A 144,179-nucleotide genomic window follows, 5' to 3' on the forward strand; every position below is an offset into this window, starting at 1 on the left:
AAATGCTGATTCTTGCTGAACATAATATAAAAGCTTTCCGTTTGCCTTTCGGTGATGAGTATGTTGTCAGTAAAGATGTTTAGCAGAAACTTTGTAATGGAGACTATTTGATTGCCATGTGTCATCCGAAATCATTAATTAACAATACCTGGGGAAAAGCTCTTCTTAGAAATGAGGACTTCACCATCAAAGTTCATGTTGTCCTTATCGATGAGTGTCACATTGTGGAAGATTGGTAGATTGTTTTTCTCAATTTAAAGTTTGTATAATTATATTTCATAGTGATACAAGAGCAGTATCTGTGAACTGAAGTACCTATGTTTGTTTCTGTATACAGAGTTCTGAGTAAGAACAAGGTGTTTAGTCACAATTCAATACGTTAATTTAAAACAATAGTTTAACATGCATGACATCCTTACCTGTATAAGCTCTTCTTAAAAGTGTGTGATTATTCTTTTATTATAAAGTAACCATCGCAACCGTTCATAAAAAACTTTGGTCAAAATGAAAATGAGATATCAAACACACATGAATTAAATGCTTCATGTCATAATGAAGTTGATCTCGATCCCTGGCAATAATATGGTATATGCATTTTTTCAAAACTAGTTTTTTTTTTACTTTTTAATTGCTTTTAGCCATATTAATGATTGATTTGCCAAAATATTAGAAATGTATTTTAAATTGAAATGGGGAAAAAATGAAAAAATACAAAAGTAATTTAACTGATTTTGAATAATTTTCTCAGCGTAATACTATGACAAGTGCACATAATTTTACCAACAATGACTGCAGGAACATTTGGAACATTCAGTTATTTTCATTTATTATCTAATACTATTAATTTATAAAAAAAACATAAACTTTGAAGAAATTCATGTTTTGTCTCATTTTATAAAATACTCATAAATAAAAATGAAAGAAATATAGTAAAGTGTTTTTATAGTCTGACATTTGCCCGGGCAGATGCAGACGTTTGGGAGAATATACTTGTTAACAATTTGTTTTCAGGTTGAGCAAATGAAACTTAAGTGTCAAACCTCCAAAAAATCTTGCTTTGTGTGCCACAACTCAATAACAAATGGGTGCAGATCTTCAATCGCTTTTGGGCGTAGTAGCCAATGCGCGGAGATTTTTGGCTTCTTCAAGTCGAACTCTTGTTAATTGGTCTCCCCGACGGTGACGCCAAACTTGTGAAGAACATCTTCGGAGCCTTAAACAGTAAAATTGTGAGGTCACAGAACTGACCTATACCCAATACAAGAACTGTCTTAAGGGGATGACACAAGATGGTGTTTTGACATTTAAGATAAGGACCGTTTATGAGCCGTATGCACGACACTTTGCCTTAGATATATTTCACATTTGTGCCAAGTTATTTCCATTGATGTATGACAAATATATGGATCAGATTATTATCTATTCATGTATAATCCTTAAAAGGCTAAGTGTGTCCTTGACCGTTTATTATTAGACATGAAATATTAAAAAGGAAGACAATTCAAGTAATAAAGGGGCTGTAGTTGTGTTTCTTGTACACTGCACTTCTCCTCAATGAGATATATCCATATATGAAGTTTCATGTGAAAAGCTCTTATAGTTTAAGAGTTATACTCCGGACAAAGAACTGGACGCCAACACACATGGGTGATCACAAAATATGTCCGTTTTTCAAAAAAGGCATAAAAAAACAACTTTACTACCAAAATCCCTGTGATAGAAATCACTGGGACCTGCCTCATAATTGTCCAGAATGTCAACACAATCTTTATGTTTGGCTTCGGTTTTCAGCATAATTGGCAGCTGGAAAATATCTGACTTCAGACTCATTTCATGCTGATATGGGTAGTGGATGTTATCTGGCAATGCTTTTGCCATCCAAGAGAATGTTTTCAGCTCACCAAGAATCTTTCCTTTAACAAAAGAAAAAACAACAGTTTTTATCACTATCAACGTCTTTAAAACAAAATAATGTTTGGCAAGTTATATTAAAATCATACCATAAATAACAAAGATATAAAGCGGACCCACAATTGTGACAGACATACTGATTGACAGACCGATAGACAGTTTAAAAAAATAAATGCCTTCCTGCAGGTGCATAAAAAGCATGGATTTGTGATCTCATGACAAATTGTTTTACTAAAAATACACAGGTTTTATCAGTTATAAGATACTATTATTTAAAACATATTTGACCGGTATTCTGGATACTTCTAGAAGAAATCTGAAAATAAACCTGTCTGTGTTCCAAAAATGGAAAATAAATAAACTGCTTAAAATATTATTTACAGCTGCATACAATTATACCAAAAACCCAAATAACAAGATGTGTTTGTGAAACACTATGTCCCCTCCCCATATATTTGACCTCTGACCTTGAATAATGACCTTGACCTTTCACCACTCAAAATGTGCAGCTCCATGAGATACACATGCATGCCAAATATCAAGTTGCTATCTTCAATATTGCAAAAGTTATGGCCAATGTTAAAATTTGACGCAAACCAACAAACCAACAAACAAACAGATAGGGCAAAAACATAATAAAAAGATTATACAGATTACCCAGTATTACAAAGTAGCTGTTCACAAGCGTACTCCTATAATTGCCCCTCAGCAGAAACATTTCTACCTTAAGATCTGAAAATTGCGTTCGTGGGGGCACCACACACTATTTACCTCGACTGGTAATCTGTAACAGATGCATTTGGTAAGTTTTTGGCTAAAAACACAATCTTGTATGATCGACAGTGTTTTACTTCAATACGTTGGGAATGGGTACCAGTACTAGCCAAAATTAGGATAACAAGTAAATTCGTTGAATTGATATCTTCCGTCAAATGAAAAATACCTTAAGTTTCAATCAATTAAAGGACACTAGAATGAACTGTCCAAATCATCCTTACGAATGTTATGCAAGAATCACCAAAGCATGATAATATACATTTAATTTTAATTTCATTAAATTCCATACTATATCATAGACAGACACAATTCTCAATTTCAATCAATTAAGATGACATATTTCTTGAGCTGAACCCAAAAAGACTTCCAAGTGTACCACCACAATAGGACACTTAACATTAATTTTAAATTTCAATACATTTCATACAGTAGTTATTGGGAAATATTTAATGGCAAAACATAATCAATTTTAATCGAACACCAAGCCATTTCCAAAAAAATGTATGCATGTACCACCGCTGTATGATGATTCACATTTATTTTTAGTTTCATTAAAACCCATGTAATTGTTACTGAGAAACAGCATTATACTAAAAAATTACTTAAATTTCAATTTATTAAGAGGGCATAACTCGGGAATTTCGAAGGATGTCCAAACAGAACTTATACGTACAGCACAATTCTATGATGTTGCATATTTATGTAAGATACATAAAATTCCTTGCAATAGTAACTGAGAAACTACTCCGGACAGAAAAAAATCCTCAATGTCTATCAATAAGGTGGCATCACTTTAAAGCTACCATGGCTATCCATACAGAATTCATGCGTGCACCACAGTACTATGATGATGCATAATTATTTAAAGTTTAGTGAATTTCTATGCAATAGTTACAGAGGAACTGCTCCATATGGAAAAAAAAATTAATTTCAATCAATTGATGGAACATAACTCAAGGCTATCCAAAAAGATTTTACGCGTGCACCTTCACAGTATTACAATACAAAATTATTTTATGTTTCATGAAATTCCATGCAATATTTACTGAGAACAGCTCCGGACAGAAAAGGGTGACAGACGTACGGAAGGACGAACAACGACAAAAACAATATCCCTTCACCTTCGGTGGGGCATAATTAGCGTTGTTTTGTACAAAACTTGATGTTTTCTAATATGAAGCAAACATATCCAAAAATAAAAATCCTGGAATATCAATACAGAAAACTTCAAACATTGTTCTGGGCTGTCTGGCTAGCGCAGTGGTTGGCATATTCGCTTCTCACATAGGCGACCGGTATCGATTCCCGCTCCCGGCGTGTGTAACTTTGCAAGCACCTGTTATCATTTTGCTGGTAATGCTCATGGCATTAATTCACATATTAATACAACTCTTTTGATGCATCTTTTTGTTTTTGTTTCTAAATATGAGGGTTACATAAGATTAATAGAAGCCAAATTGCTGGATTTTATCTGAATGAACAGGATCTATACACGATGTAACTATGGTAGAAAAGAATACAGCTACTGTACCCTGTTGAACAGTACATTAGAGGCAAACATATGAAGGTCTCTATTTGACTTCTCTAGATACTTCTGGCCTGTTCTAATGTACATATCCAAGTTGTCACCAGTTTTATTGACTAATGGATGACTTCTGCAATATTGGCTTACGATGCCTTTGTCCATGATACCGCTGGCTTCGTCCAACAACCGCAGCTTAGTTGTGGTGGACATGGTAACACCACGGCGGTTGAGTCTTGTAAACGCCATGTCATTTAATGCAATATCATAACATGCAATATCCAATTCCTATCAACAAAACAGAGATACCAAGTGCTCTATTCTTGCGCATAAATTGAACAAACTTGTTAGAAGTCCACTACACAATTGTTCATGCCAAATATCAATGCTCTAAAACGTGTGGTTTCAGAGAAGATATTTTTAATATTCAATATAAACATGAACGGAAAACACATTGGTCCCAAGGGCAGGGCTATTTTTAACTTTAGGGGAATAAATAAAACAATATTTGTAGAGGTCCATAAGAGAATTGTGCATGCAAAATATATAGATTTTTGAGGTTATTACTATATAAATATAAGGAAAATATGTTTGCCAGGCTACTTTTGAAATTATGGAACAATCTTGGTAGAGATCCACCAGATGGTGTTTAATGCCATATTTTTAAGCTCTAGGCCTTTCTGAGAAGATCTTAAAAGTTTTCACTATGAACATATAAGGAAAACACATTTGCCACCGAGGTGGGGCCAATTTTGACTCCAGAGGCATAGTTTGAACTTCGAAGTGGTCTGCTAGACGATATTTCAATTCAAATACCCATGCTCTAGGCCTTGTGGTTGCAGAGATTTTTTCTTTCAGTTGTCATGGCAACTAGAAAATTTTTTGAAGAGCTTTCATCAAGATTGTCAAGATTAGTAGGAGATATCGTGTTAGTAAAAATGTTGAGGCATGCACGACACGTCCATGGGCAAAGACCGGTAACAATAGCTCACTCTGTGCACTTTGTGCTCAGGTGAGCTAAAAAATAATGCATTTATAATTTCTTATCAAAACACTCACTGAATCTTCCAGCTGACCCTTGGTGGCCACAATGGTGGTCATCCTATGCCATGCTGACAACTTGTCAGAACGTGTGTTCATTAGCACAGCATATGCTATAGTTGGCCATTTTGGTCCTTTGCAGCCCCTTGCCCTTAGTGGCAACGGTTGCCATGATACGGAACAAAAATGGAAGTCTGTAACATAAAAGCAATAACATGTGAAAAAGGTTGGCAGAAACACCCACTGCTGTTCTCCTTATTGTTCTTCAGCTTCAACTGATAATTTATATTAACAGAAGTTTTGGTTACATTTCTTTTAATTCAATATCGCCATTGTTCAGAAACATACAATATATGGATACAAACGGCACACTAGGGCCTCTTATATCAACTGCAGGGTCAATACCTGAGAACAATTATTTAAACACTCTTTGTAGAGATTCACCAGAATGATGTTCCATACCCAATATCTTAGCTCTAAGCCTTGAATTTTCACTATATGCTTTTTACTATATAGGTATATGGTTAACACAACAGCCCTCAGGGTAGGGGTAATTTTTACACGAGGACAATAATTTAAGCAAAGTTTGTAGAGACCCATCCGTTGATTGTTCATGCCAAATATCTAAGCGTTAGGCCTTGCGGGTTCAGAGAAAATGTTTGAAGTTCTTACTATATGCATATAGGGAAAACTTATTAGCGCTCTGGGTAGGGTTATTTTTAATCCCTGGTTCATAATTTGAACAATCTTTGTAGAGGCCCAACGGAGTTTAAACCAAATATCTGAGCTCTAAGCCTTGTGGTTTAAGAGAAGATTTCTGAAGTTTTCACTACATACATACAGGGAAAAAACATTGGGTCCCACGGCGGGGCTAATTTGGCCCCAGGCTCGTAATTTGAACAATCTTTGTATATGGCCACTAGACAATGCTTCATGCCAAATATATAAGCTCTACGCCTTGTGGTTTCAGAGATTTTTGAAACTGTCATTTTAAAAATCTATTTTCAGCTCTGGTGAACAACTTATGCAATGAACCAAAGCTATTTGAACAACTTTGAGAGATTCACCCGAGAATCATTCCTGGGAAATTTCATTTAATTCTGCTCAGCGGTTCCGGAGGAGAAAACGTTTGAAGTAAAAAGTTAACTTGCGCACATTACACACGCACAGACAGACGACAGACAACACTGTATCCTAAAAGCTACCCATGAGCGCTATGTGCTCAGCTGAGCTAAAAATTAAATAGATACAGAAGTTTGCAATTTTATAAAAGTAACAATTGCATGAGGCAGCAGATGACTTCCTATTGCCATTCTGATTCAAATGTAATGCATAAAACTGTGCATTTATTATTAACATTGTACAAACCGATGGTTAAGCTGTATGACACTGACAGATTTTTTAATAATTTGCCCCGATACTAATAGCTCAAAAAGCTATTCCCACTATAAGGTAAGGTCAAAGGGCAATCAATGTAGTTTACCATGACCATATAGTAGTATGTTGAGCTTGACAATAAAATCATGAAATGTCTTAATCTTATTACATGTACTTTGATTGCATAAACTTGAGCTCTTTATTTTAACATTTTAAGAGCATGATTTTCCAATCACTATTTAACAAAAAATAATGTTCCAATATCATGTCATAGCAAATGATAAAGTTTGAGGGCCAAAAAAAACGAAGTATTAAGAATGGGAAGTTTAAAACAAACGTTATAGCTTACATATGTAAAAGATCTTTCATCATTTTTTGTGAAATAAATGACCAAAAATAAAAGGATGAATACAATTTATCTAATACAATTCATGCTTAACATACAATGTACATTTTAATAATGATTTTCCTTTCTGACATTTCACTAATGACCTCTTTGATCCATTTGGATCGAAAGTATTCTCTCTTGAAACACAATGGCAGAAATGAAGAATTCAGCAATTTTTGGCTTTTCATATATAACACACTTTGCAAATATTTACTAGCCAAATAGACTTATTTTATAAAATATGCCAATACACTCAACATCTTTCAAAGTTTGGAACTTTTAGGTTAATTATTTGTATATTTTATGCCTAGGATAAATCATATTAAACTTATTAAGGAGGATAAATAGAGAATATTATGTGAGTGTCGGATAGAGATCACGTGTATCATGCGAGGCTGAGAAACATGAAGTGCGAGGCTTGCCGAGCGCTACAATGTTTCGAGTCGAGCATGATAAACTTGATTTCTATCCAACACTCACATAACATTCTATTTATCCCATTATTTTGTGGTCGTTTATCGTTCAAAAAGAGTAAAACTACTTAAAAATTCAAAGAAACCGCGCTGGTTTCTCAAGTTTACTCCGAAGTGTTTGTTTACTTCAAACGTCATCATTTGCTATGCCGTCACATTGAAACATATAGTGTTCTAAAATTTGAGATCGGAAAACTATGGTAAAAAAATATCGATAGTATAGCGCTCATATTTATACGATCGTTGTAATACTATTGATTTTCATCTGGTAATAGGATAAAATAATGTGTTTAGTTTTGAGAAGAGGCTTGTCATTGAGGCAACAGCAGAGGTGTATGGTGAAGGAGGAACGAGAACTCTGCTTGTTAGCATTGTTTTCTGAAAATATCTGAAAACAATGAACAAACCATGGATAATAACAGATGAATACTCATTCATTATAATACTAAACAGTAAACTTACAAAATAATCATGCATTTCAACCTATATTTAAGATGCAATAATTTAAACTTTTAATGCAACACATTGGTTTAGTAATACTGGTAGTTTCTGATACCCTTCCATATGTGATATTATCGCTGTAATATGGTTGATTTAATATACATAATAAAGTCATAATAATAACAATTTTTATAATACTGGCACTTGTGTGATCAAAAATTTCTTGTGTTTCATATTCATGTTAAACTATTCCCATAGTGTAATAACACTGATAAGGTTAACGCCTATTATGAGTTGCATAATCAGGTCTTTTTTATAACACCATTTTTAATAGGGCGCTTACAGAATTTGACTGAATATCAGCAATATTGGACGAGGTGATGGCCACGGTCTCATCTTCTGCCGGGTGATAATATTGAAATAGTTCAGATCTTTTATTCACACGAACATTCAAAGGTTTTCTTCATTAAATAATGATCCTCATTTTTTGTTTGTTCATCATCAACTACAGATTCTGATTCTGAATCGGATTCACTTTCAGATCCCAAATTAGTTTTCTGAGCCTTTACAGTTTTTTTGTAGCTGGGTAGTGATTGGACTGCTAGCCTCACGCTTCTATGAGTTTTGAAAACCTTTATTCCTGCTATTTTTTTCTTTTATGAATTGTACAAATTCAAAAGAAGAGTTTATTTTCAGATGTCAGGATTTGCCGAGTTTCAATATAACTTTGAAAATCGTTTTGTACCAAAAATGTACTTTAAATAACAAATGAATAAGAATGAACTCCACTATAAAAATTAAAATGCTGTTTTTAGTTGTTCGCTTGCGAACTAATGTCTACCAAATAGTTCAAGCCAGTTCGCTGTTAACAACGCTTAGCCGGATACCCGCCACATCTGCCGCGTCCGCGCAAGAACGAGTTGTATAATATATGCAAGAGGTTTGACTTCTTCAACTATATTCATTCACAAATGGAAACATTATGTGAATATCGTGTTAAATGGAATATTTTTGAACGGAGCGTATATAGAAAAGAATCAATAAACAATGTTTGTATTATACGTGTCGCGGAGAAGATTGTTTATGAATGATTAAAATAGCCCACTATATGCTGCGTCTTTATGACGTAGTATTTTTGCTCAGCACAGGCCATTCATGATCTGAGTCTTTTAATAGATGCGGCTGCCGATAAACAAGGCAGAGTCCAATTGCACAGGTGATAACAACGCAATAGTATAAGGTTACGCTTTTTTACATTACCAGTTCTCAATTTATAAAACGTTGAACATGAGTTCAACAATAACTACAGGGATACGATAGACAACAACAAAAGTGATTCATAATTGCCAAAACCGATTATAAAAAACAATTAAATATAACAAGAATTATCTCATAAAAAGGTAGTCGGCGTAAATGCTGACTTTGAAATAAAGTTTGAAATTTACGTTTTTAAATAATTAAATTGAAAATAAAATGTTAAATATTATGTTTTTTCATTTGTTAGTCGTATATTCACCGCATGAAATGTGTGTTATAATAGGCAAACCATACATTAATAATAGTACATAAAAATTATACTGTGGGAGTGAACACAGTCCGCACATGGCTTATTATGGGTTTATTTCTTCATCATCGAATTATATCGTATGTTAATATTTGATTAACATGCAGTTTTTTTTTCAAAACATTTAAATCACACTTTCATAACCGGGTCATGCGAAAATGGGTCTTATTGTCTTTTGGCTAGCGTAGCTCAAGTTTGAATGTGGTTTGCTTGATAATTTAAAACAATGCTGTTTTAAACCAATACATTTATTATTATAATAATTTTGTGGTTCATTCTTTGTTTGACTCAAACTAAGCGACGGGTACGCTTACGTTGTGAGTTACAATAGTAAACAGCACACTTTACATTCAACCTGCGTTCGCACATAGAAAGAAAGAGTCAACTAGGCGCTACGTTTCCTTTGCTTACTTCAGTTAGAGGTCAATTATTTGCATAATTGCAATCATACGGCCCCGTATGGAACGCCATAGCTGTCTTACGTTGTTACATTTCTTTCTGTCTTCTTTAGAAGGTGACTTATTATGTCAAACCGTCGTGATGTGTTGTCAATATATGGTGTTGACTTCTCAAAATACAGTCTTATTATTTCAAACAGTCGTGTTATCATGTTTAAATTTGGTGTAGACTTGTCAAAATACAGTCTTATTATGTCAAACCGTCGTATTATCTTGTCTTAATTTGATGTTGACTTGTTAAAATACAGTCCTATTATGTCAAACCGTCGTGTTATCTTGTATAAATCTGGTGTTGACTTGTCAAACCGTCATGTTATCTTTTCCAAATGTGGTGTTGACGGTTTGACATAATAATACTGTATTTTGACAAGTCAGCACCAGATTTGGACAAGATAACATGACTGTTTGACATATTTATAAGACTGTATTTTGACAAGTCAACATCACATTTGGACAAGATAACACGACGGTTCGACATAATAGGACTGTGTTTTGATAACTCAACATCACATTTGAACAAGACAACACGACGGTTTGCCATAATAAGATTGTATTTTGACAAGTCGGCGCCAAATTTGGACAAGATAACACGACGGTTTGACATTGTAGAACTGTGTTTTGACAACTCAACATCACATTTGGACAAGATAACAGGACGGTTCGACATTATAGGACTTTATTTGACAAGTCAGCACCAGATTTGGACAAGTTAACACGACTGTTTGACATAATAGGACTGTGCTTGGACAAGGCAACACCACATTTGGACAAGATAACACGACGGTTTGACATAATAAGACTGTATTTTGACAAGTCCGCAACCGATTTTGACAAGTTAACACGACGGTTTGACACATAGTAGAACTGTTTTTTGACAATTCAACATCACATTTGGACAAGATTACTGTTTGACATAATAAGACTGTGTTTTGACAAGTCAACATCACATTCGGCAAAGATAACACGACAGTTTGACATAAAAAGACTGTGTTTTGACAAGTCAACATCACAATTGGACAAGATAACACGACTGTTTGACATAATAAGACTGTATTTAGACAAGTCAGCACCACATTCAGACAAGATAACAAGACGGTTTGACATAATACGACTGTGTTTTGACAAGACAACAACAAATATGGACAATACATCTAGACGGTTTGACATTATAAGACACCTTCTAAAGAAGACAGAGAGAAATGTAACGTAAGCAGCTATAGCGTTCCATAGCCTCGGCTTCTGGATATCTAAAGTTTCTTTGGATGGTTATTAATAGAAGTTTGCAAAGGCTTACGAATAAATCGTCTCGCGAAAGTTTATATTCTTGCATAATAAAAGTCATAGTTGCATCGTATTTGTGTCATTCATAATCTGAGGCTAGTAATAGATGCTGATAAACAAGTATAGTGGGATGTTGTGTAACCTCGTTCAAAGTGTATGCTACTACAGCGGGGTTAAATTTGATATGTCTGGGAAACATGCTTTTGTTCTCAACTGATAGTGGCGATCTTTTGTATTCACGGGTGCTTACAACGCAATAGTAGAAGGTTATTTTTGTTTACATTCACAGTTCTCAATTAATAAAACGTTGAACATGAGTTCATCAATTATTACATGTATAGTATAGACAACAACAAAAATGCTATATAATCGCTAAAACCTAATATAAAAAACAACTAAATATAACAATATCTTTTAAAAAGGTAGTTGGCGTAAATGCTGACTTTGAAATAAGGTTTGCAATTGTTTCTAAATAATTAAATTGAAAACAAAAGTTTAATTACTGTGTTTGTTAACTTGTTAATCGCATAATCTTCGCATGAAATGTGTGTTTTCATTGTCAAACAACACATTAGTGTAAGTAGATAAAAATTATACTACGGGAGTACCACACATGAGCGTAAGTAGATAAAAATTAGACTACGAGAGTGCACATCTTATGTGTCCCCACATGCCTTATTATGAGTGTATTTCTTCACCATCGAAATATATCGCATTTTAATATTTGAATTACACGCATTTTTTTCGACACATTTTAATCACACGTTCATAGACGCGTCATGCGAAAATGGGTCTTAAACGTTTCGGCCAGCGTATGACGTGAGTCATTAAAAATCTCATTGCGAATAGTAAAAGGCAAATTTTAGAACAATGCTTTTCGATTCAAAATTGAATTCAAAATAGCAAACTTGTAAATAAGGGAAGCCTATCCAGGCGTTTAGAAACGATTTCCAGACTAGCTGACCGAGTACGGAAAACATTTGTGGTTGGATAATTAAACGATTTTCCTCTTATCGTGACCCTATACTATTTGTTTGTTTTCTCCTCTTGAAAGCAAAACTGTGTTTATCGATAGTTAATAATATATTCCCCGGCCGATTTAGTGAACGAGGACTGACCCTGAAATTCTGCGAGACGCGTAATTGTAACTGGGCCACAATTTGTGTCGTTTTAACATACAGAGAGTAGTCCGGAATTCCTTACACTGAATAGTGATACATCATTTGCGCTGAGCACAGAATCAGTGATGTAGCCAAAGTTCAGAGGTTTAATCTCGAATCAGCCTATGAAATATTCGAATATATTCATGCGTGTCTGTTGGCGTTATGTTTTAATTTTGTCAATTTACCAAAACGTGAAAATGGTGAGATGGCCTTTAATGGTAGACGATTTTTTCTTTGCAATTAAATGCTTTGAGAATATATCTCGTCCAAGTGTGAGGTTTTGCGCTAAAACGGTTTACAACATCCGATGCTTTGCTTCGAATGCATTGTTCTTTAATTGCAATAAATGTATCAAACATTTTTGAAGCAAAAAATATCTAAAGCTTTGAATGAAAGTTAGTGGTAAAGTTCACAAAACACATGCTTTTTAATTAAAACAATAAACTTTGAAAAAGTAAAGAAAAATCCATATCATAAGCGACTTGAGAAAGTGTTTCTTAAAACCGACTTCAGACTTTTCGAGAAATAGGGGGAAGAGGATGCAATTGGAGTTTCAATTTGTTTGTCTTATAACCAGAACGAAAGCATCCTGTTTGGTCAAAGTATTTTTAGCTAAAGATAGGGATCATTTATGATTAGTCTTTATTGCAAGTAAACATTTTAAGTGGTATGTCCAAAAAACATCTCACAATAATTGAAATCTTCAGGATTAAAACAAATTTAGATCCGTTTATAAATCATGATATGATAGTGTATCCCCTTCGTGTTTTGTTGATAGCGTTAGTGTTTTGTTGTCTAAAGTGAATCAAATGTAAATCGGCAATAGTATTTTCGAATTAATCTGACATCTTTTTGTTTAAGTGGCCAAAAACAATGTCGGGCAAATATACATATTAAACTTAGTGAGTGACTACAAGGCAGTACCTTCTTATGTTAGCTTATATCAGATAGACCATTGTTATACTTAGATGGTTAAAATATGAAGTGTTTTTTCCTTATCGAAACTACTATAAATCTTCCAGATATCCGTAATTTAGATATAAAAAGACAACAACGACCGTGTTTTTGCATCGACTGCAGAAGACACTCTCTTTGAGGGTGAGAGGATACAATTTGAATTTGTTAATGCTTTTTATTGGTGTTTTCATGTAGATATTTGTTCAGTAAACAATTATTCTGTTTGAAAAGGTTTGAGCGCGTTTTCGACACTTTGTTAATTAACCATTCGGTAATTGTTATTGTTTGCCGTTACTTAAGAGACTTCGGTTTTAAACCGTTTCCAAAGCATCCTTAGTATCATTAAGTGCGTAGAGACTCATATCGTCCGTTATGGGATTCGCAGTTCTAACAGTTTGCAGTGTGGTTACGGTGCTTTTGAAAAATAAAATATAAATACTATTGAAAATCTAAACGCTTTAAGATGTTACAGCATTGTTATTATTATACAGTATTTTTGTGTCACTGAGACAAAAGGCTGCAACAATATTATGGATTATAATATATTACACATTTATTATTTTATGAAAACATAGCATTACATTGCACTTGATTTATTATTTTACAGTCGTGCGAATTGTGGTGGCAGCGGTTAATGACCGGGCGCATGCCCAAGGGAAGTAACTGCTGTGAGGAGTTTGGCCAAGAGGGCGACTTTTACACACGAGATGTTTATGGCGGAGGATTCCGAAGATAGTCGATGTATCACGATTGAAATTGATTTGTGCAATAAATCGTGGTTTGATCCAGAGTGACTAAAATGGGTGTTTCCTACTCAAATTGGCGTTGAATAAAATTACGCATTGCAATTGGTTTTCATTTGTTTGAGACTTTCTTTTGAAGAAATAGTCGTGACAATAATATCTACAATTGAAAGATAATATTATCAGGTAAGAATTTTATTGAACTTGACAATTGTTGGTTTACAATTTCTTGGGAAAATATTGTATGATTAAATGCCAATTTCAACGATGTCCATATATTTGTGATAGATTTTTTTGAATATTTTTAATACAACTTGAAAACGAAGAGAACTCGCAAGCTGGAAGGGTAAAACTGAAAAACATTCAAAAACATTGTACAATTTTATAAAATAAAAGAAAAATATGTTGAACATTTCTACTAAATATGTTTTTACTTGTATATGTTTGTGTCCATAAGTGTTTCGTTTTCATTCATGATTCATTTCCATTGGCATCATTATGAAAGGGCAGGATGATTTAAATTGTACAATTTGTCACAACAAAGTTCAGCAAGGACCATCTCATTTTCACAAGATCCTAATGATATATTGATAGAAGATCTTAAAGGGACTTGTTCACAGTTTTACAAAATTGATAACAAAATTTTTCTGATTTGAAAATATTCATTGTAGTTATGTTATTTTCGATAAAACAGTTAAACTGAACATTAACCATGCTCTAAAATATCCGTTATATGCATCTTTGGAAGATTTAAAAATCTGACAATTATAAAACGTTACAAGCGCAAAGCAATTGAATAATTTGAAGAGTTCTGTCAATATCGTTTTATTGTATAACAATACGGGAATTATTTATATAAAGAATTCACTACATTGTGCAATATAGTTACTCGGATTGCCGAGTTGTTTGAGCGCTAGACTTTTACTTAAAGGGTCAGTGGTTCGAGCCCAGGTTTTGTTTACTTTGTTCTCTTTCTCGTATTCTTGTTTCAGACAGACAGTCGAAGACACCGAAATAACATTAATAGAAAATCAACAAGATTCATCCACTGAAATGGAATCAGCAATTGAGGCACAGTCTTTTATGGGTTTCGAAATCAAGTCGTCTGAAGCCAGTCTTGCTAGGCAAATTGAGAAATCCGAAATAGTTACACGACCTACAATCGAAGACACAGAAATGACATTGCAAGAAAATCAACAATATTGTACTTCGGAAATTGTGTCACAAATAGGGAAACAGTCATCATCTCTGAGTAGCGAATTGAAATCGTCTGAAAACAATCTGTCTGCGCACATTAAGACATCCGCAATAGATGCACGACGTACAATCGATGACAGATTAATGGAAGTAAAAGAAAATCAACAAGATTGTACTACGAAAATTGTGTCACAAATAGGGAAACAGACATCATCTCTGAGTAGCGAATTGAAATCGTCTGAAAACAATCTGCCTGCGCTCATTGAGAACTCTGCAATAGATAACCGACGTACAATCGAGGACACAGAAATGGCATTACAAGAAAATCAACAAGATTGTACTACGGAAATTATGTCACAAATTAGACAACAGACATCATCTCTGAGTAGCGAATTGAAATCGTCTGAAACCAATATTGCTGCGTACATTGAAAAATCCGAAATATGTACCCGAAGTACAATTGAAGACACAGAAATGGCATTAAAAGAAAATCAACAAGATTGTACTACGGAAATTGTGTTCCAAATTAGGCAACATACATCATCTCTGAGTAGCGAAATGAAATCTACACGACGTGCAATCGAATCTCTTTGTAGAAAAACAGATCATCACATTGCCGTGGCAAAACATGTCAATGTAGATTTTTCAAATAACAAAGACAGCGAGAATAGAACATCGACGAGCAAAGACGAACCCCTAACAAAATGCCAGGGTAAGTGCACACGTGGCTTTAAATACAGTTTTAACTATTTAATCATACACTGGTAAAAGTGGGGCAAGATATTGATCTTTATGTAAGTCAAACCTACGATCATAGTCTAACCTTAAATGGACTTAAAAGTATATTTTTCGTATTTCTGAAAAATGGCATTATATATGTTTACTAACAAATCTATAATTTGTAAAAAAGTAGTATTTTTAGTATTAGTCGTAGTTAGGAATGTTATTTTGCTTTCATATACATAATGAGTGCACTCATTTTTGAATTTATCACAGTTATGTTGAAAAATGTAATTTTACAAACCTGTAAACATGTCTCTTTTACAAATCAGTCCAGACGATTGTTTCTGAATATATTTCATGCGTGTTTTGTGGTTGCGTTAACTAATGTTGTGTGTGCATTGTTGCGATCAATATGGTAGTTTAATAGGAAAGTGATGCATTTTTGTGGGCAATCAATATTGTGAAGATGACAATAAGTGTTCTGCTACTTTACTAGTAAATAATAATGTCTTGAGCTTAAGGCAACGGTGCATTATGGTATTCTGTTGATTGAAAGTCATTGTCTGTTTAAGCTTACTGTACATTTTTATATCAAAACAAACTCTTTAAATATAATGGAGTAGGCAAAATGCACACCACGTATTTAATGTAAATGTGTTATTTATAAACGCAGAATTACTGAAATATATAATGTTAGTGACATTTTGCATGTTGTGTGAAAATTATAATTGTTTTTGTTATTTTCGATTTTAATTTAAAACAACATTTCTAAATTTAAAAAAAGTCCTTATTTTTGTAATTTAGCGTTTATATTTGTGAAATCTTACACTATGCAAAAATCGATTTGTTTAACTTATGTGTCCTATTGTTGTTAGTCTTAGCCGAAATTGAAACGTGTATTGTGTTTAAATCGGATTACATTTTAAGCGCAAAATGTGGTCCCACTTCATCTTATGAAACGTGTTAGAACGAAAACCATGCGTGTCACTGTATGAACGCGATTTTATGATTGGATTCGTGGTTTAGTGGAAACACAAAGGCGCCGGAATTCGTGCTCCGCATTGCTCTACCATACAAACCAGTCGTTTGTAAAAAGCGGTTAACCGAGGTGCAGTGTACTTTAGGCACATCAAGGCTTCGGGTAGTTCGTGGAACGGGGCGTCGCCGATTACTAGTCCGCACTCCTAACAAATCATTAGCTTTCTAGGGGCGAAGGCTAAGCCGGAAATTCCCGTGCAGGCTAATGTTTGCACTGTGTTCGAGAGACTTCTTGAGATACTACGAATGTGTTTTCAGTTTAAATTTAAGGACTGTAGTGCAGCAGTTGATTCGAACATAGATTATATTAACACACGTTTAAAAATTTGTTCGAAAGAAAACACTCGTTTGTGTAGATCTATGTCATACAACTGTTGTGAGAAAATACCGTAAATTTAAATTTCATAGTGTGTCTATCATATTGGAACATATTTACGCACATATTTCCCTTAATGCAGTTTTATTGTATAGCCTTCAGTCGCTTTATGCTAGCAACGTTTTAAATGGCAAATATTGGCTACAGAATGTAAATGGAATAGTAATTTTTGTTACGCGATTATTCGATTGCGATAACAGGATGGTTCGATATTAATGGCATGATGGTTCGATGATATGAGTGTTCAATGGTATATATTAGCCTATTTTTATTCTATTACCTTTCAATTCCCTTTTTCTTCCCCCCCCCCTTAACTTATATATTTAATAAATATGTTTCAGGACCTTTATTTAAACGAGATAGACGTGTTAAAAAAACACTTAAAATAATCAGTAAAATGTAATCTTCTTTTTAATAATATGCCCTACATACGCGCTGGTGCCGCGGACGATACTCCAATATTTTGAACGTCTATATTATAGAAGTTCCCGTTCCGCGAAATGACGTTTTCTATGGCAGTTTCAATAAATACGAACGAATCTAAACCACAAATGTACAGAGCTTTGGCCTCGAGTAAAATCATAGGGGGGTAATCACGTGATAGTCAAGATGGCGACGTCCATACCGAGACGGTTATTTTTCGCCGTTTTATACCCTTAATTACTTCTGTTTATTTTTTAAATGACGATCACTTTCCAGCCTTATCAGTAAAAAGGTGATAAGCGTTTATTTCGTATTTAAATTCGCTTTATATCTCGACTTACTCCCCGCAAATTTTCTTAGTGGAGCCCTAATTAGGTCATCCCGCTTAGAAATTTCGCACCGAGTAAAGTCGAGATATAGAGCGAATATTACTATGAAATAAAAGCCAGTAACTTTCTTCCTAATATGGCTGGAAAGTGAGCGGAAATAAAAAAAAATAATACAAGTAATACAGGGTATAAAACGACGAAAAATACCTGCCTCGAAATGGACGTCGCCATCTTGTTTGTCACGTGATTACCCCCTCTGAAAATATATATTCAAATAACCTGAACTCATGAAGTCATAAGATGCGCTAACAGGGATGTGATGGTAAAGACAGTTAAAATGCGGGGGAATCACGTGGTCACATTTGAGAAACAATTAAATGGAAAAATCGAGTCTTAAAACAGGTACATCTACCTTACTACTTACTTGTTTCGGATAACGCCTATCATGGGGGCAGCCGAGAGCGGTTTCAGCGAGTATAAACCGTTTTCCTATTTAGTATATTGTTTACTCATGCATTGATTTTCTTTTATTTAAAGCGACTAATCGTTTAGTAATCGTTGTTATCGAATGTTTTTTCAAGCACACATGTAGGAAAAAGTGAAATAAACTGATTGTGTTTATACAGCAAAAAACACATTTAGAACAACTCTTGAGACGGACACTAAAAAGCTTACATTGGTGAGACGTAATTGTAGCTTAAAGGGGCCTTTTCACGTTTTGGTAAATTGACAAAATGTAAACAAAATTGTTTCAGATTCGCAAATTATCGTTGTAGTTATGATATTTGTGAGGAAACAGTAATACTGAATATATGCCATGCTCTAAAATATCAATTATATGCATCTTTTGACGATTTAAAACCCTGAAAATTATAAAGCGTTGAAACGCGAAACGATTGACTACTTTGGAGAGTTCTGTTGTTGTCGTTATATTTTGTGATACTGCTTTGTGAGGATTGCTTATATAAAGTATAAAAACATCACTAATTGTATGAACATGGTTGGTCGAGTGGTCTATGCGATAGACTTTTACTTCATGGGTCAGTGGTTCGAGCCCAGTTGAGGGTTATTTTTTTTCTTTAATGTTATTCCTTTTAGATTCAATGTTTACATTTATCACTATAAAGCATTTAATGGCAAACTTCAATACATGCAAAAATCTGTGAAAAGGTCCCTTTTATATGTACAAGTTATAATAATCATACTTTAAAAAGAACATCATTAAAATCGAGACATCAGTATGGTTCGTTGATAATCGCGGTTTGAGCGTCAATATAATGATATTCAAGATAAATGGCGAGTGATTTAAAGCGACAAGTAGAGAGAGCTACCGAAGTGCATAGATTTGACGGCGGAATTTATATACTGCGGTTACTTGCTTATGTAGTGGCGGTTTTTACTGAAATGAAAATGAAACAAATTTGCCGACATATCGTGTTGTTTTTATTACAGAAATGAATCTTGGACAAGAGATGCAGATACCATATGTTTCCTAGCACTTATGTTTATTTGCTTATTTTTCTTCTTTTACGTTTTTTCATTGTCTTCTTTTTTTCTTCATCATTACCATTTATAAAACTATCTTTATTATTATAATTATTATTATTATTATTATTATTATTATTATTATTAGTAGTAGTAGTAGTAGTAGTAGTAGTAGTAGTAGTAGTAGTATTAATATTATAATTGTTTTTATTATTATCATTATTATTATTATTATCATTATCATCATTATCATTATTATTATTATTATTATTATTATTATTATTATTATTATTATTATTATTATTATTATTAGTATTATTATTTTATTATTATTATTATTATTATTATTATTATGATGAAGATGATGTGGTGATGATGATGATGATGATTATGATGATGATGATGATGATGATGATGATGATGATGATGATTATGATGATGATGATGATGATGATGATGATGATGATGATGATGATAATGATGATGATGATGATGATGATGATGATGATGATGATGATGATGATGATGATGATGATGATGATGATGATGATGATGATGATGATGACGAAGACGACGACGACGACGACGACTATTATTATTATTATTATTATTATTATTATTATTATTATTATTATTATTATTATTATTATAAAAAAGATCCATTACTATTTACGATTAATTTCTTGATGGTGTCATAAGTTGATCCAAGTTTTTTTTATAATTGTAGATGTTCGTGAAAGGTTAATACAGTTCTATACGACGACGAAGAAAACTGTGTCTGTTTCACCACTAAGGGAGAGTCGTGACAAACCTATCTGGGATGTCTTTGTGCAACCGAAATTGAGCAACGTAACAATTGAGAAAGATGGAACTCGGAAGAAAACGGAAAACCCGGTACACCAATACAAAGCCTTATTTTACAAAGACGAAAAGCTAAATAGCCGTGTATATGTTCAAGGAGAACCGGGGATGGGGAAAACTACATTCCTCACTAAACTGGCTCTTGACTGGTGTGACGCAGTGTCTGAGCACAATCCTGCTTACAAGGCTACATTTAGTGATGCCGATACATTGAAGGAGTTCCAGTTTCTCTTTCAAATATCACTAAGAGATGCAACGGACCAGCGTGATGTTATAGAGATGATCAAAACACAACTAATCGACATGATTTACACTGGTGATAAACGTGAAGAGACCGTTAAGCTTTTACCACATATTCTGGAACGAGAGAAGTACATCGTGACCATGGATGGGCTTAATGAATGGGTTGATCGTTTAAATAAATGCGTTTTACCTTTACTTCCAAAATTTCATACACAGTGCGTATCTGTTATTGCATCACGGCCATGGAAAATGGCTGATGAGCGAATAAAAGATTCCGAAATTAATAGTTTAATAGAAATTGAAGGAATAATTGATCCGCAAGACCTAGCAAAGAAAGTAATAAACAGTCTCCAAACAGGTAATGTAAATACACACTCTGAATTCATTAAGTACGTTAAAGAACGTGAATTGATGCATTTGTTGACGTCACCCTGGCTGCATACTCTGTTAGTCAATTTGTGGATGAACAAGATGGCATTGAGTAGTTCGTTGTGTGAAATAAATTGTATTTTACTTGACATACTTTTCAAGAATGCACATGGGAAAAAGGGATATTTTCAAAAAGGGAATTCGTTTCGGTGTTTATCCAATACACGTTTTATTCAGCGGCAGATCGATATTTTTGATGCGCTTGCGAATGCTGCGTTTAACTTTACGTTTTCATCGAGCAAATCCTTGGTCTTCACCGAGCGGGAATTATTAAATTTCCTGTCAGAAGATCAGTTGGAATTTTGCCTCCATGCTGGTGTTTTAACGAAAAGATACAGCTTTATTGTAACAGATCAGGATGCACAGTTTTCATTCATACACGAGACAGTACAGGAATTTATGGCTGCCTTTCATATCGCAAATTCCAAGCAAGACTTCATAACACAGTTCCGAATTGGATTTAAACATAATGTATTAGAAATGAGCCAGATAATAATTTATCTATGTGGACTTGACTGTAAAACAGCTAATAAGCTGATTCATTGTCTGGTTGACGGCGAGTTCCTCAAAGACATAAGCCATGGAATGAGAATATACATTAAGGGATTTTATAATCAGCAACATTTCAGGAAGACAGCCGAACGCATAGAAAACGTTTTGAAATCAAAACATAATCAAATGGATTCCAACGCACGTTGCTTCTTACTATCAGTTTTGTTTCAGCGCATGATCATCGCTGGATGCATTGAAGCCAAGGCGAGCGGTGAAAAGGAACTTTGCCTGAATTGTAGGGACTTCACATTTAATACAAATCTTACTGAGTCCGATTCAAATGCGTTAAAACTGCTTTTATTGTACAACAGGTCAGATGTGCGGTCACTTATTTTAGAAAGTAACTGTCTTCAAATAAGCGAAATATTGGCAGTCATACACAAATCCAAACATTCTCTTGTAAATGTTAAGATAACAATGACACCGGAAATAAGTAAAGCAATACATCATTCGAGCATACAGGAGCTGAACTGTATCGGACAATTTGACGTATCATCATGTTCCTGTGTTCTTCCGTCCCTGTCTCAATTAACGTATTTAAGAATGGAAGACACAAGCTTTTTGGAAGACATAGTTCTACCTGACACAATACAACAAATAGACTTGTCAAAATGCGAATGTTCATTTGAATGGCTGTGCAGCTTGTTGATCACGCTCTCTTCATTAGACCATCCTGTCGAGTGTAAGCTGTGGAATGTTGTATTGCAGTCAAGTGAAGGAGACGAGTCACATACACATGCATCGGAATTGCGATCTGAAATACTGTCACAAAACATGTCCAATATTGAGATATTCGTGGAAAATGGCAGTAAGGAACTGTTTGAACTATTACGTGATACAAGTATAGGGATCCTTAACCTGTCGACGGCTGATTGTGCCTCATTAGCATCAGAGATTCTTCACACGCTCAACAGGCTAACGAAGCTTTTTTTGTGGGGGATCTATACGGGTCGATGTGATCTCAAGCTGCCTGCTTCATTGCAGTGTATAAGTCTTCAGGAAGGCGTATGTTCATCTGAGTGGTTGTGCAGCTTGTTGATTACGCTCTCTTCACTAGATCGTCCTGTCGAGTGTGATCTGTGGCATGTTGTATTGCAGTCAAGTGAAGAAACCCGTGGAGACGAATCAGATGCAAATGTATCGGTCGTGCGATCTGAAAAACTGTCACATGACCTGTCCAATATTGCGATATCTGTGGACAATGGCAGTAAAGAACTGTTTGAACTATTACGTGATACAAGTATAGGGACCCTTAACCTGATCACGGCTGATTGTGCCTCATTAGCGTCCGAGATTCTTCACACGCTCAACAGGCTAACTAGGCTCTATTTGTGGGGGATCTATACGGGTCGATGTGATCTCAAGCTGCCTGCTTCATTGCAGTGTATAAGTCTCCTGGAAGGCGGATGTTCATCTGAGTGGTTGTGCAGCTTGTTGATCACGCTCTCTTCACTAGATCGTCCTGTCGAGTGTGATCTGTGGAATGTTGTATTGCAGTCAAGTGAAGAAACCCATGGAGACGAATCAGATGCAAATGTATCGGTCGTGCGATCTGAAATAGTGTCACATGACCTGTCCAATATTGCAATATCTGTGGACAATGGCAGTAAAGAACTGTTTGAACTATTACGTGATACAAGTATAGGTACCCTTAACCTGATCACGGCTGATTGTGCCTCATTAGCGTCCGAGATTCTTCACACGCTCAACAGGCTAACTAGGCTCTATTTGTGGGGGATCTATACGGGTCGATGTGATCTCAAGCTGCCTGCATTACTGCAGTGTATAAGTCTCCTGGAAGGCGGATGTTCATCTGAGTGGTTGTGCAGCTTGTTGATCACGCTCTCTTCCTTAGGTCGTCCTGTCGAGTGTGATCTGCGGAATGTTGTATTGCAGTCAAGTGAAGAAACCCGTGGAGACGAATCAGATGCAAATGTATCGGACTTGCGATCTGAAATACTGACGCACGACCTGTGCAATATTCAGATATCAGTGGACAATGGCAGAAAAGAACTGTTTGAACTATTACGTGATACAAGTATAGGGATCCTAGACCTAAGAACGGCTGATTGTGCCTCATTAACGTCCGAGATTCTTTACACGCTCAACAGGCTAACTAAGCTCTTTTTGGCGGGGACCTATACGGGTCGATGTGACCTCAAACTGCCTGCTTCATTACAGTGTATCATCCTGCCGAAAGTCAAATGTGCACCTGAGTGGTTGTGCAGCTTGTTGATCATGCTCTCTTCATTAGATCGTCCTGTCGAGTGTGAGCTGTGGGATGTTGTATTGCAGTCAAGTGAAGAAACCGGTGGAGACGAATCAGATGCAAATGTATCGGTCGTGCGATCTGAAATACTGTCACATGACCTGTCCAATATTGTGATATCAGTGGACAATGGCAGTATAGAACTGTTTGAACTATTACGTGATACAAGTATAGGGACCCTTAACCTGATCACGGCTGATTGTGCCTCATTAGCGTCCGAGATTTTTCACACGCTCAACAGGCTAACTAAGCTCTATTTGTTGGGGACCTATACGGGTCGATGTGATCTCAAGCTGCCTGCTTCATTACAGTGTATCATCCTGGCGGTAGTCAAATGTACACCTGAGTGGCTGTGTAGCTTGTTGATCACGCTTTCTTCATTAGATCATCGTGTCAAGTGTGAGCTGTGGGATGTTGTATTGCAGTCAAGTGAAGAAATCCGTGGCGACGAATCACATACGTATGTATTTGACTTGCGATCTGAAATACTGTCACATGACATGTCCAACATTGAGATATTAGTCAACAAAGGCAGTAAGGAACTGTTTGAGCTATTACGTGATACAAGTATAGGGATCCTTAACCTGCCGACGGCTGATTGTGCCTCATTAGCATCAGAGATTCTTCACACGCTCAACAGGCTAACGGAGCTTTTTTTGTGGGGGATCTATACGGGTCGATGTGATCTAAAGTTGCCAGCTACATTGCAGTGTATACGTCTGCAGAACGGCCGATGTTCATCTGAGTGGCTGTCCAGTTTGTTGGTCACGCTGTCTTCATTAAACCATCCTGTCCAGTGTGTGCTGTTTGATATTGTATTGCAGTCAAGTGAAGAAACCCGTAGATACGAATCAGATTCACATGCATCGGACTTGCGATCAGAAATTCTGTCACATGACCTGTCCAATATTGAGATAGTAGTGAAAAATCTCAGTGCGGAACTGTTTGAACTATTACGTGGTACAAGTATCGGGAGTCTAATGTTGCTAATTGTTCATTGAAAACAGTTATTCAAACAAAGTTGAGCATGTTGAAAAAGATTTATTAACTTTGAACTTATTTGACACGCTTTGAATATGACTTACCACAATCCCCACAGTTCATTAATTTCAAAGAAGGCAAGTGCTCATTGGAATGGTTCTATAGTGTCTTAATCAAACTGTCTACAATAAAACACCGTGTGCAAATAGACGTAGAGAACTGCTTCGTGATATCGAGTAATAAAACATGTTCATTCAAAAGATGACGTAATGCAACGGAAATATTTAACCAAAGATAAAACCGATGTTATTGATAGGTTGATTACAAATGTGTCTGATCTATCTGTACAGTCAAATATGTTGTCATGTGACATGTCGAACATTGAACTTCGCATCTTCAAATTTCATAAGGAGCGGTTTGAAATGTTGCGAGAATCGAGTAAAAGAAGTGTGCAGTTCAAGGCTTTTGACGATGTTTCATTGACATTTGTGACACAAAACACGTTGACCGCGTTTAAAAAATTCAAATAAAAGTGACTTACTTGACTGATTTTAATCACGCATTACCACCGGCCCTTCAATTGATGATTTTACAAGAAGGATTCTGTTCATCAGATTGGATGTACAGTTTGTTGATACAACCTTCAACGCTTAATCATTCAGTGCGCGTCTACTTAAATGAATACGTCGTTTAACAGAGGCGAGAGTCGAGTGAAAAATACCCCGATCCGCTCATGCGAGGTGCAAATTTGTCAAGTGTTAAGTTGGAAGTATTTAAGGATTGTCATGGTTTGTATGAAACTGTACCCATAATGCAAACAACCAGTCTGAACATGACGAAAATAGAACACGCCGACCTGCTGTCACAGACACTGCCTCTTCTCACCCACTTGCAGCATCTAAGGGTATGTTTGAAGAAATATGATATGGAGATGAAACTGCCGGAATGTATCAAGTATGTGTTTATAATTTATACAACATTGTCCCCATCATCACTGCACCATTTCGTACAGAATATGTCTTCTACCAAACATAGTGTACAGTGTAAACTGTTGTTCCGTGTAGAGGAGAACAATGATGAATATACGAGACTCAAGCAAAACTGTTGTAAATTAAAATCAGTTGATGTTCAACAGTTTGAAGTTGTAAACAAACAGGGTACTGTTCTTAGCGCTGCTGCTCTTACACTTTCTGCTACTGCTGGTGATGGCGATGACAACGATGATAAACGATTACTCTGACTGGAGAGTTACGTTGATTCGAAACCGTGGATTCACTATTGTAAAATTCGTCTGAACATTTCGTGCACAGATGACTTCGAAACCATTCAGTCGCTATTTTAAAATAAGTCTCAACATTTTGTACACAGTTACCTGTGCGATTTCAAATTCGTTTGTTATTTGATCGCTTTTTGTAGCAATTTAAAATGGACACACAGGTGTGAAACATATTGTGTAAAATATTATTTTCTAGTTATAAAGTCTGTATTTAAGAACTACACAAACATTGTTAATGTTCTTGCTATTGCAATAAGTTTTTGATCAAAATGTTCCTTATGGATGACGTTTTTTTGCTTTACTACAACAATGTTTGCTTATCGTAAAATGATCTAAATATCATTGTGCACATGTTTTATTTTTTAAATTAATTCGTTTGAGCGAAGTAACATTTAATCATGTGTAAGTCGAAGATATACCCGTACTTGTATACAAATAATATAAAAACCTAAAATATGTACATTTAACCAATTGGCAAACTTTAACATGACACAAAACAAAATTCATTTACCAACAGTAAAAAATCCTTGCTAAAGACTTGCATCATGCCTCAAACCATGGGCATCAACCCGGGTAACAAATTAAGGAGCCACAGAGTCAAACCATGCTTGTCATCGTTTATACATTCATCAGCCCAAATAATGGTCGTCAACGTTGGTCACCAAGATATGGTCCTCTCGGGGGTTACCATTAGTGTAGGGTTACTAATGCAGCAGCGCAAACCCTGGTTATGTTCGAGGGATAATAAATAAGCAGCACAACAATGGTCATCATCGCGGGTTATCCAATCAGTAGCGCAAACAATGGTCGTCATCGCTGGTTATCAAGTCAGCATCGCACACCATGGTCATACTCGCGGTCAACCAAATTAGCAGCGCAACCAAAGATCGTCAGTTATACCGTCAACATCGCACACCATGGTCATCATCATGGGTTATGCCGTCAGCGGCGCAAACCATGGTCATAATCGCGGGTTATACTGTCAGCAGCGCACACATTGGTCGACATCGCGAGATATACGTCAGCACCGCAGACCATGGTCGTCATCGCGAGTTATACCGTCAGCGGCGCACGCCATGGTCGTCATCGCTTGTTATACCGTCAGCACCGCAATCCATGGTCGTCATCGAGGATTATACCGTCAGCAGCGCACACCTTGGTCTTTGGTCGTAATAATTGGTTATACATTCAGCAGCGCATACCTTGGTCGTCATCGCGTGTTAAACAGTCATTTTACCACACACCATGGTCGTCATCGAAGGTTATACCGTCAGCAGCGCACACCTTGGTCGTCACCATTAGTTATGCCGACAGCAACGCGCACAATTGTCGTCATCGCGGGTTATGCCGTCAGCAGCGCACAACATGGTCGTCATAATGGTTTGAACGTCAGGAGCGCAAACAATGATCTTCATCGCGGGTTATACCGTCAGCAGCGCAAACAATGGTCATCATTACGGGTTAAACTATCAGCAGCGCAAACAATGGTCATTATTGCGGGTTATACCGTCAGCATCGCACACAATGGTCGTCATCGCGGGTTATACCGTCAGCAGCGCATACATTGGTCGCCATTGCGTGTTATACAGTCATTTCACCGCGCACCATGGTCGTCAGAGCGGGTTATACCGTTAGCAGCGCAAACAATGGTCATTATCATGGGTAATGCCGTCAGTGGCGCAAACCATGGTCATCATAGCGGGTTATACTGTCAGCACCGCACACATTGGTCGTTATCGCGGGTTATACCGACAGCACCGCATACCATGGTCATCATCGCGAGTTATACCGTCAGCAGCGCCCACCATGGTCGTCATCGCCTGTTAGACAGTATGATCCGCACACCATGGTCGTCATCAAGAATTACACCGTCAGCAGCGCACATCTTGGTCGTAATAATTGGTTATACCGTCAGCCGCGCGCACCAAAGTCGTAATGGCGTGTTATACCGTCAGCAGCGCATACCTTGGTCGTCATCGCGTGTTATACAGTCATCTCACCGCACACCATGGTCGTCATCGAGAGTTATACTGTCATAAGCGCACACCTTATTCGTCATCATTAGTTATACCGTCAGCAGCGCGCACCATGGTCGTCATCGCGGGTTATGCCGTCAGCAGCGCACAACTTGGTCGTCATCATGGTTTATACCGTCAGGAGCTCAAACAATGGTCATCATCGCGGGTTATACCATCAGCATCGCAAACAATGGTCATCATCATGGGTTATACCGTCTGCAGCGCAAACCACGGTGGTCATTGCATATTGGTCGTCATCGCGGGTTATACCGTCAGCAGCGCAAAACATGGTCGTCATCATTGTTTATACCGTCAGCATCTTAAACAATAGTCGTCACCGCGGGTCATACGGTCAGCAGCGTACACATTGGTCGTCATCGCGGGTTATACCGTCAGCAGCCCACAACATTGTCGTCATCATTGTTTATACCGTCAGCATCTCAAACAATGATCATCATCGCTGGTTATACCGTCAGCACCGAAAACAGTTATACCGTCACTAGCGCAAGAAATGGTCATAATCGCGGGTTAAACTATAAGCAGCGTAAACGATGGTCATCGTCGCGGGTTATACCGTCAGCACCGAAAACAATGGTCGTAATCGCCGGCGCAGTTATGACCCACGTCCCGGGTTGCGTAGTCAGTAGCACAAACTTGGTCATCATAGCGAGGTTACCAAGTCAGCGCCGCTCGATTGCTCAAAGGTATTTTGGACATTAAAATTTGCGCAAAGGTCGTCGTTGCGAGTTATACCGTCAGCAGCTCAAACCATGATCGTCAGCGCGGGCAATACCGTCAGCAGCGCACGCCTTGGTCGTCATCGCGGTTTATACCGTCAGCGCCGCTAACCATAGTCTGTATGGTAACGAGGTATACCAGCGATGAAGAAGAAAACCAGCTCTGCTTTACATACTATTGTGCGTTTAAGCAACAGATAATCCATGTCTAGATGGTTGAACACTGTCCTTGATGTTTAGATTCAGTGACAATACATTCTCTTGATTTAGCGTTCATTGAACTTGATTGTTCTTTTAGTTTTGCTGGGAATTATTGACGCTTGATTTTGTGCCGTCATTATTTATGTACAGTACGATATTTTACAACGTTCTTCGTAATGTTAATAGACACATATATCACCCAATAGCATTCGATAATCGTGTGTTTATTCAAATTTATATATTTAAATAAATGTTAATAAAAGGTTTTATTTGTACTTCACTATTGAATCGTTGTTTATTATGGACTACGTAGCATCGTTTCGCGATGGTAAAAGGTTTTAACACATGCACGTTTTTCCCAAAATAATTGCTATCTGTAAATGTAAAAGGTGTAAATAGCACTAGTCATTATGGATAACCAAAGGGTCAATACCTTATTCAAATGACTTTTTCACGTTTATATAAGTGGTATTATCTTTATGCAACTCAATGAAATAAAATTTTACTTACGTTTCATATTGAAGAGATTCCGCAATGCAATATATATAATTATGCACGTACACTGTGGTATAGCTGCATTTGTAAAAAGTTTTTTTGCACGAGTGTGTCTTTTTGAAATGATTTTCACCTGTTAAAGCAAACGTGTGCTTATTTTCCAAGTTGCCGTCATGATAAATGTATTGATGTTGCATAGTTCAAATGTCACCATGTACTTCGTGCATTGATGTAAATTACACGATAGCCGTCATTTCGAATGTTCGTGTAAATATCTTGTACAAATAATGAATAACATGCTCATACAATGTAAAGGCCATCACTTATTAATATTGTTGTACATACATAATTTTATTTACCTGTATATACTTGTATTCATTTCACATTTAAATACAACGTTGCTCTTGTAAGTCGATTAATGTAAACATACGAATCAATTCATACGCATGGAAACGGTTCTGAATACTGTAAAGTACCATTAGCTCCGATTAATTCTATTATAAAAATCAATTCAATTATGCAGAAATGGTTATTATTATATTATTTACAGGCAAAACATGATAATACTTTAAATGCCTTAACAAACATATAACTGTGACCCAAATGTACTTTTTGTATAATAAGTATTAGTAACGCGTTATAATGAAAATCATGCATTGTGTTAAATACATTTAGTTTAAGGTTAATGTCCATTTTAAGCGAACATTGTATTGGTCACGCATTTTCGATTTATATAATGTTTTGTAAAAGCTACATTTTGTATTGTAAATGTATTTTGTTGTTCAGTTCGTTGATATTACATCGATGAAGGCTAAAAGCTGCTTAAAAATATATATTGGCTCCAAATTTAACGTACGTAGATGTATTATTTTATTATCTTTTTAATGTGTTTTGTTTGTGTTAACAATACCAATAGTATTGTTGTGTTGCTTGATTGTACATAATTTGCAATGTGAGAGTTGATAAGTTACAATATTGTGTTCTAATATGACACATGCACAGCTTCTATTGACCGAAAATACAAAATAGTACTATAGCTTTATTGTAAGTTAGTTAAAGAATCTCTGTAAGGAATTATGCAGTTTGCGTTTTATATCTGTATCATATATTTTCCTTTTGTTTTATATTCGATTTTTTTTCTACAACCCTTAAGAATGTCAAATATCGTTTCAGCGAATGTTGTAATACATTTTCCAGTGCGACATTTTGATGCATTTACCGAAAGTTTAAGTGACATTTTAATTGCATATGCATGTTTGTGAAACTTATTTTTTCCGAAATTTCGTTAGTTTTAAACTATGATGTATCGATATTATTTTAATGTCAATGAATATTGATTGTTAAATTTATTTATTGTTGAAAACATGTTTTCAATGTATTAAATGTGGAATTGAAAATTGAAAATTAGGCGATTAATCGGGCGAGTTTTTTTTTTACTTACAAGTGTTTTATGCTGCAAATATAAATAGAAAACAAGTGAATAATTTAGTATGTAAGAAAATATTCATATATGTTTGCGGAATTAATATCTCATAATTGTGTAAAACCTTAACAAACTCAATTCGACTATACGAATGTATAAGTACATATAGATTTCCGAATTTCACAATGTGATATAAAAATCAGTAGTCAGCGGCTAGCAAATCTGACAATAGTACGTCAGTGGGCTTCGTATATTCTAACACGATTATTTTACAACAAGTATGGGCGGTATACAATGTGTACTGAATACTTTCTTGAAATTGAACAGTGAAATGCAAGTGCTAAAACGCGCCCGATCACATCGTTACAAACTTACCGTTCTGTGTAAAGTTATTTAACAAAAGCAATGTATACTGTGAAAAAAATCGTAATTAATATTTATAACAATTGTTAAAAATAGTGACTTTAATGTCAACTGTGCTTGTTTTCATGTTGCATCATGTATAGTACCATGTTGTCATGTCGTTTAGGGGATGGTGACCGCCTAGCGGGCGGGAGGTAACGGGTTTGATCCCTACTTTGAAACCGTTCTTAAGACCCACCCCCTCCCCCCCCCCAAAAAAAAAAAGATACCAAGCACTGGTTCTACACAGAACGTTTTAATATGCCTTATGCTTTCGATGCGATCGAGCTAAATAAAATTATATTTAAACTTACTATAGTATCAATTAATATGAACGAATATATAGATTATTTGGTTGTCACTCGCGCAACTGTTACATTAAAAGTCAAACTCCAGTTGAATCAGAAGGAGATAATTCTTAATCATTACTTAAGGGTCAAGTGACCAATTGCCATATATTCAGACAAAGCACATGACGCAAACTTAATAATAATACATAATTTAATGAAAGAATTAAAATGACGACATAGTGTTTTGTAAGGCTAAGATGACGTCATTAAATTGCGCGATGACTGAGAATCGTAGAATGATTGGCGGTATATAGAAACAATTTTACTTATCGTGAATGATCTTTAAGATTTAACCTATTTATTACAGCTCGATTTCGTCGAAAGCCTTAAAAAAAATTAAACGCTCGCGAGTCCATTTCCTGGGTAGAACCAGTACTTGGTGCTTTTGGGAAGAACGCTCCCAACGTGTGGATGGAACCCGTGATCTCCCGGTCGCTAAGCGGACACACATCCAGTACTTCACGGCGACCTCTAAGTATGGACGGTTTGACATAATACGACTGTGTTTTGGCAAGACAACAACAAATATGGACAAGATATCACCACGGTTTGACATAATAAGACACATTTTTAGAAGACAGAAAAAAATGTTACAACGTAAGACAGCTATGGCATTCCATATGTAAGCATTTTAGCTTATGAGCTTTTCAATACAGACTTTATGACCGCGGCTTATTTGTATACTAACAATGCTAGAAAAATATCATTATTCCTTTATCTGAACTTTTTGTCTATGTAATTAAACATGTGCATGCATGTGATCATTCTTAAATATTGAAAGCCTACGATAGAATTCCACGTACTCTTGCGCAGATGAAAGTGTGATATATTACCGGTATTAAATTCACCAACTTCCATTTGCTGAATTGATAACATTTCTTGAGACTATGTTTTTATAAGATTATTTAATTGTTTAAACCATACCACGGCTTATATTGTATGAATGTGAGTGCGTCGCTAACATTTTCTTATTACTGTTCTTGACTTGAACAAGAAGCTCAATAAAAGTGTTGTTCTTCAAAGTGAGAATGCATTTAACAGTTCATTATTTATCCGTCTTAGATACGTTATTTGGATATATGTTATTTTTATACGCTTAATGAACTGAAAAGATGTACACATTTTTTTCTTTTTAGATGTTTAAACCTTTTGTTCAGTATACAGACATGTATGTTAATTTGCTTTGTTAATCCATTATGGAAGTTTATATTGAACCCTCGTACATTTCAACCATACGTTCAATATATTTGAAAAATACGTTATAAAACAATAATGGTGTTGCTTTTAATGAATACTACTTGTTGTATTTTTTTTGCTATGCTTATATTGTTAGGTTTGCTCTCTTAAGTTTGTATCGGGAGACTTGATTAAACTCACCACATTTTCCGTTAACATACATGAAATCTTCCGTGTGTAAATGTCAATGACTATGGCATACTTGTTCATGAATACAATAATTTAATAAAGCGAGTATCAATGCGTTATATGTAAGCGATCCCTTTTCTTGTCATGTTACCATCAGACCATGGCGTTCATGAAGCAAGATATTCGCAAAATTCTACAAATCTAAAATAAATCATGACATGCTTCATAACTTCAGAGCCTGCTAATCATGTCCGAACGACATGTCCGCCTAACTACTCAACATTTATACCAGAGATGAAAAGATAAGTTAAACTTTAATCAGAACTTATATATTTATAGTTTAAACAGAAACAGTTTCAGCCCTTTTTGCATTCGCCTTATTCTAAACAGGAAACTTCGTATGTTTTTTTTTTTAAAGTCATCAATTTATTTCTGTATTTAGTCGGAACTAACACATATCGCCTCTGTTCTGACCTGACAAATATAATATCCGGAGGTGGCATCGATTTACATGCCAGATGTGGCAATCTTTTCACGGGTGGTGGGATATATTTATCATAAATAAACACACAAAGTTACCTTAAAATAAAACAAAATGGCGGAAAAAGTACTTGATGACCAATTTCACAAATAAATACTTGTTTTTATAAATATTGCATACTTAATAGCTATCGATTCAGACATACACAAAATCTTTATTTGAGGACTTTGTTTATAGAAGCACAATAACCACTTGTACATGGACAGTGTAAACTCTCTTTTTCACCTTATGAAATCCTTGTAACCGTTATTAAGAGACAGTGTACATATCAGAGTTACCAATACGGCACATAATTCAATTAAATGGTAAAATGGGCGGTATTCTACGCAATATAGACATTAACTCAACAACGCAGTGTCCCTCCTTTCAAGAAGATATTTCTATAGTAACGTTCGATAATTCATTTTCGGCTCAGGTAATTCTTAAAAGTACATTTTATAAAATGTTTTTATATTCTGGATTAGATTGTACTTTGAGAATTATACAATATAATTATTACTGTGTGATAGTTTTCTTAGCCTCCTGCTTTGGTCCATATACAAGTAGGTGCTGCCTGGCTGGTCACTTCATGCCAACTGCCCGATGTTGGGTTTTGTATTTCTTAAAGACATTGATTATGTACATGTAAATTTAAATGTAAATTTATCGGCTAAAATACACTAAATTTGAAAAATACTTGCTAATACAATTACCTATAACTCACTATTATAATTACAAGTAATATATTTTAAACACAAAAACAATAAAGTATCGAACTACTCGTAAGGTACAATACGAGCGCATAGCCCATTAGGGTTAGTGGAATCGCAGAAACAGATATGAAAGGAACATATATTTATATCATCCATATATAGATTAAAAGAATGTTAGCCCGAATATTGGTAAAGTACTTTTACACATATTACTCGATCAATTGAAGTGCGCGATTTGTTTTAAAACATCGTTTTATACATAGACCGTGACGATGGTACCTTATTTTCACCTCTATACATAGCCACATAATGCATCGCCACTATTTCAATATAACTGCAGCAGTAAATAATCTCGGAGCATTTAGATATTGCCTACTTATTGTCGGTATGTGACTTGAGTCCTCGACGCTCGAGGCAACCCGTCTCTCTACATAACGTCTAGCGCGATTTCTGCCTAAAACATAGTACCACAGGTGGTTAGCGTGTGGCTATGATATTAATTAGTGAAATTATCTTTTCGATTGATAAATAATCAAATTATAACGAAAAATAAACTTTTCTGAAAAAAAAATTCACCATCAAGTATATATATTTATAACAAGGTATCAAACTCAACATCGACCGAAAACGGGGTGCATCGCTTTGAACAGCCATAACTTCATCAGTTGTGCAGCGATTTCCACGATCTCGGCCTTATTCAACGCAGAAATGAATTTCCTTTCTGGAAATGTACATGTCTTGCAATATTTTTAGAAATGCTGGGTCAACTTTTAATAAATAACACGATACACAACTCTCATGGCCTACTTAACATCGATCAGACAGGTTAAATGAATGAAATCTTCACGGAGTAAAGGGCATTTTCCCTGCAAAGTTCACGGACCTCGATACCATAATTCAATAAAACGTATGAAAAAAACATTCTTACCGTGCTTGCCGTTGCATTATGCTTCAAAACTAACTGTCCAGCGCCGTTTGAAACCTGGAATGTAGGTAAAAATGCCAGAGGTAAAAATGTCATAGGTAAAAATGCCAGAGGTAAAAATGTCAGAAGTAAAGTGGTAAAAATCTCATAGGTAAAAATGCCAGAGGTAAAAATGCCAGATATTATATAGTCAAATAGAGTTTTGAGCAATATTATAAATGATATTGAGTATTGTAGGAATTACATTCTTTGCTTACGTTATTGAAACATTCTGTTTTAATTGAATATGTTATATTTATTCTACTTGTCCCACTAATAAATTTAGACTGTAATTTTGTTGTTTTGTGCTTTATGCATTCTGTTTATTGGTTTGGATTTTTTGTTTCTTTGATGAATCGGTCATTCAACAAATGTTTCTTGGTTTGTTTTTTAATTTGTTGTCGACCTATATTGCTAGCTGGAAGTCAATATAATTTATCAAGACATTGAGGTGTTTGAAAATAAGTCAATGTTATTGACTCTAAGTGTGTAATATATCCAATATAAATTATCCTATTGATTATTGCGCAATAAACATAATAAATAAATTACAAATCAACAAAATTACAGTATAAATTTAGAACAAATATATCATGTTCAATAAGTAAAATAAATGTTATCAGTAACATAAGCATAGAATGTTATTCCTCCAATACTAAATATTCTTTTTTTTTAAATGCTCAAAACTCTATTTAACTATATACTGTGAAACCATTTATTTTCGACAGCACAAAATTTCGTCATTTTTATAAAAATGACGATTTCGTCAGCACTTAAATTCGCCGATTTCTGATTTTGAATTTTAAAAAAATGCGTCAGTCAATATCCGATTTGAGTGTAATACATATTCGCGATCAATCGCAGTTGCGAAAAAATCGTGGTACGAATGCGGGAACACACTTGGGAATCACTGCAGGAGGTGGGGCCTGTTTGTCACATGCCAATTAACTGTCTTTTGTTATCAAGGGACAGTAATGGACCCTCTTAATGTATGCCATTCACACGTTTATTGTTATGATTAGCAGACAAGTGGGATCGAATAACCATTAACAAGTGTTTGTAACAACGAAGTCAATTGCCAATTAGTCTTATTCTATAATTATAATTGCCATACTGATAACAATCGTACCTTTATCGGCACCAATTAGGGAAGGTGCGAACAATATGGGTCATAACTTGTGTTAGGTTCCAGTTTGTTAAGTGGTTTTTTCAAATAAAATGCTTTTTTATTCTGATATCAACATTAAAATTATAAACTCTATGTGTGTGTTTGTTCTTAAAAAGTAAACTACCGGTATATAAATCAATAATGTCAATAATTTAAAAATAAATAAATTGATACATATAAAATAGTAATAAGTGTGGTTAAACAGACAGCAATTAAAATATTCTTTATTAATTTGTGATAAATACGCATGTTGATCACACATCGTCATCTTTTCATTTGGTTTATTGTCTTTCATCGGCATTCGCTGCGTGATGGCTAATATGCAACACCCCTGAAAAACACAATGCACCTAATTGGTAATACAGTTATAAACAATTAGTGCTAATTCATTACCATTCTACATAAACGAAGTCAACGCATTCGATACAGCTGTACTGCACACGCGTTTTAAAGAAGTGTAACGTGTCAGTTAAGTACCTTGTGTAATCTACATCCCTTTGTGTCAAAACCGGATTAATCTTGATTACGAAACAGCAGTGAATGTGTGCATGGATTATGTTGGAATTTAATGCCTCATGTCTACGGTAAAGTTTTAAAATATTGTTCAACTTATTGTTTGTTTTTGTTCAAACAAAGAGCATAATTGTTCGTTAGGATCTTAAATTCACCGATCGGTCGACTGACGAAATTTATGAAAATTAATGCCTGACGATTAATAATGGTTTCACAGTAGCATCTGGCATTTTTACGTATGGCATTTTTATCTATGGCATTTTTACCTATGGCATTTTTACCACTTTACTTCTGGCATTTTTACCTCTGGCATTTTTACCTCTGGTGTTTTTACCTATGGCATTTTTACCTCTGGCATTTTTACTGCACACCTTTATTTACATACATTTCAACTAACCGACATTTTAAACACACGAATGGTTTCATTGGTCCAATGCGAAGGTGTGTCTTTACAACTGAAGATTTCATTCATTAATTCTGTCTTGTCGGTGTCAAGTAGGTTACGCGAGTTTTGTATCGTGTTATTTCTTAAAATTTGACCCAGCATTTGTACAAATATAACAAGATATAACACATTTCTAGAAAGGAAATTCATTTCTGCGTTGAATAAGACCAAATTCGTGAGATCGCTGCACAATTGATGAAGTTATGGCTGTTCAAAGCGATGCACCCCGTTTTCGGGTGATTTTGCGTTATAATCATGTGATGAAATCAAAACAAGGGCATGTGTAGATAAAAGGGACCTTGGTGCGACAGGATGCTGCATCCCTGTGTTAGGCCCTAGTCTGACAGCGATCAATGTTTATAGACAATCTCAGAATCGATAAATTGACCCCCGATGGCTATCACGTGACCCGCTGCCATTATGGTACCGAAGAATTTGACAGATTACAGCGTAATTATAGTGTACAACCGCTTTATTCCAATAAACAGTATTTAATGACTTCGCACAGTAGGTTCGAGCACAAGTCAAGCATGAAAAAAGGTTTCGATATGTATCCCATAGTTGATCAATAGAAGCAAAATAAGAAATATACACGATAGATTTATCAAATATGTGTTTCTGCAACAATATTCAGTGACAACACGTACTGTTTGAGGCCGATTTAGTTTTTTTAAGCACGCCTTTCAGTAATGCCTTTGCACAAAATGTTATTTTTTCTTTGTGGAATTAATTATTCAATGATAATTATAAAGGTTATATCAATATATAAAGTCTGAAGTAAACTTTGTGTTCCATAGATACTCATTAAGTAACTTTGTAAAAGTCAAGACCTATGGAGACTTTCTTTATTGAATAATACATTTCTTTGTTTGTCTTAACATATACTATTTCGTTATAAATCTAATGCAAATTTCTCTAGCCGGAAATGAATTGTGTGATTTTAAATGAACAAGTATCGGAGCTATTTATTAGCAAATCTGTGTAAGATGTTAGGACATGACAAACATTTTTTATTGACAAATCAGCTTTTATCTATAAACTTATTTTATATTATAATTTAAATAACGTTTTTCAGGTAATATCAAAGTCTATTGCCTGAAATAAACTTCGTTTGTGTTGTTTTCAATATTTACTCAATTAATGTTATTATTTCTTAAATTTTCATAACAAAATCTTAGAAGTAAAAATGTTCAACATGAAAACTATTTTTAGCCTTAAATAAACTTAAATAGTTCCAATGATGTTCTCTACATTTCCTTAACTTAAAAATGTCTATATTAAATGTTCGTAATAAGAACTAAATGTACAGAAAAAACTAAATAAAATAAAACACTAAAAATAGGTGATGATTTTCTTCGTTAATTACGGATTATCATTCTAAGCAAGATAATGGTCTTGAAAAAACATCTGCGATAGAGGCACGAACGCATTCGCTCAGTGGGAGGCGTGTGTGTTGTTCAGAGTTTATTTACAGGTCCATGCGAGCCCCTTCACGGGGTCATTTTGGATGGACCTGCCCCTATGACCGTTCAGGAGATAAAGATTAATTTGGAGCCAGAGTAGGTCAAATTTACCCCGGATGTCCGGGTAATCGCCAAATAATTTTGAATTTTTAGTAAAGTTCAGTGCACGCTGGTCAATGAGACCTTAATGTGCCCTGTACTGTATGCTTATGATGTGATGTGGATCATGTGTAGCGTTTTGTATGTGAGTGATGTGTATGTGATTGTTATAAATGTGTGTTGTGTGGAGTGGTTTGTTTGTGATTGATGTGTATGTGGGTGTTATGTGGGTGTGTCCTGGGTCTTGTGGTGATTATATGTAGATGTTTATGTATAGTTTGTGGTGTGTGATTGTTGTGCATTTGTCTGGAGCGGAAGAGGAGGAGTTTGTCGGTTGCTTACGTCCGTCGGTCAGTCGTGAAAGGCTGTATCTCGTTCCAGTTCCCAGAGCGCAGAGCACGCCGCCAACGCACAAGCGCACCCACGCCGAGCGAGCCCGAGCCCCCCCCCCCGCATACGGCCCCGCCCGAGCCCCCAACCGCTGGAGCCTCCCGAGACAAGCACCCTCATCCACCCTCTTGCTGCGCGCGACAACAGATCCGCCAAGAACCGACCAAGGAGTTTCCCAAAGCCACACCCGGAGTCACCATCATTCTTTCCCACCCGCCTGCCAAACATCCAGCCCTTGTATCAAGCTGGGCTGTATAAATTTTATTTTTACATTATGTTTGCTATTATAACTAGATAACATAGTAGGAAATGATTAAATTATTTCGTTGTTATAGCATGTTTTATGCTTTTACTTTTAATTTTTATTATGTGGTAGAACTCATGGTATTATATAGTTTTATGGCCTTGTTTTTTATGTGTGGTTGCTGTGATCTCCGCCCCAAGAGAGGTGTTAGTGGGGGTTCGAGCAGAATACAGGAAACGCCCCGATTCCAGAGGCGCCCCTGGTTCTTTAAGTGCCCGGTGTATAGCACCGATACATTGTACCCACTTTTAACGTCCCTCGCGGAGGACATATAAGTACATGGTGTTAGTATTGTTCCAAATATCATAATGCTGCCTTGTGTCATATCTTATAGTGACGTGGGCTCTCACTGTTGCTCTTATCAGTATTGATTGAATGGTGTTTTGAGGGTCAGACTAGATTTTTGAAAGATCGTGTACTTGACGATAGAAGAGAGGGACTGGGTGTATTTGATTGGACCGAGATGACTATTTCATTGTGGGCATAGACAATTTCTAGATTTTCTTTCTTCTTGCTGAGGTGGTTGTCTGTGGCACTGTGGTGTTGTGAGGGCCAGACTGGTTTTGATAGATCATTTACTTGATGATAGAAGAGAGGGTCTGTGGTTATAATAGTTTGGTATTAGGAGAGCGTGCACGTTAATAGTTCTGGTTATATTATATATGGTGAAAAAGGCAGCTGTCTTATGTGCTATTATATTTTGCCCGGATAGTAGCGTGGCTTGAGCTGGTACTTGGCATTCTATGGGCTCGATCCGGCTACATAGGTACGCTAGGAGTGGCTAATACAATGGTTAGTAACAAATGAACTGCAATTAGTTATTCGCGTCGCTGCAATACAAAGAGAAACAAAATAAAATAATTACCTTCACTTTTCTTTTTTTGGTAATCTTGGGTGGGTCGCGTCGGCAGAGAAATAGTGCGCGGAGGGGGCCTCACTATCTTAGCCGACACGCCGCTCCAGCCAACATATTTTAAAGTTGTGCATATAGAAAATACATGATTACAATATTTACATCTGTAGGGGTTGCACTGTAGGTGTCTCTTTTGAGTTACCTGCGTGTGCGCACTTACTGCGGCTTCCGTGTTTGTACGGAGGTGAGGTGTCTGTGTGCTCTTCCCTGTATACGCCATCGTCTGTTGCTGCGTGCTGGATGCAGCGGATCTTTTTTTTAAAAGACCAGCACAAGGGGGTCCCGCGGAACCCGGATACTGTTAGCCCGATTGCTTAATGATTTTCAAGAAGGGATTTAAGTTCAACCATAGTGTTTAAGCCATAGTGGTTACAGGGGTTGGGTGACAGTTATATTTCGGGAACATGTTGTTGTTGTTCTACTGCGTTTTAGGGTGCAGCTTGTCTGTCCGTTTCCGTCCATGGCGTCCTCACAGGGCACAGTTCAAGGGGCCCCACGGCATTCGTCGGAGTGGCCCGTCGGCTATGTCCTGCGAGGGGGTAACTATAGGTCGGTTGTCATATCATTGCTATGCTCGGGCCGTGATAATACCGTTAGGTTCAGTCCGAGCAGGGCCCGGACGTACAAATATATACTTCGAAGTGTATTTCATATTTGAATGTCGACGTACAATTATTGTACTTCGACGTACAAATTGTACGTCGAAGTACATTTCTCTTTTTACCTAGTAGGTCTTGTTGACTTTCGACCCAAGTGGTACGCCATATTATCGATACTAGAAACCGCAATTCGCCACGGCGACATCACCGTGTTCCACAGTGTATCGGGTTGAGATAGTTATCTTCCACCCTGTGCTGAATCACGGTGATGCGTGGAAGAAGGCAGATATCGCGTTAGACGTACTGTAGTCGAGGGTAACAGCTACCGGATTAAATGCGTTCCGAGTGTTTAAGAAAGTCCGCTAATCTATTATTTTAATTGATAAAACGTTTTTAAATAACTGAATTATTTCCCATTTAAAATGATTAATATTCTATAATACGAATAATCAACAACAAATTTAAATGTACCGGGTAAGCACCTTTTACTTTATTACTCACCGTACGTTTTCTGGAATATTAGATTAAGCTGTTACTATCGTCACGTTTTCGTGCTAAAAACGGTATCCACGTGTTTATCTTAAGGCATTTGCAACCAAATATTTAGTTCATTTTCGTGAATTGAGAATAACATTTCTGGATGAGTACATCGAAGATACCTCTTCAATAAATAGATCATTTCGAGTTGAAGAAGCTTGGAACAAAATGCTAATCTTTTCAAGTATTGTCTTGTTTCAGATATTTGAAGCTTTTTAATCAGAAATCAGAAATTTGCTTGTATATAAATGCATATTGATTTGAAAGTATCATTATCAAAATGATTACATGATTTTTAAATGGAGTATACTGTATTAATATAATAGAGGGTACAATTCTAGTATGAAATGTGTCCACTATATCAAATTCTAGAATTGATATTGGTCAAGTTTATCAAAACTCGTGTATTGAAATGGGTCCACTTTCTAAATGGTATCGTTTGCAAATGGGTCTGCTTTAAAAAAAATCTTGTATCAAAATGGGTCAACTTTATCAGAGATCCGGTCTAAAAATGTGTCACATTTCGGAAGTCTCAGTGGGACACCCTACCCTAAAATTTGGGAAGTTACCCGTCCCCCCCCCCCCCCACCCCCGGGGATTAAATACACGGACGTTCTAGGAAGCGGGTACTAACCTAGCCCGTAAAAACTTGAAAGCGTATTCCTGAAAGGATTATTGACTGCAATTTTTTTCAGATGTTGTTTAATAATTTTGGGAATTTGGAAAATAACACAGTGCAATTTATTACAAATTAAATGTATTTCATATAAGTCAAGCATACAGAACAACGCAAGTTCAGGTAACACGCATGGTATTAATTTGATGGCTTAAAACAATGAGCAATAAACCGTTTAACATAATAAGAAATGGATTTAGAAAATGATACAAACAAATCCAATACTCCCGAATACATTAAAACAGATATATATCATTATATCATGGAGAACATTTAATAAACATTTCGTCCTATTATTATTATCAAATAAAGGTATATGAATATATTTCTTTGCCATTTTCACCCAAACATAAACTATCTCAATTCTCAATCCACTTTTATTCCGATAAATAAACATAAATTGTGTACAGCTTTATTTTTATCGGAATTTTAAACAAGGTGTCATTTCTTTCATTTATTGAAGTGCATGTTAACGTTCGTTTTAACGTCTACTTACTTTAACTAGAAAATAAATAGATTTGATCCGTGAAAAAAAATGAATTATCAGAGCAGCACTTATTAATTATGTAGTTGCATCTTTTTGGTTCATTTAAGTATTGTTCTTAATATACGAAACAAATAAAAGTTCTCCTTAAGTTGAACATACCAATGTACATTATAATCGTAAAACTGCCGAGAACTGCATTCGACATACAACATGAACAATTCAGTGTTGTAGTGAAGAATAGCGCCTGAATTTTCAGAATCTCGAGTGTATTCTATCGTGACCTACAACATTTGTATCTGCCGCAGACGGCGCTGTGGTAGTTGTCGATGTACTCGTAGCTCCTGCAGGAGCTCCTACACCACCCTCTGTTACCCGCACACGCGTGGTCATCGTTGGCTGAACATGAGGTTAAAGAGCAATCATATTGATTGACGTGTTCGCTGCAATGTTTTATACCAAAACATACGGCCACGTTATAATTCGTATAAATTCAGTCAATCTGTAAGTTAAATTCAAAAAACTAATATTTTTAGACAATGTTTAATTCATACCATTTGAATCACATGTACACACCACACCAGACGCGGACAGTAGCAATCCGTCGCAAATCTGGGACTTTGTATTAATATTGCTTACATTCTGTAGTGTTAATCTCAGGAATGCTTAAGTATTCAGTCTTGAGTTCTTAGTATTATTCATTCATTCATTCAATCCTCTCTGCGCCGTCTGGTGCTTGAGGCGACGGCAAGGGAGCGCCACTTTGGTCGGTCAGCTGCTGTTGCCGGTGTTGTCTGCAGAGTGAGACCTCTGTTCTTGAGCTCTCGCTCCATGGTTCGGCGCCACGTCTCTTTCGGTCGTCCACGATTTCTTTTCCCCTGTGGAGTCCATCTCAGTACCACCCTGGGTAGCGAGTCGGGTGCCATTCTGCAGACGTGGCCTTGCCATCTCGATCTTCTCAAATCGATGGTCTCCGCAATGCTGTTTGCGCCAGCTCTTTTACGCAGTTCCATGTTCGTGATCATGTTTGGCCAGAAGACTTTCATGATCCGTCGTAGGCACTTGTTCTGAAAGACTTCCAGTTTTCGCTCGATGGTAGAAGTGGTCTTCCAGCACTCAGACACATATAGAAGGACGCTCAGTACGTTGCTCTTGAAGATGCGGAGCTTGGTGTGCATCCTAAGACTTGTGGTCCTCCAGACGGGCTTCAGCATTGCGAAGGCTTGATTGGCTTTGCTGATTCTCGTGTTGATCTCCCTTGCACTGTCTTCATCTGTGGTGACCTTGCTGCCCAGGTAAATGAACTCGTCCACATCTTGCAGAAGCTAGTCATTGATCGTGATTGGGTCGCACACTTTGGTGTTCTTCCTCATGACCTGAGATTTCCCAATGTTGACCCTGAGACCTATGGTGCTTGCTGACAGTGCCAACTGTTGTGTCTTCTGCTGGATGTCCTTGTTCCTGCTAGCAAGTAGCCCGATATCGTCGGCGTAGTCCAGGTCATCTAGCAGCGAGGTAAGCGTCCACTGTATTCCTTGCCTCCTTCCCTCTGTGATGCGTTGCATGATCCAGTCAATTGCCATTGAAAAGAGGAGCGGCGAGAGGAAACATCCTTGCTTCATCCCATCTTCCACCTTGAATGGTTCAGTGAGCTGGTTGTTGTGGACACCTCTGCACTCAAAGTTTTCGTACAGGGACCTGATGACGTTGACAAGTATCTGAGGGATGCCATAATGTCGCAGAATCTCACAGAGGGAGTCTCTGTGTAGGCTGTCGAAGGCCTTCTCAAAGTCCACAAAAACCACGTAGAGGGATCCATTCTATTCATGGGACTGCACAAGGATCTGCCTAAGGACGAAGATGTGGTCGATGCAGGTGTTGCCTTTCCTGAAGCCAGCTTGTTCCTGGCGAAGGACACCGTCCACTGCTGTTGTTATTCGTTGAAGGATCATGCGGCTGAAGATCTTACTGGTGAGAATGGTGCTGGTCTTCCATTCGCTTGGCGCTTCTTCACTGTCCCAAATCTTTGAAGAATCTGGCAAAGAAGCTGCGGCGTCACTGTGTCTTCTGCTTTCAGCATCTCAGGGCACACTCCATCGTCGCCAGGCGCCTTCCCATTCTTCAGCTTACGGATGGCCTCATTGACTTCCGTTACAGTGATGTTGCCGAGATTGATGTCAAGGTCCTCTTCAGCTTCAGGAATGTCGGCTGGGGTTGGTGGGTCTGGGCGGTTTAGAATGGACTCAAAGTATTGCTTCCATTTCTTCAGCTTCTCCTCTTCCACAGTGACATGAGTTCCGTCTTCAGCTCTCACAGGAAGGTCATGGTGCTGGCCGTAGTCGCCCTTCAGCTTCCCGGTGTTCTGGTACACTGTCTTCATGTCATTGTGCTCGGCGGCTGTCTCCGCCTCCTCTGCTAGCCTCTCTATGTACCTCCTCTTGTCTCTTCTGGCTGATGTCTTCACCACCTTGTCTTTCTCGCTATATTCCTTTGAAATTCTTCCTTAAGTCTTAAGGATTTAGTGTCCAACAGTTTCTTTTTGATTCGCCTTCTTTCTTCTATATGATACCACGTTTCTTCTGAGATCCATTCTGTCTTCTTGCTCTTTCTTAAGCCCAGAACTTCCTCTCCTGTCTCTTTCATTACTCTGTTGAAGCCTTCGATGGTCAGTGCTGCCTCATCTTCCAAAATACTAAATCTATTCCTGAGGGTTAACCTAAACTCTTGTTTCACTTTTGGGTCTTTCAACTTGACGACATCATAGTGTTGGTTCTTGATGTCTCCCGTCTTGACTTTCCTGAGCTTCAAAGTCACCTTGGCCACCAGAAGACTATGGTCGCTGCCAATGTCTGCATGTCGCATCACACGCACGTCCTGCAGAGAGTACCACCACCGACCGTTGATGATGATGTGGTCGATCTGGTTCTGGGTCCTGCCGTCTGGTGATGTCCATGTTAGTTTGTGGATCTCCTTGTGCGCGAACAGGGTGCCTCCTATGACCAAGTCGTTCTGTTGACAGAAGTTGACTAGTCTCTCCCCGTTGTCGGTGATCACACCTATTCCATGTCGTCCAATGGCCTTCTCTCTGTCTTTGTTGTCGCAGCCAACCTTAGCATTGAAGTCGCCGAGAAACATCAGCACGTCGTGTTGGGGGATGTCCTCTAAACACTTTGGAGGGCGTCATATAATGCATCCTTGTCCTCTTCTTCCGCATCGTCTATTGGTGCGTAGCCCACAACAACAGACAGCTTGGCGTCCTTGGAGTTCATCCTGACGTACAGCAGGCGCTCGTTCACAGGTTTTCACTGTAGCACGGTGTTGGCCTAGCTCTTGCTGATGATGACGGCAACTCCTTCCCGGTGGTCGTTGTCAGTTCTTTCTGAACAGATGGTGACTTCTCCGGAACTCACTTTCTGCTTGCCAGAGCCAGGCCATCTCGCTTCTGTTACTCCCATAAGGGTCAGGTTGTATCGGTTCAGCTCACTCACCACTTGCGCTAGCTTTCCAGTCTGGTAGGGTGTTCGCACCATCCAAAGTATTATGACATATCGAAAACATGTTATTGAATTCACCATAAGAAAGGAATCTTCGTTCCGACTTTCGGTTGTTGTAGAAGTTTGCAGTAAATCGATCAAATGATGCAATCAACATGCTTGTATGTACACGGACATATATTCTTAATTGGTCAACTCTTTTCTTGATTAAGTAGACATGTGGGTAAATTGAATTGATCAAATAAAAAGTGCAGATATTGCATATTACCAGTCTGAGAGTTGGTTAATCTTGAACGATTTGAAAATATATAATATATCAGGAAACAATTATATATATATATCAATTATATAAAATATTATCAATGTATTATCCAAGGCCAGTTTACCGTTGTTATTTGTACAAAGGATACACGTCCGAGATACGCGATACTGGTTGAGAAGTGTGAGTCCATATACGGCTAGAAGTGCCGCCCACACCCAGGGAGAAACGGCGATACCAGCGTAGGCTGCAATAGGGCCGACTGCTTGCAACTGCCTCTTGTCCCGCACCTCGTGATCTCGTGCAGTATCCTCAAGCGTCTCGCGGATACAGAGTGATGGGACAGTCATGGTCAGCAGGAAGATGTAGAACACACAGTAGAACGCTTTGGCATCCATGTTTATCCTAATGACAAGTTAGAACATTATTTTAAATTAAATACTTTTTTGCTCGGCGTAGCAATTAAATCCAATTCAAAAAACCATCCAAACGTAAACAAGGAACCTGGCTGCTAATTTGCTACATGAAAGCTTACGCCACATGCTCCCGGTAGCTAAACACTAAACAAAAATCTAACGAAACTTTGACAAGGATTGGTTTATTTAACTCAAAATTACATTAATTAAACATACAATAGGATTTCTTTTTTTAATTCACGGAACATTTGATACAATGTTTTTCGTTGTAATAGGCACATGCTATCTGGGAAGTTGTGGAACAAGAGTCCTTGAAGTTACCTGATGTAAACACAGAAGTGAAATCTTTGATGACAGTAAAAGTGGTAAATTATATCCATTTTCATTTAAAAATCGACAATTTACATTTAGTATAGGTAGATAGTAGTGTTTAACTCAAACAGCGAATAACACCAAAATTGCGGGGCCGGGATTCCAGTGGTCGAAAGAGGACTCATAAGTCTTGTAAAAAACACTTTACAATATACACAAAGTGAAAGCATAAACATGATTGTATTAAATAACAATTACAAATATATAAATTTAATAATATTTATTGAATTATAATAAGAAATAATTACATATAATGTAAAGGATTTTACTGGTCCAATGAAAAAACATTACGGAAAGCGTCGAACACAGCGAAAAGTGCTAGTCGGTAATTTCGTCGTAAGAAATGGAAATGCCCTTTCCAGAAAAGGTCAGACAGACGTGCTCCGGCTGAAATGTCATTTCTTCATAAAGTGCTGTTATTTTGTAGATTCAAGCAACATAATTTATATCACACATTCATAGCGTTAAATAACCTGTACCAAAAGCGTAACACACCATAAGACAATACATAAAATAAATTACAAAATAGATTAACTCTGGAATATTTGATTTAAAAAAAAAATATACAAGAACAACGGAAATATCGTTGTGTCTTTAAACAGTCTTAGCGTTGCTTGAACCAACGGATGTTTTGCCGAGCTTGTGGAGACCCGGTTAACAATTGAATTAGCCAAGGAAAAAACTATTTTTAGTTGTTCGCGTAGCGACACTAATGTAGTTACTCAAAATATCAAGTCGGTTCGGCTTATCTACGGAGAGCCTAATACCTGCCACACATGCCGTATCCGCACGAGAAAGAGTTGTATAATTTATGCAACAGGTTAGAGTTCTCCAACTATATTCATTCACAAATGGAAATATTATATAAATATCGTGTTAAATGTAATAGTTTTGAACGGAGCTTATATAGAAAAGAATCAATAAACAATGATTGTATTATTCGTGTCGCGGAAGAGATTGTTTATGAATGATTAAAATAGTCCACTTTCCGCTGCGTCTTCATGACGTAGTTCTTTTGCTTAGCTCATTCATAAGCTGAGGCTATTAATAGATGCGGCTGCCAATAAACAAGGGAGGGTCGAAATAAATCGTATGTTAATATTTGATTAACATGCAGTTTTCCTTCCAAACATTTGAATCATAGCCGCGTCATGCGAAAATGGGTCTTATGGTCTTTCGACCAGCGTAGCTCAAGTTTTAATGTGGTTTGCTTGAGAATTTAAGACAATGCTGTTTAATACCAATACATATTATAATTATGTTGTGTTTCATTCTTTGTTTGACTCAAACGAAGCGACGGGTACGCTCGCGTAGTGTGTAACGATCGTGAACAGCACACTTTACATTCAACCAGCGTTCGCACATAGAAGAAATGGGTCAACTATGTGCTACGTTTACTTTGCTTACTTAAGTTAGAAGTCTATTCTTTACGTAATTGCAATCATAAGGCCCCGGCTTCAAATGCTTGCGGAGGGTATATTCGTGCATAATAAAAGTCGCAGTGGCATGGTATTTGTGTTTAGCGTTCTATTTCGTCACGGGGTACTTTTTCGCGGGTGTTTAAGCGTCTATTTTTCGTCACGTGATCAAAAGATGTTCTCGGCAAAAAAAAATAGTTCATCGAAACGATTGCATGAAATTATTAAGTTTGTACATTCGATTTATTTTCAAGACGGTAGTTTTATCAAAATGATTTTTGTTTATTTATAATTTATTAATTATATTGAGTTCAAAATAACTAAAATAGTTGTTTATTGGCTGCTCAATGATACATTGTTTACTCCCCACGCTTGATCGCGCTCCGACTGTCAAAACATTCGATTTCGTTGAGCAGAACAGTCAGCATCTCAAGCAAGTTCCTCATTGTTGCTGAAGAACGTACTTTAAAGTGAGTACATTCATAGCGTGGCGAACAGCTAATGTTGTTGCTGAAAATTTCAAGTCAGTTCGATGCTATCTACGGAAAGCCTTCTACCCGCCACACATGCCGTATCCGCGCGAGAAAGAGTTGAATACTTTATGCAACAGGTTTGGATTATCCAATTACATGTATATTCATTCACAAATCGAAACATTATGTGAATATCGTATTAAATAGAATAGTTACAAACGGAGCCTATATAGAAAAAAATCAATAAACAATGGATGTGTTATACGTGTCGCGGAAGAGTTTGTTTATGAATGATTAAAATAGTCCACTTTGTGCTGCGTCTTAATGACGTTGTACAGTTCATTCGTAATCTTAGGCTATAAATAGATTCTGGAAAAAAGCGCAATAGTATAAGTTTAGCCTACGCGTGTTTATATTCTCAATTTATAAAACGTTGAACATGAGTCAACAATAACTTCAGGGATACGATAGACAACAACGAAAATGCTTCATAATCACTAAAACCGAATATAACAAACAATTAATTATGACACGAATGATCTGTTTCGTAACTTCGTTAATGCTTCTACAACGGGTATTTCTGGGAAACGTTCTTTTGTTCTCAAAAGATAGCGGCGATCTTTTGTATTTACGGGTGCTAACAAGGCAATAGTAGAAGGTTATGCTTGTTTACATTCGCAGTTCTCAATTTATTAAACGTTGGACATGAGGTCAACAATTACTACAGGTATGCTATAGACAACCTAAAAAAATGCTTTATAATCGCTAAAACCGAAAACAACTAAATATAACAAGAAATATCTTTTAAAAATGTTGTCAGTGTAAACGCTGACTTTGAAATAAAGTTTGCAATTTGCTTTTCTTATTAAATAAATAAAATGAAAACAAAAGTTTAAGTATTGATTTTGTTCACTTGTAAGTTGCATATTCACCGCAATAAATGTGAGTTATCATTGTCAAACCACACATTAGTGTAAGTAGATAAAAAATTATACTACGGGAGTGCACATCACATATGTCTTCACATGCCTTATTATGAGTAGTCTTCTTCACTATCGACATATATCTGATTTAAACGCAGTTTTCTTTTGACACAATACGATCACACTTTCATAGCCGCGTCATGCGAAAATGGGTCTTATGCGTTTTGGCCAGCGTTTCTGAAACCCAACATGTGCATTCGCACAGTCAGGTCAGAGGCGTGCTTTTCGCTATAACATCATCAATATGTTATGGTCTCATTATGTATCCCCTGACCAGACTGAGAGATGCGCAGGCTGAGTGGGCTATATATATGGTGGGCGCATATGGAATAGGACCCACTTTCGCATGACGAGGGTCATTAAAATCTCATTGCGATTTGTAAATGCCAAATTTTAGCACAATGCTTTTGGATATAAAATTGAATTCAAAATAGCAAAATGGTAAATAAGGGCAGCCTATCCAGGCGTTCAGGAACGATTTCCAGACGTGCTGACCGAGTACGGCAAACATTGTGGTTGGATAACTAAACGATTTTCCTCTTATCGTGACACTATACTATTTCGGTAATGATTGTTTTCTCATCTTGAAAGCAAAACTGAAATTCTGCGAGATAGATTTTAACTCGTTATTGTAACTTGGCCACAATTTGTGTCGTTTGAACATACATAGAGTAGTCGGGGATTCCTTACACTGAACAGTGCTACATCCTTTGCGCTAATCACAGACACAGTGATGTAGCCAGAGTTCAGAGGTTTTATCTCGAATCAACCTATGAAATATTCGAAAATATTCATGCGTGTCTGCTGGCGTTATTTTCAAGTCATTAAGATGAAAAGCTGAGTAAAACTGCTTGGGTTACAAGTAATGCATAAACAACATTGTACGGGTCAACAGGGCTGTCTTGATGACTACCTAATTCGTGAGTTAAAAGATTTATTTTTTTCATCAATGATCTTATTGTTTATTTTGAATTTGTTTATGGTGTCAAAAATCAAAAGTTTTGTACAGGGAAATTTCATCATGAGATTATATTTTTAGTGAGATAGGTATTCGATATTCCTAGAATGTTCATTTAATATGATGGTGATTGCAAATTGTCTTTATATTCATTTCTCACTCCCATTTTCATCATACTTTCTATGCTTTCAGAACGTCCAAAAAGGGCAATGCTGTTGGTATTTTGTCTAAGTTATCTCTATGAAATAAATAGGATGATAAAAAGTGCACACAAAGCTCGACCCGTGCGTTATTACACACTCTTTATACATTTGAATAGCAGGTTTTCATTTCAAACATGCGATTAATTTTGAAAATTGCCTCTTAAATTATGCAATAGCGAACAACTTCAGTGCCTTCAGCGCTTTGATTTAACTACGCGTAGAGCTAACTATTTACTCTCTTTCACACGCCCACCCGTTGTCTATGTAAAGACTTGGATCAAACCAGTGATGAGCGCACCCATTACATGATGTTAGCGGTCTATCTATATCTTCAATTCATCTGGTCCTCATCCTTCATACGTGAACGCGTTATTGTGCTGGTATAAATACTCAGAATTACTTAGTACACATGCAGTACTTTATGTTACATAATTTATCGTTAATACTTACTTGGTTCTGCTATTTATTTTCCGAAACTGCTTTACATTCGAAAATTAAAATAATTTAATCCAATATAATGCAGCATTATATAGGCGCTGTAGGTTCGCTTATTGCGCAATTCATAGTGAACACATAGTAAACAAAAACATTAATAATGTGCTAAAGCCGTAAAAATGTTTAGGATGTTTTGCAATTAATTATAATTTCGTAAACAGGATGTTTTTAAAGTTTCGCTTTACATGAATACTGAATAATTATGCAAAAATCAGAATAACATTGTGTACAAAAACAAACATGGCACAAAGTAAAATTGTGTGTGTGTTTATTATAAAAATGAGAACTGTTTAATTCTTCAGTGTTTGTTCATCTCCTTTCAAATTATGTTGACGCAAACATTTCATTACTGAAAATTAATAATAATAATAATAATAATAATAATAATAATAATAATAATAACTTTATTTCACGAAGATAACACATTAAGAAATAGCATATCTTTTTTACAATGTGGTCTTCAAAAAACACAGTATATGTAAATATAACTCAACAATGTCTAGCATACTGCAATCAGCCTTAAAATAATTACAAAAGCATCATATAATGAAAATAATAATACTTATACAAATAATATTAATAATATAAAATAATAGTAATATAATTACAAAAAAAAATAAAATAATAATAATAATAATAATAATAAATAAAAGTAGTAATAATAATAATAATAGTAATTATAATAATAATAATAATAATAATAATAATAATAACAATAACAATAATAATAGTAATAATAATAATAATAATAATAATAATGGTTATTTCATTATTTCATAACAACAGACAATAACAAAGCAAAAAGAAGAATAAAATACCCAAAGGCGGTATTTTAATCCATATAACCCACAATATCAAAAAAAAGTTTGTAGCAAATGATTTTTAAGGTGCCGTTTAAAGGAAATAATTGTAGGTGATTGTCTTATATTATTTGGAATAAGGTTCCATATATTTCTCGCACAAAAGGAAAATGTACGCTTTCCGTAATTCGTATTAAATGCAACATATGATAAATCGTTGTGGGTGGTGGACCTAAGAACGTAGGTATTGTTATTTGATACAAAAATAACGTCATCAAAATAAGGAGGCATTGAGCCATCTAAAACTTTGTACACTATAGTCCCAACAAGAAATTTACACATATTTTCAAATGACAACCAGCCCAGTTCATTGAAAATCGGAATTGAAGGAGAGGAAAACGGCTTATTCGTTATTATTTTTGCAGCACGTTTCTGTATCGAAATTACCTTCTTTAAATTTGATCTTGTGGCTGAGCACCATATTGTACAACAATAGTCCATATGTGGTAAGATGTATGAATTATAAAACAACTTCATTGTTTCATAATTTAGATAGGGTTTAATGCGTTTTAATAAGGATAGCTTTGAGTTGAGCATTCGACAGACGTTATTTATATGCAGTTTCCAAGTGAGATGTTTGTCAACAGTTATACCAAGTAAATTATGATATTCAACTTGATCAATAACAATGTTGTTGATTTTAAGTAATAAGGTGTCTGCAGACTTATTAGCACTGGATAATATCATGCATTTAGTTTTGTTTGGATGTATTAACACATTGTTAAAAGAGCACCAATTTGATATTATATCTAAGCCATTTTGCAAAGTACTTTGAATGCTTTTAATGTCAACATTAGCTACATGTAAGGTAGAGTCATCTGCATAAAGATCTAACGTTCCCTTTTGAAGGAAAAACGGCATGTCATTAATATATATAAGGAAAAGAAGAGGGCCCAGAATAGATCCTTGAGGTACCCCGGCTTTTATAGTTTGAAAAGCTGATTTTTGTGTTCCGACTTTGACGCATTGTTGTCTGTTAGATAGGTACGACTGTATCAAGGTAAGCACATTCTCAGAGAAATGATACATATAAAGTTTTTTAAGTAAAATATCATGATCTACTAAATCAAAGGCTTTTCTAAGGTCAAGGTATACTGTCCCTACATTTTTTCCAGAATCTATGTTTTGTAGCCAAGAATCTATAAGTCGAATCAATGATGACTGACACTAATGATTTTGACGAAAACCAGTTTGAAAAGTATGCAACAATTGATGTTTTTCATGAAATGACTTCATTTGATTTGAAATGTGTCTTTCAAATATCTTAGAAATAGTAGGGAGTATGGAAATGGGTCTATAGTTGTTTAGGTCATTTTTATCTGATTCTTTATGCACCGGCAATATATATGCATTCTTAAGCCTGTCCGGAAAAATTCCACTTTGAATGCTCTTATTTATGATTGATGTTATTGAGCCGACAATGGTATCACCACAATGTTTGAGTATATCAGAACCGATATTGTCAAGGCCAGGTGCTTTATTGTTTTCAAACAGTCGATTATTTTACGGACCTCAAATACTGTTATTGGTGCAATTTCAAATAAATGTGTTTTTAGTTTATCATTGAGATATCTTTTGAATTTTGTATAATTATATGGTTCAAATTTAATTTTGGTGATCAAATCGGAGATGTTAGTAAAATGTGTGTTGAATGTGTCTAAGATCTCAGGAATTCTGTCAATGGTTGTATTATTTACGTCAAGTGTTAATGGCAGAGTGAGGGAAGGATTTGGATGTGCAAGGGAATTAATTGTTTTCCATATATGTTTTGTTGACTGATTTTCATTTACTGAGTTATTATAAAATTGTTGTTTATATTTTCTTATAAGAAACGTTACACGGTTCCTTTGTTTTTTGTACTCGTCGATTTTGTGCTGTTTTTTCAACAAGTCTCGCATTTTAATTGCATGTTTAATTTCGTCTGAAAACCATCCAGGTAAAATTTGTGACTTAATTCTTTTTGTTTTAATAGGTGCATGGATGTTTAATGTTGATGTTATGGTATCAAGTAAATAATTGAGACATGTATTGGGATCTGAGACCATGTCAATCATTTCTAAATTTGACATTAATAAATCGTTTTGAAAAGTGTGTTCCTTAAAATGTTTGAATTGCCTATATTCTTTTGATATATGCTTGTTCTTAGATATTTTTGTATTTATTTGTCTTGTAAAACATACAGGAAAATGATCACTAACACTATACGATGAAACAAAAACATTGCTAATACGATCGGGTCTATTTGTATATAAATGATCAATAATTGTATACGATTTCTTTGTAATTCTTGTTGGTTCCATTACTAACTGTTTAAAACCATTTGAAATTACAAACGAATTCCAGCGGGAGTTTTTGAATGTTTCTTTTTCAGATTGAAAGTTCATATTTAAATCACCTAAAATATAAAGTTCTTTACTCATACAGTTAATAGCATTTTTAAAGCTGATATCATAGGCTGATACCCAGTCAATTGCAGAATCCGGTGGCCTATAAATAAAGTTAATTAGAAACTATTTAGCGTTTGGAAACATAATTTCAATCCAGACCGATTCTAATGAGCACGCATTTAAATCTAATCTATGTTTGAAAGGTATATTGTCTTTTATGTAAATAACTATGCCACCACCCTTACGATTATCTCGGTCACGACGAATACAATTAAAATTTGGAATTTGTATATCCGAATCTTGTATTTCATTGATTAAAAATGTTTCGCACAGTCTTAAAATATGTATTTTTGAATGTGAAAGTACATATTTAATTTCATCTAATTTAGGCATTATGTGACGCATATTAAGACAAACAACATTTAACCCTCTATTAGAAAAGTTGAAGTCTAAATTAGGAGCAGTATTCTTGTCACACTTGTCAATAGCAATACGCCTGTCAATATTTGAAATACATGTATTGCAATTTGTACTTGAACTAGATTTATCAATATTGTTTTTACTAGGTGTCAAATAATTTGAACAATATGATGTTTTAAAAAGAGAATTGCTCGCATCACATTTGCAGACATTATTATTACATTCTATACATATGTACTTAAGTGTATGGAACCTATTTGGAGAAAGGATACTTCTTGTTTGTTGTATATCATGCGATTGTCTGTTAAAATTGTCCTATATTGGGAACATCGTTGGAGCCATGAAGAAAGTTTCAGTGAAAAAAGTAAAAGTTGATTGTAAACATGTAATTTTTGTTCGCTCAGAAAGCTTATTTTATGAAGGAAACGTTTGCAAGAGCATTTTCAAGAGCGGCGATTTCACAAAGCTTAATTTAAAAAAAAAACTGCTTCCGCCCAAACGATGTTACGAAATAGTATGTGCTCAACTGCCTGTTAGCGACGTTATACTAGCCACGTGATGTGTATTTAAGAGATTAATAAACACAAATGTGACTTAATTGGTGCAGATTGCCTACGAATGTCTTCATCGCATTATATCCTAGGGCGATTCGTCATTAGTTTTATGCTGTTTTAATGGTTAATTGCCCCTATGTAAATAATTGTTTTCACGATCTGTTGTTTTTGTCGTGTGATTTATTGTCGTGCTTTTCTGTTTTCAAACAAGCACGTCTTTTCAACTGCACGCAAACATCTAAACATTTTACTGTAAACAACAGTGTCGCGATAATTAATTACGTGACGCCCAACAGTACACTCAAGTCGCAATTAGCAGAAATTCCTGAACAGCGGAAAAACATTATGGTTCATGATTAATATCTTCACAAATGCTCTGTATCCGTAAACGCTTGAATGACAGATTCAAGCAATTAATAGTAAACCACGACTTGCATATTTCTTACTAGCGTTTTAGACGACAATGCGATATTTGTACAAAAGCATCAACGGTTAATCGCATATTGCTTGTAAGTATAATCAATATAATTTTAATAAACCCAGTTTGTTTATCAGCATTGTTTATGTATTGCAAGAAATCGCTTTGAAGTCAGTTGTAGGGTGAGTCTTCGATAGCGGTGCAACAATTTGTGAATTTCAAGCAGTTGTCTCAACACTGTTTTGAACCGTGTTGAGTTTTTATTTTGCTGTTCCGCAAGAGGCCACAGAAGACAGTTGAAAAAAAAAGAAATAATTTATGAAGTACCATAAGTGATTGAAGTCAAATATTAATCAATAATGGGTCATTGTTATTACATTTAATTCCCGGCTTTTTAATCATTAAAAGCAACGAAATTGTCGTCATCAATTCAAAATTATTTACCCTTGGAACCGTATCTACCGGGTAATTGTACTAAGAAAAGTCTTTTATTTTACGACTAAAACACGATATTATTGTGCTTTTTGTTTTCATTATTTTATTTCAACAAAACATAGCGATAATATTCGATACCCCACCCACACGTACACATTTAAAACAAGAGGCCCACGATGGCCTTAATCGCTCTACTGCTATAAACACTGTGCAAGTTTGGAAAGAATAAGATGGAAACTGTGTACTTAATCGCGCAAACAAGGAGAATTTCCTCAAATTCAAGGGGAAAGTATTGTGTACTTATTTCTCCGATACTGTTCATATTCAATAGGGTTCAAGTCCTCATTGATATAAAGATACTGTGCGAATTTAGAAATAATTGGATGAAAACTGTGGAATTAATTGCGTAAACAAGCAGGATTTCAAAATGTTCTCATAATCAAGGGGAAGTCATTCTGGGCTTATTGCTTCGATATTTCTCTTTTTTTAAAAAGGGTTTGAGTCCTCATTGATAAAAAGACACTGTGCAAGTTTGCCAAGAATTGGATGAAAATTATGGATTTTCATTTTTTTTTCTCAAATTCAAGGGGAGATAATTCTGGACTTATAACTCCGATATTGCTCATTTTCAATAGGGTTTGACTCATCATTCAGATAAAGACACTGTGCAATTTGAGAAATAATTGAATGAAAACTGTGGACTTAATTGCGTAAACAAGCCTTATTTCACAATTTTCTCAAAGTCAAGGGGAGATAATTCTGGACATTTTACTGTGATGTAACCCATTTTCAATAGGGTTCGAGTCCTCATTAAAATAAAGACACTGAACAAGTTTGAAAAGAATAGGATGAAAACTTTGGACTTTATCGCGTTAACAAGAAAAAGTCTACTCGCGAACCCACCCATGAATCTCTCCGTCGTCAATGTTTCGCCCCTGAACCATGGAGATCTCAGGAGGGTGGGGCCACCGTAGCTACGGTGTGAATGTCGAAAGCTCTACTTTTTCCAAGTTGCCTCCTTTCGCCTCCGCCACAACCAGCTGGACGACCACTCTGCAGCTTGTATTGACTCAGATTCCGGATAGTCCGCCTATCCCTGCCAGTAGACCCAACTTCTGACATCAGTCGACACACGGATTGTGCGTAAAACCCTCAAGCGACTACTTTCATGGAGAACAACCAAGCACGCCAGCCTCTTTGGCTGCTTGTAGCAGCTTTTAGCAGCTCTTTGTACATGGCCTTTTTCCTTTCGTAAGCCTCCTCTACTCTGGTTTCCCAAGGTACGGTTAACTCGACCACGATGAGTCGTTTTTCCGACTGTGACCACGTCACGATGTCGGGCCTGGATTTGTTTGTACGATTCTTGGGAAGACCAGCTTCTTGTCAAGGTCGACCTTCATGATCCATCCGGTTGCGCCGTTGAGAATTGAGGTTTCCTGTGTGGGCTTGTGCAGTTTCACCCGGCTTCATGAAGTTGATTATACTAGTATGTCGTCGCGGGGTACTACTTCCTTCTTCATTTCTTGTTCAAGCCAGTCAGCCACCTCTCTGAGATTATTTTCATGGCAAAGATCTTTGAAAGCTTGTTGAGTACTTATACTATAAATAAGTTGATGTACTTATTTCGGAATACCATAAGCGCAATCGTGGTTACTCATTAAAATCCAGAGGGCGAGAATGCGATAACGCGATAGTACGATGGCGACAATGCGACAATACGATGACGACAGTGCGACAATACAATGGTGACAATGCGATAGTACGATTGCGAGAATGCGAGAACGCGATTGTACGATGAAGACAACGCGACAGTGCGACAATATGATGGCAACAGTGCGATATCGCCATCGTACTATCGCATTTTCGCCAATGTATTGTCGCACTGTCGTCATCGTATTGTCGCATTGTCGCCATCGTACTATCGCGATCTGGCAATCTCGCATTGTCGCCATCATACTATCGAACTGTCGCCATCGTATTGTCGCACTGTCGCCATCGTATTGTCGCACTGTCGTCATCGTTTCATCGCACTGTCGCATTGTCGCCAGCGTACTATCGCATTGTCTCCATCGTATTGTCGCACGTTGTTATCGCACTGCTGCATTGTCGTCATCGTACTATCGCGTTCTCGCCATCGTCCTATCGCATTGTCGCCATCGTATTGTCGAACTGTCGTCATCGAATTGTCGCCATCGTACTTTCGCGTTCTCGCCCTCTGGATTTTAATGAGTAACCACGATGGCCTAACGGTATTCCCTAACTTATTACTACAGACGAATTCAAAAGTATGTTGATGTGTGACAGTGAGCGTTGAATTATATCACGCACTATAATTTTTCTGAAGACGACAATTAGAGTGAGTCATTTCAGAATAGATGATATGTCATTAAAGTTAAGACAAAATCATTAACCAAACAAATATTTATTGTTAATCTTTGTAATATATTTACTTACGATTATCAGGGGTACGCGATTTCGCACATTCGTTGGGATCATTTATAAGCTAAAAGAAGAACTATCTTAACAAAATATGCTCGGCGTATATCATGATTCAAAAGCAGAAGAAGAGCATTGACCTTTGAAACTAATTAAATTGAGAAATGTTTTATTTGTTGTTGCTGTTGTTGTTGTTTTGAGATGTTTGTCGCATACTCATTACATGCAATGTTTCTTGGTGAACGCATATTCAAACCGCGCAATAGGGTCCTAGATAAAATCATACTACGTGAGATCACATCATATGTGTCCTCACATGGTATATGATGAATTTTTTTCTCCATCGAAATATACATAATGTTTACGTTTGAGTAAGACATAGATGTCTTTCTACATACATGTATTAAAGTCACAGTTTAGAACCGCGTCATGCAAATGTGTGTGTTATGGTGTAGCTCAAGCTCAGCCAGCATATTCATCAGCCTGAGCTAGTTTGGCCGCATATGACATAAGACCCATTATCGCATGATGCGGGTCTTTATAAATCGCACACTGTCTTGTAAATGGAACATCTAACCACGATAAAAAAATGACGTCAGACTTTTTTATTATTAGAACACTTGCAAATGTAGGTAACCTATTTTGGCTGACTGGACCGCCAACGTCACACAATCATACATAAACGATGTCCCATCTTATTATGAACTGATTCTATTTCGGTACTTTTTTCTAACAATTTAAAAACACTTGCCATATTAAATGTTAAATTTTGCGTTTGGTGTAATGATCGCCTATATAGCTTTAAATAAATGTTCAAGTCATTAATAAGTGAAAACAATGTACACAATGTGAACATTATGTTATTGTATTACCTAGCTGTCTGAACTCACACTATAATAACAAAATGTATATAAAGCATTAGAAAGGTTCTGGGCTCGTAGATTTTTAGCTGAGTAACCTTATTTCAGGAGTTAGTTGCCCGTCTTGGCTACCAACCATATAAAGTTAGTTTAATCCCTGCCAACCATCCATCTATGTATCAAACCATCCATCATCTATATCTCACACCAATCCCAACTCCAATACAACCATGAAAAAACCTATCCAACCATCCAACTCTCTTTTCAACTATACTATCCAACAATGCACTCACTTATATTACCATCCATCTGTCTCACAAAACAACCACCCTCATCTCCAATCATGTACTCTTATTTCATGAGTTTGTTGCCCGTCTGGGCAACCAGCCATATAAAGTTAGTTTCCATCCCTGTCAACCATCAATCTATGTACCCAACCATCCATCCTTCTACCCAACTATCCATTTCCTTTTCAACCACCCATGATTCTATTCAACCATGCACTAACTTATCCGACCATCCTCACATCTTTCTAACCACCCATCTATCGCTCCAACCATCCAACTCCTTTCCAACCTTCCACTAATCTATCAAATCATCCACCTTTCTGTCCAATCATCCATCTATCCAACGATCCATCCGTGACCTATCAAACCATCCACCCACCTATCAAACCATCCACCCACCTATCAAACCATCTATCCAGCTATCAAACCATCCACCCAACTATCAAACCATTTATCCAGCTATCAAACCATACACCCAACTATCAAATCATCCAAATACCGATCAACCAGTACAGTCGTATACTCAAGACCCAATTATCAAACCATCCACCCACCTATCAAAACATCCACCCACCTATCAAACCATCCACCCACCTATCAAACCATCCACCCATCTATCAAACCATTCATCCACCTATCAAACCATTCATCCACCTATCAAACCATCCACCCACCTATCAAACCATTCATCCACCTATCAAACCATACACCCACCTATCAAACCATCCACCCACCTATTAAACCATCCACCCACCTATCAAACCATCCACCCACCTATTAAACCATCCACCCACCTATCAAACCATTCATCCACCTATCTAACCATCCACCCACCTATTAAACCATCCACCCACCTATCAAACCATTCATCCACCTATCAAACCATCCACCCACCTATCAAACCATTCATCCACCTATCAAACCATTCATCCACCTATCAAACCATCCAACCACCTATCAAACAATTCAACCACCTAGCAAACCATCCACTCACCTATCAAACCATTCATCCACCTATCAAACCATTCATCCACCTATCAAACTATCCAACCACTAATCAAACCATCCAACCACCTATCAAACCATCCACCCACCTATCAAGCCATCCATCCACCTATCCAACGGTGCATTCACCTGTCAAACAATTCACTGATCTATCCAACCATCCATCTATCTATCCAACAATTAATCTATCTATCTAAGCATAAATCCACCTTTAAAACCATGCTCTTACCTGTCCAACCATCCACCCATCCCTCAACACATCCACCCTTCTGTCCAACCGTCCACAATCCTACCCAATAATCGACATATCATTGCAACCATTCTCCCTACCATCAAAACATCAAATTATCTTTCCAACAATCCACCCTCCGGTCCAACCATCTACTAACCTATCAAATCATCGATCTACATTTTCAACTATACACCCTCATATCCAACCATCAACCATCCTATCCAACCATTTACTAACCTATCCAATCACCCAGACCACCTATTTCTAAAACTTTCCCTACTTCTATCCAACCTTCCACATATCTTTCAAAATATCCATCTTCCAACCCAACCACCCATCTATCTAACCAACCATCAATCCACCTATCAAACCACCCATCAACTTATCCAACCATTCGTCCACTTATCTAACCATGCAGCCATATCTCCATCCATGAACCCACCTATCAACTCATGCAAGTTTCATCTACCCATCTTTCAATAGAGAAGTGTATCAAACTGTATAACCGGTCTATAAAATTTGGCTTCATTCGTTTAATATTAATTGTATCAACTTAAACAATGCACCATGTTCAACACAAATGTTCCATATACAAATTAGTTCGTATAACGAAATTTGCTTCATAAATTCAACACCGATCCACTTTCGAAACGGTCTAGACTACCGTGTTCGCGAGTCTAGACTCTAGACTTGTGTCCACCGTCTCACCGACATGTACACATTTTAAAAAGTGTGTTTATTGTTGTATTGTTCTTTACTTAGCGTTGTTAATGTGTCCATTAGTCAAAACAATCTGTATTGTAAATAATCTTACCTGGAATATCAAAGATATTGTTGAAATTGAGCGTAAATAAAACAATTTCAGAGCGCGCTAAAAACACGTCTTTCGCCTGTGTTTACTTTCCAGTAACTAAGCATGTCGTTTCGGTTGAGTTCGGATAACAACGTCATATTAATTGTGACGTTACAACTACGATCTATTTTTGAAAGTCCGCAATTTCGGTATATTGAAATGGTAATACTTTAAAAAATTGTTGAATCATTTGTTCTTCTTTATCATATTATTCAATGATAAGCAGTAACTAGTTCAATATAAGCTCCTTTCTACGGAATCCGGATAGAGCCATCTATAATCTCGCCCTTCTTTTATCACGGGCGACACACGACAGTTGCGGCGACGCACAATATTTTGCGCGACAGTCGCGGCGACGCACGATATGTTTCTCGACAGTCGCGGCGACGCACGATATGTTGCGCGATACATGAAGAGACGCGCGAGAATGTACCACGAAATATCGCCCGTGTGTAGGTAGCCCAAGGCGATATATCGTGTTAAATATATCGTGCGTCGATATAAAAAAGCGACGGTCGCGTTCATAAAGGGCGACGGTCGCGTTCATAAAGGGCGACGGTCGCGTTCGTAAAGTGCGACGGTCGTGTTCAAAGGGCGGGATATCGCTTTAAAAGGGCGACTGTCGCATTGTAATTTTTGGAAAACGCGTCAGTCGACAGGCGATATTATTAAAGCGATATTTGAACAGTACAAATATCGCGTGTCGCCGCGACTGTCGCGCAAAATATCGAGTATCGCTTCGTGCGTCGTGTGTCGCGGACTGAAATTAGACCGATACACGAGATTCGGATAATATGAGCGATATTTGAATGATTAAATATCGTGCGTCGCCGCGACTGTCGCGCAAAGTATCTTGCATCGCTTTGTGTTTCGTGTGTCGCCCTTTGAACGCGAGACAAGACACACGAAGCGATACACGATATTTTGAGCGACTGTCGCGGCGACCGACGATATGTTGCGCGGCAGTACGTCGCGGCGACGCACAATATATTTAACACGATATATCGCCTTTTGGGCTACATACACAAGTGCGATATTGCGTGGTAAATCGGCCCCAACTTCCAAAATGGCACGGAACCATACATGCTTGTATAGCGATGTGTTTTAAACATTAAAGTGAAACATCTACATTTGGAAGCGCTTGCTTGACCTGGATATTAACGGATTATTTATTTAACCCTTTTAATAGCTTCTATAGTTTTCAAAACGATAATTATATTAAAATATGTTGCGTGTTTTGTGTTCAAAATATAATAAGATTTGAAAAACCGGTGCGGCAACGCCCTACCGCGGTGCGTTTTTATAAGAACATGCACCTCGATATACCGGTTTACCGGTGCGATATACCGGTTTACCAGTGAATCGTGACAGCCCTTCCTGCCAACCATCCAACCTTCTATCCAACTACCCATCTTCCTTTTCAACCTTCCATGATACTATCCAACTATGCACTAACTTATCCGACCATCCACATACCTTTCTAACCACCCATCTATCGCTCAAACACTCCAACTCCTTTCCAACCTTCCACTATCCTATCAAATCATCGACCTTTCTGTCCAATCATCCATCTATCCAACGATCCATCCGTGACCTATCAAACCATCCATCCACCTATCAACCAGTACAGCCGTATACTCAAGACCAATTTATCAAACCATCCACCCACCTATCAAACCATCCACCCACCTATCAAACCATCCCCCCAACTATCAAACCATCCACCCACCTATCAAACCATCCACCAACCTATCAAACCATCCACCCAACTATCAAACCATCCACCCAACTATCAAATCATCCACCCACCTATCCAACCATCCACTCAACTATCAATCCATCCACCCATCAAACCATCCACCCACCTATCAAACCATCCACCCACCTATTAAACCATCCACCCACCTATCAAACCATCCACCAACTATCAAACCATCCACCCACCTATCAAACCATCCACCCAACTATCAAACCATCCATATACCTATCAACCAGTACAGTCGTATACTCAAGACCCAATTATCAAACCATCCACTGACCTATCAAACCATCCACTGACCTATCAAACCATCCACCCACCCATCAAACCATCCACCCACCCATCAAACCATCCACCAACCTATCAAACCATCCACCCAACTATCAAACCATCCACCCAACTATCAAATCATCCACCCACCTATCCAACCATCCACTCAACTATCAATCCATCCACCCATCAAACCATCCACCCACCTATCAAACCATCCACCCACCTATTAAACCATCCACCCACCTATCAAACCATCCACCCACCTATCAAACCATCCACCCAACTATCAAACCATCCTTATACCTATCAACCAGTACAGTCGTATACTCAAGACCCAATTATCGAACCATCCACTGACCTATCAAACCATCCACTGACCTATCAAACCATTCACCCACCTATCAAACCATCCACCCACCCATCAAACCATCCATCCACCTATCAAACCATTTATCCACCTGTCAAACCATTCATGCACCTATCAAACCATCCACCCACCTATCAAACCATTCATCCACCTATCAAACCATTCATCCACCTATCAAACCATTCATCCACTATCCAACAATCCACTCACCTATCACACCATCCACCCCCCCAATCAAACCATTCATCCACCTATCAAACCATTCATCCACCTATCAAACCATCCACCCACCTATCAAACCATCCACCCACCTATCAAACCATCCACCCACCTATCAAACCATCCACGCACCTATCAAACCATTTATCCACCTATCAAACCATACACCCACCTATCAAACCATCCACCCACATATCAAACCATTAATCCACCTATTAAACCATCCAGACACCTATCAAACCATTCATCCACCGATCAAACCATCCACCCACCTCCCAAACCATTCATCCACCTATCAAACCATCCACCCACCTATCAAACCATTCATCTACCTAGCAAACCATCCACCCACCTATCAAACCATTCATCTAACTATCAAACCATTCATTCATCTATCAAACCATCCACCCACCTATCAAACCATCCAATCACCTATCAAACCATCCACCCACCTATCAAACCATCCACCCACCTATCCAACCGTGCATTCACCTATCAAACAATTCACTGATCTATCCAACCATCAACCTATCTATTCCACAATTAATCTATCTTAGCATAAATCCACCTTTAAAACCATCCCCTTACCTGTCCAACCATCCACCCATCCCTCAACACATCCACCCTTCTGTCCAACCGTCCACAATCCTATCCAATCATCGACATATCATTACAACCATTCTCCCTACCATACAAACATCCAATTATCTTTCCAACAATCCACCCTCGGATCCAACCATCTATTAACCTATCAAATCATCGAACTATATTTTCAACTATACACCCTCATAGCCAACCATCAACCATCCTATCAAACCATTTACTAACCTATCCAATCACCCAGACCACCTATCTCTAAAACTTTCCCTACTTCTATCCAACCTTCCACATATCTTTCAAAATATCCATCTTCCAACCCAACCACCCATCCATCTAACCAACCATCAATCCACCTATCAAACCACCCATCAACTTATCCAACCATTCGTCCACTTATCAAACCATGCATCCATATTTCCATCTATGAGCCCACCTTTCAACTCATCCACGTTTCATCTACCCATCTTTTAAAAGAGAAGTGTATCAAACTGTATGACCGGTCTATAAAATTTGGCTTCATTCGTTTAGATATACCGTGTTTAACATAAACGTTCCATATACAAATTAGTTCGTATAACGAAATTTGCTTCATAAATTCAACACCGATCCACTTTCGAAACGGTCTAGACTACCGTGTCCGTGAGTCTAGACTCTAGACTTGTGTCCACCGTCCCACCGACATGTACACATTAAAAAAAGTGTGTTTATCGTTGTATTGTTCTTTACTTGGCGTTGTTTATGTGCCCATAAGTCAAAACAATCTGTATTGTAAATAATCTTACGTGGAATATCAAAGATTTTGTTGAAATTGAGCGTAAATAAAACAATTTCAGAGTAATATAGCTGTCTGTAATATGTGTCATTGCGAAAGGTGTTATATACAACGTTCTTTTATTAATTACTCAATTAAAGATAATTGGTATGTATCAATTAAAGATATCTTAGCATGTTCCATCAATAGACCTTATAGATTAGTTGATATTCAAACTCAATTCATGAATTGCAAAAGTACTTAATAGTCGTTAAAAATACTTAAAAGTTCACATAGGATCCTTCTGCAATGCATTATTTTAAGTTAGATCGTCAAGTAATTTTCCTACATAGTTGACCAATGTAGGTACCATATCTGATGTTTTTTACTTCTTTACTAAATGAATAATAATTGTTTTGATATTGCTAACACATTTTTTATTTTCAAATTGCAAGATAAGTCCCATAGAACACAATATTATTTCGCTTATTTTTTGACACCGTAGAAAAGCTTTTGCTGGGACATGTATTGAATGTGTAAAAACTATGTTATAAAATTAACATAGATCAAATATAAACCACATTTGATAGAATATATACCACATAATAGTTTAACAAACACTTGCCACATTTAACAAATTAACTTTCCATTTGCACTTTAATACACCGTTGGTTTTTGCTGGTAAACAAATCATTACATTCATAAGAATTTATTCGTATAATCTAAGCACAAACAGCATAAGAATTTATTAACTAGAAAACAAATTCAAACATCTGGTGAGTTGAACTCTATTCAACATGTTTGTATAAACACGATATGAGCATAATGATGTTTGCGCAAGATATGTGAATATCAAGAATTAAAACAAATACAAAACACACATCAAAATAACTTTCCAACAAATATCCTCTGTATTGCACTTGTAAACTAGAGTCCAAAGTCGCTCTACTGAGATCGAGGGTCCCTCGACAGTTCAGTGATTGAACTGTATTGATCATGTTTTGCCAAGTTTCAAGAACAATTAAAAAACTTTGCTTAATATTCTGAAACCTTAAGTTTCCATGATGATTGGGCAAAGAATGTTTGCAATATGTTTCGTTAATTTGACAAAGTGACCTAGTTTTTGCAACTGTTACCCAGTCTGGACAGGACTGAGATATCACAAAGACCGATTCTTAGACTGATCTAAAGAATTACATGTTTGGTTAAGATTTGGCAATAAATGTAGCATCAAGAATGTTCACAAGCTTTTTCTTTAGTTCGACCTAGTGACCAAGTTTTGACCCCAGTTTAATACTTAGCCTATATAGCATTTGAATAAAATCAACAAAATGTTTCCAGATTGGACAACAATTGTGGCCTCTCGAGTGTTCAAACATGTTACATTTAATTAAACGTAGCGATCTAGTAATTGAGCTACAATTCAGTTTTATTCAAGATATCATTGGGAAAAAAGTTATGAACAAGTTTCAAGAAGACTGGGCAATAAGTGTGACCTCTAGATTGTTCACAGCGTCTTACCATAGCCATATAAAGACACCTTCCCAGCCCCCTGTCAGCTGTTATTTTTTAAACAGATTTTAGATCTCGATTTATACAAACTTCAGGATTGAGACAAAAGTTTCATTATAATAGGGATATAGATGTAACCCATTGTCTATGAGTGTGGGCAATACTATACTAAAACCATTAAAGGAAAGCTGCCACCTGCCCCCCTCAATGCAGCCATTTTTTCAATAGACATTAAAGCGATATCATTAGAAACAAGATGTGTTTGTGAAACACAATGTCCCCCTATATGATGTTTGACCTTGTAGAATGACCTTGACCTTGTGAAGGATGACCTTGACCTTTCACCACTCAAAATGTGCAGCTCCATGAAATACACATGCATGCCAAATATCAAGTTGCTATCTTCAATATTGCAAAAGTATTCATAAAATAAGCGATTTGGGCCACATTTATTTTACCTCTGACCTTGAAGGATGACCTTGACCTTTCACCACTCAAAATGTGCAGCTCCATGAGATGCACATGCATGCCAAATATCAAGTTGCTATCTTCAATATTGCTAAAGTATTTATAAAATAAGCGATTTGGGCCACATATTTTTGACCTCTGACATTGAAGGATGACCTTGACTTTGACCTTTCACCACTCAAAATGTGCAGCTCCATGAGATACACATGCATGCCACATATCAAGTTGCTATCTTCAATATTGCAAAAGTATTCATAAAATGAGCGATTTTGGCCACATATATTCGACCTCTAACCTTGAAGGATGACCTTGACCTTTCACAACTCAAAATGTGCAGCTTCATGAGATACACATGCATGCCAAATATGAAGTTGCTATCTTTAATATAGCAAAAGTAATTGCAAAATGTTAAAGTTGGCGCAAACAGACCAACATACCAACAGACAGACCAACAGACAGACCAACAGACAGGGCAAAAACAATATGTCCCCCACTACTATAGTGGGGGACATAAAAAATGTTCTGATAAAATTTCATTGATATGTGAAATTAATGCGACATCTATAGTGTTCACAATCTTATACTAAACCCACAGAAGAAAAACTGCACAGCCACTTGGTAGCCTTGTTTTAATTTGAAGATAAAAAGTTTATTAAGCATAAACTGACCAGGTTTTTAATACAATGTGACCCAGTTTTAAATCCTACTGAGATATCATTGAGACATATGTTCTGAGCAAGTCTAATAAATAAGGTGCTTAAAATGCGGCCACCAGAGTGTTCACAAGACTTTTCTATCATTTGACCTCATTACCTACCGGTAGGTTTAACCCCACTTTACTCTGTTTCTAACTTATTAGAGATATTATTGGACTTATTGGACGATTGATCTGACCAAGTTTTGAGAATATTTTTCAATGTGCATTTTCTCCCTCTAGAGCGTTCACAAGGTAAATTGTGATGATGCATGTTAGACAAAAAGTGATCACAAAAGCTCACCATGAGCACATTGTGCTCGCTTGAGCTTCAAACAAACAAACAAATATTAACATGAAAATAAATACTACATAATTAGCGTGCCACCATAAGATCCTTCAACATTTGGCACATAGTAATGTCATAAGCAGAAAATCAAACCTAAGATTTTGTTAATTAAAAAATATGTACATATCACAGGCTACACAAAAAAGTTTTCAAACTAATCAATAAATCAGCCTAGAGTGAGTGATACACCAGAAAGGTAGAACTGCAACCTCATGAAGAACATTCAACATTGTATTCTTGACACTTCTTGTGGTCACTGCATTTGTTTATTTAGAATGGCAATAATATACATTTTGAATCACAACATACGTGAAACAAATCATTTAACAAATAACGGTATATAATTAAAGAAAATACCTAATGCTGATTAGCAGTATATATAGTAATTGTTTCTGAAATTATGCCATAGCAAAATATTGTTCCATTTCATAATCCACAAATATGGAATGTAATGCAAATCCCCATTTACTTTCTAGGGAGCATTGTGTATGTATAGAGCGGCTTCTTTCTCCCATCCACAAATGTCATGGTCATATTTTGTGGCGTGGTTTCAATATACGAGAACCCTCCCAGGTCAGCAAGTTCAGCCCAATGAAATTTCAGGCTGTCTTTGGGAATGTCGCCTTGGTGACTAGTAGTTGTGTCAACAAAGTTACCAGCTCCCGTTACGAAGTATTCCACTGTTTGCGCCCCCTCCTGACTGCTTATGTGCTGTGTAAAGGGATGAGTAGTTTTAGGCATTATTTCTATCCCAAGCTAGAAATAGACTTACTCCGAAATGCGCTATTTTTTTTTTAAATCGCAGTAATCTTAATATTTATTTTAAATTTATAAATATGTATCTTTGGAGAACGCAGTTATCTTGATCTGTCTATTTAAAATTTATACATATGTATCGTTGATAGAACATGTATACGCCATATTTGGTTGAACAAATGTGTCTTGTTCTGAGAAAACTGGGCTTAATTCATGTGCGTAAAGTGTCGTCCCAGATTAGCCTGTGCAGTCCGCACAGGCTATTCAGGGACGACACTTTCCGCTTTTATGGTTTTTTTAGTTTCAAGGAAGTCCCTCCTTACCGAAAATCAAGTTTAGGCGGAAAGTGTCGTCCCTGATTAGCCTGTGCAGACTGCACATGAATTAAGCCCAGTTTTCTCAGAACAAGACATAAATTATCAGTACGATCTCGTATGATGTTCCGGTTATTTGTTTTATTTACAAAATCAAAAGTATGACAGAGTAACACAACTTTTTGCGTACATCAATAAAAAAAAGAAATTATTATATTCTAATAAAATATTGATGTTTCTACACTGTCTTATCATATAAGGAACTTAAATATTTATATGTCGCGGTAGTGTTGTGGATATAATGTCTGCCTAACAACTGGGAATTCACAGGTTTGATCCACAGTGTGCTTTAAATTTCCTCCAAAAAGGCACCAAGAACTGGTTCTACCCAGGAAATGTTCATGAGGGCATTTCAATAAAGGCTTTCCGTACAATCCAGTTATAATAAATAGGTTTTAACAAAACATTTCTCCACTTACCTGCAAGCTGTGGTCATGTCCACACAGATAGGCTGTCACTCCATACTTGTACAACATTGGCTTCAGTCTCTGCACTAGACAGTCCGTGGGTCCGTGTTCTGCTATGGAGTAAACCGGGTAATGGCCGGCAACTAGCAGGTAGTCAGCACTAGAAAAGTAACAAAATGTAACTAGCAGCATGGAAATAATTTAATTAATTATCTAATGATTGAGACCCTTGAGTCTATCATTTGTTGATACTAGTATAAAACAAGCAAATTCGTTGAATTGATATCCCCCGACAATATGCTTGTGAATACAAAAGTGTTATATTTCACATTCAGCTAAAAAAGCATTTTTTAAAGATACAAAGGGACATAACTCCGTTATTAACAGATGTTGTACAATGCCATTTGGCATGCATCATCCTCTTATCCATATACATACTCATACCAAGTTTCAATGAAATCCACAAAAGCACTTCCAAGATATGGACCCGGACACAAAAGTGCCGGCCGGACAGACGGAGAGACGGACAACGCCAAAACAATATCCATCCGCCTATGGCGGGGGGATAATTATATAGTGCAGTGCATCAGAAAATTAATAAAAACAAAAATCTACTGACACACATGCCCCTGGTAAGGCGTTTTGAAAAACAAAATTAAGATGGGATGATATTTAAACTTCTTTCATTTTCACGTAAACATGATATAATGATGGGATAATTCAATTGCTTGAACTGTTTTTCACTACCTGATTGACAAACTCCGTATGAAATTTAAACATAAATACATGTATAAATGACTGTAAAAATATTGCTAAAAGATCTAAATATTTTGCGTGAATCATACTTCCCCGTTTTTATGAATCATGACGTCATAGTTTTGTGTTACTACAACAATATGCTATATATAAATGAAATCAAACTAAAATGTGATTCATACGCACAGTTTATACACCTATGAACTGCAGAAAAAGGTTTTTCCATTTAAAGTATAGAGTGGTCATAAACAATAGCTTATTAAGATTCAAAGAGATGTAGTGATGGAAGTTGGCACTCAATGAATGGGAAAAATAAGGGAAGGTTGTGCTGTTAGGACAAACTTGGTCTCTAACATTGAAAGACTACTGGACAGACACAAAACTCACTATAAAAAATCCACATCAAGATGGGAGTGGCATAAATAAATCACACATATAAACTAACTTTGATGACTGCAGTTGAAGGTCAATCCACGTCCACTGATCATCCGACGCCTTGATATTTGTGGGTCCGTGTGGCTGGTCACCTTCGACGTCATATCCGGTGTTGCCGCACAGAAGGACAGTGTCAATCATGATAATGTCCACCTTCTTGCCACCAGGGATGGGGAAAGATAGGCCATAGTAGTAACTGGGAAAGTTCCTATGTGACAATTTGAGAGATACAAAGTTTAAATTGCGCCAGAGAGACACAATGACCTTAATGTGCATGAATACATGTACTAGCCAAAACAAGGCTATTACCAAGCAATATATGTCCCCTACCAGCTCCACCATTGTCAGAAATATATAAATATATATATATATTTTTTAAATATATATTTGTTGCCATAGCAACCAGAATTTTTGACATAGGAACAAAATGAAATGACGTGCATAATGTTCTTATTACCATCTATTCATGTTTCAAGTTTCATGAAAAAATATTAAGAACTTTTAAAGTTATCGCAGGATCCAGAAAAGTGTGACAGACACGCAGACTGAAGGACACTGAAGGACATAACTCCCCTCTGGTGAAACCCGTAGGGGACAATATAGAGAATAATAGGTTGGTGATGTGGATGGAAAATGGTTATCTGGCAAGTCGGAGGTGATCCGAAGGCGAACCCGATAAGATCCTCCGACAAGCCAGATAACCATTCTCCATCTACGTCACCAACCTATTATTCTATTTATCCTGTCACATTTACAACATTCGTTGAAATGTTTCTAAAATATCTAGTTTTCAAGTATTTTGTGTTTTAATATGTAATATGGTAAACATCACGCGCGAAAAAAACATTGTGACGTCACGTCAGGCAAAGCGCTTAGGCTAGCTTCCATCTTGTTAAAACACACAGAAATCGAGTTTTTCATAATTAATTCAATCCACAAAGACGAAATTATGCTGTTTAAATAATAATGTTTTTTACATGTATTTGGTATTTTATTAATAGAAAAAAAGTTTATTTTATTTATAGTAAATGCATGCGCATGCGCGGATAGCAACTGACGGATATTCGAGGTCACATGGTCATCTAGCCTAATATCTTTTGGGATATTAGGTTACCTGGTTATTGGGCTGATTTAAAGGCACGTGACAGGATAAACGAAATATCTTAACCCAGAGACATATGTATCTGAAGAATACCTATATGTATGCATAGGGGGATAGAAGCTAATACGCTTTAAAAATTAAACAAAAAACATGGTATTTGAATAGCATTAAAAAACTTAGTTGTTTCATTTGTATTAAACTAGTTGATTCATTTGAATTATTCAAACATTATTATAATAATTTAATATTTGTTGCCATCTTTGAATTATTCAATGACATTTCTGGCTAGTGCACTGACACGGCAGAGGTTGCTATACCAATGGGTCACCAACAACTTTGTTCTCTGGTAAGGCAATAAAAGTGTGTTTACAACGTGCGTTCTTTGATAAAACATGTCTTACTACTTATAGTTTGGCTTATTACAGTGTGAAAAGATATTGGTTATAAAATACCCACTGAGTAGTAGGAATTATGGAAGTCCCAGTATGATACAGTTTATTGAATGCATTTATTAAACAAGAGGGACTGAAAGGCCCAAAGTCGCTCACCTGAGATAACAAGGTATTATTGGGACAAATCTTCTGACTAAGTTTCATGAAGATCGGAAAATAAATGTTGCCTCTAGAGTGTTAACAAGGTTTTACTATAGCCATATAAGGAAAAATGCCCCGCCTACTAGCAGCCATGTTTTTCAACCAATCGGCATCATTTTTGAACTCGTCCAAGATATTATTGGGATGAATCTTCTGACCAAGTTTCATAAAGATATGGACAGTAAATGTGGCCTCTAGAGTGTTAACAAGATTTAACTATAGCCATATAAGGAAAAACACATCCAAGATATCCTTGAGACCAATCTTCCGACCAAATTTCATGAAGATTGGACAATGAATGTGGCCTCGAGAGTGTTAACAAGGTTTTACTAAAGCCATATAAGGATCAAGAGATGTGTTTGTCAGAAACACAATGCCCCCTATTGCGCCACTTTGAAGCCATGAATTTGACCTTTGACCTTGAAGGATGACCTTGAACTTTCACCACTCAAAATGTGAAGCTCCGTGAGATACACATGCATGCCAAATATCAAGTTGCTATCTTCAATATTCAAAAAGTTATGCCCAAACTTTAACGAAGGTTAAAGTTTTAGGAAGGAAAAATACAATGATTTTTTACCTTTGACCTTGAAGGAAGACCTTGACTTTCCACCGCTCAAAATGTGCAGCTCCATGAGATGCACATGCATGCCAAATATCAAGTTGCTATCTTTAATATTAAAAAAGTTATCAAACTTTAACCAAGGTTAAAGTGTTGGGACACAGACACAATGACAGACAGACAGACCAAAAATAATATACCCCCGATCTTTTGATCCGGGGGCATAAAAAGCCCCGCCCCTGGTGGCCATGTTTTTAAAGCAACCAAAACCATTTTCAAACTCATCCAAGATATCATTGGGACAAATCTTCTGACCAAGTTTCATAATGAATGGAAAATAAATGTGACCTCTAGAGTGTTAACAAGGTTTTACTATAGCCATATAAGGAAAAATGCCCCGCCCCTGTGGTGGCCATGCTTTTCAACCAACCGGTATCATTTTTGAACTCGTCCAAGATATTATTGGGATGAATATTCTGATCGAGTTTCATGAAGATCAACTATAAATGTGGCCTCTAGAGTGTTAACAAGATTTTACTATAGCCATATACATGTATAGCCATATAAGGAAAACTGCCTCGCCCCTTGGCAGCCATGTTTTTCAAGCAAACGTAATCATTTTCGAACTCATCCAAGATATCAATAAGACAAATCTTCTGACTAAATTTCATGAAGATTGGATAATAAATGTGGCCTCTAGAGTGTTAACAAGGTTTTACAAAAGTCATATATAGCCTATAAGGAACAAGAGTGCCAAACTGTCACAAGATACGCCAGTTTGAAGGTTTTGGACAACTTGATAACTTTACCATGACCCATATTTGAGCTTGACCTACATATCATCTAGACACAACTTCTGACCAAATTTGGTGAAGATCAGATGAAAACTACTTTAATTAGAGAGCGGACACCATGCTAAATGCTTGAAATGCACTAAGTGACCTCGTGATCTAGTTTTTGACCCAGCATGACCCATATTTGAACTTGACCTACATATCATCTAGACGCAACTTCTGACCAAATTTGGTGAAGATCAGATGAAAACTACTTTAATTAGAGAGTGGACACCATGCTAAATGCTTGAAATGAACAAAAAGACCTTGTGATCTAGTTTTTGACCCGGCCTGACCCTTACTTGAACTTGACCTAGATATTGTCTAGACACAACTTCTGACTAAATTTGGTGAAGATTGGATGAAAACTACTTCAATTAGAGAGAGGACACCATGCTAAATGCTGGAAATGCACTAAGCGACCCTGTGACCTAGTTTTTGACCCTGCATGACCCATATTCGAACTTGACCTAGATATTGTCTAGAGACAACTTCTGACCAAATATGGTGATTATCGGATGAAAACTACTTCAATTACAGAGCGGACACCATGCTACATGCTTGAAATGCACTAAGAGACCCCGTGACCTAGTTTTTGACCCGGCATGACCCATATTTGAACTTGACCTAGATATTGTCCAGATAAACTTCTGACCAAGTTTGATGAAGATCAGATGAAAACTATTTGAATTAGAGAGCGGACACTGCTGTGGACGCCGCCCGCCTGCTGCCAAAGTGAAACTATAATACGTCCCGTTTTTTTAAAACGGGCGTGTAAAAATGCCCCGCCCCTGATGGCCATGTTTTTTAAAGAAACCAAAACAATTTTCAAACTCATCCAAGATATCATTGGGAAAAATCTTCTGACCAAGTTTCATGAAGATCGGAAAAAAATGTGGCCTCTAGAGTGTTAACAAGGTTTTACTATAATAGCCATATAAGGAAAAATGCCCCGCCCCCTGGCAGCCATGTTTTTCAAACAAACGACATCATTTTCGAACTCGTCCAAGATATTTTTGGGATGAATCTTCTGACCAAGTTTCATGAAGATTGGACAATAAATGTGGCCTCTAGAGTGTGAACAAGATTTTACTATAGCCATATAAGGAAAAATGCCCAGCCCCTTGGCAGCCATGTTTTTCAAGCAAATGTTACCATTTTTGAACACATATAAAATATCATTGGGAAAAATCTTCTGACCAAGTTTTATGAAGATTGGAAAATAAATGTGGCCTCTAGCTAGAGTGTTAACAAGGTTTTACTGTAGCCATATCAGGAAAACAAGAGCACCGCCCTGCGGGTGCAGACCGCTCATCTATTTTCTTTTTAAAGGTGAAGGGACTCTCAATTTCAATCACAAAGGAGGGAGGGGTGGAGTGAAGAGGGGTGTATAGTGTGGGGGTGTTGACATTTATTACATTATAAAAAAAATGCAAAAAAAATAAAATAAAAATTCGGGGGGGGGGGGTTTGGGGGTGGGTTGGGGGAATTCTTGGATGCGATGGTTGGATGGTATTTCAAAAATAAAGGAATACAAATAAATATTTGTGTTTTTTAACCGTTTCAAAAAAAAATAAATTTGGGGGTTGGGTGGGGGTGGGGGGGGGGGTATAGTGTGAGGGTGTGGAGGTCATTTGTGACTTGATCTTAAATAAAAAAAATAGGGGGGGATTCGGGGGGAGGGGGCAGGGCACGGCGGATGGTTTGGGTGGAGTCTATTGTGGTATGTCTGGTAAGAGTAGTTTTGTCAAAGTATCAATCAAATCTAATCATAAACAAGGGCTGTTTGTCAAACATGCATGTCCCCCATATGGGCTCTCCATTGTAGTGACAGCCATTGTGTGAATATGTTTTTTGTCACTGTGACCTTGACCTTTGACCTAGTGACCTGATAATCAATAGAGGTCATCTGTGAGTCATGATCAATGTACCTATGAAGTTTCATGATCCTAGCCATAAGTGTTCTCGAGTTATCATCCGAATCCATTTTACTATTTCGGGTCACCTAGACCTAGACCTTTGACCTAGTGACCTGAAAATCAATAGGGGTCATCTGCGAGTCATGATCAATCTACCTATGAAGTTTCATGATCGTAGCCATAAGCGTTCTTGAGTTATCATCCGGAAACCATTTTACTATTTCGGGTCACCGTGACCTTGACCTTTGACCTAGTGACCTGAAAATCAATAGGGGTCATCTGCGAGTCATGATCAATGTACCTATGAAGTTTCATGATCCTAGGCATAAGCATTCTTGAGTTATCATCCAGAAACCATTTTACTATTTCGGGTCACCGTGACCTTGACCTTTGACCTAGTGACCTGAAAATCAATAGGGGTCATCTGCCAGTCATTATCAATCTACCTATGAAGTTTCGTGATCCTAGGCCAAAGCGTTCTTGAGTTATCATCCGGAAACTATTTTACTATTTCGGGTCACCGTGACCTTGACCTTTGACCTAGTGACCTGAAAATCAATAGGGATCATTTGCAAGTCATTATCAATCTACCTATCAAGTTTCATGATCCAAGGCATAAGCGTTCTTAAGTTATCAACCGGAAACCATTTTACTATTTCGGGTCACAGTGACCTTGACCTTTGACCTAGTGACCTCAAAATCAATAGGGGTCATCTGCGAGTCATGATCAATGTACGTATGAAGTTTCATGATCCTAGGCCCAAGCGTTCTTGAGTTATCATCTGGAAACCACCTGGTGGATGGACCAACCGACAGACCTACCGACAGACCGACGGACATGTGCAAAGCAATATACCTCCTCTTCTTCGAAGGGGGGCATAATAAAGAAGTTATGGCAATTTTAGCAAAATTTTATAATTAGACCTTGAGAGTCAAGGTCATTCAAAGGTCAAGGCAAAATTCAACTTGCCAGGTACAGTAACCTCATGATAGCATGAAAGTATTTGAAGTTTGAAAGCAATAGCCTTGATACTTAAGAAGTAAAGTGGATCGAAACACAAAATTTAACCATATATTCAAAGTTACTAAGTCAAAAAAGGGCCATAATTCCTAAAAATGACAACCAGAGTTATGCAAATTGTCCTTTTACTGTACCCTTATGATAGTTTGCTAGTGTTCCAAGTATGAAAGCAATATCTATAATACTTTAGGGGTAAAGTGGACCAAAACACAAAACTTAACCAAATTTATAATTGTCTAAGTATAAAGGGCCCATAATTCTGTCCAAATGCCAGTCAGAGTTACATAACTTTGCCTGCACAGTCCCGTTATGATAATTAATAAGTGTTGCAAGTATGAAAGCAATAGCTTTGATACTGTAGGAATAAAGTGGACCTAAACACAAAACTTAACCAAATTTTCAATTTTCTAAGTATAAAAAGGGCACATTATTCTGTCAAAATGCCAGTCAGAGTTACATAACTTTGCCTGCACAATCCCCTTATGATAGTTAGTAAGTGTTGCAAGTATGAAAGCAATAGCTTTGATACTTAAGGAATAAAATGGACCTAAACACAAAACTTAACCAAAATTTTCAATTTTCTAAGTATAAAAAGGGCACATAATTCTGTCAAAATGCCAGTCAAAGTTACATTACTTTGCCTGCACAGTCCCCTTATGATAGTTAGTAAGTGTTGCAAGTATGAAAGCAATAGCTTTGATACTTAAGGAATAAAATGGACCTAAACACAAAACTTAACCAAAATTTTCAATTTTCTAAGTATAAAAAGGGCACATAATTCTGTCAAAATGCATGCCAGAGTTATCTAACTTTGCCTGCCCAGTCCCCTCATGATAGTAAGTAAGTGTACCAAGTTTGAATGCAAGAGCATTGATACTTTCGGAGAAAAGTGGACCTAAACGCAAAACTAAACCGGACGCCAACGCCAACGCCAAGGTGATGACAATAGCTCATAATTTTTTTTCAAAAAATAGATGAGCTAAAAAACCCGCCCCCTTGCGGACATGTTTTTCAACCAACCGGCATCATTTTCGAACTCGTCCAAAATATTATTGGGATGAATCTTCTGACCAAGTTTCATGAAGATCAGAAAATAAAAATTAATGTGGCCTCTAGAGTGTTAACAAGATTTTACTATAGCCGTATATAGCTATATGAGGAAAAATGCCCCGCCCCTTGGCAGCCATGTTTTTCAAGCAAACGTAACCATTTTCGAACTCATCCAAGATATCATTGAGACCGATCTTTTGACCAAATTTCATGAAGATTTGACACAAAATGTGGCCTCTAGAGAGTTAACAAGGCAAATGTTGACGCCGCACAACGCACGACGGACAAAAGGCGAACACGTTGTGCTCAGGTGAGCTAAAAAAAGCATAGTACTAGGCCCTGTCAGATAGTGGAGGCAGTATTAAAAGGCATTGCATTAAGAAGAAGCTTGGAAAGTTTCTACATGTGTATGTGCATAAATATGTACCGGTCACACATTGTTATGCAAAAGTTGGCACAATAGAACAAATTTAAGTTGATCTTTGACACAAATAAATAATCACTGCCGTATAATAACTTAGATACAATAATGTTTATTCATCTAAAAAAAATAGATATAAATTAATTTGTACTTATTTAACTACACCAATAGCTGCAAGAATGTGATGGTTTTGAGAGACATTCTGGGTAAATGGACAAGTGTATTAAATTATAATTGATTTAAGAAATCAGCTTTGAAAATCAAGTACAGTGTATTCAATTCAATTCTTGATGATTCATGTATTATACGTTTTACATTCATACAATGTGATGTTGCACGAATACCAAATTAATAACATAATATTTAAATGACTTGTAGACTTATTATTTTTTTCTCAAAGGCTTCAGCAGGAGTCAATAATTAAACAATCAAAGCAACCTAGAAATACATGTAGGCTAATTACAAAACCAAAAAAGATAATATAGGACACTTAAAGTGTATTTTGTTATCAAAGTCAAAAGTAAACAAGACTATTGCCAAGCAATAAAAGTCCCCTACCAGCTCCACCATTGTCAGAAATTTCACCAGAATATCTTTTTTATTTGTTGCCATAGCAACCAGAATTTTAGACGTAGGAACAAAATGAAATGACCTGCATAATGTCCATATTGCCATCTATCCATGTTCTAAGTTTCATGAAAAAATATTAAGAACTTTTAAAGTTATCGCAGGATCCAGAAAACCACCATTTTCAGCAGTATTTGTTGCCATAGCAACCAGAATTTTTGACGTAAAAACAAAATGAAATGACGTGCATAATGTCGATATTGCCATCTATCCATGTTTTAAGTTTCATAAAAAAATATTAAGAACTTTTAAAGTTATCACAGGATCCAGAGAAAACACCATTTTCAGCAGTATTTCTAGTCTATTTGTTGCCATAGCAACCAGAATTTTTGACGTAGGAACAAAATGAAATGACTTGCATAATGTCCATATTGCCATCTATCCATGTTTCAAGTTTCATGAAAAAATATGAAGAACTTTTAAAGTTATCGCAGGATCCATTAAAAAAAAAATTTTCATCAGTATTTCTAGTCTATTTGTTGCCAAAGCAACAAGAATTTTTGACGTAGAAACAAAATGAAATTACGTGCATATTGTCCATATTGCCATCTATAGTTCCAAGTTTCATGAAAAAATATTAAGAACTTTTAAAGTTATCACAGGATCCAGAAAAGTGTGACAGGCTGACGGACACACAAAGCGCAAACCATAAGTCCCCTCCGGTGAAACCGGTAGGTGACTAATAAACATGTACTACAGTCAACCTTAATCTTATCAAAAAGGAAATTGTAATATTGACACCAATAAATCATTGATATGCACTGAAATCTAATCTCATCTGAAGCTATTGTAAACATAACATAATTACACAGTTGTGTCAATATATGAAACATACGACCAATTATTTCTTTGCACTCAAAGATTAAATGGACAATGCAATTAAGCATGTACTTAAGTCTAATCAAAATAAACTATCTAAATTATTTAAAAAATCTCTTTTCACAATGTATAAGGCCCATTCAAATACAGTTTAAAAGTCCATTATATAATAGTCATGTAATATTCTGTTTGTGGTTTGTCATCAAACATAAACATAAAGATTTACAAGGCCAGTAGTTTTATTATCAAGAAAATTAGGAAGTTTAAATGCAGAATTTCAAGATTTGTTTAAATGAAGAGAACATAACATATTCAAACAAGAGCACCGCCTTGCGGGTGCAGACCGCTCATCTAATTTCTTTTTAAAGGTGAAGGGACTCTCATTTTCAATCACAAAGGAGGGAGGGGTGGAGTGAAGAGGGGTGTATAGTGTGGGGGCGTGGACATTTATTACATTATCTTCCAAAAAAGCAAAAAAAAATAAAAATTCGGGGGGAGGGGGGGGGGGGGGGATTCTTTGGTGCGATGGTTGGACGGTATTTCAAACATAAAATAATACAAATAAATATTTGTGTTTTTTAACCGTTTCAAAAAAAAAATTGGGGGTGGGTGGGGTGGGGGGGGGGTATAGTGTGAGGGTGTGGTGGTCATTTGTGAGATGATCTTATAAAATAAAAAAATAAAAAAATTAGGGATTCGGAGGGGGGGGGTATTCGGGGGGGCACGGGGGATGGTTTGGGTGGAGTCTATAGTGGTATGTCAGGTAAGAGTAGTTTTGTCAAAGTATCAATCAAATCTAATCATAAATAAAGAAGTTATGTCATTTTTAGCAAAATTTAATAATTTGAGCTTGAGAGTCAAGGTCATTCAAAGGTCAAGGTAAAATTCAACTTGCAAGGTACAGTAACCTCAAGATAGCATGAAAGCATTTGAAGTTTGAAAGCAATAGCCTTGATACTTTAGAAGTAAAGTGGATCGAAACACAAAATTTAACCATATATTCAAAGTTACTAAGTCAAAAAAGGGCCATAATTCCGTAAAAATGACAACCAGAGTTATGCAACTTGTCCTTTTACTGTACCCTTATGATAGTTTGCGAGTGTTCCAAGTATGAAAGCGATATCTATGATACTTTAGGAGTAAAGTGGACCAAAACACAAAACTTCACAAAATTTTCAATTTTCTAAGTATAAAGGGCCTATAATTCCGTCCAAATGCCAGTCAGAGTTACATAACTTTGCCTGCACAGTCCCCTTATGATAGTTAATAAGTGTTGCAAGTAAGAAAGCAATAGCTTTGATACTGTAGGAATAAAGTGGACCTAAACACAAACCTTAACCAAATTTTCAATTTTCTAAGTATAAAAAGGGCACATAATTCTGTCAAAATGCCAGTCAGAGTTACATTACTTTGCCTGCACAGTCCCCTTATGATAGTTAGTAAGTGTTGCAAGTATGAAAGCAATAGCTTTGATACTTAAGGAATAAAATGGACCTAAACACAAAACTTAACCAAAATTTTCAATTTTCTAAGTATAAAAAGGGCACATAATTCTGTCAAAATGCATGCCAGAGTTATCTAACTTTGCCTGCCCAGTCCCCTCATGATAGTAAGTAAGTGTACCAAGTTTGAATGCAATAGCATTGATACTTTCTGAGAAAATTGGACCTAAACGCCAACGCCGACGCCAAGGTGATGACAATAGCTCATAACTTTTTTTCAAAAAATAGATGAGCTAATAAAAATTGTCAGTAATCAATACCTTTGTTCTGTATATATGCACATATGTGTTTCCTTGAATAACATATTTATTGTACATAAACCACTAAATGAAGCCTTGAAACACCTGAGGCCACAAGTGACTTTTAAGCAGCAAGTGTTCACTAGGTTTCAATATAAAACTGATCGAAACCTAGCAGACGTGATTTTTAACACACCACAATTTTATGGTTAGCATGTGGCTATGATATTCATTGGTACAAACTTCATTTTGAATAAAAAAAATAATCAAATTATAACAAAAATCAACTTCTCTGAAAAGAAATTAACTATCAAATATATACTGGTATACATAACATATATATTTTGTATATTATAATTATATAATTATAATATAATCATATTATATATTCATTCTATTATGATGTTTTTACTAGTTAATATCATAGCCACATGCTGGTAACCACACAATGTTTTAAATATTCTTAGCAAGTTTACTGAATGGGTACAAATGTGGTTTCAAGACAGTTCAAATGGTTTAACTCAAGTCAGATAAGGACAACTACTCGCCTAATTGCAGCCATGTTTTTCAATGGACAGGAATCACATCTCTCTTCAGGGAGAAATCATTACAACAAATGTTCCGACCAAGTTTCAATAATATTCGACGGTAAAATGAGGTCTTTGGGCAGTAAATGAGGTCTGAAGAGTGTTCAAAGACCTTTTCTATAATGCAACCTTGTGACCTAGTTTTTGAGACCACAATGCCCAGTTACATACTTGGTCTAGATATAGGAAAATTATTCGGACCAACTTTCCAGAAGATTTGGCAATAAATGCTGCAGCTAGATTGTTCTCAAGCTTTCTCTTTGATTTAACCTTTTGACCTATAACCCCAAGTGTGCCAGTTTTAACTTGGTTAAGATACCATTTTTAGAAATGTTCAGAATAAGTTTGATGAAGATTGGGCAAGAAATTTGGCCTCTAGAGAGTTCACAGGATTTTTTTTAATTTGACCAAGGAACCTAGTTTTTGATTCCGCAGTTTCAAACTAAGGGTAGATATGATTGGGATATATGTTCTGAGCATGTTTTATGAATATGGGGAAATAAATGAGCCCTCTAGACTGTTTACAAGAGTTTTCTTAATTTTGACAGGGTGACCTTTAATTTAACCCCAAACAACCCACCTTTGAACTTAGTGCATACATAATGTCCTTGCACATTTCATAACAATTAGGCAACAAATGTTACCTCTGGAGTGTTTGAAAGATTTTTATATTGCCATTTAAGGTAAACTGACCCGCCCTATGGCTGGAGTGTTTTTCAAATGACAGGAACCATGTTTGCATTGGGCAAAGATATCATTAGAGCAAATATTCTGAGCAAGTTAAAATGAGGATTTGGGAGACAATAAAGTTACGTTGAGTGTTCATAAGGTTTCACCATAGCCATATGAGTAAAACTGCCCTGCCTGTGAGCGCCCATGTTTTTTTGATTGACCTGAACCGTTTTCAAACTTATCAGAGATATGAGATGGGGCCAAAATTCTGAGCAAACTAATTGAAACTAAAACGAGCTCTATATAGGACATTCACAGCTATATAAAAAAATTGCCCGCCCCCTGTCTGCTTTTTCTTTCAACATACCAGAACCATTTTGAACTAGGCTGAGATATCATTTGCAAATCGAGACATACATGTATGTTTTAACAGAGGCCTCATAAGGTGTTCATAATCTTAATCTTTAATTTGATCTAGTGACCTAGTTTTTTATCCCATGTGACCCAGTTTCAAACTTGTCCAAGATAACATTGGGACAAATGATCTTCGCAAGTTTCATGACAATTTGGCAATAAATAATTATGGCATCTAGAGTGTTCACAAGAAAAATGTTAGAAGATGCCCTACAAATGACAGACAAAAGGTCGTCACAAAAACCTACCATTTGTAAGCTGTGCAAAGTTGAGCTATAAAGCAAATTATCTCAGTTCTAAAAAAAAGTAATTAGAGTGACAACATATAAAACTACATACTAGTAAAACAGAAAAAGTGTATAACAAACCATCGTTTTGACTTCTGTGAATAGGCAATCTGCGCAGACACGTTGCCATGATGATCATGATTTCCCGCCACAAGATACCAAGGGTTCATAAGAGAAGGGTACTTGTACACATTCTCGAATGTTTCCTGATTGATAACAGATTAAACAGATAGACAACTTTAAGTGGGATGTGAACACTTGTACATACATTTGTATACTTTAAGGAAGTTTACCACTTAACATGGAACATGGATATACAGTACATTAAATAGTGAGCCATATTGTTTGAACAATTGCAATATTTGTTAAGTGACAGAATTTTCACAAAATGGAAATCATGAGCCACTTGTAACAAAGATAATTATTCGATTAATTTCATATTATGGTTGCTTAATTAAGAAATTGATCAGGATATTCATTGTTGTTATGCATTTGTTATTTTTTTCTTTAATATAACTGTGTTTGTATATACAAAAAAGTTTTTACTTGGAATGTGTATACATTTGGAAGAAGATCATTAAGGGAAAATTTATGCATATAAATTTGAAGCTCCACTGAACATAATCATACATTTTCCCCAAATATGCCAAAGACACTCTAAAAAAGTCATGTTTCTCTTAGTAATAAGGATGGTAACATCCTATAAAAACTAAAAAGGTATTTTAATATTGTAAAAGACACTAAGCATCAGCTGTCCCATATTTGTACAATAATATAACACTTAAATTACCAGTACGTTCCTTTCACAAAACTAGATCACAAACATTAAAGTTTTCTTTTATACCGGTAAATAATTTATTAAAATACCTAAACATTGCTTTGAAATTGATAGATCAAATGAAAGACATGTTTCACTGAAAACAAATATATTTAATTTCTAAAGTATTTTAGTTCTATACAAATAATTCAAAAGTATATTATAAAAGACAAAGACTGTTATTTATTCACCTGAAATCGTTTATCATCAACATCTGTTACGCCATCGAAATAGAAGTTATCCCCAAGAGCAAGGTTGAAGCTGGACTGGTATGCTTCAGTCACTGCAGCCATCTGCTGGGCTACTGCAGTCTCCACAGGGGTGTCATACGGGTAGTCTGGTAGCCCGCCCCAGTCTCCCACTGCCAGGAACCGCAAGCTGTCTATTGCTGAGGCAGCTGATAGTGTAAAAACATAATACTTTGTGTAGATTACAAAAATAAATATATCCTATGACATTCCCAAGGACTTGCAATCTGTTTATTGCCAATTTAGCAGCTGAAAATGATATGTCATATACATTTTCCAACAAACATCCTCTATTTATTTTAGCTTGATTTAATTGATATAACCGTGAGCTTATTGAAACACTCTCTCCAAGGGCCATTATGCAGCAACGGCCAATTATAGAAGTCCAGCCAAACTCTGACATGTTTTATTGTCTATAATCTATATTATATTTCATCCTATTTTGTTTCTTATTTAAAATATATTACTGAACCAGCTTTCCATATTTTATTTAATGCAATTTATGACATATCTTGTGTGAAGTAATTTCTTTGACAAAACAAACTAGTTTAAGACTCTAGATATTAGGGAAACAATTCAGATGTGATGTTTTTTTACAATAAAATATTTTTTAAAGCATCAACACGTATTTTGGATCGTGTCTTTGTCATGCATCATTGAAAACCTCAATAGGAATAAAATAACTCTTAGACAGGATTACAATATTGCAAATTGTGTTATGGATCAGAATGGTTAGCATTAGATCATACAAATGTTATAAAAAATAGTGTGGTTTTAAATACATTTTGATTAAGGGATGGAAGAACAAAAAATGGAAGCTCATGAAACTTCATTGTTTTAAGCACTGGATTAAATTTGCCATTGATGTAAGTGTATTGTTAATACTTAATTTCGTTTTTTTTTAATGAATCCTTTTAAAGCTTAAATAGTGTCATCAATCTATCTACAGCACAGTTTCAGTTGCACTAAGTCTTATGACATCACAATAACAAAGAAGTTGATATAAATGGCTTTAGATAATCTTATTTATCATGCAAAAAAACTGCGGAAATTGCATCAAGTCATACTGTAATATGATATTAATCATGTTAAAGTTGCTATATTTTATGCACTCATCTTGCATGAATTAACTAAATGTGATTATGCACAGCTTATTTTAGCTCATTTCCAATACCTTGAATTGATATAACTTAGGCATCATGTCACTTTGTGGCTATAAGAATGAATCCAGTACTAGTACCTATCAAATCCATCCAATTGGGAACCATGTGTTATGAATCCCTTCTCTTGATTTGGAAAGTAAATTTCTAGACAGTTATTTGATTAATGTCTGGTATGGTTAATAAAGTTAACACATTTAGCTCACCATTTGACTGGTTCAGATATTGCATTTCACAGAAAATCACATTAGCTGTGCATTAAGCATTAACATTAAGATTTGGAATTTATTTGACAGATAAACCCTATTCGGTTATCTATAATATACAACCACAAAAACTGTCAAAACACAACTAAATAAATATTAAAACAATATTGCAGAAGAGAAACTTGGTTCAATTATAATCTTTGTTACTCTTTAACTATGAAATATTTTCTATACTGTTATCTGAAACTTACTGATGAAAGTATAACAATATTTCATTTTAATGATTATGAATAATGCTGCGCTTGCCCTTAGTGGCGTTCCGCCATATCTTATGTCCATTATTTATGTCTGCACACTGACATTTCTATCTGAGGGCTTCTAGTGCTTTTTGGGTCCAATTTGGGGCCAAAGTTAGTTTATTTGCTTATTTGATGACAGTTTTATCATAAATTTAATTAAGGGACACTACCGTATTAAGGTCATAAAACCTGGCAGATGAATTCATGAGAGAAATTTACCATTACATTTGGGATATTGGGAAGGTAACCATATATACCAAGTATATACAATGATTTCAACCAACAGCATTGGAAATTATATCATACTAAGGAAGGAATATGTTTTATCCTTGACATTTTAAACACAGTGCAAACATACAGTGTTGTATTTTACAAGCACTTGCTAATAGTCGTTGATACAATGGACGCTATACAAATTACATTCCTTATATCGTCGCTGTCATTCTCAAACCTCGTAGCTCCAAAATTTTCAAAATATTTTTTTCGTCTTTTCCGAATATATTAAGTCTGGCGCGTGTTTTGTGCTATATCTCGTAGCTCTACGCCAATCAGAGCCCTTGAAAAAGCCACGTGACAAAATGTTGTAGAATGATTGTTGGCTTTTTCCCAGCAAAAAGTCGTAGCGACGCCATTTCACCTATAGGTACGTCGTTTCTTTTGGACAAATTTGACAAAAACGTTTTTTTATAATTTTTTATTTGCAACTAGGAGGTTTCCTATCAGGACGAATTGTCGTACCTCATAAAAATGACAAAACTGTGGTGACAAAATATCGTAGCTACCATGTCTGACTGTCAGTATGACTTATCAGTATGACTTATGCGTCTACGGCTTATACCGTATTTTGCAGCTTCATTTGTTTGGTATTTTTACAGAATTTCAATTTCTAAATCATCGTTATTAAAAAAATGAGACGGTTTTTTCTCTCTCCTAAAAAGTTGGCATTTTGTAGCTACGAGGTTTGAGAACGACAGCGACGATAGGCCATCACCAATGCAATATTTGTTTTTCCAGTAATATGATAATCGTACGGTAGATAACTTAGTATCTGACTGTACTAACATTTTCTTTTCATTTAAATAAATATTAACTAGAAATGGCGCGGCAGAGGCTGACGCGTATCCCGCTGCCGCATGTTTGACCCAGGGGCACCTCAGGGTTGGTAATGGGGCCATGCATAGGTTAGATTGACCGTATTGTTATAAGAGAAGTTCAGTATCAATTAGAAGTGAATCGGTGTAGAAATGAAGAAATAATAGTAAAAGGCAATTTTGGGTGGGCGTGGCCTATGTGGGCGGGGTGCCCCAGGGTTGGTGATGGGGCCATGCATATTTGAGATTGACTGTATTGTCATAAAAGAAGTTCAGTATCAATTTGAAGTGAATCGGTGTAGAAATGAAGAAATTATAGTAAAAGGCAATTTTGGGTGGGCGTGGCCTATGTGGTCGTGGCCCCCCAGGGTTGGTAATGGGGCCATGCATAGTTGAGATAAACCGTATTGTCATAAGAGAGGTTCAGTATCAATTTGAAGTGAATCAGTGTAGAAATGAAGAAATTATAGTAAAAGGCAATTTTGGGTGGGCGTGACCTATGTGGTCGTGGCCTATGATGTCGGGGTGCCCCAGGGTTGGTCATGGGGCCATGCATAGCTGAGATTGACTGTATTGTCATAAGAGAGGTTCAGTATTAATTTGAAGTGAATCGGTGTAGAACTGAAGAAATTATAGTAAAAGGCAATTTTGGGTGGGCCTGGTCTATGTCGGCGGGCGCCCCAGGGTTGGTAATGGGGCCATGCATAGTAACTGAGATTGACCGTATTGTCATAAGAGAGGTTCAGTATGAATTTGAAGACAATCGGATTAGAAATGAAGAATTTATAGTAAAATTACCTAAACAAATGAGTAAAAATCTCTGACCCAGCACCACCCCAACCCCCATAAATTTTGACCCAGGGGTCAGATCAAAATTCCAAATAGTGCAGGGTCGCACATATGCTCATAGCTACCATGTGTGTAAGTTTCAAGGTTCTAGTGCTTATAGTGTAGGAGGAGATGGTGGCCAGGACGGACGGACTGACAGACAGACCGGCGAACAGACGCCGGAGATAACCACAATATATAATAATATAATAAAGAGTTAATATAAACAAATCAATACAATTTAAATACATATGATTGGCATATGGCATTATTAATCAATCAAAACAAACCTTGAATCAAAAAGATCATCAACAACAGTCGGTTCTCCATTTTAATTTGTTTTGTGCATGTGTCATGTGCAATGAATCACGTGTCCATGGATAGGCATTCTATACATAGATGGTGACGTCACTACGTTATTGTCAGTGTGACACAATGCATGGATAGGAGTCAATCGTGATACATCGGCTATCTCGGATTCCTCCGTAAGATAGGCCTCGTGGCTAACGGTCGCCATATTGCCTTGTATTACTACTTTACTACCCAAAAGGTTGTCAGTCTATTGTTATGAGGCTATATACGATGCGCGTTGAACTAGCGCCAAACTTTTTACCGAAACTTTGATATTAAAAGCACTATTAACGTTCATTTGTGTTGCATTTTGACCTATTATCCAAGCGATTTACTTTTCCATTATTATTTAATCACCCTATCATCCAATTTTTAAGATGAAATTACGGTGTTTACAAAACCAACCAAACCGAAAGTGAAACTGGATGCATTACGTTTCGCGATGTAAACATTAAATATTTGTTCAGTTTGAGGAAGCGAATCGATAATAGACGTTGGAATATGTATGCAATACAGACTATCATTGCCGATTGTAATACTGGCTAAAAAATACCTTTTATGACAGGTCATGTATAGAACGTTTTATGACAGGTCATGTATAGAACGTTAATCAAATAGTGACCATAAATCACTACAAATATCTGGGTTGTTCATTAATATAATTAAAGCACGTTTCTGATCTAATTGCCTGTATCTAGTTGTAATTACCATGATATTGATAAAATTAAAACGTTTTTTTTCATAAATTAACATTACATGTTTTTTTTTTATCATTTAGGGAATATATAATTGTATCATTATCATCATTAAATATCATGATTACTTTAAAGTAGAATTTTTAAATTTTACTCATTATTTTTAATGAATTTGCACATTTGCTTGATTCAAAATAAAATGTATTAATAAGAGTTTCAGTTGTTAGTTTTAACCCATTTTTAGTTCGATTAAATTTTAAGTACTAACTATGTACATGTATGTAAAATGCTCTTGTGTTCGTTTCCTGGGCCTAGAACCAGTACTTAGGTGTCTCTTGGAGATTTCTTAAGAATGCTCCCACACTGGGGATCACACCAGTGACCTCCAGAGCATTATGCAATTGAGGATGCATCAAGATTAAAAAAAAGGTACATGTATAAATTAATAAAGAATCAATAACAATCAGAAACTGTGCATTTTTTTCAGTATTGTGTGAAAGGATTTGAAGTAATTATGTTTTTTTGAAAAATAATTAATGTGAATTTGAATAAATATATAAAATTTAGTGATTTTCTCAGACAAAACTGTTTATTACATTCTAAAGTATTCAGAATGTATTATTGTAATATTCATTCAAATTTTTTAGTACAAAAAGCACTTTTCCCTGGCATTTGTATTTATAGTACTTACATATTTTATAATTCTGACAGCATTTATAAACTGTGTTCATGCAAGCATGAAACTGGTTTCATTTTTTGAGTATTTAAACAAGAGGGCCATGATGGCCCTGTATCGCTCCACTGCTGAAAAAAGGTTGAAACAAATTTCTCTGCATGTGCAAATACTTAAATATAGGCCCTATTTAAGCACATGTACACTTTTGTGACCTTCTGGGCTGGGTCAAATTTAACCCCAGGGGCATAATTTGAGAAAACTTTGTAGAGGACTACTATATCTCACTACATACAAAATGTGGTAGCCCTAGGTCCTAGAGTTAAGGACAAGAATATTTTTTAAGTTTTCACAAAATAAGCAAGATATAAGCGTATATAATGTTCAATTTTGTGACATGCGGTTCATGATCAAATTTGACTCAAAAGGCATAATTTGAACAAACTTGGTAGAGGACTATAAGATGTTACTGCATACCAAATTTGGTAGCCATAGTCCAAATGGTTTTCGACAAGAAGATTTTAAAGATTTCACAAAATAGGCACTTTAAAAGCGTTTATTCAATTTTGTGACCCCCCCCCCCCCCCGGGGCAGGGTCAAAGTTGACCCCAGAGGCATTATTTGAACAAATTTGGTAGAGGTTTATTAGATGTCACTACATACCAAATTTGGTAGCCCTAGGCCCAATGGTTATGGACAACAAGATTTTTAAAGTTTTCACAAAATAGGCCCCATATAAGTGTATGTTCAGTTTTGTGACCCCGGGCAGGGTCAAATTTGACCCAAGGGGCATAATTTGAACAAACTTGGTAGAGAACTATAACATGTCACTACATACCAAATTTGGTAGCCCTATGCCTTATGGTTAAAGGGATCTTTTCACGGTTTGGTAAATTGACAAAATTGAAAAAAGTTGTTTCAGATTCGCAAATTTTCGTTTTAGCTATGAAATTTGTGAGGAAACAGTATTACTGAACATTTAACATAGTCCAATATAGCCATTATATGTATCTTTTGACGATTTGAAAACCTAAAAAGTATAAAGCGTTGCAACGCGAAACGATTGAATAATTTGGAGAGTTCTGTTGTTGTCGTTTGAATTTACGAAACTATGAAGATTGCTTATATAAGGTATAAAATACTTCAACTGTGTATTCTCGGCGGAATAGCCGAGAGGCTAATGCGTTTTTACTTCAGACTTACTCCAGGACTCCGGGGGTCACGGGTTCGAGCCCTGGTACTGGCTACTTTTTTCCCTTTTTTTAATTTTATTCTTAATTTTTTACTGAAGCTTTTAAGATCCAATGTTTACATTTATCAATATAAAGCATTTAATGACAAACTTCAAAATATGCCAAAATCTGTGAAAAGGCCCCTTTAAGGACAAGAAGAGTTTTAAAATGTTCACAAAATAGGCACTATATAAGCATATAATTGATTTTGTGGCCCCCGGGGCAGGGTCAAATTTGACCCCTGGGGCATAATTTGAACAAACTAAGTAGAGGACTATACAATGTCTCTACATACCAAATTGTGTAGCCCTAGGCCTAATGGTTATGGACAAGATTTTTTTTAAGTTATCACAAAATAGGTATTATATAAGCATATGTTCAATTTTGTGACCCCCGGGGCAGGGTAAAATTTGACCCTAGGGATTAATTTTGAACAAATTTGGTAGAGGACTATTAGATGTCACTATATACCAAATTTGATAGCCCTAGGCCGGATTGTTATGGACAAGAATTTTTTTGAAGTTTTCACAAAATAGGCCTTATATAAGCATATGTTCAATTTTGTGACCCTCGGGGCAGGGTCAAACTTGACCCCAGGGGCATAATTAGAACAAACTTGGTAGAGGATTATAAGATGCCACTACATACCAAATTTGGTAGCCCTAGGCCCAATGGTTATGGACGAGAAGATTTGTAAAGTTTTCACAAAATATACCCTATATAAGCATATGTTCAATTTTGTGACCCCCGGGGCAGGGTCAAATTTGACCCCAGGGGTATAATTTGAACAAATTTGGTAGAGGACTATTAGATGTCTCTACATACCAAATTTGATAGCCCTAGGCCCAATGGTTATGGACGGGAGATTTTGAAAGTTTTCACAAAATAGGCCTTATGTAAGCAAATTTTCAATTTTGTGACCCCCAGGGCAGAGTCAAATTTGACCCCAGGGGCATAATTTGAACAAATTTGAAAGAGGTTCACCCCAGGAACATTCCTAAGAAATTTCATCAGAATTGGACCAGTAGTTTAGGAGAAGATGTTTAAAGGAAAAGTTTATGCATGGATGCACGAAGGACACATGACCTTTGGCCAGTGGAGCTAAAAATCAAATTAAACATTTAGTTTTGATGTAAAATCAGTTTTTATATGCAAGTGTCTATTTCACTTATAAATTAAAACAGCATATTATTCATTATTGAAAAGATTATTCCAAGCTTGATGTCATATTTCAACTTTGCATAGTGTAGTTAATTGAACATTGTATTGAACTGTATGGGCAGCTATATTTTTTAATTTATGTATGTTGTATTATACAAAATGCATTATTTCTACCACAAGTAGACCATATAAGGCCTACTGCTACTAAATAGGCACTGGTATGAATTTGACATTGTTTTTGATGCTCATACAAAACTTTAATTATTACAACACTTTAGTATATTAAATATTTTCAAGTTTTTGTTCAACATTTTTTGCAAAAGAAAAGAGTGTCTTAATGCATTTGAAAATATACTTAAAACAAACTAAAAATGCATTTTAACATACCTTTTTCCTGGTAAAAAGTATTTGGGATGATAAAAAATACACTTGAAGAGTATTAATGCTGGAAAAATGCAGAAAAAAATACATTTGTTTCTGTTAGAAGTGTGTCTTGTCTGCATTTTTAAGTGTATTAAATACATCAAATGCAGATAAATACAATGCCAATACTGTTACATGTATTGTAATGGACATAAAATGCACTTGTTCTTGTAATTAAATGCTTTAGTGAATTGAACTAACCTTTTATAACGTTTTAACAATTAATAATACCTTTTTATATAAATTTTCTTTTGAAATATGACACTTAATAGATTTTTGCACCACTAGTAAGAGATATAATTTGTGCTCATAATGCTTTATCATTACACTATATAATATCATTTGTTGTATGAAAATTGCCCGTAAAATTCATGTGAAAGCTCAAGAGATCAATAGCAGCGTGCTATACCCTGCTCCTTTTTACATGACTTAATGGTATTTAGTCCCCAATTCTACATGGCTAAGGGAAAATTAATGTGCTATACCCTGCTCCTTTTTACATGACTTAATGGTATTTAGTCCCCAATTCTACATGGCTAAGGGAAAATTAATGTTCAGATTTGACAAATAAGTCTTAACTGGGATCCAATAGGCAGACTTTCATATTACTTGTATTTAATTTAAATCATGATCTGAATTGCTCTTTGGCAAATCTTTGTTGGTCACAGTAGTCAACTGAATTTTGTTCACTTTGTAGTGATTATATTTTCTATATTTATCAGACAACATCTTTCTTCAAAAGTTTAACATGATTGCTTGGTTAATTTAGAAACAAGATCAATGCATCATAACATAAAATGAAAATATGTGTAATAGTAAAAATGGCAGCAAAAAAGCACTAGATTATCTGCCTTAAATCTGAGACGATATGTTGATGTATTGGAATTTCTCATAAATAATGTGTTCCATAGTTGTATAATTGTATAGTCGCATGCATGAGTGGTGTCAATGTCACAATACCAAGTAAAGCCTATAATTTACTAAATCAATTTGAAGTTTGATGTGTGTTTTTTTCAAGATCTGTTATATATAATAATATATACATGTATATATATATTGTTGAAAAGTTAACATGCAATAAGTTTACTGTAATTAAGTGACAAATAGTTTTACTGATTTGGTTGGATGCATATATGCAGATATATCATGGTTTGTGCAGAGGACAGTAGCAAAAACAAGAGCTGTCTCCGTAGGATGACATACGCCCCCGATAAACGCTTTAATAGAAGTTATGAGCATTTTTCAAAACCTAAACGCCGACCCTAAGTTCAAGGTCAAAGGGGTCAAAATTTGTGTGTGTATGCAGCGATTTTCCTCCTTCTTTATAAAGTACCGGTAAACGGTACTTTCCCAATCGAACGAAAATTCCCAAATTCCCAAAACGGTACTTTCCCAATCGAGCGAAAATTCCCAAATTCCCAATCGGCATCTGGAAAAATCCCAATCAGCGTCCGAATTTTTTCTCAAAACGATAGAAAGTTTCGTAAAAAAACCAACTTTCGGCGAGCGAACAAAGAAAATCGTATAGTTGTGTGTAACCACGCGCTCGATTAATTTCGGGTTTTATTATTCAGCGCATTCAATCAATAGAGTTGTTACTGTTTCCGGTTCTTTTGCCAGGCAGCCAGCGTACTGTTTTACGTCGGTTTGTAACCTTATCGTAGTTTGAAATGAGTCATAATAGCAAATATTATGCCAAAAAACCAATCGGAACCATCAATCACAGGACACATTGACAGCAATAATGATGCTGTGCAGGGAGGGATGCAAGCAACTGAGTGATGATTAAACATCAAAGATTGTTGAAATTTCACAAAAATGAAAGAGAGAGACATTGCTTTAAAAGAGATTAAAACAACTAGTAATTGATTTGGTGTGTTCTTTATAATATTTTGTTATTTATATAAACTTGATAACTTAATGGTCATTAAGGCATGCCTGCAAATGATTATTTAAATGGGTATGTTCAATTAAGTATGAACTGTATGATGTATTCAATAAGACCCAAACTTCACGACGCGATTTTCCCAATTTCAGGATTTCACGACTCGATTTTTCCCAATTTTGAGGTTTTCACGACTCAATTTTTCCCAATCGGACCGGTACGGGTACTTTTCCCAATTGGACAAGGAAAATCGCTGGTATGGGAAGGCCTTGTCCATATACACATGCATACGGACAGTGCGATCACTATATGCCCTCCTTTGGGGGCATAAAAATGTGTTTCACATTGTTTTGGTAAATTAGTAATGTAGTTAAATGAGCAGAATCATCAATTATAAAGTTATTGATTATAAAGTGTTGCTGGCATATTTGATGCATTCATCTAGCTATAAGAAGGTCCCTGTTTTATCCCCACTGGCACCGAGTGAGGGTTCTCAAAATCTTTAAACAATATGAATAACTACATATAGGGTCAAGAGCCTTGTTGATATGGGGGCTAAACACCTGAAATCAAAGCGACCCAGGTTAAAGGCCGAGGCAAAATAAATAAACCAGAGGCCGCATGAGCCTGCTATACTCTGAACAAGTATTGTTTCTTCTCAGAAAACTGGCTTAAGTGTCTTACTAAGCTTTAGACTTTGAGTTTCAGTGCACTCAATCTTAAATAAATTGGTCAAATTAAATAATAATTTGTAAAAAATAAACATTCTGCACAAATTCAATTATGTACTTTACCTGTATGCATGAATCATTTCAGTCTTGATAGTTAGTGAACTATGTCAAAAGCACCATATCTATGAAACACTTGTATTTTGAATAGTGCAATGTTCCACAGAAATGATGCTGATGATAATTCTACACGATGATGAATTATTAGATATATTTCTAAATTCCATTCCCACCAACAATTCGGTTATTCCACTACCAGTTCACATGCTTCATACACAGTTGAAAATAACACTATTTCACTCAACAACCGTGACACATGTACTAAATTTTTCAACTTTTCGCAATTAAACTTGTCTTCTACTGTTATTGTTGTTGTTGTTCTTTTGAAAGTAGTTCGAAAAAAGGCGACCATTAAACCAGAGATTGATTTATGAAATAAATCGTCTGCTGATCCAGAGTGACGATTGCGCATCGGACAGTGGGCTACACCACACCGTCTCTCTGATGTACGAAGGCGGCCGTCATATTGGATTTGGAACTACTTTTGAAAACAAGATGGCGGCCGGACGGTTTCAAACCTGACGTAAAGAAGAAACATTAAAATGTTTTTTTTGTAGCTCGTCTGTTTCAAGATTACATTCTTTAAATAATATTAAGTGTAAATCTGTGAATTCCCGCAACATAATAACACTTGTTTAAATGAAAAGATTCCAGTAATTTGACATGAGTACTCCTATAGTATTACGTGTAAGTACCTGTTATCGAACAGCACCTAATATCGGACGTTTTGTTTTGGTTCTGTATGCACATGCGCAAAAGTGCGCATGACGTCACATTGATAAACAAATGGTCACACATGAAGTCCATGACCTACTTGCCTACTTAGCTTGAAACAAATGCGCCAAAAACAGGTTAAAGGAATGCATTTATTGTTATTTACACCGTTTTGTGTGTTTTTTGCTATTACTTTTTTAATGCATTTATCAAAACGTGCATTTACACACCAAAAATCATATTTCCGTTTGCAATTTTTATTTCAGCAGACGCAGATTTGTTCGCCGAGTCCGGGTCACGTGATAGTCATGTGACTTTGTATATACTGGAGTAGTATTTATGAAGTGTCGGGTAATAGGTCATGTTTACATCGGCCGCCATTTTGTTTTGTCTGCTAGAGGTGACAATAATCAGGGAATCATTGTTATGAATTCTTGAAGGTAGTTTGCTGGAAAACTTTACAGATAAATCATTCAATGATTGAACTGTTAGTCATTAGTTAAAACAAAATGTTTTTGTCATTTTAAGTGTTGCAATTTTAAGGTAATTGAACGTAATTTCTTAGGTGTTCGATAACTGGTTCGTCCACCATAATTATCAATGATGACTTCATCAGACTGGGAATTCCCACAACATAATCACACTTGTTTAAATGGAAAGATTCCAGTATTTTGACATGAGTACTCTTATAGTATTAATTATCAATGATGACTTCATGTAGTCAATATAAATTGCCGCAATAGTCTTTTGATGATTTCTGTTTTGGCAGACTCTTGGCTCAGATTTATTCTGAACACAATAATTTCAGCTATCCTATAAATATGAGGTCGATACATGTATACATCGGTAGATTACGTCTAATTATTTGGACTATGACATTAAGTTAATTTTAAATTTTCACGTTTTGGTAAATTGAGAAAATTTTAAAACAATGTTTCAGATTCGCATATTTTGGTTTTAGTTATGATATTTGCAAGGAAACAGTAATACTGAACATTAACCATGCTCTAAATAAGCCATTATATGCATTTTTTGACGATTTAAAAGCCTGAAAATTATACAGCGCTGCAACGCGAAACGATTGAATGCTTTGGAGAAATCTGTTGGTGTCCTTATATTTTGTGAAGCTATAAAGAATGCTTATATATAGTATAAAATACACAGGGCTCGACATTAACGGTAGTCCGACTGTCCTGGACAACCAAATTGTTGGTCCGGACAAGTAAATAAAGAATTTGCTAGTCCGACGGGACAAGTGGTCATTATAAATTATAAATTAATTACTTAGAAAAAAAATGCCTTTAAATCCGTTATTTCTGTGGAGTTTCCACACAACTTTTTCAATTATATTGTGTTTACATTTAAACGACAAAGCGCAAAATATTCCGATAGTTCCATGTTATACTACACCGCACTGTTCACAAGGGAAGCAACCCTTAACATTTTCCGATAGTTCCATGTTATACTACACCGCACTGTTCACAAGGGAAGCAACCCTTAACATTTTTCTTTGCCAAGATAACACAAATATTCTCCCTTGTAAAGAATATGCATTTTACGACACCGGTACACACCGTTCTTACAGACAATTAACGTAACAACATCATCTCTATGTATAGAATGATTTTACGACATCATTTTCATTTGTGGTTTGTTTTCGTTAGTTCAATGTAGTCTGCTTAAAAATGTCTATTCTGCTTTCCTTTGGTTTTTCGTCTTTAAAATCACAGGACACTTAAAAAAATACCTTAAGGTATTGAAATGGCCTACAATTATGTTAACATGTATTTTTTAACGATTAGAGTCTTTATGATTTGAGCATTTTGCATTATTTCATTATTTTGCAAAGTACTGAGCAGAATAAGATATAATAATCAGGACAAGTTGCTTTTTGGTCAGGACAAGTGGAATATGGTCTACTTGTCCGATCGGACAAGAGGCTTCAAAAGTTAATGTCGAGCCCTGAATACATCCTTCATTCAATAAGCACGGATGTTTGAGTAGTCTAAATGGTAGACTTTAAATCCAGGACTCTAGGGGTCAGTGGTTCTAGCCCTGATTAGGACTACTTTTTTTCCTTATTTTAATTCTATTCTTGATTTTAGCACCTTTAAATTGACTGTTTTCGTTATAATTTGTGACACTACAAGGATTGCTTACATAAAGTATAAAATACATCACTCATAGTATTCGCATGGAAGGCCGAGTGGTCTAACTTTAAGCGGTAGACTTTTACTCCAGAGGTCAATGGTTCTAGCCAAGTTGAGGGTTACTTTTTTATTTTATTTTATTCTTGTGTTTTATTAGAGCTTTTTAGATCGAATGTTTACATTTATCAATATTGCATTTAATGACACAAATAATTTGGGAGAGTTCTTTTTTTATTGTTTGATTGTGTGATATTTCAAGGAATGCTTATACATGTATAAAGTATAAAATAAACCACTGACTATGGAAGCACTGATGGCCCATTGGTTTAAGCGCTTGACTTTTACTCCAAGTGTCAGTGGATTGAGCCCAGTTAAGGAAGACTTCCTTTCTTTTTTTCAGCATAGCTGTTTAGCGTCACTTTTGACCTTAGTTTACCTTTAATCATGACCAGTCAAATTCATATAAAAATTCCCGCCAGTAGGTCCCAAATGATTACATCCGAATTGTACATTAGCTAATAATACAAAAATCACTGTAAACAATGAATGCATATCATTTGAACAGAAATATGAATATATTTTAAAGAACATGTACATGTTAATTACAATAAATTAAACACATGATTAAAAACATTCTCTAAACATTACACCGAAACGTTTTTCCTTAGTTTAAGAAGCATTATAGCATTAATCACATGTCTCTAAAATTAAAAGAAGCTATTGTTTACATGCCGTAACGCTCACACTAAACACTACAAAAACACACACACAAAGTGTAGCAAAGGTACGCAAAGTCAAACACATGCTGCAAGGTCCAATAAACCCACTGTAACTCTTGGATTGCCTTTGTTATACCTTGCCTGGAATTATATCAAAACTACTGTAGACCAAATAAAAACAGTTATTTTTTTTTAAATCTTTGTTTCTCCTAAATATATTCCCCTAATAATCTTAAATTTATTAAATAAAGGATACACTATGGTTAACTTATTTGTGTTTTGATCTGACTTTACTTGTCTTTGTAGCCTTTGCTAGACTGTGTGTGACTGCAGTGTTTAGTGAGACCCACTCTTATCTAAATTTGTAAACAGCATAGTTATACATGTCAATGTATCAAGTCAAAAATGTAATAATTTATACTAGTGTTGGTCTATTGCAAGATTTAGTTCACTGATATATTAATTAAATGTGTTATTACTATTAATCACTTCAAGTGGCATAATAATCAATCAGTTGTGTATTGCGCATCAGACCCATGAAAGAATCGACACTTGCTGAAGAACTTTTTATTTCAAGATGGTGAGCATAATTAATTGTAGATTTCACCAAGCGCTTATTATATCTAGTTCTGCGGGTTTTTAAATGTACATAACATCAATAGCTTTTGCTGCCATTTTGTTTATCCTATGCAATTTAGTTCAAACACCCATATGCCAAACGATTGACTGCCCACAATATTTACCTAATTCTTGATTTTGGACATTTTATTAGCAAATTATCGCGTTATATAATTGTGTTGTTACCAGTGCAGCAAGCGCCGTTTTTTTTCAGCAACGATATGTTAAGTCATTGAAACTTTTAAAGTGTTTTCTGTTGAGTTCAGTAACAATGTTTATATGTGAATATCTGTAATATTATATATATATATTGTTAAGTGTTTTTTTTATTAAGCTAAACTTTTCAGTACATTATACTTTCTTGAAGAAATTTTGATGAAATAATCCCAGAACTTTCCAAGCATATGTTCTGTGTACATCTTTTTTTCTTTATCTGTTTCTTTTACATTTAAAATACTAGTTGAACTGTGTAGAGCTATGATTGTCCCAATTTTGTACATGATCTGATGAACATGACCATTCCAAAACTCTATTTTACTGTCTGTTCATGTCAATCTACTATCTAGTCAATAAATATTTCTGTGTTTTTTGTTTAAACTATTTGGGATTATTTTGATGCATGTTACATCAATTAAAAAGTGTTATTTCTTACCGTAAAGTAATCAAATGTTTTATCTTTTAAAATGTTGCAACTCGGCCCTGTTTGTATATAATGTTCATTGAACATTATATAGATCTTAATAGTTAGTGCAGCCCGAAATGTCATATTTAGTTATTCTCATTATTTGCTACTTAATTGCTAGCATAAGAAACATACCATTGTAGTTATTTGAATATTTGTTACGATTTAGTTGTTGCAGTTTCTTACCGCCTCACTGTCACATGTACTAATACATGGACTCACAGATGTAAATAAGCAAACACATTTTCAACAAGCTGTTGGGTTTTGTTTCCAGATTTTTATGGGGATCAATGATCTACTGAAATAAAAAAGGCATTTAATTGTTTCTATAACAAAAAAAGTGGTTTTAAATAATCTTTTTCTGATTTTAGGTTCAGTGTTTGTGGAAAAACATGAGTTCCTGATCCAGAGTATATATAGCTTTAAAGGCGAGCCCTTATGATACATGTCATTATCAATGTGACAGTTGCCTTAAAAAATTGATGGAGAATAAATTGTTTTTAAAAAGCTTAAAACGTTTATTTACACATTTTGTGTCAAGACTTAATTAAACAATTAATATAGTTGACAGAAATAATTGTAACCAATATTATTGCTGTTAATTGGAACATCCTTATAGTGTAAGAAAACACACCTTTCTATATGGAGAGGAAATCCAGGTTCAAATCCTGGTGGGGATCTCATATTAGCAGCAACTTAGATTATGTTCATATTGATTATACAAACAATACTTTTTGTTGTCAAAGTGTGTTGAATTTAATATGCAAATAAAATTTTCATTGTTTTTTGATAATTTTCTTTATCTCACACACACTTACGCAGTAATTTTGTTTTGTTTTACTTCGTGTTATGTATCATTCATATTAGGGCACCATTATTAGGTTCACAAGATATCAGATGTCAAAAACAAAGGCCTATAATTATGACCTGGCAATTTATCATAATTATAAAACTTTTACTTTGAAAAGAAAAGGGTTCTTCTTTGTTTCTACTACAGAATCAAATAAAAACGTTATTTTTCGTACTATATTACAAAATCAGGATATACGCCGAATATCTTTTTAGCTCCACTGGCCAAAGACCAGCAGGGCTTATGTCATGGTCCTGTGTTGGCTGTGTGTGCGTGCGTCCGTCTGCGCGTTATCTTTTCCTTTAAACATCTTTTATCTTTAACATGAAGTACAAAAAACAAGTACCAAATTTTAATTGTTTTTGTCCATAGTCTTAAACTAAAAATCCAGATTGAGAAAGAAATAGCCCTCAGTAATGACACATAACAAATCTTTGAACAAAAATGGAATCTGATAAAATTCTCATGTTTGTCCACTTATATACATTTTACTCTAATGTTAGTTTATCTTTCTAAAATATTTGTGTTTATTTTTTTTCAATCTTATAAGATCATTGTGAATATACAACAAAACACGCAAGTCCATTATGCTTCCTTCCCACTTTAAACAACTCATCATTTTTCATAATTGTTCTTCTGTTGTTCTTTTTCTTTTCTCTTTAAAAAAAAACAACACCTATCACAAACAACCAAAGAAAACACATATTAACCCAGTTTTTTTTCTTCTTAATCTTAAGGAAACCAAAAAAAGTATATATATTAGCATATCTTGTATAACATGTCTGAACTTTATTGCTTTGTACAATCACTTTGTTGTATGATCATATACATGTATACATTGTATGTACTATATTGAATAAAAAAAAATGTAAAAAAATATTAAAATAAAAATAATTATAAAACTTTTACTTTGAAAAGAAAAGGGTTCTTCTTTGTTTCTACTACAGAATCAAATAAAATTGTTATTTTCCATACTATATTACAAAATCAGGATATACGCCGAATATCTTTTAGGCTCCACTGGTCAAAGACAAGCGGGGCTTATGTCATGGTCCTGTGTTCGTTTCGCGTGCGTCCCTCCGCGCGTTAACTTTTCCTTTAAACATCTTCTCCTAAACTACTGGTCCAATTCTGATGAAATTTCTCAGGAATTTTCCTGAGGTGAACCTCTTTCAAATTTGTTCAAATTATGCCCCTGGGGTCAAATTTGACCCTGCCCCAGGGATCACAAAATTGAAAATTTGCTTATATAAGGCCTATTTTGTGAAAACTTTCAAAATCTTATTGTCCATAACCATTGAGCCTAGGGCTATCGAATTTTGTATGTAGAGACATCTAATAGTCCTCTACCAAATTTCTAAACATTTAATTAACATTTGAATAATTTTTATGCAATGACAACTAATGTTTAACAATAACAGAAACAAATATTCTATTATATTACTCCTCAGAGATATTGGTCCTTCTATATCTATATTATCAGTTAATTTAGTGCAAATTTAATGGTGTGTAACCCGAACTATATTTTCGGTGTAATATCTTCCGCCTAGAGACGTTAGACATATTCTTCCACCAAATACACCCGAGAGACGATCGCCGATATGGCGGAATTGTCCGAGGTGTCCCGATTGCTGCTGATCCAGAGTGGGATAGGAGTATTTCAATAAGGGTGACAACTCTATGTATTCTTTCTTGAAAGGCCTTCGCGGAGTGTTCTTTCGTTTACTAATGGCATAAAATATTATTACATGAAAATATTATGCTTTCATTTAAAATCATTAATTGTGCTTACTGAAGAGAATTGTTCACACATTTTCGTATTTAAAACATGTAATTTAATGAATTACTTACAAAACTGTATTATTTAGAATACATGTATATACCTCCATTTTCCTGCCCACTCCAAACCTGAGATCATTATGTGCTATACCAATTGATGGATTTCATGAAACTTCGGTGCTATGTTTAGGTAAAGTAGTCAATGTGCAGAGGGCCTGAATCAGACACGACAGTTCAATGTTAAGATCACAATAAATGGTCAAAAGTTCGAGCTCCCATTTTTATGTCCGCCCAATATTTCCTTATTTTCAAGAAACTTGGCTTATTCCCTAGGTCATTGTAAAACTGTGCAGATGGCATGAGTAGTCAAGCCCACTCAAGGTAAAGGTTGTTTGTCAAGGTCAAACGTTAAAGCCTCTTTGGCATGTTCTCTCAATGTCTCCTAAACCATTTGAAGGGTTTTCATTAAATTGTGATAAATTATTATGGTAATTTAGAGTGATTGGTAGAGGGCAGAAGTCAGTAAAAAGGCTACAGGTCAAGGTCATAATTGAAGGTCAATAGTTAATCCTTCATTTTTTTTGTAACTGCTTCATCTTTTCTTTAGCCATGGAACAATCTCGTGAAACATTAGTCGTTCAGATGTTCACATTTTATCATGATCAGAAGTGTAGTTTTTATTAAAATCATCGAAAATCGGGATCGTTTTTGTATGTTTACAATCACTATTTTGTCCATTTTGACATTGTATTCATGGGTGTAAAATTTTGGGAAATAAAGGGTTGATGGAGAGATATTTCAACATATTATCATGTCTGCTTTTATAAGTTGTACATACTAGTAACTGCTTAGTGCAAATTATGTCAAAAAGACATGTTCATTCAGAATATGAGATATTTAATCCAGCAGATTAGCAGTAGTTTCTATTGCACTGGGCGGGCTATGTTGCGCTGTATAAGCTATCCAGTATTGCATGGGCAATATGTCACATGCTTTCCTTAAACACTAGCGGCTAGTAAAAAGAATTTCTCTCCAAATATTTTCCTTGTGGAGTTATGTTTTTCCCTTATCGAGGACAGAAGCTACTGAAGAATTCCATCTGCGTTACAATGAACCATAGTAACAAAGAGTAAATTCCACGCAGATATTGGCACCAAATTGTGAGCCTCTAAAGAAAGCAGTGCGTAGTGAAAACTGTGTTGTAGTTACTCTTTGAAGGCCTTGAGGTTCACTCTGAAGCTATGAATGTATTTTGGGATGTTATTTGCTAAAGATACCGTGAGAAAGAAATATTCAAACACAATTTAAATGAGGATGTTGTCAATTGATTGCTGGTATATCATATGCAGAGGAGATGCAGTGCTTATTGATGTCCTGGTCAAGAAATTGAAGTATTATCGTATAACCATGCATTTGATTTATTATCTACATTACATTGAACGGTATTTCAAATAACTGCTTATGTTGATGAAGATTGCCATTATGATGAAGAACTTGAAATGCAATGCCAAAATAACATGAAAGCTTTGTATTTTTTTTATTTTTAAAATTAAAAAATAGTGCGTCAAAATAAGGAAGCACTGTCAGAAGTACAAATCCTTACTGTGAATGCATTCAAACATCACACGGTATCATTTTACCATCTGATAATAGCAAGCATTTATAAAAAAGCACGCAATAAAAATGTTTTAAGAATGTTTTGTCCAAGTAACTATATTACAAAATTAGAGTAAGATATATTTTTTCGTCAGAACAATCAATGTAAAAACTGTTGGAATTTACTATGAGCATCGTTAAGCCAGTCTACAAAAAAATAACAGTTTACAAGACAACGTATGGGTTTCGAAATTTGAGTATTCACAAAGATTTCAATTATTCTATCAAAAACATTTACAGCGAGAGGGCTTATATCCATTGCGCACATTTCATAATTGCATGATTATTGTAAATATTGTTTAAAGACCTCGTGTGAGCTATTTGCAAAAATGTTCATGTTAAAATAATTAAACAAATCAAAACTAGAGCTTTGTCACAGACGTGACGAATACCCTCACATGCCGCATTGACACAGAATATTTAGCATGTTGTCTTCACAAAAAACAGCTGACAACATGCTAAATGATTTAAATGCACTAAGTGACCCCATGACCTAGTTTTTGACCCAGCATGGCCCATGTTCCAACTTGATCTACACATCATCTAGATACAACTTTTGACCAAGTTTGGTGAAGATCGGATAAAAACTACTTGAATTAGAGAGAGGACACCATGCTAAATACGCACTAAATGACACCGTGACCTAGTTTTTGGCTCAGCATGGCCCGTGTTCAAACATGGCGTAGAGATCATAAAACTTGTGACCAAGTTTGGTGAAGATTTTGGATGAAAACTACTTGAATTAGAGAGCAGACAACATGCTGAATGTTTAAAATGCACTAAGTGACCCAATGACCTAGTTTCTGAACCGGCATAACCCATATTCAAACTTGATCTAGACATCATCTAGATACAACTTCTGACCAAGTTTGGTGAAGATCAGATGAAAACTACTTGAATAAGAGAGCGGACACCATGCGTGATGTTTAAAACGCACTAAATGACCCCGTGACCTAGTTTTTGACCTGCCATGACCCATGTTCAAACTTGGCCTAGATATCATCTAGATACAACTTCTGACCAAGTTTGGTGAAGCCCGGATGAAAACTACTTGAATTAGAGAGCGGACACCATGGGCAATGTTTAAAACGCACTTAGTGACCTTGTGACCTAGTTTTTGACCTGCCACGACCCATGTTCGAACTTTGCCTAGACATCATCTAGATACAACATCTGACCAAGTTTGGTGAAGATCGGATGAAAACAACTTGAATTAGAGAGCGGACACTTAATAAGGGACTGACCGAAAGACTGACAGACAAGCTCACTCCTATATACCTCCCTAAACTTGGTTTGTGGGGGTATTACAACGAATTAATGTCTAAACAACAGAACAATTAAAACACAGGTTTTGTCTTTTATAGTTTATCTGTGAATAACAACTACACAACATGTTTTCAACATAGGTAAAAGAAGATAAAACACAGAAAAGCTCAATAAAACTACAATTAATCACAATAAAAAACAATGACATGCACAACAATATGTCAGATAAGAAACACAGATCACAAGTAATAGGATATAGACTAGAAAAAGTAACAATCTACAAATACAATATAAATTATGAAAGTATAAACAACAATAACATAGCTATTCAAAGCCATTGCAGCAACAGTCAATACAATAATAGCTGTATGTATACACGTGTAATACCGGTAATAATATTTTATTTTTGGTATATAAAATACATAAATTATATCAAGACGAATAACTGTACCAAATATATGGCTAGTTATTAATACCAGTAATAGGAATATAATGTTATTGGATATTTTGTTCATTTATAACAAAGGCTGTAGCTGTAAAACAATTAAAGGTCTTACAATGACAAAATTGTTTACTCTAAATAAAAAATTCTGAATAAAAATTATGCATACAAATATCTTATACAAATGTATTTGAAATAGAAATATACAGTGCAATAAAGCTTGTCTCAATACTGCAAGTGAATAATTTCTATACACAAGAGCACCACATAACGGGTGGCAACGCTCAGCTGCGGGTGCAGTTTGGAATAAATGAAAGCTTGCCAGATTATTTTTTTTAAGAGGTCACAGTGACCTTGACCTTTGACCTACAAATGGGTGTGGCGTGTAGAACTCATCAAGGTGCAGCTACATATGAAGTTTCAAAGTTGCAGGTGGAAGCACTTTGATTTTAGAGCCAATGTTAAGGTTTTAGCACGACACCTACGGTGGATGACACGACACGATTAGCTGGCTATGAAATAACTCGGGTTTTCTCCGAAAACAGCTGAGCTAAAAGAGGGCCATAGGCACTAAGATGCTTACCTAAGACTCAAAGGAACTAGACTATTCTGAGAAAGTACTGGGAACTTCAGATAAAAAAAAGTGACTTCTAGACTAGAAACGTGTTGTTGTTTTTTACCTATTGACCTAGATTTTGAGCTAACATGAATCAGTATCAACGTCAGACGATATTTCATTGGGACAAATATTCTTACCAAGTCATGAATATTGGCTAATAAAGCGTCAACAAGTTTTCACTATTGCTATATATGGAAAACTGCCCCAGCTCCTAGCAGCCATGTTTTTCAACAAACCAGAATAATTTCCGACCTCGACTGAGAAGTCGTTAGAACACATGGTCTGACTAAGTTTCATTTAGGCTGGACTACATGTATACATGTGACTTGTAGAGTGTTAACGAGGTTTCGCTTAAGCCATATAAGGAAAAATGCCCCAATCAAGATGTGAAAAAATGTGACCTCTAGTGTGTTAACAAGGTATATGTTAACGACACACTACGGACAAAAGGGGATAGCAAATGCTCACCATGAGCACCTTGTGCTCAGGTGAGCTAAATAAAAAGTCAAGTTGCCATGACTGCCAATGTATCTAAAGCAGAAGATTTATGAATAAACATCTATACTTACGTTTTACAATACAAAGTATAAACATTAAAAATCAATAAATAATTGGCATAGATTTTGTAATAACATTTAAGTGACTAGTAAATATTAAACAAAACAAAATGAGCCAGATCTCAGATCTGTGAATAAAAAGCTTTGAAAACAAAACAATATAGATGGCATTAAAGTGGTTTTGAAACAACAAATGTTCTATAATGGTTATATAAACTTAGAAAATATATACCTAATAAAAGCATCCAAAAGTAGTAACGCCCAACTCCTGGCAGCCAAGTTGTCAATTTTGTTGAGAGATGTTCACATTTTACTTCAACTCAACAGAGTGATCTTGTTTGTGTCCCCAGGTTACGGTGCTTACTCTGAGATATCATTGGAGACAAATGTTGCTACCAAGTTCAAAGGAGATTGGAAAGAATATTTGCCATTAGAGTATTCTCAGGCTTTGAACAATTTTTAGTATGGCCACATATTGAAAAAAGCCCTGTCCCTAGCCCCATTGCTTTTCAAAAGAGCAGATTCGTGTATGAAATCGGTTGAGATACATGTATAATTGAGAGAAATGTTTTGTTGTATATGTTGTTATGGATAAAAACAACATTGAGGTCAGGTGAACAAGAAATATTGCAACACCATTGAATCAGGTTTAGTGCAATTCAAATAATTTAGCGCTTGAAAGATAAGTCTGCTTATAAGCTACATACAAACAAAATAATTGCTCAATACTTCCATCAAAACTATTGTTATTGATCAGAAAACATATTTTTCTGTTTTATGTTATAGTGACATTGACAGTTTCCTGACTGGCCCCAAACGACCAGCTTTGGTTGGTCTGCATATAAGCAGTGCATGCCTCTATAAACACCGAGTTATTTGCCAGAAACCATTTTCATGTTTATAAGCCATGTCTGTGACCTTTACCTGACTGGCTCCAAATGCAATCCAATTCTAGGTATGCATGTAAGCTATCTACACACAAAAAGCAGCACAAAACATCTATAAAAACTGAAGTTATTTAGCATATGAGGTTTTTCTATTTTTAATAACTTAAACCTTGACCTTTAACTGTACCCCCCCCCCCCCCCCAAATTACAATGCCATGCTACATGTAGGTCTCCATGCAAGCTATATACAAAGTTTCATCAAGATTGGTTGATGCTCATTAAAAATAGTTGAAGATCTGGTAACAAAAATCTCATTAATATAGTGCTTACACTGTATACAATAATCAGCAAAAACCATTGGCAAACAGCAACAAAACATTGGTAAACAGCAACAAGAGAAGCTATTTTGTATAGAGTTATGCACTCTTTAGGTTAAAGCAATAAGTTACATAAAATAGTCAAGTGAAGATTTGGTTAGTTATCAGACTTAGCCTAAACATTAAGTCCACATTGTCATGAAATCAGGTGAAAATTTGGCATGCCGCACATTTTTTTACTTAGATTTAGTAAATCCTTGTGAACATCTGTGAATATGATCATATCTTACTGCTTGCCTGAAGTAAGATTTCCCTTACATTATGGGTTATAACACCAACAGCATAGGGAATAATGCTTTGTAATGGCTTAACTCGTTATGAAAAGAATCATTTTAAAAACATAAGTTGGTCAGAATAAGTATTTGGATTTCATAACAAAAGGAATGCATTAGTTTACAAACACATTTACATAGTATCACAAATATTATATATTGCACAATAACAAGCAAAATAGTTAGGATAATACATTTATGTGAAAACAAAAAATATGATAATAAATTATATGCTTGCAATTGCGCCAATATAAATAAAGTCAATTAACAGTAATGGATTTGAAAAACATTCATAAAGAAATATTTGTTAAAATAAATAAATAATATAAATAATTTGTATAATTTATATATTTTAATTTATATTGAAACAAGGGCTGTTTGTAAAACATGCATGCCCCCGATATAAGCTGTAAGTTGTAGTGGCAGCCATTGTGTGAATATGTTTTTTGGCACGGTGACCTTGACCTTTGACCTAGTAACCTGAAAATCAATAGGGGTCATCTGCGAGTCATGATCAATGTACCTATGAAGTTTCATGATCCTAGGCGTAAGCTTTCTTGAGTTATCATCCTGAAACCATTTTACTGTGTCAAGTCACCGTTATCTTGACCTTTGACCTAGTGACCTGAAAGTCAATAGGGGTCATCTGCGAGTCATGATCAATGTACCTATAAAGTTTCATGATCCTAGGCATAAGCGTTCTCGAGTTATCATCCGGAAACCATTTTTCTAAGTTGAGTCACCGTGACCTTAACCTTTGACCTAGTGACCTGAAAATTAATAGGGTTCATCTGCGAGTCATGATCAATGTACCTATGAAGTTTCATGATCCTAGCCCCAAGCGTTCTTGAGTTATCATCCGGAAACCATTTTACTGCTTTGGGTCACCATGACCTTGACCTTTGACCTAGTGACCTGAAAATCAATAGGGGTCATCTGCGAGTCATGATCAATGTACCTATGAAGTTTCATGATCCTAGGCATAAGCGTTCTTGAGTTATCATCCGGAAACCATTTTACTATTTCGGGTCACCGTGACCTTGACCTTTGACCTAGTGATCTGAAAATCAATAGGGGTCATCTGTGAGTCATGATCTATGTACCTATGAAGTTTCATGATCCTAGGCATAAGTGTTCTTGAGTTATCATCTGGAAACCATTTTACTATTTCAGGTCTCCGTGACCTTTTACCTAGTGACCTGAAATCAATAGGTATCATCTGCGAGTCATGATCTATGTACCTATGAAGTTTCATAATCTTGGCATTAGCGTTCTTGAGCTATCATCCGAAAACCATTTTACTATTTCGGGTCAACGTGACCTTTGACCTAGTGACCTCAAAATCAATAGGTTATCTGCGAGTCATGATCAATGTACCTATGAAGTTTCATGATCCTAGGCCTATGCGTTATTGAGTTATCATCCAGAAACTATCTGGTTGACGTACATACGGACCGACATGTGCAAAACAATATACCCCCTCTTTTTTGAAGGGGGGCACAATAAATATATAACTATAAATAAATAAAAAAATATGGGCTGTCAGTTGTAGTGGCAGCCATTGTGTGAATACGTTTTTTGGCACTGTGACCTTGACCTTTAACCTAGTGACCTGAAAATCAATAGGGGTCATCTGCGAGTCATGATCAATGTACCTATGAAGTTTCATGATCCTAGGTGTAAGCTTTCTTGTGTTTTCATCCGGAAACCATGTTTACTGTATCAAGTCACCGTGACCTTGACCTTTGACCTAGTGACCTGAAAGTCAATAGGGGTCATCTGCGAGTCATGATCAATGTACCTATGAAGTTTCATGATCCTAGGCGTAAGCGTTCTTGAGTTATCATCTCGAAACAATTTTTCTAAGTTGAGTCACCGTGACCTTTGACCTAGTGACCTGAAAATCATTAGGGGTCATCTGCGAGTCATGGTCAATGTACCTATGAAGTTTCATGATCCTATGCATAAGCGTTCTTGAGTTATCATCCGAAAACCATTTTACTATTTCAGGTCACCGTGACCTTTGACCTAGTGACCTGAAAATCAATAGGGGTCATCTGCGAGTCATGATCAATGTACCTATGAAGTTTCATGATCCTAGGCGTAAGCGTTCTTGAATTATCATCTCGAAACAATTTTTCTAAGTTGAGTCACCGTGACCTTTGACCTAGTGACCTGAAAATCATAAGGGGTCATCTGCGAGTCATGGTCAATGTACCTATGAAGTTTCATGATCCTATGCATAAGCGTTCTTGAGTTATCATCCGAAAACCATTTTACTATTTCAGGTCACCGTGACCTTTGACCCGAGTGACCTGAAAATCAATAGGGGTCATCTGCGAGTCATGATCAATGTACCTATGAAGTTTCATGATCCTAGGCATAAGCGTTCTTGAGTTATCATCCAGAAACCATTTTACTATTTCGGGTCACCGTGACCTTGACCTTTGACTGAGTGACCTGAAAATCAATAAGGGTCATCTGCCAGTCATCAATGTACCTATGAAGTTTCATGATCCTAGGCATAAGCGCTCTTGAGTTATCATCCGGAAACCATTTTACTATTTCGGTTCACCTTGACCTTTGACCTAGTGACCTCAAAATCAACTGCGAGTCATGATCATTCTAATGTTGAAGGCTATATTGCCAAAATGGTGAAAAAATCAATTCAAAGAAAGCCCCTCTCCAACATTGATTCTCAAACTTAAATTTTTAAGTGATTACAATTACTGGTATTATAAACATTTAAAGGTAAGATCTATAGATGAAATAACACCAAAAATTCATAAGTTTGCAAAAATGTATTGAATGAAACAAATTTCGTGATTTTACTTTAAACTGATTGAAACTCCAGTGTAAAACCTACAAGTTTGCCATGAGCCCTTAGGTGCTAACTTGAGACCCAAAGGAATGACACTGATATGAACAAATGGAGTTCAGAAGAATAAAAATACTATACAAAATACAAATAGTGTATATTATCATGACTAAATTTAGTAAATTGATAATGTTTATGACACAGAACCTATATTTACATATTTAAACTTTAGATTCATTTATGGGAACAATTCTACTTGAACAAACCGGTTCCCAATAAGGTGCTTTCTCTCCTGCAAAGAGGCAACAACTCTTATTTGAGAAAGTGAAGGGTTATGGTTCTTAAGCATTTTAATTCTCCTCATTAATATCAATACACCCATGACGTTTCACGCTGACATCTTATATTGTTTCTGAGATGAAGCCCTTTTTTGTGACACACAGACTGAAAGACTGATGGATGGACGACCCCCGCCTTTGAAGAGGGATAAAAAACATTTATTGTTGCTGTGTTTTACACTACATGAATTTGATTATATGGAAAAACAAATATTATAATCTGAAGTAATGGAAATATTTCATTTGAGTAATTCATAAGAAATGTGGGTATGTTTTCATGCTTGAGTGTTAACAAGCTTTTTCTTTATTTTCAACTAATGACCTAGATTTTTACCTCTTGTGAACCAGTTTCAAACCATGTCAAGAGCAAATTAGGACAAATCTTCTGAGCAAGTGTCCTTTAGATCACACAATAAATGTGGCCTTTTTAGCGTAAACAAGACCAATGTTGATGACAAACAATGGACAAAAGACAAACATAAAAGCTCACAATGAGCACAATGTGCTCAGGTGGTCTAAAAACCTTTAACAGTAAATACTTTAAAGCTAAACAACAAAAAACAACAATAATAATAAATTATGCCATTCACTTATCCTGCATCATTTTCTCCTTTTCCATTCTCCTTTTGGCAACCTGATGGAACATAAAAACGACCAAGAGATTAATAACACCGGCGAGAAGCACAGCTCCAAAGGTGTTCCATACAGTTGGTACGTCCTCCATGGTTTTGATTCTGGGCAGATGCAGGCGAATATCCTCGCTCATTCCGTCTATCTGCTTCACATTCATCAGCATGATGAAAACATGGAATATCTGATGGCTGTGGAAAAAGATGTCAAACTTTCCGGGAAACAGGCGCTGAGGAATATCAGATGCGAAGAAAAACCCTGAGATGACAAACAAAATGATCTGCAGTAGATGGTCATCAAAACTCTGGTCCCAATTGCCTTCATCTCTTAGGCTGCTGTAGTAGATGTACATCCTATGTATAATTGGAATTATCAGCCACACATAAATGCCCAGAACGGACGTTAACTGCCAGAGTTTCCGTGTGAAGGGATACGGCCGACTATACATGGCTTTTGATATACTGCAACACACGCAGACATTGATACAAAGGATAAAGCCGACAGGGATTGCAAGTTTGTAGAGGTAGCTTCCAGCTAATATCGGGTGGGAACAGTAAAAGAAGTGAATAATCGTGCTTCCAAGACCAAACAGGCCGATGCCTGCATAGTCAATGAAGAAACAGGTGTAATGCCAGAGTTCAGACTTGTTATGAAAGGTGTGGGCAGCAAAACTGCATAAATACATTGCAAACATTGTGATGGATCCTGCAAGCATGGGATACATCCAGGGGTCGTTGTAGGCATTAAACTCATGGGAAATGGTGTGAATGCAATACATGGCGATAAAACAGCCAATCAAATGGGTCCAGGCGTTCATGCATTCGTTGTGTGGCTGGAAAAGACTCAGCAGGTAGTATTGCACGGGTTGGTTGGTGGCTCGAAACCCTGTCTCTACATTGGGCTCATGAAACAAAGTGGGCACATCATCCTTACGTCCAGGGCTGGGGTATCTTTTGATCATTTGCTGAATCGACATAGTCTGAAATAACCATAAACCAGAGTAAAAGAATAATTTTTCTTGAATTAAAATAAAATGCATTATAGAAAGTTTTCAAATCAATTACTTGTATATGTAAATGAACATGTTTAGTTTGAAAAAAAAACTATGTAAAAAATAATAATGTCCCTGTAGAAACAAGAGTTTGACACTGAAATGACAAAAACAAGATTTTTTCAAATTGTTTATACATATAGCATATTCAGTAAGAATTAAGATTATTTTCATTTATAAAGTTTGTGTCAACTCGTGTATTTATTGCAACTTAATTGTATAGTAAGTTTTAAACCCAGAAATTTGAATTATTTAATATTGATGACAAGTTTCATTTTTATCACCTTCTAACGCCAATTAATGTTGTCAAAGACAACTGCAGGATTTTAATGATCAGCATTACGAATATTCCAAATTATTGTTGACGTCCCAGCTGCTGTAAACGGCAAATCCTGAGCTAATGTGCGTATGAGACAGATTCCACACTACCATGGTCATGTACGTAATTCTGGCCTGTACGTAAAAAATCGGCCACCTGTGTAAAATCAGTTTCATGATCTTAACGCACATATTTTGTTTTTATTTAGAAAAATCAACATGAAAACCGTCCCCACTCTCAATATTTCGTAAATGTAAGAACCGTATCACTGTAAACTTTTGTGTTAAAATGTCACAAATATAGCAGGAAATATTTGGCTCATGCGGAAAGTGATGTCATCATATGTTGCAACAATTATATTGATATAAGAAACAAATATATTTGATAAAATTATTTTTATTTTATCTAATAAACTTTAATTAAAATTTTACCAATTAATTGTACAAAAACTTATATTCAAAACATACAATTCAGAACCTAAATATAAATTTTTAATATATGAATTACCTCCCTTTATAAAAATATTACTAGATTACATGTTTTAATATTATATATAAGCGTTTACTAATAATCAACACTGAAGTCAACTTTTCAAACAAAATGTGCTTACTTTTTTAGCTATGTTTGAAAAATTTTATTAAACACATTAAACAGAAAAAATATTTTTTAATGATTAAGCAGTTTCCCATTGTTTATATTTATTAAAATAGGTAGGGGGAGTAACTGGTATATTAATTTCGCATTTATTTTAAATTTCAAGTCAAAAATTTTAATAGTATAAACATTGATTAATACTCTGAAATTGAGGACATTTGTCAAAAGATATTGCTTTGTAATTTTATCTGCAGATCAAACTGAAAAGTGGCCGATTTTTTAGGTACATTTAACCTACGAAAATGCATAGTTTACATGTCATCATTTTCTGTTCATTAAGTAACATTCACCGATCTAATTCTATTTAAATTTTCATGCTAGGTGAGTTTTGAACCCAGGATTATATATGTGAAGTTTAGTTTCAACCAGTTGCCTAACACTAAAGATTTTTCTTAAATAGTCCCAAAAGTGGCCGGAATTACGTACATGACCAGCCTATGTTTATGTGTTATTGTAAATATAATCGCAAAAACTGTTTTATTCAAATCGAAACTGCATCAATTCAAAATGAATCTTTGGTTCGAAACGTCCAACTACGAATCAAATATAACAAAGAAAGTAACATTAATTCAAGACGATAAGGTTAATTATTTTTTTATAATAAGTTTAAACATGCAACAAGGATAAAAATGTTTCTAAAATGGATTTCTGCATGATACTTACTGTTATTTGCAGGAAATTCAGTCATAAGTTAATAAGGAAAGTAACCCCACATTCGTCCCACTACCAACCAATGCGTCCAAACATCGGATTCTACTTTCACACTGGACCTTCCGGTGTCATTTTTCATATATGATTTTTCAAAACAACAAAAATGTGGGCCTTCTATGGTAACAATTCCTCACATTGACTGAATAATGACAGATCTACTATATGCCATAACGGATATTATAGAGCTATATAAGGCTCAATTAAAAGCGTTCATAAAAGCCAATTTATAATTTAAAACAAAGTTTTTAAACACTTAATTATATTGTGGAGTCAGCAGAATGCAATTGAGCCGAATGCAAGTTACCAAAGCATGACAGCTAGTAGCGCTCGTTTAGTTTCAGTACGTTGAATAAATAAGGTTCGGAAAAAAGAGGAAACATCCAAACCATAATTTTGAATACTATAATGAATAACACGAAATGGACTGCTGTGAATATTTTGATATTGGTAAGATGCAGTTGGAAGCACAATAAACATAGTATTTTATTCAGGACGTAACGGAGCTCATGTGTTGGAAGTGTGACCCATTAATTCCTAGTCCAACTAGCTACAGTAGACGTAATCTACATATGTACATTGTATATCGACATCATATTTATAAAGTAGCCCAAATCCACATTTCCACAGACATGTGCTTGTAACTTTCAGATTTCTCTAGTCAGTTAAGCAGGCTATAATAACAATGTTTATTAACATACATTTATCATTTTAAGTCTATATCATATCTGTGGTAAATAGCGAAACATGAAAGTTACAAATACTCATGTCCATTACAAGTTGTGTACCACTCGTTGAGAAAACAATATTCTTCTCCTATTAAAATATAACATAAAATTATTTTCAATCAATTTGGAAAAAATAATAAAACACGGTAATGTAAACATGTCCTGCAGGGTGGTTTCGCGGGCCTCGTAACGCGGGCCGGGTTACCGAGCTCGCGAGGCCTGAACGCTGGGCAGACTGTCGCGGTGCGCGAATGAACGGCGGCTGTACATGCACACATCTCTATCCCTACCCACCTATCTATCCCTACCTCTTTGAAAAGTACCAATCTATCTCCAATTTCTAACCATCTATATACACACCAGAGACGTTTTGGGATAAACTATTTCCGTAGGCGGCATTTCCATGGACTGCTCAGCTAAAATATCCCTCTGGCTACGCCAATCCGACTGGTAAACTAATTAAATCGTGTCATGTTGTCTCGCTGCATGTCAACCTATCAAAAGTATTCAGCTGTATCTCGTCGTTAAATTCAGGAAAAATAGAGTACATTTTCTACGCGCCAAAACGTGCATATGTGTTGTTAACTTGTTACGTAACGTCCAGGCGCGACGTCTATGACGTCATTCCCTTTTAACTACCGCGATACGGCGGTATTAATGTTGCGAACTCCGTATTGAAACGTAGAAAACAAAGATAATTTAATAAGAAGTGTTAAAAGGAAATTACAAAAATACATAAATAAATATTATTAATTATATTTGACATACATTTTTTTAAGTTTTCAGTTGTTATTATTCAGAAGGGAAGCGTGTGCATGTAGTAATCGCATAGTCCTTCAGCCTTTGTGTCCCTCCTTTTGTCCGCTATTCTGTCCAGCTTTGTACGCGATTCATAACTCGTAAAGTATTAAAGGTATTCAAATATAACTTCTTGTTAGGATAAGACCATTTAGAGGAAGTGAATGGACAATACATCTGACAAATTTGTCAATTTGTTTGTGCGGAGCATAACTTCTTATGTATTGAAGGTACATGTATTTCAATCAAATAACTGACAGAACTGGTGTGACGATGCTTTTGAAGAAGATGAATATAAAAGCACCAATTTAAGTTTATCACGACAATTGTGTATGTGGGTAGACAAAAAATGTGGGCACGAACATTTTGGGTACGAACAAATTATGCCCCCCAAAATTTGGATACGAACAAAAATGTGGGTACGAAAAAAATAGGGTACGAAACCAAATTGGGTACGAAACAAAATGTGGGTAGGAAAAAAAATTGGGTAAGAAAAACAAGAAATAACTTTTAAAAAGATATACGGCGTTGATTGTGGTCGATGTTTATGAACGATCAAAAGTTATCTCTATGAGATAAAAAGTAGCGGATGCCTTTTTTCTGCGCAGTTCTTAGCTACATCACAAGCAAATCAATTACGGGGTGTTGCGCCAGATTTCGTGGCTTATTTTGCTTTATGTGATATTATTACTCAGATATCTATATTTACAGAATAGAAAAACACAAGAAACATGAAAATAAACGAGTGCATATAGGTCAGCCGGCAATACTCGAATCTTAATTTAATTGCATAATTATAGTATAGTGAATTATTGTGCTCATGCTTAATAAACTGGTCTAAATGGATAAATATTTCTAATTGATTTTATCAAAATTGGTCCTTATCATGCAAATGTTGAAAACATATTAAAAATCGATGATTGACATACCACAATAATATCGCCGAATATCTTTATTTAGTATATTACTGAGCAAAACAGACTTCAAGTGCACAAAGTTTACGAGACGGCGTTTATATAAAGATTTCTGCAACTGACCGCAAACTGACCTTGATACCTTGCGGATTGGAATGCAATGCATTAAAGTTAGGTAACAATTCTGCTGCTGAAACGACGGCTTGTTTATGCCAACTGTACACGACCAAGGCAACAGCTGTGCCTCAAATATTGATATATCGACAAAGCGACTAAACGAACTATTTACTCCATCAGACAAAAATAGCATAGATTCCAATTTTTTCCTTCAATGAAAAGATCGCAACCCCTTCTGCGAACTCCGGTGATGAACTGTATATAAACTCCGACTTTCACACACTGGCCGCGAATTGACCCGAAACCTCGCGGGTTGAAATGCAATGCAAGTAAGTACTAAATAGCCTTTAGTATAAACGCTTTTGCGCTGGTAATTCTCTGAAAATAAAAGGTGAACGCACAAACTGTATTTATGTCGAAAATTGATTGTAAAACTGTTCTATCTATTGAGCCTTTTCATTAGAGATAAAATTGTTTCATGCAGTAAAACAGCGTTACAAAGACGCGGATATGTTTCCAATGTTCTGGTGTTAAACTCAAATCAGCCAATGGAATAAATGAAGTGTATTCATTCGTACCTAGCCGCGGGAAATTTTATTTGAATATTATTGGACACTTACAAAGGTCAAGTCAGGGTGAAAAGCTGGCTTAATACAGCTTACGCCGAAAAATTTGGTACACAAAATTTTGGGTACGAAAAATATTTGTGTACGAAAAATAATTGGGTACGAAAAAAAAAGGTACGACACATTTGGGGTACGAAAAAAAATTGAGGGATACGGGGAAGTTGTCAGTTTTTTTTGTAAATTTCCTTTGCTTGTTTTGTGTATAGAGGTATTAAAGGTTGAATACATATACTGCCAAATACAAGGTCCATAAAAAATATCTCTTCATTATTTACACTATTTACCGCACGTTGTCGCAACATGTTAGCGGTTCGCGCTTGATTGTATATCGATACACATTTCACCAAAGGCAAGCGTGTCGCAAGCTAGCAATTATTGTCGCCGTAAATTGTGCACATACATTTGGATTTTTTTCCCACACTCTATCTACGGTATTAGTATTTTTAAAAAAAGACTTAATAATTAAGACTTTTGTTTGTTATTATTTGTCGGTACAATTAAATTGTACCGACAAATAATAACATGAAACTCGTCTTGAAAGAGCGATTCTTATACCCATCTGTTTGGGATTGTTGGTGGCTATTACATCAATAGCTACGCTTGTAATTGAACTTATTGTACGCATGCCAATACAAGTATGTTTTGTGAACCGGGATCGGATTTTAATGGAGGAGCAAAACCTCGTCAAATTTTTGTCAGGTTGACAAATGCACACTCGGACTTATCCCAACCCACTGAATTTCCATCAGGGCATTGGTCCTTCCAAACTTATTTCAATTATCTCCATACAATACAGGTCCCACTAAATAAGCAACTATTGCAAAACTCTACCCATTATAAAGAATTCCGTAGTATTTCAAGTAATCAATTATTATTAAAGGACTGTGCGGAAATTTTAATTATTGAACAGTTATAATTAATTTTATTTATAAACATGAGTCGATGAATGGCGTAATGTTAAAGGGTTAGTGTCCAGGGAGAAACATTGGCGAGATGGCATTCGTTCGTGGTTGCATAATTATTTTGCCCGCATATGTCAAAACTTTCGGGAGAGCACGGGTTCGTTTTCCCTTCTTTGACCATAACGCCCCTTGTATAAAAAACTTTTAAAGAAACCTACAATTTACAAGAACGCAATTTGAGAGATCCAAGACAAATGCAAATAACCATGTCAAGATTCAAAACGTGTAGCAACATCATACAATATGTCATTAAAATAGTTAAGGATAATTTTAATAAACGTTTCAATAAACGCCGAATTGGCACACCCAGTCAAATATTGATAAAATAATGGTTAAGAATGTAGAGTTCAAGACCGTTTTCATAATTGGCCTTTTTACAGAAAAACAACCGCCTTTTGTTTCAGATCATGTAATGTTTCAGACCCGTATAGGGGTGGTTAAGATAAAGACGGAGTTTGTTTATATATTTATTAACACGCACACACACGCACAGAAATACATGTCCATACAGTCCAGCGTTATATTTGAGAATCTTGACGATCGAACCCCGGCCACGCGCCACACACGCTGCGTCTGCAACGCTGGATGCTGATTGGTGTAGGGCGGGGTTACCCGAAGGTTAGCATAATTATGACTGACGGCTGGACAGTACATCCCTTCTATCTTCAAAATAACAAAATGCATATTTCAAATTATTACATAAAGTAAATTTAGATTAAAAAGTAGATTGTCTGGAGAGTGTCCTTTCCTTCCTGTGAAAAACAAAATATTTTCGAACTGCATATCTCATGCTATCAAATTGTTTATCAAAACAAGAGTATAATGGAACTAATTTAACACGATGATAGTCTTGTTGGGAAAACACTCATTAATCCACGAGCTGGCGGCTGATCCGAGATAGAAAGTTAATTTCCTTGATGACATAGGTCAGCTTTCGGTCAGATTGTCTTGAATTTACGGGAACGGCGCTGATAAAACCATTATCTGATGTGAAAATGCGATTAAGCACTAATTACTAACAAATGTGCGAACAGGCTTTCTGCAATAATTTTTTTTTTTTTTTTCTCTGGCAAGGTATGATAACAGACTTAATGGGTTATAGCAAATCTTAGGCATTTTTCAACCAATTATAAAATATAGTTGCAGCAGATCGTTGTTGGCACATTTTTTTTCACAATAATATTATGATTTACAGGGTTTATTATTACCTGTATCACTTTAATTATACACATATGTATATAAGGCGCAGATTTGATCATATGCATGCAGTTATTAAACGTGTATTTATAGTCCGGTCTGTATTTAAATGAGCATTATTAATAAATCCATTCATGAATAATACACTAGCGCGCACGTTTTTCTCACACATACTGTAGTAGTACCATGCGGCACATTTCGCTGTTTGTTAGTCATTGTCGTATTTTCGCGGCGGCTTTCTTTCACGACTCGAACGTCTGAGCGGTTGTTGTACGGGTTGATGGACGGCTATTTCCTGGCGTACGATGTCATCGTGAGATGGCGGTAAAGCCAGCACAGGCTTGAGGTGAGAGGCGTCGCGTGTTAGGATTCGATCCTTATGTCGAACCGTAACCATGGAACCCATGCGCGACACGACACTTCCGGGAACTGGCGAAAACGGTGTATCGAGTTTGTTTCGCACCTGCTGTTTGACCAGAACCATTGTCTCCTGGCCGTAAAGCAGATGGTTTTGCTTTATTCCGTTTATCGGCGTAATATTTGTTTTTCTGCTTGACTTTCGTGTCACGTTCCTCGACATATTTCCGGTTACGAGTTGGCGTTACCGAAAATTGCGGAAGATTTGTTTTCATTTTGCGGTTGAACATTAGTTCAAATGGTGAAACTCCTGTGCTTGGGTGCGGGGTGCTTCTGTAATTCATAAGAAAATTGGTAAGTTCTGATTTGTAGTTTAGTCCGGACGCCAGTGCTGTTTTCATACATTTAACTAGAGGTTTCATAAAAGCCTCTGCTGTACCGTTGGCTTTTGGGTGAAGGGGTGTTATTTTTCTGTGTTTGAACCCGAGCTGAGCGGCAAATTCTGAGAATGTATGGCTGTTGAACGACGATCCGTTGTCGGTTTTGACGACGTTTGGTATGAAAAACAGTCCAAAGATTCTCTCTAGCAATGGGATGACGGCTTGTGCAGCTACGCTGTTGAGTTTTTCGACCACTGGATATCTACAGTAGTCACAAATAACTACCATAAAGTATTCCCCAGAGGGCATTGGGCCACAGAAATCAACCGAAATGTCATCCCACTGACGCTTAGGCAACGGGCTTGGCTTAACTGGTTCTTGTACTGTTTCGTTTGATGCGGACATGCAGGGTATACACTGTTTGCATTTGTCGTCTATGAGTTTGTCCATGAATGGGAACCAACAGGTTTCACGCAGCAATGATTTACAACGGACTCGACACTGGTGACCCTCGTGCGCCAGGTAAATGGCCTTATGCTGCAATGATTCTGGGATACACAATCGGGTGCCACGCAATAAAATATGTCCTTCTGAGAGTGATACCACGGTCAGTTCTTCGCGAACGTTTAGATAACGGCGATAGCTGTCTGTCTGCGAGCAATTTTGTTTGTCCCAAGTGTTGTATTTAACAGCTTGAATTACACACTGAATCACACAGTCTGTCTGGGTGGCACGCGCGACCTCTGAGAGGGTTAACGATTTTGGCACTGAATTGCTCGCGAGGAAATTAACGTATTCTTCTGCTACGTTGTCTGCTTTGAATTTTTGAATCGGATGTCTGGAGCAGTAGTCAGCGATCATTTATTTTCCAGCACGGTACTTCACTTTGAAATTGTATGTGGTCAATCTTAAACGCCATCGTTCAAGACGGGCTGACTGGATCTGCTTTGTGTTGTTAAAAATGGACTCCAGACACCGATGATCGCTGATCAAGGTAAATGCTTTGCCAAACAAGTATAAATGGAAATGTTGGCATCCCCAAACACAGGCGAGAGCTTCTCGTTCTGTTTGACTGTAGCGCTGTTCGACTGGGGTGAGTGACCTACTTCCGATGCAATTATCTTACTGTCCTGAATTAGTATTCCAGAAACACCGACAGGACTGGCGTCTACCCATAATTATGTGTCCTTAGAAGGATCGAAGTATGTCATGACTTGATCACTTGATAGTGCATTTTGGAGCTGTCTAAACGCGGTCTCTTGCTTATTTGTCCACTCAAACGCGACCTTATCTTGAGTGAGCCGTCTTAACGGTTCGGATATTGTTGAGTAATCGCGGATAAATCGCGAAACATAATTTGTCATGCCGAGAAACGACCTTATTTCTGCTTGATTTTTCGGCCTGTCAATGTTCTGGATTGCCGCGACTTTTTCTGGATCAGGAGAGATTCCAGAGTCGGAAAATATGTATCCGTAAAAATTGAGTTTTGATAGTCCGAATTCACACTTTCGTCTATTGAGGGTGAGACCCTTCTCCTGCAATCTTTGCAGAAGCGCTTTCAGATTTGTGTCGTGTTCTTGTCGTGTTTTGCCGTGCACGATTATGTCGTCACTGATATTTAACGTTTTCTTCAAACCTTGTAGAGCCTGTCGGATTTCGTTCTGAAATATTTTTGGCGCAACGCTTACTCCAAAGTTGAGACGTTTGTAGCGCCGTAGGCCTACATGGCTAGCAAACACTGTCATATTTCTTGATTCTTCGGAGAAATCCCGCTGGTGGAACCCCTTGTACAGATCCACCTTAGAGAACACTGTTGAGCCGTTTAATTCTGATACTATGTCGTCGATAGTCGTGCGCATGTCGACACATAGACGAATTTCCTTGGGTGCTTTCGGATTTGGAGCTACCACTTGGTTTGAGACCAACGGCGTTGGTCCGTCGACTTTCTCGATGACGTCCAGCTCCTCTAACCGATTGAGCTCTTGTTCGACTTGCTCACGAACGTGGAACGGGATCCGTCTAGCCGACTGGCTTAACGGCACAACATTTTCGTCGATATGGAATTTTATTTGTTTGTCTTTCAATTTTCCGAGACCTGTGAATACGGATTTGTACTTGTCGCAGAGTTCCGCGTAGTCACAATGTTTTACCGAATTTATGACCGGAACTTCACCGAGTTCGACGGCTGTTTCATAGCTTGTTTAAGTTTCTGATGTGTCTTTTATGGTATGGAACACCGCTGTCGCGAATTTCTTGTCTGACTCGATGGTGAGTGTGTATGTGTTCTGAACCGGCAGAGATATATTGACCGAATGCGTATGCTTTTATTTGAGCTTTTCGGGGTTTCGGACGCGATGTCATTTTTGACAGAATTGACTCGGACACCACATTGATGCTACTTCCGGTATCTACCAGTACATTTGTTTCAACACCTTGTATTGTAAGTTTTATGAGTGGTACCTTTTTATTGCCGATAGCGTTTACAGATAATCCGTATAGGTACTCCTCTTCCGAGTTCGAGTCTCGGCCCAGGGACTCGGAATCCAGCTCTGCATTAATCTCTCGCAATTGTCGTTGGCCTGATTGTAGCCTTTTTCTGCACACTGCAATGAAGTGGTTATCCTTGTGACAGTAGTTACACTTAGATCCAATTGCCGGGCAGCGACCGTTCTGGTGTGGATACGGTCCACCACAATTTCTGCAATACGATGCCCTACGTATCTGACTTGAGTTTTCTTGGCGATGTGTGGTTGTATGTGTATTTCGCTCAGACGGATTCGGCTTTGACGTCGTCGTTGGTCGTCTGTGAATTTTATTTACATGCTCATGTGATCCATGATGTGATCTATGCTGGTCGCGAGACATACTTTCTGCTTGGGCTTTGGCTAAATCCATCGTTCTTGCAATTTTCAACAGATCGGACAGAGGCTTGTGGGAAGACTCGAGACATTTGATTCTCAGTTTCTGTGACAATACACCTTGGATAAATTGGCTTTTTATTTCATCATCGTTGTTAGCGAAGCCACAATTCGTTGCTTTTTGACGGAGACGTGTCGTGAATTGATCTAAAGATTCACCTTGCTGCTGCTTCAGGTTTCGAAATTCGAATTTCTCGAATTCCGTGTTTGTATTTGACGAAAAATGTCGTTTTAGCGCCGCTTTCGTCTCATCGTAATTTGAATCGTTGCCTCCTAAATCCAAAGTCTCGTAAATGTCATACACCTCGTCACCTGCATAATGTAGTAACAACGCCTTCCATCGCTTTTTTGAATCGATACTCAATCCAACGAACAAGTTTTCTAATTTGTTAACATATTTGTCCCATCGTATTCCAATGGAATGGCTGTCACTAGGCACTGAAAATCTATCAAAACTCGGAAGAGCCATGTTAACACATCCCATCCTCGTCGCCAATGTAATGTTTCAGACCCGTATAGGGATGGTTGAGATAAAGACGGAGTTTGTTTATATATTTATAAACACGCACACACACACACGCACGCACGCACGCACGCACGCACGCACGCACGCACGCACGCACGCACGCACACACACACACACACACACACACACACACACACACACACACACACACACACACACACACAGAGAAATACATGTCCATACAGTCCAGCGTTATATTTGAGTATCTTTACGATCGAACCCCGGCCACGCGCCACACACGCTGCGTCTGCATAATTATGACTGACGGCTGGACATTACAGATCATATATTTACTTTCAATGGCTCTTCTTGTGTTTTTGACAACACGTTATTTTCGACATAAAGTTATTCAAAAGGAATGATTGGTGATGACAAACTCCCAATTAGAAAGCCCAAGAGATGTACAGCTCAACATATTGAATACGTAGCTTAATGGCATTTAGATAGAAACAAGGGCTGTTTGTAAAACATGCATGCCCCCATATGGACTGTCAGTTGTAGTGGCAGCCATTGTGTGAATACGTTTTTTGTCACGGTGACCTTGACCTTTGACCTAGTTATCTGAAAATCAACAAGGATCATCTGCCAGTCATGATCAATGTACCTATGACGTTTCATGATCCTAGGCGTAAGCATTCTTGAGTTATCATCCGGAAACCATTTTACTGTTTCGAGTCACTGTGACCTTGACCTTTGACCTAGTGACCTGAAAATCAATAGGGGTCATCTGCCAGTCATGATCAATGTTCCTATGAAGTTTCGTGATCCTAGGCGTAAGCATTCTTGAGTTATCATCCGGAAACCATTTTACTTTTTCGAGTCACTGTGACCTTTGACCTAGTGACCTGAAAATCAATATGGGTCATCTGCCAATTATGATCAATTTACCTATGAAGTTTCATGATCATAGGCCTAAGCGTTCTTGAGTTATCATCCGGAAACCATCTGGTTGACGGACCGACGGACGGACCGACCGACCGACGGACCGGCCGACAAGTGCAAAACAATATACCCCCTCTTCATCGAAGGGGGGTGGGGCATACAAACACTTACAATTAGTTATAATTATTCAATGGCTGTGTCTTGTTGAAATTTCTATGGAGTCGTTATAGATATATGTGTTTGTTTCTGAGAATAATCGAAGGTATTTTTCAACGAGTTGTTTCATACAAAAAGTTAACAAGTGTTTAAAAAGAGCATTGTTCGTATTCATTCTTATATGGCAACGGGGATAATATGAATATCAAGTTATTATCGAAAATTCATACTGTCATTAATTTATTGAAGCTCGAGTCTTTTAGCTGAGGCGACGAAACAGTGATTTTATTAATAATTTAACAAATTCATTAGCTTTCAAACGTTTCAAGTTAACACAGTCATAAAGCTTTCAAGCACACAATTATACATGGGCATAATAATGCTTTTACTACGAGCGGTTTTTAAATACATTTTTGTAAATCCTTTTGTAGAATTATTGCGCTCAGTAAAAACAAACAAAACAGCGTGCAAAATAAAGTTAATGTTTATTTTTGGCCAATTCTATTTGTCTGTACCTCAAAGGTAAATAAAATAACACAACATACTTATAGTCTGATCAGTCATGGATAGCCGAAATACCTCCTTATCATACATTAAAGCATACATGTACAAGAAGGCAGCATTATAATATTCTAAATCTAATGTAACGAAATAATATGATAATATTAAGTTGAAATTTGTTTGATAACTTACTTATGTATATAATGAAAAAGCATAATTTTAAATCATGTAAAAACAATACATAACACACTTGTTTATTTTTAACTCATAATACACCCAAATAAATTTAATAAGGGGAGGAAGGGGGGTTTAATCCAGTGTCATCCGGATTATTACTTTCTAACGGCTGAAATGGCGCTGAAATGGGGATAGTCATATTGAAATAAATTAGGTAAGAGAGAAGGCTTGCCTCCTTTATTATTTATAAAATATATATTATTAAAATAAATTAATTTTTTCTTACGTTCTGTAAAACACACAGCATTAAATTAGTTTGGATGTACATGTACCTTAAATGTTAAAAAAGCACAAACAAAACACTGTTAGATATGTCAAAGACAGCAAAATACCTCCCATTATACAAAAACTATTCTATGTACTACAAGAAAAGCACGAAGCCTTAGCAGCACTATGAAATATATTTGAGCTGCAGACGTCTTTTGTGTCGAATACATTCTGAAGTATCGAAATTATAGCATGGCTTGCACCATTCAATTAGTTTCCCTAGCACGCCACATTTAAAATAGAACGACACACCTCCAGGACAGAAATGTTGCATTGTGTATTCATGCACGCAGGTGACACAAATACGGGAAATATTAATCAAACGATTGCCTAATAGCGTTAGAATCCAAATGGACCACTCTGTAATTGTAAACAACAATGGGTTGGTGGTTGCAGCAAGAACTGCCTTTCATCAGGCATAAATGTGAATATTCAGATGAAATGGAAAAGCTAAATCAAACGCATCATGAATTAAAAGTAAGATCTCTGAAGACATAGGAGACTTGCTTTGGAGAAGGATAGAGAAAATTGCCAAAACCAATGTAAATCGGCTGTGAAAAAATGTTTGCAATGTAAGGATAATATTAGCTTTTAAGGGCCTGGTAAAATCGAATACCTTTCCCAATTATGTAAATACAATCCAACGATTTATCATTGATACACACTATTATTTGCAAGAATGATCTGTACAGATTTATGCCATGGGTTCATATTCACAGTTTTAAGGTGAAATTATTGAAATGTGTACATACATATATTATTAAAAATAATAATATTCACAGGCTTACAAATATAAGCTAACGTGTTGTGACGTAGGGCAGTTCAGTCTAGTGCAACGTTGAGGATTAAAATAAACATATTATACGTACAATACAATGGTTCTTTAATTATCAATTTGCACGCTACCATGTTCAAAGATACACAAAAAGCAATGCATAATTCGCATATTCTTATTATTTCAAAGCTGTAAAGCTCTTCGTAAACATAACCAAATAAAAATTATAAAACCAAGTTAAACAAATCTTTCTTATAATCCGGTACGCAAAGTGTCAAATCAATTTTATTGGACCATCAAATTCATTTATTTTCGAAAACCATTATTCTCAACAGTCCTTACATGTCAGCAGTTTGTCCCATAACTTTAAGAAATTATTAAATATACAGTATCCGACCTCAACACGGCTTCAAATACTACACATCTTGTTTGTCTTTTTATAATGAAATGTTTTCAGCCTTAGATTGGTATTGTGATATTTATCTGGTCATCCGTCCGCTTGTTCGTCCGTCCGAACGTAATTTTCAGTTCTGTGCTTTACAGAACGTATGTCTAAACATAACGTACTGCACAAAACAGGTATATGTGCGGTTCGTTCATGCATATGGTTATCACGTGAGTGATAGTCACTCAGGCGCACAAAGGCGGGAATGTGCACGGGGTTTTCATTATTTGGGCAGTTCTACTCAAGATTTCTATCAATAAACTTTTTTTTTTTAAATTCGAACCGCATTAATAAGTTGGCTTAAATGGCCCTTTATGTTTGAGTTACACAATGTCCACAGTTACATGTTAATATTGGTTGTTTTCGGGTACAGTTTTCCAGAGTTATTCTACATTGGGCATCTGATGATTTCTGATGAAGTTTTATTTCTGTTTTCGGCATAGCTGTTTAACGTCACTTTTGACCTTACCTGACCTTTATAAGTGTCAAATACAATTTAAATAAACTTTCCTGCGGCTAGACACGAATGAATACACTTCATTTATTCCATTGGCTGATTTGAGCATACCACCAGAACATTGGAAACATGACCGCGTCTTTGTAACACTGTTTTACTGCGTGTTAAGCATGAAACAATTTTATCTCTAATGAAAAGGCTTGATAGATAGAACAGTTTTACACTCAACTGTCGACATCTATTCAGTTTGTGCGTGCACCTTTTATTTTCAGAGGATTGCAAGCGCCAGAACGTTTGTACTTAAAGGCTATGTTCTCATATTTAGTATTTACGTCCATATTCCAGTCTGTGTACTAGTATATTTAAGTTCATAAAAGTATCGTTTTTCCCTATCCTGATATTCGATTTGGCCAAACCATTTTAAATTGTTTTCGAAATTGAACATTTAACATGTCAAAGTATAAAGTTTTAAACAAGCCGTCGTTCCAGCACTGGAAGCGTGGCCTCACTCTAATGCATTGCATTCCAACCCGCAAGGTATCAGGGTCAGTTCGCGGCCAGTAAAATAATCGTTAAATAATATAGACGCTATCGAGTGAACTAGGTGAACTGGAATTTTCTTGAGACCATTAATATGTTAAATGAAGATATTCAGCGATATAATTATGGTATGTCAATAATAGATTCTTAAAGTGTTTTCAACAATACCATTATAAATATTATTTTTGATTAATTTAACAAGAATTATTCCACCATATTGACTAATGTATTAAGCATGAGCGCGATGATTCTCGATACTGTTAATAATCGAATCAAATAGCAATGCCCGACAAACCACTAAAACAGGTTTGTTTGAATATGATGTGATATGTGCTGAACAAGGATCATAATATAATATGAATATTACATCATTATATGTGATATGTGTTGAACAAGGTCCATAATATAATATGAATATTACATCATTATATGTGATATGATATAATATGAATATTACATCATGTTATGTGATATGTGTTGAACAAGGACCATAAAATAATATGAATATTACATCATGATATGTGATATGTGATATATGTGATGTTAAGAAAATGTAATGTTAGTTGATTCCAGGAAATACTATCTTGCTATTATTTGCGTGTTCATGACCGGCGCTCTGAGTATGTGTATTGAAGAACATACAGTTTGTTTGAAATTTGATATTTTTAACTTGATGTTAGATGTACAGTGAGATGTTAGTTTACGTTCTACGTAAAACGAATTTGTGATAATGATTTTAAAAGTGTTATTTTTTATTAACACTTTTTGTAGAACATGCTTTTCAAATAGAAATATTGAAATATCAAATTATTATATGCTGTGTAAATACTGAATGTTTCTTTAGAAAACTGATTTTGAATTTCTACTGGATGCGAGATGTAGGATTTGTATCAGAACATTATTGTGTATTCAACCATAACGTTTTTTTATATGCAACACCATGTTTTATGAATATATGAATGATATTATATGTGTTGAACAAGGACCATAACGGTCTATTTCAACTGTGTAAATATGTATATGTTTTTGTCGAAATAAAAGTTCTCTCTTCGAAGAACGCGCGTATAAATATTTAAAATATGTACATATGTGCGGATACTTCGCGTGTAGCCGGTTGACTCGTATGTTTTAATTTCACTTCCATTCTTCTTTTGGTTTTCTGTTTGGTATCTATAGGTTTATGACCAGCAATATGTAATAATGTAAAATAAGCCGCGAAAACTCCGCGTAACATCCCGAACTGCGTGTGATGCAGCTAAGAACTGCACAGAAAAAGACATTCGCTATCTTTGATCTCATTCATTGAACTCTTTACCTTTTACCAACTCCAACCACAATCAACGCCGTATATTTAAAAAAAGGATATTTCTTGTTTACCTTGGCCTTAAAAACTCCATTTAATGATAAAGAATAGAAGTGATGTATACAAATAATAGTTGAACTGTGTTATAAAATTTATAGATCAAAGTTGTACTGTCGTGTTATTCTACGATTATACTTGATTGTTATATATTACGAAAATGTATTATTCGTGGATGTTTGTTGCCAATAAACTGATCGAAAGTCTTGCCCAATGCAAAACGAAGTTTTTTTTATAGCTTAGTTGTGTGAAGACACGATATTCTCTACTCAGTATTGTCTAAATTGCTAACATATTTTGTGGCGATCGAATTTTTCTGTTCAGTTTGTATTATCTGATATCTTCTTTTGTGAGCATGGTTAAACAGGAATGCTTAAATGCAAACACAAACATATGCTGGTGCTAAATTACCTCGTAGGAACTAAAATGGCATTGTGAATATTTAACTATGAATTATCGTGAAAATGATTAATGTAAACTCAGTATCATTAGTTGGATCGATTAGTTGGATCGTTGTATTCTAGCTGTATGAATGAATTGAATATGATTGTTTCAGTGTGCTTTACTATCAATTATTTAAAAAGGAGGGATTGTGGCGAAGCGCGTAATGTCCACGCCTCTTATTACAGACAATTAATAGTATATCCTCTTACAGTACAGGCGTGAACCACTCTCTGAATGGTGTTTAGTGCTGTTGTTGATTCTTAAATTTAAATTGTATAACATAAACATAATGTCCGTATAGAAGAAACACAAACATGGGAAAAATTACGCGCTATGGATTTATGATTTGACAAACAATATATGTGTGATAATAAACGTTACAATCATGTGTCAAACTGTTCAACTGACTTTAATGCTGAGTTATGGGCTGTTACTTCTTTGCACGAACAGTTTGTCCGGTCGTGGAAAGCGTTTTGCTATTCGTTCGCTGTGTGCTAACTCAACACATTTTGGCAGAGAGAATTTTACGTTAAATAACATTGACACGGCCATTGTCTGTGGTCAAGCTTGTCTCAAGCATAACTGCCAGTCGTTTGTGTTTGACCAGAAACTTAGACATTGTTCTTTAAAGGACAACATATTAAACGACGAACCCAGGATCTGCATCGAAAACGTTCTTTATGGAATACAGGTACACTAAACATTAATTTAGTGTCCGCGATTTGTAATTTATTTATCGGCTTAGCTAAAATCTGAACTGAAAGTGCCAACGACTTAAATTAACCGTTAACGTTAACATTAATCAGGAATATGAGGGTGTTGTGGTTTGATTTGTAAGATAATTACCGAGTTTTAATTAGCGATTTCTGTTAATATGTTTTCTACTATAAATGTTTTTGTGTTAGCCGACACATTGCTTCTGAATGACAAACGGGTTCCACCAAAATGAAGTATATTGTCCTTAAATGTTTTCATGTTTGTTGAAGATCAATGGGGCAATTAGAAAACGAAAAAAGAGCACGTTCTTCATTTAACGTCAAATTTTGATATTGTTTAAAGGTTTATAATTTGCATACCATTATTTTCAGGCTGACCTGGCTGATAATTGCGTGGCGAAAGGAAACATTCGTCTTTGCAACGGTTCCAACTCCTCAAGTGGTAGGGTGGAAGTTTTAATTAATGGACAGTGGGGGACAGTTTGCGACGACAGCTGGAATGAAGCCTGCGCTCAAGTCACGTGCAGAATGTTTGGATTCACGTACGTACTGGGGCTAAATATTTATAACAAAACAATCAGTCCCCTATACATCTCCAGTTAGAACCGAGGCTATCCATTAAATGAAGTTCTATTTAAGCCCCGTTACTTGTATTTGTTCGAAGCAGTATAACCTTGTTCAATGCTCCCCTCTCAATCATGAAGCCTTTATGACTTTTGCCGGCCTGTTAAGACGTTTCTGGGATATACTCCATAACAGAATATTGCAATGTCCGCGTATTCAGCCCTAAAACCCTGAAAGAAAGGAAGAGGAAAATCGCGTTTCAATTTATACCTCTTGGTATATATTACAACACATTTGAGATATTTGTTTTTAGGAACGGGTCAGGTGTATCACAGGCTTACTTTGGACCTGGATTTGGACAAATTCTGATGGATGATACGCTCTGTAGTGGCAATGAGACGTCTCTGTTTGATGTTACATACACTAGCACTCACAATTGCAACCATCAAGAAGATTCTGGAGTAAACTGCTTTGATAATTAAAAGTATTTTTTGCGATTAATACTATTAGAGTGATATTGTCTAATTTCTAAATATACATTTCTAAGTTGTATTCATGTTTAATAAGGATAATAATGTGTTTCTGTGTATAAAATATTTTTGCACAAACATTTTATAATTATGGTTTACTTGTGTGTGCGTGTTCGGGTAAACTTTTATTTCTGAACTTTTCTGATCTTTTATAGTGCGATGTGTAATTGTACTTTACGATTTAAAGACTTCTTTAATCTGCTTAGTTCGAATATGGTGTGTTCGTGTTGTTTTGGTTAATGTATATAGTGTCGATATAAATGAATACATGTATATGCAATGTTCTATACATTTTTATGTAAACACCTTTTACAGAACATTGACTAACATTGCTTTTTTTAACTTTGTCTGCAATGTGATATTTGTATGCATTTTTTTCCTTTTTCTTCTAAACTGACGATGTTATCACTTCAAACTTTAAAAGTCACCGATGCGAATAACAGGATTATAATTGCTTGAAACCTTGAAAAGATGTAAGCTCTATGTGATTAAAGGCGTGAATAAATATCAGAAAGATAGAATACTTTTAATACTTTAAATAAAATTATAGCGGAAGACCTTCATAAATTGTTTTCATTTGTTTTATGGCTTTCCATAGCCATTTGAAGACAAGTTAAACATGCGGACGTACTTTTAATCCGTAAGGCCTGGGCATATTTTCTCTGTGTTATTGTTTAACTGTGAGTAAAGAGCATTTTTGATTATCAATGTATAATTGCCGATAAATGTGCAGCAATCACCTATATACGAAATACTTTGTTAACACAAACAGTTAAGCTTTGTATATATAGTGTTCACCTTTACAAATTAACAAATTATAATTACCTTAAATTTATTTTAATGCTTTTCCGTTGTATTTGTATTTTATATTATCCATGTAATTGTTTATCTTTTGCGCTGTTTAATGACGCTTTATTGTTTGTTATATATATATATATATATATATATATATATATATATATATATATATATATATATATATATATATATATATATATATATATATATATATATATATATATATATATATACTTGAAGAAGTGAGCAATAGCTTTTGTCTTGGTCTGCATGTTAGAAAAAAGCGGGACTAAATAAACGTACGGCTGAAGTAATCCTTAAGATCGACGTCAAAGATTTCAACGTAAAATTCCGCATGGCCTTCTATTAAAACAGATCCGAAGAGAGGTTGCAGTTCGACAAATATTATTTTTTTACATGTGGGGGTAATCACGTGATGATCTAAAGGCAGTCAAGAGTCGATGTACATGCTGAGACTGGTATTTTTCGCCGTTTTATACCCTTTGTTACTTTTTAAAATGCCGTTCACTGTCCAGCCATATCAGCAAAAAAGTGATAAGCATTTATTTCGTATTAGTATTCGCTCTATAATTTGACTTTACTCGCTACGAAATCTTTAAGGAGCATCACAAAATTACAGCTCCCGCTAAAAAACTGCGTAGCGAGTTTAGTTGAGATATAAAGCTAATATAAATACGAAATAAACGCTATGAACTATCTTGCTGATTGCTGAAAAATTAGGCATTACAAAATTAAATTAAAGTTATAAAAGAGTATAAAACGGCAAAAAATACCTGTTTCGACGCGGACATTGCCATCTTGACAGTCGTATGATTTTCTCCTCTATTTACTTACAGTTTAATAATTATTGTGCACGATGATGATGATGATGATGGTGATGATAATGATGATGATTACGGTAATTGTGATGATGACAGCGCTGTTGCTGTTGAAGAAACCGATGATGACTAGAGTGATTATGACGAATTTGGTGATCTGATGATAATGCTGATAATACATTCGGTGTCAGAATGTTGACTACGAAGATGGTGATGATGATAAAGTCGATCTTATCATAAAAATGAAGTCGCTTGCAACATGATGATTGACGATGATGACACAACATTATTTCCGAAAAGCGGAAGAGAAGACGACTGAATGATGTTTATTTCTGGCAAAGCAAGCCTTGCAAAAACGGGAAGCTCAAATTTAACAATAGCTGCAACGTATACGTATATAGGAGCCATTTTCCCTCATGTAATTGCTGTCGTCATCAATCAAAATAACTTCAGCACGAAACCTTATTGCAACCGTTGTCCGTCACAATAACTGCAAAACGGTCCAACACAATACAAGGAACGCAATACACATATTGCAGTTGTATTGGTTCCATGGCGACCGAAATAGCTGCAACACATGAACTTATTTGAGCCGACGTTCATGTCAATAAACGCAACACTTATACTCAATAAAGCCGTCCTACGCCATTACAATAGATGTAATACATACAATTATTTGTGCCGTTATCTATCACAATAGCTGCTAAACATAAACAAAGGGGAGCCGTTGTCCATCTCGCATTAGCTGCAAAACATTAGTCAAGTGGAGCTGTTGTCCATCACAATAGCTGCAAAACATGAGTCAAATGGAGCCATTGTCCATCACAATAGCTGCAAAACATGAGTCAAGTGGAGCAATTGTCCATCACAATAGCTGCAAAACATGAGTCAAGTGGAGCAATTGTCCATCACAATAGCTGCAAAACATGAGTCAAGTGGAGCAATGTCCATCACAATAGCTGCGAAACATGAACCAAGTGGAGCCGTTGTCCATCACAGATGCAAAACATGAGTCAAGTGGAGCCATTGTCCATCACAATAGCTGCAAAACATGAACCAAGTGGAGCCGTTATCCATCACAATAGTCAAGTGGAGCCATTGTCCATCACAATAGCTGCAAAACATGAACCAAGTGGAGCCGTTGTCCATCACAAAAGCTGCAAAACACGAGTCTTCACAATAGCTTCAAAACATCAGTCAAGTGGAGCCATTGTCCATCGCAATAGCTGTAAAACATAAACCGAGTGGAGCCGTTGTCCATCACAATAGCTGCAAGACATGAGTCAAGTGGAGCCGTTTTCCATCACAATAGCTGCTAAACATATACATATTGGAACCATTGTCTTTTAGTACCTAAAATTTATTGCAGCTTTACTGCATACCAAACAAGACTATTGCCAAGCAATATATGTCACCTACCGGCTCCACCATTGTCAGAAATTCCACCATTGTTAGATTTTTTTATATATATTTGTTGCCATAGCAACCATAATTTTTGACGTAGAAACAAAATGAAATGACGTGCATAATGTACATATTGCCATCTATCAATGTTTCAAGTTTCATGAACAGAATATGAAGAACTTTTAAAGTTATCGCAGGATCAAGAAAACCACCATTTTCAGCAGTATTTCTATTCTATTTGTTGCCATAGCAACCATAATTTTTGAAATAGGAACACACTCACAGAAAAACACACAGAGCGCAAAACATGAACCAAGTGGATCACAATAGCTGTGTGATATCTGGTAAAAAGTATCGAGTAAGCGACAATAGAAATGACAATGGCAATTCTATTCCCGCTTACTCGATACTTTTTACCAGATATAACACACTCTTTTTAGTGAGTCAGAATTGCAGAATTCGCTTTGGAATACTGTGATAGTAAGCAGGCAATACAAAAGCAATAAAGTTTCGCTCTGAAGAATTTGTTCTCTATGGTTTTCAGACACGCAATTTAGACCTTTGACACAATGCTCCACAATTTCGGTATATACCTCTTTACGGTATGTAGATGCTGTACAATAAAAGCAGAGTATTTTACTCATTGGTTCAAATCCTGTGAAAAGACAAAACAAGATAACTTTTGAGAGAAGAAGGAATCTTTTCCATATTATTACAAATGAACATATCATGTACGAATTCCTTTTCCCAGAATCTTTTTTTTTATTTAATTCAAATTTCCTACCTGTGTTTCTTTTTATTCAACAAATAAAGAGATTAAGGGTCAGGTAAATTGCACTTCGTGCAAACGTTATCGTTAAGGTAAGTGATCCTTTAAACAAAGATCTCATTAAAGGGTGTTTTCTATCAGCTTACTCTTTTTAATTGTGTGGCTACGTATTAGAATCTTGATGGTGCGATTCTAAAGAAAGACATATGATTTTTGCCTCTTAAAGACCCCTTCTCCCGTTATCTAAAGCAGGTTGCATGGTCAAGTGAATTTGTGAGGTTCCCCCTTTCAACTTTAATGGATGTAAGCACGACGGTAAGTGGTGCTTTATTTCAACTAACTTTTTTTTCTTCAGAATTTCAAGTAATGCATAAAAGACAGCTTTAAATGCTGCGTATGGGAATGTGAAAAACATCAGAATTACTTCAATAATAAGCCTGTGCTTTTGTTCAAAAATTCGATTTCAACTACACGGTTATGCTTCACGCAACGTGCAATTTTGCAACCGATTTCAGACGTATTCAATGATTTATTCTTTTACCTTAAGCTATCGGCACAAACTGCAAGATCAACTTATTTTACGCACTACAGATTTTTTCAAATTTATTTCCAATAGCTTGAGATATTTGCAAAAATAAAGTTCTTAACGGTGTGATTACATTCTTCCAGCCGTGTGTAAACCCCTGAAAACCCCGTTGATTCAGCACCCTGTAAAGCCCTGCTATAAGTAATTAAACACGATCGTGTTGATCAACATGATCCGTCGTATTTTCATCTCTCTAAATCTCAAGTTACCATTGAACAATAATTCCTTATGTAGACTATTATTTGTGTCTTCACTTGAAATATATTTCTTCAGATATAGGCATTTAGATAATATATAAAAATTATCACATTTATAGTACATGTACATAAATTGATAGTAATGTGATTTTTGAAAACGAACAACGCCCTTGATTATATTTCACATGTGTTTGTAATTAAGTTATTCATTAATTTCCAATCAGTCGCACTTGATTATGCACATTGATTTCATACTTAAAAATTGCCATCATAAACATAAATTAAATGCATTTCAGGTAAAAAATCAAACTCGGATATCAGATTGCCCGATTTGTTGAAAGTCTCTGTTATCCGAAGTGCCATCTGTAAGCGAAGTCTCGCCATACCCAGCGTGATAATCTGTTTTTATGTTTATCATACCGTATCGTCCCCCATTAAAAAAAAAATGTGAAAAATAATGCCTACGACGCTGCATTAATTTTTTGCGGGAATAATTTTGAATTATGATGTAATAATAATGACGGCACGAGAACTTGTGCATAATATTTGTAAAAACATGTTTTTGCTGTTTATTTTGCTTATTGTGAATTTATTTTTTATACCATCTTGGTATCAAATTGTTCGTTCTGTTGAATCTAATTTCAACAAAAATGATAACTTTATAGTTAATGTCGATTTATCAACTACCTACAAACATTGATTTACATATAACAACTTCCCATTGAACTGATATAAAAAATATATCACGCAGCGTTGTTGACGGCAGATATCAATGCAGCGTTAAGATAAAATATTACGTCAGATAAAACAGTAATATTTCGGATGCTGCAAACATTGCAACATTAAGTGATATTTATTACAATACCGCTAGTTAAATCTAGTCAACGTGACATATATTGGAACCAGTTTGGAACCAATCGTCCAATCACTTCCAATGTATGCAAAACAAAAAATTATAAAGTTAAAAGTTTGCAAATAAGTACATATATGGAATAGCTACTTTAAACATCAATATATTTCTGCGTCAAATATTCTTCGGGGAATAAATACTATTGATTAATGACACAATAAGTTCGATCATTGGTACCGTTCGACTATGGCTGCCATGAGGTACAATTGGTACTTTACCTCGTTGAATTGATATCCCCTGCCAATATGCTTCTGGACACAAAAATGTTATATTTGACACTAAAAAATACCAAGTTTCAATGAAATCCGCCAAAGCATTTCCAAGATATGGCTCCGGACACAAAAGTGCCGGACGGACGGAAAGACGGACGGAGGACGGATGGGCGGACAACGCCAAAACAATATCCCTCCGCCTATGGCGGGGGATAATTATCAGAGGCGATGAACTGGTGATTCAGTAAATAATTAAAAAATACATTAGCTTTCAATTGTTCAAGAAAACACAGTCATAAATCATCGGTACTGTCATTATATTAATTGAAAATCGAACCATCTGCCAACTAAATGGCAATTTAATGATAATTAAAATACACATAAGCCCACACAATTTTCCAAGTAAACAAAGTAATAAAGCATTTAAGCACATGTGTATAAATTATCAAAATAATAACTTTTAAATGGGTATATGACGTGCGTTGAAAATACAATTCGATAAACAACGAATGCGATATTTATCAAACTGTTAAACTGATTTTGATGCCGAGTTATGGGCTCATACTTTTCGCACAATTTTCTTCTGTTCGTAGAGAGCTTTTTACTATTTAATCAGTGTGTACACGTTCTAAGCAATTTTGAAACGAGATTGATTGGTATAATAAGATTGATACGACCAATCACTACAATTGAGCTTTCATGAGCCTTACTGCTAGTCGTGTTTGAGGCGGTGTTCATTGAAGGGCCGCAGTACAGAGCAAGAACCCGCGATGATAAGCAACACGTTCATTGTGGAAAAAGTGTACATTATTATTACTATTAACTTCATAGATATGTGTGTATGTTGGCTTGGAACTGATTCGCGCGGATTTTGCATACATGTTTATTTTTGTTGTCGGCATTTTAGTGGGATCGTTTTAAACGCGTTTGATTTGTAATTGATTCTGGGTACGTATGAGGTGTGGCTAGCCTTCGAACTGGTTTCAATAAAATCCATGTTTTGCATTAACTGTTCCAAGGCGGTGTGCTCTTATAAAAGATACAAACTAGAGTTACACTTTTAATATAGTTTCTGGAGTTTCATAGTTTGCTATGTCATATACAACACTTGTTTGATGTTTGCTCCGTGGATGCGATAGAACGTATCTAAATAATGTCCTATTTCAGGCCTCAGAGGCTGTAAGCAGTAGAGCTATTTGTTTCATATGGATAAAACATCGTTACGATCTTTTTTACACCTAGTTTGTTTAAAAGCTTTATGTAGATGCATCGCTAAATCGATGGTTAAATATCTTTAATAGATGGACAATAATTTCAATGAAAAGCAGTATTTTTTAAAACCTTATCACTCCCTTCCTTGAAATTGATTCAGCTCATGAGTGAAGTATTCGATTCGGCATTGTTTTCACTTTCTGTCTGCACAATTTTAGATTGTGTAAGACGCGCGTTGGGTTCGTTGTTGATTCTGAGGAAGGTGTGTCTTTACTTGAAGAGTTTGATAATACATTTAGAAAAGACTATAACAATCAACCACCATGTCTTCTTATTTATGTCCCATCCCTTCTTTTCATTAGACCTTAATTACTTTTAGAACTGGAATCATTTTTCCAGGATAAATATTGGTTATTGTATATGACAAGTTCTTTTTAACTTATTTGTAAGATATAATTAACCCCCAAAATACATCATTTGTCAATTCACCTTGTGATGTGCTTTTGTTGGTTACTGTGCCGTTGAACCGTGAATCAGTTGGTTCAATCTGTTTGGTGGGATGTGAGTTAGTTGGTTACCAACTAGTGACACGTGATTCAGTAGATAAACATTCTGTTGCGATAATATTTGGTTTGTAACTGAGCTGGAGAAAGGTTGTCATTCTGATAAAATTTGATTCGGTTGGCCTCTGTGGCGATGAAATCTGAATTCGTAGGTAACCATTCTGGTTTTGTTATGTGCTAAGAACTGATCTAGCTAATTGTGTAAAAGGTCATCATTCTGGTGTGATGTGATTTGTTTCATAACTGTGCTAGTAAATGTTAATCATTTAGTTAACATGAAGGTGTGATGTGATTTGCTTGCTATCTGTGCCAGTGGATGGTAATCAATCAGAAACCATTCAGGTGTGATTTGATTTGGCATGTATCTGTGCCGTTGCATATTAATAAGCATGCAACAATTCAGTCGTTGACCTTTAAAGGGGGTATTTTTGATCGGTAACTTGCTCGTAAGATGTGCTTTTATTGCTTAAACTGCAAGTGAGATGCAAATTAGCAATAAACAATGCTGAATGATTTAAAGGTGTTGCAATTATGGAAGTTAATAGAAATATTCACTGATGTAAAGTTAGAATCTGATTGCAAAATCAGAGTTGATTATAACAAAATGTCAGGGTTATCTTATATTATAAATGATTACTGGTGTCAACAGACTAATTAATTCTCTCTGTCATAAGACATGATTTTATAGCGAAATTCTGTACAAATATAAATTTAGATGGTCATGCATCCAAATCCATTTAAAACATGTGTGGTAAAGTAACATAGCATTTGTGATGTACCCAGCAGGTAGGTAGGTCCATTTTTAATGGTACCACATACAGAAAATCAGTGCAATGACTACGTCTATGAGGTGGGAAAAAATAGTACCTTGATTGTGTGTACGATACGATAAGTTATTCGAACCAAGAGATTGCAAGTTCTTCGTACCTTGACTGTGTATATTAGATGATTAGTAAGTATCATTATTACTAGTCTATGAGATGGGAAGACATTATTACCAGGACTGTTTATAAGAGATGAGAACGAGTATTTTAATGGGTGTCTCTTTGAGATGGAAAGAAAAAAGTACTATGACCATGACCGTGTTCATGAGAGCGAAATTAATATGAAAACAAGATGTGTTTGTGAAACACAATGTCCCCCTATATGATGTTTGACCTTGAAGGATGACCTTGACCCCTATATGATGTTCGACCTTGAAGGATGACCTTGACTTTGACCCTTCACCACTCAAAATGTGCAGCTCCATGAGATACACATGCCTTTCAAATATAAAATTGCTAGCTTCAATATTGCAGAAGTGACATTACATGAGCAATTCTGACCCATATATTTGACCTTGAAGGATGACCTTGACCTTTCACCACTCAAAATGTGCAGCTCCATTAGATACACATGCATGCCAAATATCAAGTTGCTATCTTCAATATTGCAAAAGAACTCATAAAATGAGTGATTTTGGCCACATATATTTGACATCTGACCTTGAAGGATGACCTTGACCTTGACCTTTCACCACTCAAAATGTGCAGCTCCATGAGATACACATGCATGCCAAATATCAAGTTGCTATCTTGAATATTGAAATACTGCAAAAGTGTACATTAAATGAGCGATTTTGACCCATATATTTGACCTTTGACCTTGAAGGATGACCTTGACCTTGACCTTTCACCACTCGAAAATGTGCAGCTCAATGAGATACATATGCATGCCAAATATCAAGTTGCTATCTTCAATATTGCAAAAGTCATTGCAAATGTTAAAGTTGGCGCAAACCAACCAACCAACCAACCAACCAACCAACCAACAGACCAACAGACAGGGCAAAAACAATATGTCCCCCACTACTATAGTGGGGGACATAAAAACATGACTATTTTTGTTTGATGTAAAGTTTATGAAATGCCGTACTAAACTATCACGAAAAGAACAGAAACATTCCAAATTATTTGATCGTTTCGCGTCTGTAAAGTTTTGTAATTTAATCAATGTCAAATGATAAGCTATAAACGAGACTAGATTTTTAGTACGAGTACCGGTATACAACAATAATGAAATATGTCTCCTTGCTATAGTGTTCATT

The 144,179-nt window shown here is 36.0% G+C and overlaps 5 protein-coding genes across 11 annotated transcripts; 2 read left to right on the forward strand and 3 right to left on the reverse strand.

Moving 5' to 3' along the window:
• The first annotated feature begins 15,096 nt into the window (after positions 1–15,096).
• On the forward strand, positions 15,097–26,489 carry LOC127861363 (uncharacterized). The gene is made up of 2 exons (XM_052399758.1): positions 15,097–16,005; positions 20,395–26,489. The coding sequence occupies exons 1-2, from the start codon at positions 15,150–15,152 to the stop codon at positions 25,020–25,022; spliced, it is 5,484 nt and encodes a 1,827-aa protein (XP_052255718.1). The 5' UTR covers positions 15,097–15,149; the 3' UTR covers positions 25,023–26,489.
• A 16,146-nt stretch (positions 26,490–42,635) lies between these two features.
• LOC127861367 (big defensin-like) lies at positions 42,636–62,950 on the reverse strand. 2 transcript variants are annotated; one of them, XM_052399763.1, is made up of 3 exons: positions 62,837–62,950; positions 46,962–47,215; positions 42,636–43,456 (listed from the first exon to the last, which is right to left on the reverse strand). In XM_052399763.1, exons 2-3 carry the CDS (start codon positions 47,206–47,208, stop codon positions 43,332–43,334), a joined length of 372 nt encoding a protein of 123 aa, XP_052255723.1. In that variant the 5' UTR covers positions 47,209–47,215; positions 62,837–62,950; the 3' UTR covers positions 42,636–43,331. The 2 variants fall into 2 exon arrangements, with proteins under 2 accessions (XP_052255723.1, XP_052255725.1); XM_052399765.1 differs by lacking the exon at positions 62,837–62,950 and adding an exon at positions 52,084–52,183.
• A 4,587-nt stretch (positions 62,951–67,537) lies between these two features.
• On the reverse strand, positions 67,538–90,341 carry LOC127861366 (tartrate-resistant acid phosphatase type 5-like). The gene is made up of 6 exons (XM_052399762.1): positions 90,183–90,341; positions 86,252–86,457; positions 85,325–85,449; positions 72,606–72,803; positions 71,417–71,564; positions 67,538–70,578 (listed from the first exon to the last, which is right to left on the reverse strand). The coding sequence occupies exons 1-6, from the start codon at positions 90,220–90,222 to the stop codon at positions 70,333–70,335; spliced, it is 963 nt and encodes a 320-aa protein (XP_052255722.1). The 5' UTR covers positions 90,223–90,341; the 3' UTR covers positions 67,538–70,332.
• A 17,276-nt stretch (positions 90,342–107,617) lies between these two features.
• LOC127861364 (membrane progestin receptor beta-like) lies at positions 107,618–118,509 on the reverse strand. 4 transcript variants are annotated; one of them, XR_008040179.1, is made up of 3 exons: positions 118,295–118,509; positions 113,004–115,453; positions 107,618–112,724 (listed from the first exon to the last, which is right to left on the reverse strand). XR_008040179.1 is itself a non-coding variant. In XM_052399759.1 (2 exons), exons 1-2 carry the CDS (start codon positions 118,337–118,339, stop codon positions 114,431–114,433), a joined length of 1,068 nt encoding a protein of 355 aa, XP_052255719.1. In that variant the 5' UTR covers positions 118,340–118,509; the 3' UTR covers positions 107,618–114,430. The 4 variants fall into 4 exon arrangements, 2 of the variants coding, with proteins under 2 accessions (XP_052255719.1, XP_052255720.1); XR_008040180.1 differs by having other exon boundaries at positions 107,618–112,489; positions 112,768–115,453; XM_052399759.1 differs by having other exon boundaries at positions 107,618–115,453.
• Positions 118,510–120,055: 1,546 nt separating this feature from the next.
• Positions 120,056–135,450, forward strand: LOC127862437 (neurotrypsin-like). Of its 3 annotated transcripts, none has more exons than XM_052401555.1 (3): positions 120,056–120,092; positions 133,882–134,051; positions 134,387–135,450. In XM_052401555.1, exons 1-3 carry the CDS (start codon positions 120,087–120,089, stop codon positions 134,553–134,555), a joined length of 345 nt encoding a protein of 114 aa, XP_052257515.1. In that variant the 5' UTR covers positions 120,056–120,086; the 3' UTR covers positions 134,556–135,450. The 3 variants fall into 3 exon arrangements, with proteins under 3 accessions (XP_052257515.1, XP_052257514.1, XP_052257513.1); XM_052401554.1 differs by lacking the exon at positions 120,056–120,092 and adding an exon at positions 131,071–131,117; XM_052401553.1 differs by lacking the exon at positions 120,056–120,092 and adding an exon at positions 132,814–133,484.
• Positions 135,451–144,179: the final 8,729 nt, after the last annotated feature.

This window comes from Dreissena polymorpha, chromosome 16, assembly GCF_020536995.1.
Source record: "Dreissena polymorpha isolate Duluth1 chromosome 16, UMN_Dpol_1.0, whole genome shotgun sequence".
NCBI classification, from domain to species: Eukaryota; Metazoa; Mollusca; class Bivalvia; order Myida; family Dreissenidae; genus Dreissena; species Dreissena polymorpha.

Coding starts and splice junctions, on each gene's coding strand:
- LOC127862437 (XM_052401553.1), top strand. CDS start 133,179: ATGTGTCAAACTGTTCAACTGACTTTAATGCTGAGTTATGGGCTGTTA. Junction 133,485..133,881: donor ACGTTCTTTATGGAATACAG/GTACACTAAACA, acceptor CATTATTTTCAG/GCTGACCTGGCTGATAATTG. Junction 134,052..134,386: donor TGCAGAATGTTTGGATTCAC/GTACGTACTGGG, acceptor ATTTGTTTTTAG/GAACGGGTCAGGTGTATCAC.
- LOC127861364 (XM_052399759.1), bottom strand. CDS start 118,339: ATGGAAATGCCGCCTACGGAAATAGTTTATCCCAAAACGTCTCTG. Junction 115,454..118,294: donor TTTATCCCAAAACGTCTCTG/GTGTGTATATAG, acceptor TGGTTATTTCAG/ACTATGTCGATTCAGCAAAT.
- LOC127861367 (XM_052399763.1), bottom strand. CDS start 47,208: ATGGATGCCAAAGCGTTCTACTGTGTGTTCTACATCTTCCTGCTGACC. Junction 43,457..46,961: donor GTATCGCGTATCTCGGACGT/GTATCCTTTGTA, acceptor CCTCATGTTCAG/CCAACGATGACCACGCGTGT.
- LOC127861366 (XM_052399762.1), bottom strand. CDS start 90,222: ATGGAGAACCGACTGTTGTTGATGATCTTTTTGATTCAAG. Junction 71,565..72,605: donor CTTCAACTGCAGTCATCAAA/GTTAGTTTATAT, acceptor TTACTTTTCTAG/TGCTGACTACCTGCTAGTTG. Junction 70,579..71,416: donor GACATGACCACAGCTTGCAG/GTAAGTGGAGAA, acceptor CCCTTTACACAG/CACATAAGCAGTCAGGAGGG.
- LOC127861363 (XM_052399758.1), top strand. CDS start 15,150: ATGGAATCAGCAATTGAGGCACAGTCTTTTATGGGTTTCGAAATCAAG. Junction 16,006..20,394: donor ACCCCTAACAAAATGCCAGG/GTAAGTGCACAC, acceptor TTATAATTGTAG/ATGTTCGTGAAAGGTTAATA.